Raw genomic sequence first — 144179 nt, 5'->3', positions numbered from 1 at the left:
CCAAGCCCAGCCCAAGCCACTGAACCCATGCAGCGAGCCACCAGTTCGAGAAACCAGCAGCTGCACGCCTAAGCTACTCTACCACGCTAAGCTCGAGCCCACGTCGAGCCACCCTACACCAACGCATGACCCAAGCTCTGGAAAACTTCCCTTGAACCTACTGGACCCACCTGGCCTGCCCAAGCCCTAGCGGCGAGCCTCCATGGCCGCTGCTGCACCAACACACGCGTGGGGGAGAGTCCCTCTTCACGTGGACTCTTCCCCAGCCCATGACTCGAGCCCTAGCCCTCCTATAACTCTTCTTAGGACCTAACCATGACCAGCCCAACCACCTAGCCGAGACCTGCCCAGCCATGCAAGCTATCCGCCACTTGAACCAAGTGCAAACCCCTTCCAAACCCTCGGTCCTCTCCTTAGCAACACCTACGGTTTCCAGCTTGTTTTCCATTGAATTTTATCATGTTTTAATCACAATTCATTCATATAATATCCTATTTTGGCAGCGTACTCGTTGGATTCAAAATGTTTTTCATAACAAGCGTAAAATCATAAAAACGTTGAAAATACGTATCATACCGTAAAATTAATCAAACACTCGTATTTTTCATGCATAAAAAATTAAGTCATGCATAATATGATTTATATGATGTTTTAAAATGTTTAAAGAACGTGCATTTGCGTTTATAACATTCGAATACTCGATCGTTGGCGAGGGTGCGAAAATGGACGACCGGACGGTGAAGAACCCGGCCTAGCCTTTTTCTTCCTTGAAACTCTCGAAATTATTGTGTGTGTGTGTGTGTGTGAGTGTGTTTTCGGCTGGTTGAAGGCTGAATAGTTAGTTTAGAAAGCCTAGTAGTCCTTATTTATAATTAAATCAACATGTTAATGGGTTTTGACTTTGGGCTTGCAATCTTAAGGACAATTGGGCCTACTTCAAATAATTAAATTAAGATCAATTACACTTATTCAATTAAATAATAAAAGTTTATAAAATTAGTTTCCCAAAAATAATTTTTTTCATCTTTTAAAACTTTTTGTTTGCCTAAAACCGGCTTCATGGAAAAAATCGAACTCGACTCGTAAAATAATTCGAACTCCAACATTTTTAGAAAAATTAAATCATTTTTAATTATATTAGGAAGCATTGAAAATATTTATAGAAAATAAATATTCTTGTCTTGGTCGTCCCGATCTCCTTTCCCCTGCCTATTATCAAATATTCAGGTAAAATCTTTCAATTTCATGAAATCATGTCATTTAATCATACAATCATATCTTTAATCATTTAATAAATAGCATACAAGCATTTAAAATCAATTAAATAAAACAATTAAACAATTAAAATAATTTTGCATGCATTGGTTTACGTGAGTTTGATTTTTCGGACGTTACACCAAGGCTCAGTGGATCAGTAGATGGGTAATATTGTCGCTGATGTCCCCGCCGTCGGGTGCCACGGCTATACGTAGATGGATCCATCAAATAGAGCTGATATGAAAGTCACAACTAATAGACTAAATTCAATTAAAAGAGATGAACATGTATATGATGATATGTTGAGACATGTTTGACGTGTATGCTTTATTATGTTTACATTTTGCTTTAAAGTTCATGAAATGTATTTTGATTACATTATTTTTCATGGTTGCCTGCTATATATATGTACTTGTTATAACGTTACATGTGCGTTGAGTCTTTAGACTTACTAGGTGTGAATGATGCAGGTGAGCATATTGATCAGGAGATTAGATGTGCCAAAGACTGAGTAGGTAGAGTTGGATGTGCACACGCGAACTCGATGACCGTATTTTCGCACATCATGATTTGAGATAGGAGTGGTTTTAGATATTTATATACCACGTCTTTTTACTATGTTGTTGGTTATCAGGAGTTTCACATGATTCATATTTGATTTATTTTTAAAACGTAAGATTTGGGGATGACGATTTGTCATGAATTTTAACTGTAGTATTTTACTATTTATACCTGTTACTTATTTACTAGTATTTTAAAAATGTTAATTTTCGTCATTATTGCGTGCATGCATTTAAATATAAATTTGAGTATTAGCTTTCAAAAAAATATATTCCTAGTAGACGTTTAGTAGACGTTTCACGCTCCATTTACAGAATTTTTGAAAATTATTTTTTTTAAAAAAAATTAAATAACAAAAAACCCTTATACCATAATTGGAGATATTTTTATTGGAAAAGAAATATATATATATATATATATATATATATATATATATATATATATATATATATATATATATATAAAACACAACCTCGACAATTGAATAGAATCATTCTCTAGTAGCATGTGCGAAGGAGTGTCTTACGGAACCAAAACATCACACCAAGAAGGTAAAAGGAAAAAATACAATTTAAAGAACTTCTCTTTTAAATATATAATAACAGCTAAATCAGATTATTTTCACTGGTTTTAATTTCTATTAGACACGTTAATATTCTTATTAAATTAGACAAATTAGCACTGCATATCACTTGATGTATTTTCAGATGGAGTATTTTTTAAAAAAAAAACAAACAAACAAACAAACAAAATATTCATAGTCAGAATAAGGAAGTGTGAATTCCTAATAAAATTTAGAATATAGCAAGTTAATTAGATTCAGCAACAAATCTTTTCCCACTAAAGATAAACAAACACAAATGGACTCTTCTGACTTTGTAACACCTTTATCCACGAATATAAAAACATATCCATTCCCAAAAAAGGCAAAACAAAAAGAGGAAAGGTCTAGAATCCAAGATTCTCAACGAATCATTTCAGTAAAACATTAAATGCCCATAACCAAGTCAAAAGTGGAATTTCATCTACAACCGGCTCCAAAGAAAAACTAAAAACAGGAAGAAATAGGAGGAAAAAAACAGAAAAGCTTAATCACCAAGCATTGCATTGTCCTAACAACAACTAAAGAAAATACAATTCCATCTTGTGCATTTCCAGCTTGTGCATGAACAAAGATCCCATTTGAGCCACTAAAAAACAAATCTTGGAAACGAGGAAATTACAGAAATAGCACCACCACCATTCTTGCAGCACCATTAATATTATTATTGTTATCATCATTATTGTATCACTATTATTATGATCATACCTTTTAAGACTGATAACTTCAGATCAAAATCTCCCAGAAACTTCATTCATTTCCATGCAATGACGCCGTTGCCACAACTGCTAGCCTCTGAAGATTAAGCTTCACGACGGTATCAGTAAACATCTTTGTATCCTCCGCGGTATTCCCTTCCGGTATATCCACAATATAAGATTCAAGAACAATGGTGTAAACTTTCCCATCTTTCTTGAATTCATTCAAAGAAGTGACCGAACGGTAATTATTCAAGCGATGCTCACCACCCACAACGCGGAAGCTCAGTATATGCTTCTCGTCGTCAATAATTTCGAGTCTTTCAGTGCTTGTAGATGCAGGGATGCCCGAAACCACCGTCACTTCGCGTATACTGCCGACCCCTCCATCGCCAACGAGGCGGCAGCTTTTGATGAAGTGCTTGTAGCGCTGTGGTTTGTCGAAGCTACGTACAAAGGGCCACACCGAATCTGCTAGCGCGTCAATGCGCTGCGTAATGAGAGAAGTGCATGTGTTGGGAATTTCTTCGAACGTGTGGTAGGCGCTGATAACTGGATCGAGCACCGCAATTTCTTCATCCGTTAGTCCTTGTGGGGTTTGGTAATTGTCCATTAATGGAGAATCTTGGGTTCCGGACTAAATTTTGAGCGGATTTTGGTTTCAAGAAAAGGAAATATTTTTTGGTTCAAGATAGAGAGTAAATGGCAACTACTCAAATGAAAGAAGGGTTTTGGACCTTTATGTAAGGAACTTTTGGAGTATAATAATATATATTTTACTTTTAAAAAGTTGGAAATTTGGTAAAAAAATTCGAGGTTCAGATTTAGCACCAAACATTCTAATTTGGTAAAATCCGAAGATCTAATTTTAAGTTGACATAAAAATCCACTTAAATTTGTCAAAAAAAAAAAATTTACTTTTAAAATGTCGAGTTAAAATATTCACAAAATGCGATCTTGAAACCTTATTTTCAATGCATTTTATACAACGAGGTGAAGAATTTGAACCTTATAATATATATGTTTAGGCATAGTTTGATACATGGGATAAGGGAGGGATTGATAAATAATCCTCCTTATCCCATGTTTGGTACATTTTTAAAAAGCTCGTGATAATATCATGGTCCCTTGATAAATAATTTTTTAGAAGGATAAGATATCTCTTCTATTAGGTGTGATAATTTTTATTTAAGGATAAAATACACAACAAATGACTTAATTACCCTCAATTTATAAATGATTTTTATAAATCTAAGTTAATAGGTAGAAATTAAAAGCAAATAAATATTTTTATTTATTTTTATATATTATATAATATGATAATTATATAAATAATTTTTATAAATCTTAATAAAATTATTAGTATCATCTAATTAACATTAAAAATTGATATTTGACTTGACTCAGAAAATTAAGGGCTCAATTATAATATTATATAATATAAAAAATTAGGTAAAAATAATAAATCATGCAAGCACTATTGGCGTATGAATAAATAAAAAATATGAACTCAAACAACAAGTTTGAAATTATAAAATTTATTATGATAAGGTTAATGTTGTCATTATAATCTAATATATAAATTTAATCACTCTTATTAAAATCAATATACCAAACATTAAATATAATATCCTACATCTTATTTATCCTTAACTTATCCTTATATTCAGGGACGGATCTAGGATAAGGCGACGGTTATAAGAAACCGTCGCTAATTTTGCGACGTTTTAGTCAAAACCGTCGCTAAGAAAAATTTTTTGAATTTTTTGGGGGGCCGCTTAGATTATTTTGCGACGGATTTATCTAAAACCGTCGCTATATGGCGACGGTTTTCTTAAAACCGTCGCTAAATTTTTTTTTTAAAATTTTTTGGGGGGGCCAGCCCTACACTAAATCCGCCCCTGCTTATATTATATATCAAATGCTTATACTATCATATGTACCAAACTATACCTTAAACGATAAAGATTATGTCATCAAACTAAGAGACTTTTGGCTACAACATATCTTTTCACCCTTGGAGGCATGAAATTTTCGACAAACCATAATAGAATTTAACCCTGTCCTTAGTAATCCAGCATTCCGAATTTGTGATTAGATCAAAAGTGCATCCGTCTCCACCATGGTCTGTTGATTATATAGTGTAACTTTTATTGGTCATAAAATTTACATGGATATACTTTTGATCTGTCTCTACAACCCGTTAGGTCACATAGAATATCCACATCCGTAGGTGAGCGATGATAGCTATGTGATACACTCATGAAATATTCAAATGTTATCGCATGCACAATTAAATGACCATTGTCCTTAATGTACATCTTACACTCTGGCCACATATTTCATACACTACTATTTCTTTAGATCACATAGAATATCCACATCCGTAGGTGAGCGGTGAATTTCTGACTATGATTCATTGGCTCCTACACATGTCGCAATTGCACTCAACCTCGCCACCTTGCGACCCTCGCGAAGTCGGTAAACGATTCAAAGCACAATCCTAGTATGTAGAGCCTCAGTATTGTCCAGTCATAAGAACTAATGATATACAATCACAACCATATACTTTTCCTCTCGATGAATGATAGTCACTTGGAAAGTTCGAATGAGGGTTGTTCAGTACCATCATCATATGATTACACAGTTGCATGATTGAACATCTTTGTGCTCTTACCATAAAACACGGTACACAACATCACATATGCTAGACTTAAGCTCAAGTGACATTTATCCTTACTTTTAGACGGCTGAATCGACTAGAAACAAATATAGAACATACAATGTTAACAAATGAGTTTCAAAATCGAAGTACGATTCATTTGTATTAAAATATAATCAATGTCTTTATCTCTGTCAATTGTACGAGTATACAGATAAAGTAAAACGAAACCATGAAACATAAATTATATTAAAAGAAAGATAGTTAATTACAACTAAGTCAATAAATTATTCAGCCAATCGTTGACTTACAAGATATCTACTCTAATCGCATGAACTTTTGAACAAACCGTAATAGAATTTAACCCCGTCCGTTGTAAATGAGCATTCCCAATTTGTGATTAGATCAAAAGTGCGTCCCTCTCCACCATCCACAGTTGATTATATAGGTTTTGATTGTCTACCTTTTATTGGTCATAAAATTTACATGGATATACTTTCGGTCCGTCTCTTCAATCCGTTAGGTCTTTGATTATGTACCTTTATTGGTCATAAAGTTCTTACCTTATGCTTCTTATATATAATATAATCCTTAAGCAATTTTTCAGGGAAACTAAGTTTCAATAAATTTTATGCACATACTATAGTCAAAGTTGGCACAATTGCTTTGTTTCTACCAACTTTTTCTCTTTGTTGACTGCCGATGATTTGCTTCTTTTAAATGATAATATGTTTTAGAGTGAATTTTATGTGAGACCGTCTCACGGATCTTAATCTGTGAGACATATCAACCCTACCGATATTCACAATAAAAAAAATAATATTCTTAGCATAAAAAGTAATATTTTTTCATGGATGACTCAAATAAAAGTTCCGTCTCACAAAATACGATCCGTGAGACCGTTTCACACAAGTTTTTGCCTATGTTTTATTAGCTTCAGTACATTTCTTTTTCTTGCTTAGATTTTTCTAAATGACTATATATTTAATCGTCTTAGATTCGAAATTAATCTTTTTTGTTCCGCTTCCAACGTTAGAGTCTCAAATTTAAGAGTCCATTTGATTGAGTTGGTGAAATTTGAAAATTAGAGAAAATTGAGCTACTATATGTTCACAAACAAATTGAGGAATCTCTCGAAAATTTATTAAAACACAATCTCCGAGTAATGTGTTATGAGCCGTACAAATCAACATTTTGAAATTCCAAATTTCAATATATATTTTACGAATGGTCGGGGCCACAAATATATTAAAAAAATAAATAAAAATCTTTCGATAGGACAAAAATTTAAGTTGTCATTTTGTGTATTTTACAGCTGTTTGCAATTGTCTGGTGATACTGCAGCAGGCAGTGTAGGAATTAAGATGCATGCCCAATATCACATTCATATAAATAAATAAATGGTTGCATTTATATATATAAAAAATTTGACATATTTGTGTTCTCGATTGTTCTAGTGATATTAAATTATTATTAATTATGATTAAAAAAAATTCTTTGTCAAAATTTTACATTTATGTATTTATATTATACGCTTTTTTATTAAAAAATTGCTATTTATTGTTTTAAATATAACATAAAAGATGTTTTAAGTGTTTTTTTAATTATTTTTGGTTTTGGTCATATCGACGAAAATATGTGATAGTTATGTTATTTATATATTTCTATTTTTACACAAATGTTTTCTTAATCTTGTCATCTATTTTATTTTATTAAAGTTGAGGACACGATAGTAACTACTCAAGAAAAATACCAACTTTTTCTTCCAATTTTACCCTTATGTGATACTAATATTATATTTTTGTTTTTAAAATTTCAACACAATTTTATTTTTATTTTTTTATTTCGACAATTCAAATATCAATTTAGTCTCCTCATAATTTATCAAATTTTATTTAAGTCCATCGATAATTATAAAAAAAATATACACACGCATCGTGTGTACGTAATAACTAGTTAGTAATTAATGATTAGCTATTCATGTGATTAAAATGTGAAAAGAATTTAAATTGTATTTTTGTCTTGGTAAAATATGTCATGTACCCGCAACATGTAGCTTGTCTCCACTTGATATAAAAGAATACGACATTGAAGAACTAACCATTCAAACAAAAGCGAAAAGAAAAGCGTGGAGGCAAATGGACTAAAATATCTTCACTTGAAATATCATCGATCACATAATTTTTTTATACTAAAAATTTAATTGTTACAACATATCTTATTTCATATTTTCGTGCTTTTCAAACATTAAAATCTAATTCTATACAAACTACACAGTTAATTAAACATGCCAAAAATAATTTCAAAAAAAAAAAAAAACTTCGAATGTGGGATTTTTCAATAGAGCTTGTCACGCCCCGAGACCGGCGTTGTTTGACAATCACACAATCGAAACAACAAGCCTTTCGTAGCACAATATAAACCGAAAACCAGCTTATAAATCATAATCTCAGATAAAATAACGATTGTCTTTACAATATCGAAATCCAACGAAATAGTAAATAATACGGAAGCGTCTTACGATTATTAAATCATAAATTTCGAAATATAATCTATTACTAATCTGGCAAACCACCAACCCCAAAATTGTTCCGTCTCTTCGTCCTCAACCTGCTCTTCGGACTTATCTGGGAAGGGTTGTAAGAGGGTGAGTATTTTGGGAATACTCAGCAAATGGGGGAAATATCGAGCACAATAAATACAACATGCATAAAATTCGAATCATAAATCATGAGTTCATACGTACTTCATAACACATACATAAACTTTACTAGCCACTGTGATTTATCCAACTTTCTATGGTTTACTGACGTCAGTCCCTAATTTTTACTCCTCTAAGGAGGCGAGGCCGTATAGCGGTTATATCCCCCACCGCGTAAGGGTACGTCATGGTTGGGATTTCCACCCATATACAGTCGACTCCTCACAGTGCTTAAAACAATATGGCAATTCGACACAAGAAAATAAGTAGAAAAGAACATGTACTCGACTGTATTTTCAAAAACATGCGAAGAATGCATAATCAAAATTAATTCTTTAAAACATCCCACTTACAATAATTATTGATGCTAAAACGTGGATGCTCAACTCGAAAATTGGATCGCTCCTTGCTCCTCCTTCGGACAGAACTTCGGCTTAACTTCTTGGACGATTTTTGGGCAATATTTTGGCTTAAGGGGAGCTGCTGAATTCGAGATTTTCAGCAAGGGGATTTCGGATTTTAGGTGTGTTGTGCAGTGGAGGTGATGGCCTATTTATAGGTGAAGGGGAATGGAGCTAATTATGGTGCTCAATCTTTTACAAGAATTGGCCTAAATCTTCCAATATTTGACTCAATTTCTTTGCCATAGTTTTTGATTTATCTTCCAATTACGTGGGATTTACATCCTTAATCTCTTACCTCTAATATATTTCGAGAATATGGTGTCCAAGTGGGGGTGGGGGGAGAAATTGGCCTAAAATTTGCATGGTATGCTTTCAGGATCTAGGCATCCACATATTTAGGAATAAATATTGTACAAATTTCGAAATCCTTTTGCAATAACATGCCTAATTTCGTTGTATTTTATATGGTACTCAATCTTGTAAATATTCTCCCTCTAAATTTGAAATTATGATTGATATTCATAACTTAATGACTTAATATTGTATTTCCAAAATATTCCAATGTATCTCATCCAAATATATATACCCAAAAATATAGTATTAAAATCCTAAAATTTTCTATCAATTATTAAATGATATGGTAAAAAAAAATCAGGTTTTTACAGAGCCGTCAAACGGGCTTCAAGTCGGACGGTTTGGAAAAAATCCAATCCGGCTCAGCCTGTCCTAATTGTGGGTTAGACGGGTCAATCCGTCAATTTTTTTAATAAATAGTCAAAAATATTTTTTTAAAAAATAAGAGTTATTATAAATATATAAATAGTTCACATTTTATCAATTAATAACCATACATAAATTATTATAAATAATATGAAATTTTCAAAATTAATCAATTATACGTAAATCACTTTAAATAACATAAACTTTTCAACTCTAATAAAATATAATAAATTAATATTAAAAATATAAATCTTTCAAAAATATTAGACATACATAGATCATTTTAGAACTCATAAACTATACAAAAATCTTTAAAAAAATTATTAAAACTTGGTGAGCCGGCCTGTCGTGCACCAACCGCTGACCAAACAGGACTAAAATAGCAACTCAACCCACCATTTTTTCATGGGAGGGCGCGTCGACCCAAAAGACATAACTATTTTGACAACTCTAATTTGCAATTAAAACTCTTCAAAAACAATGAGATTTTCCTCGATGGAGCTTTCTTAGGCAAAAACACACTAGTCTATGCATGTGTTTGTATGATAGGAAATGCTAGTTAAAGAGAATTATGATCGACATTTGAATAGTTTTGAGGCGAGTTTCTGATATGCATGGCTCACTTCGTAAGATTATAAAATTATTTTCGTGATATATTTTCGCTAGGTCGTCTTAATATAAAAAGTTGTTCTCTTTTTTCACTTTTTAACCCTTTTCACTTGTGTGTTGATGTGATAACATAAATTGAACACATCTTTTAAACCTTATACAGTCCAAGTGTTACTACTTACGGTTCGATAGTTTTACCTGGCAGAGATAATTATTTGTAAGATCGAGTGTTTACCGCTCTACCAAAAGCTATAGCTGATGGTAATGATTCAACTCAAATCTTTTAAACCGCACAACAGCTCAAACATCACGGCTCAATCGCTCTACCAAACAATGACAATTATTGTATCCTACAATCTCCTTTAAGAATTGCACTCTTTGCAATCAATGTGAATCAAAATCATGACCTTGGCTCTGATGACCGAGTGCTTACAGTTTTACCAAAATCTATAACTGATGGTAATGATACAACTCAAATCTTTTAAACCACACAGTTGCTCAAGTACCAGGGTTTGATCTCTCTACCAAGTAAAGACAATTATTGCACCCAACATTATTGCACCTCAATAATATCTTTATCAATAATTTCACTCCTTTCAATTAATGAAGATCAAACTATGACATTGACTCTCATACTAATTTTAGGACCAAACGCTTTCCGTTTTACTTAAAATTATAGCTGGTAGTTATGGTGCAATTCAAATATTTAAACTGCATAGAAGCCCCAGTGCTATGATTTGATCGTTTTACTCAATAAAGATAATTATTATACATCAGCATTATGTATTTTTAACATTACATTCTCTACCCTTCAAGTTTAAACTTTTCTTACATTTAGCTCCCCATTGTTGTAAGATAAATACAAACATGAGGGTGTAAAATGTAAGATAAATAAAAATTTGATGAGTGTGTGTAATTTTATAAGTTATTAGATTTACTTGTTATTTTTCACAAATCTCAAAGAGAGTAAGATGACGTTTGACTCGACTTATAATCTCTCAAAATTTGTTTTCTCATTTTTTTAAAAGGGCTTATAAGTTGTTAATTTTTAAAAAATTTAGGTACATCGACTTTTTTTTTTATAAAATTTTATTTGAATATCCTTAAAGATCAACTTATCTTTATTAATTTTATCACGTCTCAATCTATAATAATAATAATAATAATAATAAAAATTAACTAATTATTATTATTATAAATATCAATAGTATTAATAATATTACTAATTATTATATTTGTGATTAAAATAATCATATTTAATAAATAATATTTTAAAATAAATATTATATTATTTTTATATTGTTATGTCATTTTGGTAATGATCATTTAAAAAAAATCTTATAATGTCATAAACATCAAAATTTTTAAGATTTATTTTCTTATTTTTTCCAAACACTTTAACAAATTATTTTTAAAATAAGCTCTTACATCTTATAAGTTCTAAAAGCTTATAAGCTCATAAAACATCTTATAAGTTTTAGAAGCTTATAAGCTATTTTAATTAAGTTTAGTCAAACACATTCTAAATGTAACCTTTAAATATAATTGTATTTTTTTTATTTATGACAAACCTCAATAGATATAAAGTGTAATTATCCTATTTCTCGGGGCTTTTTTGTAATTAATTTTAAAAAATAAAAGAAAATGTAGATGATAAATTTTTGCAAAACTACCACAAAAATCCACCATCATTGGCGGACGTTGCAAAAAAATATTTTACGACGTCCAACAATGAAGACAACGTACGTTCAAATGCTTTTATGTGATTCTCGACTTAACTTGGCTTTCCATGATTCTCGATGTGACTCAAATTTTGGCAACAACTTATTATAAAAAAAAGACCCCATTCTTCTCACATTTCATCGGGTTCTCAAATTTCATCCAGTCAATTTTCCAATCAGTTTCATAATTGTTTTTCTTTCTAAAAATTTAAACACACAAATCTATATGTTTTTTTTTATATGGATATAATCGAGGTTCTCTTATATTTTGGTGGAGATATTATTATCAGGAACAGATCAGTTGAATATATAGATCTCACATGTGACCGATTCGAGTATTATGGTCTATTAGTTTATTGGAGTTAGTTCAAGTTGTGAGTAAGAAGTTAAACATCGGTCCAATGAAGTTTACTATCAAATTGTCAGAAATATTCATTCTTGGAGAAATCGTCTTGAAATAAAGTACAAGTTAACGTGGTATGAAGAAATTTTAAAATTTATAATGAAATGTCAAAATATATATATGTTGCATTTGTACGTGGAAACAAAGCCAACTAATCATAATTTTGGAGAGAATGAACCTGAATCATACATTCTACGCATCTCCGAAGGTACACTACAAGAAAATATGCCTTTAACAACACTCAAAAGACAACGATTTTATTGGAAAGCCGTTGTGTTTTTACTTTTAACAAACAAAAACCATTGTGGATTAACTTGTTTTTTGGACAAACGACAACGGTAACCGTTGTGGATTACCGTATTTTTAAGACAAACGACAGCGATGTTAGCTAAATGTTGTTGATTAGCGTGTTTTTTTAGAAACAACAACGGTTTTAGCGAACCGTTGTTAATTATCGACGGTTTAAACACTCGAAATTTTTAAAATAACGACAGTTTAAACAAAAATCGTCACTAATAGCAACAATTTTTTCTCCACCGTCGCTAATTAACAACAGTTGTTTATTAAACCGTTATCTCGTAAATTTTCTATAAATACTTGCGTTTTCGATTTATTTTCCTCCACACCGTCCACATCTACGATAAATTTTTCTCTTTCAGACGATTTTAGTTTCGATTTAGGGTAAGTTTTTTTGCTTCAATTCTTGATAAATTTCTAAGTGTTGGTTAAGATCATGAATATTATTAGCTTAGTTAGATTGTAAGTTTTTTTAGTAGATTACTAAATTATAAAAGTTTTTTTTTTACATAAAAAAATAGCGACGGATTATGTCTAAACCGTCGCTAATTAGTGACGTCTAGGTCAAATATCGTCGCTAATTTTAGTGATGGTATATTTTAAACCGTCGCTAATTAGCAATGGCTTAGTCAAAACCCATCGCAAAAATTAGCGACGGTATATCATAAACCGTTGCTAATTAGTGACGGTTAATTTCCGACGATTTTTTTTAAAAAACCGTCGCAATATGATAGTTATGGTAACAATTTAAAACCTTTGTCGTTGAACGCACTTTCAACAACATTTTCAGTTACAACGGTTTTCTGGCAGCTATGACAACGGATAATATCCATTATCGTTTTGCGTTTTTGTTGTAATGGTGGTTTCAATATCAACCTGGTACTTCTATGTATGAGGATTTTCATGAGCCGGAATCATATATTTCAAGAACTTCTGAAATGAATTGTTTTTTTATAAATTATTTGGGCATGAGCTTCCTGATTCTATTGGTGTACCTTCTAAATTACGATCAAGCTATTATAACGTGGACAAAATAGAATTATCTATAAATATTATTTTTAAGGATAAGAATTATTTGATTGCATCTGTAAAAGATTACTCCATTATAGTTGACATACATGATTATATATTTGTTGACAGCACATATACTTCGTGGAAATTAGGGTGCGAAAACAACTTATTTACAGTTAGGTGTCGATTGAGTCTTCGATCTTCTTTCAAGTGGAAGACGCGTTATTAGAAATTAACGAAATATGGTGGGTCATATGCATGAACTCTATTAATATCGGTATAGATCATCACAACTTGAATAGTGAGATGGTGGCAAATATGATATTAGGCATTGTACGTGGTGATCATTTGTTCGAGATTAAATATATATTTGAGCAATTAAAATATAAATATGAATACACATTCTCGTATACAAAGAAATGACGAAGTTTTCAACGAGGGACGAAGATTGTTTATGGTACATGAGAGATCTCATTGTAACTACTTCAAAAATATATGGGTGCTCTGTCCAAACCTAATCCGGAAACAATTGTGGAATAGAATCATCTCAGATCGAACAACCAAGCCACAAAAACACTAAACTATATTTTCCGAGCTTTCAAGCCCAACATTGATGAGTTTCGACATTGCCCCCAAATCATTGGTGCTGATAGTACTCATGTTTACACAAAATATAAGCACAAAATGTTGATTGTTGTCATTTTGAATGTAAACAATCAAGTTCCACCACTAGCTTTTTCCATTGTGGATAAAGAAACATATGACTAATGGAAATTGTTCTTGGAGAATCTCGGTCGAAATGTTGTTTGTAGTGCAAACAATATGTGTCTAATTTCTAATAAGCATAATGGAATCACGTGAGAAAATGAGGATCTACCATATTTTCAACCTCCACATGGTATGCATCGTTTTTGTCTAAGAAATATATGCTCAAATTTTAATGCTAAGTTCAAAGATGTACACTTGAAATTTATGCTAGGCAGCGGGCATGGAATGCCAAATTTGTAAGTTCGAAGTGACAATGGAGGCAATAAATAACCAAAACATTTAGGCGCACATGTATTTGACAAGAATTTAAAAGGAGAAATGGATTCTAGCTCATGAAGGTGGTTGGCCTCGTGGGTGATGACGAGTAACATGTCGGAGTGCTTAAACAGTGTGTTAAAAGTTACTGGTAGAATTTCTAATTCTACAGTAGTATATTTGACCCTTCAGATGTGCGTACAATACTTTATTGAACGTGTCAAAAGGTCGTGTGGCTCTGGACAATCATCCACTAGCTTACGCATATCGGATGTATGAGGAATGAACGATAAAATCTACGAGCACCATGTTAAGAAATATGATGTATAAGACCAAACGACTTCAGTAGCAATGGAGGAAGACCAAGTCATAGGTAACATGTGCAAGTGGTAAAATTGTCAACAAGTGATCGTATGGTAAATGAACTATTTTTGGCATCTTATGTTCCCTTGCTATTTGCACCACTAAATGGAATTTGTTAAATCAAACAAAACTTGTGCAACCATGGTATAACATGTCTAAGTACTTAGCAACAAATGGGGGAAAATTCCAGTCTCTTGCATACGAACGATACTGGATACACCCACATTTGAGTTGTACCATAGTTCGGTTATACGTGAAAGAAAAAAGAGATAAAGATAGAAGAACTCGATTGAGAAATATGACAGGTATACTTGTAACCAGGGAGAGACAACAACAAATATATAAACATGCCACTAATTTTAAATTTGTCAAGTACATTTTTTTATTCAATTGTTGTTATTCATAACTAATTGTTCTATTGGTATATTTATTTCAAGAACAACAGATGATTATCGTATCAGGGGTATCGATTGAAGAAGAAGGGAATGACAAAAGAGTTATGCTTTCATTTAACAATTTGTTCATATTACTTCAATTTTCAACATTATGTACTAGTTTATGCGTTTTGTATTGTTGGCGGTAGAATTAATTTGTATTTTGGACTGGCATTGTGTTTTAACTGAGAATTTATTTTATGTATTAGCATTATATTTTTGTTAAATAAAAGATTTGTTTGATTAAAAAATTTCTTTAATTTCAAAGAATTAAAATTATATAGTCAACAAATAATATTGATAATTTAAATGAAATATTATTTAAACTATACAGTCAACAAAAATATATTGGTTAAATGTTGTTAAAGAATTAAAAATTATTTAAATAAAATAATAATTTTTTTGGTTATTCAATTCGGTAAATTATTACTTTACACTGTATATGTTATAAGATATTACTTTGATACTAGTTTGAATATTAGTTACATTTTTATTTATTATATACGAGAATAAATTTTAAAATGATTTCAAATTTTAATAAATATTATGTAATTATAATACAGTGAATTTGTAAAATAAAAAAAGTAAAATAGATCTTAATAAAACAATTAAACATTCATAAATATACAATTAATCCATAAACATAACAATATTTATAACATAAGAAATTTTATTTAATAAAACTTAAGGCCTCTGGTTCCACAATTAGGTGGCCGACGTTGTCGCTCCCCTTTACGCAATTCAATACTACGAGAATTATTTGCTTGTCATCTAATTAGAGCACTTATGGAAACTGTCAAAATATATGAAGGAAGCCATTTTCTATATCGAAGATTCTGAATTTCTCACGTACAAGAGAATAGCTACAAAGCCTATTAATACTAGAAAAGTCAACCAGAAAAGAAAGCGTGGGAAAGAAGGAGAAAACGTGTTCCTAAAACCAGCACTCAACACTCCCCCTCAAGCCTTGTGTAGATTTCGAACACCAAGCTTAGAAATGAGATACTCATGCTGGTTTCTGTTCAAACCTTTGGTAAAGACATATGCCAAATGCTGGTTTGTTGGAGCATAGCTAGTCGAAATAACTCCGTTCTTGATCTTCTCATGAACGAAGTGACAATCGATTTCTATGCGTTTGGTTAGTTCATGATACATAGGACTTGCAGCTATATGCATCGCTGTCTCATTGTCACAATGCAACGCTACTGGAGTTGGTATGTTTTCTCCCATGTCTTTGTAAATACCAAGAATCCAAACAATCTCACAAGTAGTGTTTGCCATGGCTCTGTACTTAGCTTCTGTGGAGGACCTTGAGATTGTGCTCTGTTTCTTTGTGCTTCATGATATCAAGGAGTCTCCAATTTTGATACAGTAACTAGTGAGAGATCGCCTAGTCATCGGACAACTAGCCCAATCCGAATCACAATATGCTGAGATCTTTAAATCGTTTGCTGGTGGGAATATAATACCAAGACCTGGAGACACTTTAAGATATCTCACCACTCGAACGGCAGCATCCATGTGGGATTTCTTCGGAGCATGCATAATCTGACTCAGATTTTGCACCGCATAACATATATCTGGTCATGTCATGGTTAGTTATATCAATCTTCCAAATAAACGCTTATACGAGCCCACATCTTCCAACAAAAGCATCGTTACATGTGGTAGATTTTTTATTACATCCTATAGCATCAAATTCATGGCTGGTGAGTTTAAGGTTCTGCTCTATTGGAATTTCACAAGGCTTAGCTCCTGCTATTCCAAAATCTTCTTTAAGTTCCGGTGCATTTTCTTTTGGCACAAGTAAAGTCCCTCTGCTGACCTTGCCACATCAATCCCGAGGAAGTACTTCAACAAACCAAGATCTTTCAACTGAATCTTCGAATGTAAAAAAGCTTTTAAAGAATTGATTTCTTAATCATTGTTTCTCGTGATTACAATGTCATCCACATACACAATCAACAAAGTAACAAAGTGTCCACGGCGCCGAACAAAAAACGAATGGTCATGCTCAGATTGAGTGTAACCAGCAACAACCATTATATTAGCGAATTTCTTGTTCCATTGCCTATCCCTGTGGCAGTGACATGCATATTTCCTCATCTAAATCCCCTTGAAAAATGGCATTGATAACATCCATTTGGTACAATGGCCAACCATGAGCCGCAGCCAAACTGAATAAACATCGAATGGTAACAATTTTGGCGGTGGGTGTGAAAGTATCATGGAAATCAATACCAGGTTGTAGCGTATATCCTTTATCAACTGACGGGCTTTAAATCTATCTACCAAACCGTCGGAATGATACTTCACCTTAAAAACCCATCGACAACCAATCGAGACAACCCCCTTAGGAAGATCAACTACATCCCAAGTATGGTTGGACTCTAGGGCAGCAATTTCTAAAGCCATTGCATCTTTCTATCTGGAATCAGCTAGTGCCTCGTGATAGTATTTTGGTTCCTTAACAGAAGAAATGGATGCAAGGAAGCTTTGATATAAACGAAAAAAATGAGAATAATTGAGAAAATCAAAAATGGGGTATAAACAGTGGTTAGATAAGGTGTGACAAACATAATCTTTTGTCCATATATGCGGGACGGTGGAGCGAGAAGAACACCGTGGATGATCAGTGGCATTAGAAGTTAGTTGAGTGGAAGAGGTATCAAAAACATCGTCAACTTGTCACGCCCTGAAACTCAGGGTTGACATCGACGTTGTTTAACAATCACACAATCGAAAAAAACCAGTCTCGTAGCACAGTATAAACCAAAACCATTTTATATCATAACTTAAAATAAAAATAACATTGTCTTTACAATCCAAATGAAATAATAGTGCAGAAACATTATAAATCGACTAAACTTAAACTTAAAATTTTAAATCTCGAATCTCGAATTTCACCAGTCCCAAAACTGGTCCGACTCTTCTTCCTCAATTATTCCTCGGATTTATCTGGGGAGGGGACAGTAAAAGGTGAGTATTTTGGGAAATACTCAACAAGTGGGAGCCGTGTCGAGCACAATATAACAACATGCATAAATTTCAAAAAATCACATGACTTGCAAACATAATTCATAACACCAACATAACATTGACCAGGCACTGAGATTCCTCTATTTTCTATGGTTTACTGATACCAGTCCCTAATTTTTATTCCTCTAAGGGGGCGAGGTCATATAAAAATTACAATCCCACCGTGTAAGGGCCATAAACATGTCATATTGTAATTCACCCATATACAGTCGAATCCTCACAGTACCCAAAACAATATGACAACCAACACAAGAACGGAGTAGAAAAAGAACACGTACTCGACCACATTTTCGAAAACAAAATAAATATGCACAAATGGAATTTACTCTTTAAAACAAGCCCACTTACCTTAGTTTTTGAGTTCTAAAAACGTGGGTGCACGATTTCTTGCCTAAATTTGGGACGACTTTTGGTCAGGGTTTCGGCTAGGGGATGATGCTGGAAATTCGAAACTTTGCAGCTAGGGATCTCAAAATTTGGGTGTGAAGAATGCTAGGAGTGATAGGGTATTTATAGGTGATGGAAATGGAGCCAAATATGGTGGCTAAATCATGTCCAAATTTGCCCCCTAAATCTCACGTTTTTGGCTTCAAAATATCATCCCATAATTGAGTTATTTAGCTACCAAAGTGTGGGATTTATTCTTAATCCATTGCCTATAATTGGTTCAAAAATATGGGGTTCATATGTCCAATGATTTTGAGCAAACTTTGATGATTTGACTCATATTTGGTTGACACCAGCGTTGTTTAACAATCACACAATCGAAAACAAGCAACCTCGTAGCACAGTATAAACTAAAACTAGTTTATATCATAAAATTAAATAGAAATAACATTGTCTTTACAATCCAAATGAAATAGTAGTGCGGAAATGTTACAACTCGACTAAACTTAAACTTAAAATTTTAAAATATCGAATCTTGAATTTCACCAGCCCCAAAACTGGTCTGACTCTTCTTCATCAACATGTTCCTCGGATTTATCTAGGGAAGGGAAAGAAAATGGTGAGTATTTTGAGAAGTACTCAGCAAGTGGGGGCCGTATCGAGCACAATATAACAACATGCATAAATTTTGAAAATCAGACGACTTGCATACATAATTCATAACATCTGCATAACATTGACCAGACACTGAGATTCCTCTATTTTCTATGGTTTACTGATATCAGTCCCTTATTTTTATTCTTCTAAGGGGGTGAGGCCATATAATAGTTACAATCCCACCGTGTAATGGCCATAAACATGTCATAATGGGATTCCCACCCATATACAGTCGAATCCTCACAGTGCCCTTGGTTCGAAAATATGGGGTGGATATGTCCAATGATTTTGAGCAAACTTTGACGATTTGATTTCAATTTTCCTTGTAAGCTTCCTTGTATCCATGCATCACAATATTTAGGCATAGAATATAGTATGATTTCGAAAATTTGGGTGCAATATCCATGCCTCACTCCTATAGATCTTGTATGATATCTTCCCATCTTGACATAATCCTTAAAAATTTCGAAAATATGATTGCCTTAGTGTAGATATTATTATCTTGACAATAATGATTCTCATAAAAATATTTTCTAATATGTATATCTTGTTCTAATAAAATAATAAAAATATTATGCTCTTAAATTTCCTTAAACATGATTAATTAAAAATGTTTGAAATATCCTGTTCTTACACAACTAAAGACGAATGAGAAGGAAAGGCTGGGAACTAGAACAAGTATTGGCAAAAGGAAAAGTATCTTCATGAAATACCATGTCTCTAGAGACAAACAATTTCTTGGTATAGAGATTCAAAACTTTGAATCCTTTTTGGGTGGTGGAATATCCAAGGAATACACGTGGAGTGGCTCGGGGAGAGAACTTATGTCCCATTGGCAACGAAGCAACGTAGCACAAAAAACCATACACACGCAAATGAGTATATGAGGGTGGAGTACCCATGAGCAATTCATAAATAGTTTTATTGTGCAAAATGGCACTAGGAGATCTGTTAATAAGATATATGATAGCCAACACAAAATCTCCACAATAATGACAAGGAAGAGAAGCTTGAAAACGCAATGCACGAGAAATATCAATAATATGTCTATGTTTGCGTTTTACAATCCCATTTTGTTGCGGGGTATAAGGACAAGAGCTTTGATGAACAAGGCCAAGAGAAGAAAACAAATCTTGACTCGGTTTTGAAGAAATCCAAGGCATTGTCTGTCCTAATAATCTGGACCTTTTTGGAAAATTGAGTTTGAACCAGGGAAAAGAAGGCCTTAAGAATTCGAAGCATGTCTAATTTGGAGTGCATAAGATACACTCATGTGCCACAAGAAAAATCATCCACAATGAACAAAATATCTCTCCTCATTCAGAGTTGGGGTATTGAATGACCCCCAAATATCCATATGAAGTAAATGAAAAGAATGTAAAGATTTAGTGTCACTACATAAAGGGAATTTCAATCTTGCTTGCTTAGATTGTGGACAAATAGGGCAATGTAAGAGAGACAAATTATCGGATAAAAACGACAGTAAACGCATTCTTGATTCAAACATATGACCTAGTCGTTTATGCTACAAAAATTCATTTACAGGAGCACCAATAAGATTTTCCTTTTGTAACAGTATAGTATTACAATGAGGAAAAAATGAATATGAGCTATTTACAGGCTGACAAAAGGTCTTCAAGGAATGAGAAGCTACAAGGTCATAAAGTCCATTTTTTTCTTTACCAATCCCCACCATCGTCCCACTTTTGAGGTCCTGAAAGATGCAAAAATGAGGATATAATGAAACTGAAGCAATTATGGGATTTGGTAAATTTAGATATGGAAAACAGATTGTATTAAAAATATGGTATGTGGAGAACATTATGAAGAGTAAATGAGGAAGATAATGCCACTTAACCTAGTTGATTAATGAGGGTAGTACTACCATAAGGAAACTTCACTGAATTATTGGAATTCAACATGTACTTAGGATTTTGCAGTAGACTAAGATCCCCAACCATGTGTTCATTAGCACCAATATCAATTATCAATTAGAAGATGGCTTGGAAACATGAAATGTATTTAAATTACCTGCCATATTCACCACATGTTCAGCACTTGTTTGAAGGTTTCTATTGCCCAAAAGCTTCATGATTTCTGTATACTGTGCTGAAGTAAACACATGAGCAGTACTAGGAGCTGTGTTATGAATGGGACTAGAAGTGTCAAAGGTTGAGCTTCAACATTCATAACCAAATTCACATAAGCAACATTCATATGTCCTCTACCACAACCTCGCCCAAAGTGTTTATTGCCACCACCTTTATTTTGTCTTTGGAAGAGGCGATGTCATGACGGATAACCAACAATCTTATAGCAATTTTATTTCGAGTTTCCATTCCAATTAAAATACTCACACTTCATGATATCCTTTCAACCAGGATATCTCGGATAGTACTTTCGTACCTCTATCACAGCAAGCCTAGCCTTACGCAACACCGCTAATCAGGTCTAGAACAAGCCTACGCATCAAAAGCATACTCAATCAATACTACCATGCTCGACTAGCAAAACCAGTACTCCCTAGTACTACCAAAGGTTTAGGGTTTACCTTCGTCCGTCGACAGCCCTTTGATGTCGATTGCCTCGAAACTCAGGCGCCGCTACGCTACTACTCCTGGCAGCTCTTGGCTATCGCTCGACCAACAACTAACCCTAGAAACCTTCCAAACTCTCCAAAATGAGAGAAAACTCAAGAAATTGGCAAGTCAAAAATGAGAAATCCGAGCACTATTTATAGGCCATGTTCGGATCCTCCGAACAACACTTCGGAACGTCCGAACGCTACGTGTCCATTGGCTCTTGACAGCTCATGATCGGATCCTCCGATCATACACTTCGGACCGTCCGAACATGCACGGAAAAATGACGTGTCGATCAACACTTGACACCTAATGATCGGATCCACCGAACTCACTTCGGACCTTCCGAACTCTTCGGTGCTTCCGAACCATCTTCGGTCCGTCCGATCATGACTCGGTCAAAATTACACATTAAACCTTCTTAATCACCAATACTCCGTTAATTACCCAATTTGGAATTCGGGCTACTACACTTATGTTGGTCATCCGGCCTATTTTGATTTGAGTAAAACACAGTTGGTGGATGCTCAATAACAGATAGTGAGCGATGAGATTCTTCCTGGGAAACAATTGAGAAAGCTTGCCCTTGAGCACTCGGAGTACCGCATCTATGAAATCCATACCAACTACATCCAAAAATTTCTGGTAAAAAGAGTAGATAAACCATCGGGGCCAAGGGCTTTATCAGGGTGCATATCAAAGAGAGCACATCTAACCTCAGTTGCGGTGAAAAGAGCACAGAGTACTTGGTTCAAATGTTTATCAACTTGCGGTTCCAATTCGTCTAATATTTGTCCAATCTCCTCTTTTGATGGGTTATATGATGTGAATAATGATTCAGAATACTCCAACACAATTTCCGACATACTTTCCTCCTCTGTACACTAGTACCCATGACTCGACACCAACCCTGTTATTGAATTTAATTTTGGAAACGAGAGCTTTGGAGTGGAAGTATTTCGTATTACGATCCCCATCTTTGAGCCAAGAAATTCTCCTTCTCTGTCTCCAATACATCTCCTCATGAGTGGCTAGTTTCTCGATCTCACTTTCAAGACTTTTTATCTGTGTTACATTATCGGACCAGTGTGTACATGTCTTTAGCTTATTTAAGTGGGCACATTTGGATTTGAGCTGATTTGGTATCCGAAAAATCATCTCTGCATCCCGGCTAATCAGTGAGCTCTTGCATGAAGCAATACGCTCCAGGATAGGCACATAGTGTTCTCGGCTGCCCCACCCTCGCTCAATCACCTCCTTACACTCATCTTCCATCAACCATCCTTTTTCAAACTGAAACGTCAACTACCGATTTCCCTTCTTTGTTCGATTTTGCAATCTCTTACCATGTAGTATCAGGAAATTGGTATGCGATCCGAATGGTAGCATTCCAAAGATATCAAACGAGCCGCTGGGAAAAGCATACGCCACTTCATATTACCCACAAATCTATCCAGCCTTTCAAAGATAATGTGGTTATAATATCTTATGTTATCCCACGTAAATAGCTCCTCGGTACCGTTCAAGTCTTGGAGTTCGCATAGTTCTCGAAAATCCTGCATTTGTCTCAGCGCTCGTCTAATGCCACAAAGATTTTCACTATCGAAACAAATTTCATTGAAATTGCCACCAACAATCCAAGGCATGTCCTTGAGCTCTGCTATACTTTTAAGACGGTGCAACATTTCCCATGAAAAATGGCGCATTGTGACTTTGGGATGACCATAAAATCCAGTGAACCGCCACTCCTTTTCTGACTCATGAACGAGACAATCAATGTGTCCATTAGAATAGGATTTAATCCCAACTGATTCCTGCCAGAGTAGTGCAAGTCCTCCACTCCGTCCTCGACAGTCAACTAGAAAGCACCCCGAGAATCCCATCTTGTTTTTCCACCATCTTCAATTAATCTCTCTCATTTTGGTTTCACTTAAAAATAAGACGGTGGGTTTCTTTTCAACGACGAGGCACCGCAATTCCCGGAATGCCCGGGGGTTTCCAAGCCCCCGAGTATTTCAAGTTATGATATTCATGGAGATCTGCAACCCCGTCACAATGTCACTCCAATTCGAAGCCATATCCTTACTTCTTGCTCGTTTCTTGGTAGGGCTAGTATGTTCCTCAGATACTGTACCATCAACATGCATCACACTCCGCTTTGTATCTATACCAGAAAACGAATCCGAAGCACCAAGCACCACCATTCTTGATTCATTGCTATTCTCTTCCACTGTTTCAGACCAGCGGGAGGAAAGGTACTTAGTTTCAATCCATCGCTTGCTAACTCTGATATGACGGAATTCGTAATCTTCCCAACATTCAGAGACTGAGATGAAGGTTGCTGAGACGCAGGTGCAGACATAGCCGTGAGCTCAACCCATGCCTTGGAACCATCCCGAGCCATGCTCTCTTCCACATGCTGTACTATGATAAATATGTTGTTTTGATGGTGTTCAATGGATTTAGGAGCTTTTACTCTTGAGTCTAGATTGATCAAAGCTTGCGATTCATGTTGGTCCGTGTCTTCATGAGATCTCTCATCGCTTCGTGGTCCATCTTGTTTAATCCCTCCACTTCGATTTCCCCTAGTACCCCCTACATGAGAAGAGGCCCGCATTCACTCTCCAAATTCAAGATGCACTTTATCAGAAGATTCTTTAACACAATCTCGATGAGAGTGACCTATCCTTCCACATGCATAACAAAAGTCTGGGAGTCTTTCATATACAAGTATGGTAATCAATTCCCCATTCTCTCTCATGGCACTAATATGCAAACACTTTCTCAATGGTTTTGTTATGTTGACATGGACCCTAATTCTGGCGAAGCGACCCAGGACTGACCCATTCTCTCCTCGGTCCAACTCAACAACTTGCCCTGTCTGGCGGCCTAGCTTTGTTAACAGTTCCTCATTCATGAACACTAGTGGAGTATTATGGAGTTGAACCCATATATTGGTCTCCTCAGACGTCATGGACCGCGGGTTTTTCAATCCAGTCGGTTCTTTAAACAATATCAAATTCGTGCAAAATTCCAAGGGCCTTCGTTCAATACAATTTTCAGATCACGAAGAGAATAAAACTCAAAAACAAATGTATTATCACCTGTAGCTTCGATAATCATGCGCCTCTCCGTATGCAGAATGCGAGAGATATGATGCCGAAATGATTCCCGATTAATGGTCTTTGGTGAGAAGACTTTGGCCACTAAACACAGAGATAATCGTTCCTCCCCGATTCAGACGTCTGGTTCCTCCAGATCAACGACTTTATTCGGATCTGTGCGGGAGAGTTGCATCTCGTTCACCGACCGAAATATCATCCGGATCCATTGTATTGTGATGCAACAAGCCACTGCATGAATCAAATCTCTAACGGAGCCACCGTATTATGGAACAAAAGACCAATGTATGAATCCAAAGATCACACGAGCAGGAGACCAGCTCTCATAGTTGTCCCAACCCTAGCTGCCACCTTAGAGAGAAAAAGGTTAGCTCTCACTAAATGGGCCGCATAAATGGAGTCAAGTTCCTTAAATATTTGTTGGCAATATTATTTGATGGACGGTTTTTAAATAATGAAAATGATATATGCATAATGAGTGTTACAAATTATGCTGCAAAATGTATTTGAAATGACAAAATCATCCTATCATTTTATTTGGAAAACTCTTTCGAAATGCGTTTAGGATAGTTTTGTCATTTCAAGTGCATTTTGTAACCCAATGTTTAACTCTCATTGTACATGCAGCGTTTGATTTGATATGGATAAATAGAGGATTCAACCGTTCAAATTTTTAAAACTTAAAATTTTAATGTAATTTTTTAAAAAAATATTCAAGTTTTACGTCTCAGTTTAAATTCTTATGTAGTATGTATAGTTTTTACATTAAAAATACTCCCAATATAGGAATTACAAATGTCATTTGTATCTAGGATCTTGCCGCCTGCTATCATGAACTTGGAAACAATAAGTTTAATTTAATTAATTAGCATAAATAATATATAATTGCACTCTGCGTGTGTGTTTATAAATTTAATGTAAGTTATAATTTTTATTTTTATGTAAAGTATATTATGTTGGTATAACGTTGTCTTTATCTAAATTTTTCTTTTATTTTTCTGGTAATAATACAATATAAATAAATATATCATATGTTTTTAAAATTTTACATATTAAAAACAAATATGTTTTAAAAATCCTTTATTTTTTCATATAAATTTTAATTTATCAGCGGGAAATTTTCATTTATTGTTTCAAAACTATATATATCTACAAACTATAAAGAACAAAGTGTGGAATATGTGGATGGTGAAATCTTTTTTACTTCATCTAAAATACCTCATTACTTTTTAAATTTCATCTCCTATTTTAAAGAACAAAAATTAATAATTAATTTTATTATTTAAAATAATATATAAGTTTTTATTTTTTATTTTAAAATTTAATTTATATTGTAAAAATTAAGAATTAATTATATTTTTGTATTGTGTTCGCAGTTTTACACACAATGTGCTTGAAAATTACTAGTGTGTGTGTGTGTCACTGAAGATGAGGTCATAAACTAATCCATTTGTAGATTATGTAAATCTGTGAAAGTCTAATCCCGAATCTAGCAATGGTAATCCGAATTGAATTCGTCGACGTATAATAGCTCCCTAAATAAAGGTGTATGCAATGTTAACGAGTAGGTCGTACCGTAAACAAATTAAATCAAGATATTGATTAGATAAAAATACGTTCAGACTTTTAATAAGACAAAAATACGTTCAGACTTTTCTATCTCATTGATCAACTTTATCAAAACCGTTAGTTGTCATATTTAGATAGATGTCAAGAAGCATTAATTGCGACGTACTATTAAATAAAATGAGACAAAAGACAAAAGAAATACAATTGAGTATTGAAAGAGATTTCAATGTCGGAGAAGTTCAATTACTTAAACGTAAGATTCACAATTAAAGATAGAACCAAGAATTTCATTGAAATATTCATGCAGTTTACCTTAATAAGATTTCGAACACTTTTATCTATTTATATCATCAAGCTGCACGACTTAGCACACATTTCAAGCTATATTTGATCATCACGTATCATTCTCTAAAAACAAAGTACTCTAGTGAATTATTTTCTTGATTGGAAAAAGGGAGACGTAGAAAAATTTCGCCTTCGAACTCCTCTGATGTTTTGTGTTATTTTCGAACTTCTATGTTAGCTCACTAATACCACCTTTTCCCGCACATTCAAACATATTTTTCTAGTAGTCAGCTAGTTGCGTCAAATTGGTTGAGAAAGAAAACTAACAACTAAGAACTGTTAAGATCAACTCGAGTTTTGCTTAAAATTGTAAAAGAATTTATTCACTAATATTTTAAACTCTATTTCGATCCTGACGATAGATATATAAATGTATGAAATGAAAGTCCATCCTGGCAATGGTAAGTCGAACTGAATTCACAAATTTAAGTTTTGTTCATTATTCATTTTTTTTTAAAAAAAATCTTGCTCTGTATGAAGATTCTTAAATTAAACAAAACAAACCAGGCAAATCTCGCATTAAGTATTTTTAGATTTTAGCATGGATTTTTATTAAACAGGCGGATCACATAATTCAAAATCTAATCTAAAATGTTAAAATTCTAAATATTCCATTCCCTTTTGCCTACTTAAGCTGCACGTATTTTTATATAAACTCGTTATTTTTTATACTAACTCTGATTAAAAATAAAAATAAAATCAGGTATACATTATTTCATATTTCTTCATATTCAACCACTTCTAATTAGATAATTTGAATTTAATTATACACTTTTCACTTCACTATATCGATTATATCTTTCTATATAAAAAAAATTTCTTGTTTAAAGAAATTGATTCTTATGATCAAGAATACAAATTGAGATATTTCAAATTAATGGTTAATTTATGCTATGATTTATTGTAGTTCACTTGATTTTTCACGGCGCGGATTAAATTTTTTTTCGAACAATGGAATTCGCAAATTCAAAAATGTCTTTTATATGAAATTACTTATATATATTCTAAAAAAATATTTTTCATTTAATTTAATTTCTCAGTGAAGGAATGGAGTTCCCAGAATCAACCAAAAGGTCACCATCGCCTCAAGTCTTCCCATTGATCTCTGTAAGCATAGTAATTTTCAAGAATTACTAGTGTTATGATTTGTATTCGTGCTTAGAAGTCTACTCGGGTCGATCTCAATATGGGAAATGTTGTTTGTCTATGTCAATTCACAAGACTCCAAACCCGAGTTAGTTGTTTAGAGTAAATCGGGCTCCTTGCAACCCGAACAACATAGCGTTAGACGAACTTTTTTTTATGTTTTTATGTTTGTGTAATCACGTCTATTTCAAAAAATTAGAGCCGGTTATCATAAAGAAGACCATGATTATTTTAGCGACAGTTTTTTATGTTTTCACAGTTTTCCAAAATGCAATGCTGGCTATCGAGTCAGTCTTAAAACTGCCGTTATCATTAATTAGCGACGGTATTTAAACCGAATGGTTTTAGTTTTCTATATATCAACGTCCATAAAATTCAAATTGAGATATTGTTTAAAGATAAACAAGTTTTTTGTTGAGTTTATTTTTATAGTGAATGGAAAATTAATTAGTTCATGTAGTGGGCTTTGCACCATATCAATTTTAATTAAATGATATGTGTGTATATATATAAAGTGAGTTTCAAATGATCTTTGGTATTCTAACATGTCAAATGTTCTTTGATATTCTGAATTCTTAAAGGTAACATTTATTTTTATGAAAGATTAAATGACCTTTGATTTTCTGAAAGTTTAAATAATCTATTCTAAAATGTCAAATAACATTTGGTTTACTGAAATGTCAAATAAACCTTTTGGAAGGTTAAATACCATTTCACACCCTAAAGGATCAACATTTTTTCTACACACACATATCCTCCTATTTTCAAATGAACAACTTGAATAACTCGAAAGAACTTTCAAACTTTCTCTAAAATCTCCTTTTCTCTTGACTTCTGTCACTGCTATTTCTTCTAAATCATGAAGACTTCGAGTATTGTTCATTTCGCTTGCATCAGACTTTGTGCTAAGTTGTTTTATGTATCGCCGTTGTATCTTGAGAAACAATCGTCTACAGTGAACCTCAGAGCACTATAGGAGGGAATGAATATGTTTTAAGGAAACTGCAACATATTATAGGACTCAGTTTGGTGACGTTTGCTTTTAAATTTATCTTTTTAGGATCGATATGCATTAGTTAAAATATTATGTCAAGTCTAATTTATTTTATTATTAATTATATTATAATTTACAATTGTAACATCAATTCATCCATAATAAATATTTCAAAATTATCATCATTTCTCTCAACAAACTTAAAACATATTTGGTTTTCGAAATATTCATTACTTGATTTGTGTTTCTATATAACTAGTAGGTCGAATGACTCGAATGGGCCAAAGATCACACTCTTTAATTCTAAGGTCATTGTTTTTACTATTGTGATGTCAGTGAACTACGCTGACAAACCAGATAAATTCGATCGGTCGAATTTCAAACTGTGGTAGCAGAAGATGTTCTTCTATCTCACTACCTTGAACCAATCAAGATTTCTGAATGAGGATGCTCCCAACCCTATTGAGAGTGAGGAATATGTGCATAATTTTATTGTTGCTGATGCATCACACCATTCAGATTTCTTTTGTAGAAATCAAGTAATGAATGGTTTGACTGATTCACTATATAATGTGTATAGTGAAAAGAAAGCGGCTTGAGATTTGTGGGAATCTCTAGATCAGAAATATAAAACGAGGATGCCAGGTCAAAAAAATTATCGTTGACTGATTCTTCTACTATAAATTGCTCGACTCCAAAACAGTGATTTGTCAGGTTCAAAAATTCCAAGTGATCTTACATGATATTCCTGTGGAAGGCATGGTGTTGAATGAAACTGCAGTCATCATTGAAAAATTGCATCTAGCTTGGAAAGATTTCTAGAATTATCTGAAACATAAACGAAAGAAGATAAATGTGAAAGAATGGGTTGTTAAGTTTCGTATTGTAGAAAACAACAAGGTATTTGAGAGAGTTTTTCAATCCTTATGTGGATAAAGCCAACATTATCAAGCATGGACAGAGCTCGAAAGTCGAGAAATTTACTGGGTCAAATGACATCGGTGCCAAGTTAGGGTCCAAAAAACAATGCATTCGAGAAATTTTTTCAGGAAATGCTTCGATTGCGGCGGTTCGAGTCACATAGCTTCTGAATGCAAGAGACCAAATAAAAATAGAGAGATAAATATGGTTGATGCCATGTCTCAAGAGATTTCTAATGTGAATCTATGTGCTGCTATTTCTGAAGTGAACTTGGTGGGTTCAAACCTACGAGAAATAATGGTGCCACTCGTCATGTGTGCTCCAATAAGGAGATGTTTGCGAATCTTAATGAAATCGGGAATAGTGGAAAGGTGTACATGGTAAATTCTACTATATCTGATACCAAGGTTCAAGGAAAAGCGATATTGAAAATGACTTATGGGAAAGAACTGACCCTCGACAATTTTTGTATGTGCAGGAAATTTGAAAGAATTTTGTGTTCGATTCGCTTTTGAATAAACACGACTTTCATATTGTTTTTGAAGGATCGATTCTAACACCTGCGAGGGTGGTTCAAACACAAAATTCTCCATGAGTTTCAATAGCTTGTGTTCTAAGAATGTAAACACCGATGAATTAAATCGAGATTTTTTAAACTAATCGGAAGACACTCAAAATAATCATTCGTTAAGAAAGCTAACTAATTTGAAAGCCTCTTAACTTGTGTAAACTGAATAACTGAAATAAGGTGGATCGGTTCTTGTATGTATAAGTTCAGTTATAGTGAGAACTGAACTGATAATAGGCCGAACTGATCAAATAAGTTTGAAAACAATAGTTAAATAGTTAAGTATATAAGATATGTTTAGGGATGTTCGAAGACTTCAACTGTTCTTACGTCACCTCTTCTACCACCTCGGGAAGGATCCACTAGTAAAATTGATTTATACAACATCTTGTAGAAAACCACTCAGTTTAGGACTTACACCACTACCTAATTGAACTCCTAATCTAGACTAAAGACAGTACCTTCTAGCCAACACTTGTTTAACGTTTATGTGTTAAAGACTACTACACAAGTTTAACGTCTTTGTGCAAGACTCGCTCAACTTATCCATACGCTGAATTTTCTGCATGTGTGAGTGATGATGTGTGAGTATGTGAGAACTAATCTATGAATATAACACGAAATTGTTCTCACAAACTGAAAATTTTGCTTCTAGACTAAGCTGTTGGCATGCCTTATTTTTCTCTTCTTTTCTAATCTTCACACACACTTGTTTGTTGATGGTCTTGATCTTGTATTTACAGAGGTTTCGAGGTCATTCATCAAGACTTATCGAATATGTGCGTTGCAATTTGAATACATTCCCCGATATTTGTTTCTTGTCCTTTCGGACAATCATTCTGGAACGCCTTGACTTTAAGTTCTGCTGCAACGCTCATTATTGTCCTTTGACCGGACAATTGCTTTCCTTAGTGCGTACATCTGGATAAGCTTGTCTTGTTCTGCAAACTCGTCGGCTCCTAGCTGATGTTCTGAACTGGTCTTGAACTATTGTGGTGAAATCAGTTCGTTCGTCAGTTGAACTGATTTCATTGCTTCAGTTGAACTGGTCAGCTGAGCTCTTCATCAGCCGGCCGGGCTTTATGCTGAACTACCTATCAGCTGGATAATCAGTTGAACTGGTCTTTGATATATCATTTGAACTGGTTCATTTTGAGCAATCATTTGGTACTTTCAGTTTGCGTCTTCGATAGCTTCAGTTTAGGCTCGGTAGCTTTTTGCGCACCTAGGTAAATCCATCAAAAATAAAATAACAAGTTTTGTTAACATCAAAATCAGATTACGAACATGAAATGTTACAATATTTTTTGAGTTAGACAAAGTTGTTTTGTCAAAATGTAGGATGTTTGTTGGAAAGAGTTATGTTAGTGATGGCTTTTTTAGGCTCAATATAATGACAATTAAGTCAAAAATAAATAAAGTGAATGGTTCAGCTTATTTGCTCGAGTCTTCCAATTTATGGCATAACAGACTAGGACATGTTAATTATGATACAGTTCGTACTAAGAGCATCTGTAAGGCCCAAGAATTTAATTACCGTAATCTGAAAGGATTTGAGTGCAATTACCGTAATTTAAGATTAATCTGAAAAGATTTATTGATCAATCGACATGATTGGGATTATGGGAACTCAAATGACGAAGCCGGGCGTTGATTTATGTTAAGCCAAGATGTTGAATTGAACATCTCAAGATGTTCGACCGAACATCTCGCGCCCGAGCGGTAGAAAAGAACCGCCCGAGCGCCAATTTTAATTCTCGGACAGAATGTTTGGCGCCCGAGCGGTAGAATATTACCGCCCGAGCGCCAGGAGATGTTCGGCTGAACATCTCGACAGAATATGCCGCACCCGAGCGGTAAAGATTAACCGCTCGAGCGCGAGACATGCAGAAGGAAGAATTGACACTTGGCTGGTTGCATGTACGTGGGTGTATATATATATATACATACAAACGTAAATCCTCAGAAAGGAATCGAATAGCTGGGGGAAAAGCTTCTTTTTATGTGTTGAAAATCCTTACGCCTTTTGCGAGAAATCCGTCCGTCCGATTTTGAATCCGACTTCAGCACTGAGTTCCTATCGACGTAGGCTACAACTGGACGTAAGTTTTGCTACGTTTTGACATGTTTTGAAATTAGACTATTGTCAGAATTAAATAGGATTCATATATGATGTTCTTGTCATGTTAGACATCATATAATCGAAGTCAGATTGAGAAACGGACTGATTATGGAATTGTTATGAATTTTTAGGGTATATTGAATTATACCGGACAGATTTGGATTATGGATTGATTATAGATTGTATTGGATATGAGTTATGGATTGTAACTGTTATCTGGTGATATGGTATGGACGGGAATATGGAGATTGTACCGTTATGCCGTTGATTTTGAATTAAATCAAGAATTATCAGATTGTTATTGATTTGGGAAGTATATTGATATGAGATTATTGATATTGTGATTACCAGACAGGCTGTGAGTTCAGGATTTCGACCGAGCCAGAAACCGACGAAAGAAAGGTATAAGTCAATGTGGTATTGGGAGATGGACTTGAGTCGGTTTAGACTTGGGTTTCCCTAAATCACATACTTTATGTTATTGCATGAATATTTGCATTACATTGATTAATGTACTTGTTCTCTTGAAATTAGATGACAGGTATTAGATTAGTTATCTTGTGACAGAAGTGCCGGATAGTGGTGGTATCGCCACGGCACATTGCACGATGTCTCAAGATAGGATGCTAGCGATAGAGCTACAGTCCATGACGGTTAGGTCAGGACACTGGATGTATGGTTATATCGAGTAATGGAATCCATTACGGAATTCGATATAGGAACACCATATTTGGTTATATCGAGTAAAGGGGTTGAAATTCTTCTATTACGGAGTTCGATATAGGAATACCGGGGCACTGGTTATATCGAGTAATAGAGATTATGGTTCCATCCTTTACGGAATTCGACATAGGAATACCACATCCGGAAACCGGGATCCCTAGACTAGGATTGAGTCTAGTCTTAAATGATGTAGCTACGAGTATTGTTTATGTTTCGGATTATGATACATAGTCATGTTACCTGATTACATGCTTTATATTTGTTTATATGATTGCATGTTTCATTGATTTATACTGGGAATTTATTCTCACCGGAGTTATCCGGTTGTTGTCTTGTCTGTATGTGTACTTGACAACAGGTGGGACATGATCAGGGTCCAGGAGATGAGGAGAGATCGTGATTAGAGTGGAGGCTCCGGACTTGGAGTGTAGATAGGGTGGACACTTGACATTAGTTGTTTAAACCTTAGTTGAATAAATGTTTGGGATACAGGACTTGTATTTTATATATATACTGATATGTATATATGGTTTGATTTCACTACGTTCCGCATCTAAAAAAAAAAAAAATTTAGACCCTGTTTTAGTTGATTAATTAGTCCCAATAATGATTAAGAACTTGATTAGCGTCCGGGTCCCCACAGCATCCGCATTGGTGGGTGTTATAACACCCACCACCTCATCAAAAATCGTAAGGTCCACATGCCACATACACATTACATTAACACATCTATTTTCCCACATTCATTTTAACATTCACACTCAATATTTGTAGGTCCCGCTGTCCACTAAATCCATTAAATAACATTAAATAAGGAAAATTCATCACGTGTGAGGGGCCCGCGTATAGCGACGGTTTTTCATAAACCGTCGCTAATTATCGAATTTTTTTTTAAAAAAAGCTGACACAGGGGCGTTCATACATATGAACGCCCCACACCCTCTCTCATGTGAGTGGGCGTTATAACACCCACTCACATTGGAGGGTGGGTGTTAAAGGGGTGTTATAACACCCCCTTTAATACCCAATGCAGGTGCCCTAAGTAACTTGAAAAACATACTCACACCCCATATTGATAAAGATTATCAATATGTAACACTAGTTTATTCATAATCAATATTTCGAAATTATCCTCATTTCCCTCAACATTTTTAGCCTCTCGATTCAACATACGTTGATTATTTGATATGTGTTCATGCAATGCAGATGCCATTTGAAACGTTTTTGGATGCTAATTACTCATCCTTAGCTCAAGTACTCAACGCGCAACAGTCCTATCTGGATTTATTGAACCAAACAACAAACTCCACGACGCTAGTAACTCCAATCTCACATTTTAGGTAAATTTAATTAATGGCCGGTTAATCTTGTAATGAACGATATTAATCTCTATCAACAAATATTACACATTACTTGTCAAGAAACTATACTTTTTAAATAGATTATGTTCATAATTGAAAGAAAACATTATCTCTATTTACTATCAATTTCTAAATTTTTTCCCTAGCTGATAGATGCTAAATATAAAATAAAAATAAAACCTACATCTTAATAATATATTTAAAAATCATAGGATTTTCATAAACTTCTGAATATAAGAAGGGGACAAAACTTACCCTTTATAAGAGAAAATTTACGTTTTAAATTTGAACTTCTTTTCAAAAGACAAAATCCCTATATATAGTGAGGAAATTCAAAAAATGTTTATGTAATTAGGTCGATATATACATAGTTTTTTGGTAATCTAAAATATAATTTGGGCTTGATGCCATACTTTTTTTCATATTCAATCCGATTTTCATCGGAGTTCTGAAATTTGATATGATAGATATATCAACAATATTCGACATTGAATCAGTAATATTACGAAAACTTTGACTACTTTATTGTAATATATAATACCAAATTTGAACTAATTAAAAGACGAAAACTCTATCTATACAACTTATATGATGGTTTTTAGATAATTTTCCCCACAGATAATAGTGTGTATTGGGTTTATTATACTATTTTTATCGTGTTATTTTAGCTCTATGGGAATTCAGCAAGGGGCTCCAAACCCATTGATGAATATTGCGGCAGATAGCAGAAACTTAGATCCAGCTTCAAGAGGGAAGGTTTGTATGAGCAAATGTCCATAAAATATTGTCAAAAACTTGTGTGAGTTGGTCTCACGGGTCGTATTTTGTGAGACAGATCTCTTATTTAGATCATCCATAAAAAATATTACTTTTTATGTTAAGAGTATTACTTTTTATTGTGAATATCGGTAGGATTGACCCATCTCACAGATAAAGATTAATGAGACCGTCTCACAAGAGACATACTCTAAAATATTTTCATTTAATTCGTTTTTTTTTAAATTAAATATTCAAGTAATTCATCACATATTCACATTAAATCAATTTAAATATTATAAATTGATTTTATATATATATATATATATATATATATATTTATTTCTTTAAATTTTTTTTTTGTAGAGGAAAATTATATGGGAAGATGGTAATGAGCCCCATCAAACTAGAAGTCGGAGCACTTTTCTATGGGAAAATGCTGGACAAAGCTCTACTCCTACTACCCAAAGGTGAAAACTCATCATTCTAAGATGCGAAAATATATCTGAAATTTTAGTTTAAAATTAATTTCATATATTTTTTTTTATGAAACTTTTCAAAATTGTTTTGGAAAAGTTAAATTTTTTAGCTAATAAAAATTTGTGTGGGCATAAAATAAATAACTAAAGTTCATATATTGTAATATTACATTTTGTGAACTATGTGAGAAAACTAGTAACATTCATAATTAAGGAAAAAAATTAAATATGCGATTCGATAATTAAGAAAAAAATTAAAAAAATAGGATTAATATAAATAATAATTTCATGCATCAGAGTAGATAATATAATAAAATTGAATTTGGGTATTTTCAGGTACTCGTTGTACGATCCAAGATACGAAGAACAAGGCGTTTACGTGGATCCACATCTTCGTATTTTTTGTGCAAGAAAATAAAAATTGGGGATTTTATAAACAAATTATTATTTAGAAATGGTTCAATATACAATGAAATTTGTTTGGATAAATTTCTATCAGACTTCAATTAATTTATTTTAGATTTTTTTTCTCAGGTTTGTTATGTGATATTTGATTTGAATTTGATTCGATCATGACTAAAACATTTACTCCTAACACGAAGGATTCAAGGTAAACTAGAACACACTAAAAAAATTTGGGGACAATTCATTATTATGTTCTTATAATTTCCACTTGTATGTTCCCCACTTTTTAGATTGTGTCCCGAATTTGTACCCGATTTTTTCAATTTTAGTTTTTTTTTTCATTAGAGTGCTGAAGTTACATCGGATATTTCAGTAGTATCTGTTGTCATGTCATGATTTTATGAGGTCACGTAATCATTTTTCATTGTCTTGTCAACATTCGGATAAAAATAATATTAAAATCGAAAAAACTACAAATTAGTGGACTAGGACTGTAAATTGACCGACAATTGTTAGTTGTCCCACGTCGGTTGGATAAAATCACTGGGAGTTGCGTATATGGGCTTAGACAATCCTTCCTCCTTGAACTAGCTAGCTTTTGGGTTTGAGTTAGATTCAATTCTCAATCTTAACATCGTATCAGAACCCAGATTTCAATGTTATGTGTTTGACTGTCCATTGTTGAGCCACTCGTTCGACTCAAATTGGGTCATTTGTAAACTTCACGCTTCAAATGATCATTCTTGGACGTGGGGAGGGGGATGTTAGTTGTCCCACGTCGGTTAGATAAAATCCCTGGGAGTTGCATATATGAGCTTGGACAATTCTCCCTCTTTGAATTAGCTTTGCGGGTTGAGTTAAATCAAAGTCTCAATCTTAACGTCGTATCAGAGCTTAGGTTCCACCTTTATGTATTTGACTCTCATTTTCAAGCCACTCGTTCGGCTCATAGTTGGGTCATTTGAAAACTTCACGTTCCAAATGTTCATTTCTAGACGTGAAGGGAGTTAGTTGTCCCACGTCGGTTAGATAAAATCCCCGAGAGTTGCATATATGGACTTGGACATTTCTCTCTCATTGATCTAACTTTTGGTGTTGACTTAGGTTCAAGTCTTAATCTTAACAACAACTAGGGATGTAAATGAACCAAACCATTTGCGAGCTATTCGAAGCTCGGTTCGATAAAAAGCTTGTTTGAATTCGTTTGTTAATCATATCAAGCCAAGCTCAAATTCGATTTTGAGCTCGAAAAATTAATCAAACCAAGCTCAAGCTTAAAGATATTCGACTCGTGAGCTCGCAAACATGTTTGATAATAGGCTCGCGAGCTCGAGCTCGAGCTCGACTCGTTTAGGTGGCTCGTAAACTTGAGTTTGACTCATTTGTTGAGTTGAAAAATAAAAATATTAGTACTAATGTCAATGGAAGAAACTGAATACAAGAAAAATAAAAATATTAGTACTAATGTTATTATGAACTTTGCAGAATACTTGACTAGTTGTTATGGAGATGATTTTGTAATTCCTGATTTTAATGGATTCTTTGACGTCCTTCCTACTTTCTCACCAGACTTAGTTGAAGTATTAAAGGATTGAAATTATTTCATTGTTATTTATATGGTGATATCAGTGTATGATGAATATTCTAGATGTATTATTTTGGAATGTTCAATAATAAATTGATTTATGTTTTTTAGCTATTATTTGTGTCTTTTTGGTTATTTATGAATGAATTTTCATTTTTATGTCAGATTTAAAACTAGTTTATATATATATATATATATTTAATTTTTAACAAGCTCGAATCAAGCTCAAACTCGAGCTCAATTTTATACTTTACGAGCTCAAAAACGAGCCGAGCTCAAGTCAGGCTTGTTAAGCATGCTAAACGAGCTATTAATGAATCAAGCTCGAGCTTTGCTGAATTAACATTCTAAACGAGCTTTTAACAAGCCGAGCTCGAGCTTTTCCCGAGTTTTGTAATTTCAAGACAAACCAAGCTCGAGCCTCAAATAATCTTAAACGAACCAAGCTCGAGTCTGATACTGTTTGGTTTGGTTTGGATCGTTTACATCCCTATAATTCAACAACATAATCAAAAATAGAAACAAAGCACACATAAGTTACTTGACCAAAATTATAATTTTCTAGTGTATATATATATATATATATATATACACATACATACATAACAGAAGCGGAACTTGATTAAAATCATGTTTGACAAGGTATGATCCTAATTATTAATGAGTAGGTCTCATGTGAGACCGTATCACGGATCACAATCTGTGAGACGGGTCAACCCTACCCATATTCACAATAAAAATTGATACTCTTAGCATAAAAAGTATTATTTTTTCATGGATTATCCAAATGAAGATCTGTCTCACAAAATACGACTCGTAAGACCGTCTCACACAAATTTTTGTCATTATTAATATCCATGCGAGTCTAAGCCACCGTGGACACGTAATTTTCCTTTGCCTCACGTCCTTCAATTCAATTATTGTTTTTTTTAAAAAAAATGCATTAAAATTAAGTTTTAGAGAAGATTTTCAAGCTTTTTTATATAGTTAATTAACCAGTACGATATTAAATATGAAAGTTTTTTGTTTCTTTTTTAAAAATTTTAAAAAATGCACTACAAAAAACGGAAGGCATAGCGACGGTGTTTAAATAAACCGTCGCTACGCAAATTCAGCGATGGTTCAAATCGCTATATTAGCGACGGTTGTGATAAAACCGTCGCCGATTAGATCGGCGACGGTTTAAACAAACCAGTCGCTATATTAGCGACGGTTTTAGCGTTGACCGTCGCCGATAGCGACGGGTTTGGTTAAACCGTTGCTATATAGCGACGGTTTTTAGTAACACCGTCGCTATGGTTCTATATAAACCGATCTTCGCGAACATTTTCTTGAACGATTTTTCGTCTATCTCTAGTAGTAGTTAAACTCTATCAATTTTTTCGAAGTTCCGATTTTTTTATTTTGTACTAACAATTTTTCGTATTTATTTCGTAGATTTGCTCGTCGGTGCGATCTTCCAGCGTTACGGGGAGCTGCACGCAAATCAGGTTTTAAATTTTTTTTTTGTACCGAAAATTTACTACATAATTTTAATTTCTGCGTAGTAGTTTTTTTAATGAATTTATGGTTACAAACCGTCGCTTCTTAAACGGTTGTTTTTTAAAAAACTGCCCATTAATATAGCGACGACTTTTTTAAGCCGTCGCTTCCGTCGTTTCATATAACGACGGTGTTCTTCAAAAAAACCGTCGCTTAATGTAGCGACGGGAGTTGAAAAACCATCGCTTTTAGGATGCGACGCAACCTCTCGTTACGAAACGTCAAACCGTCGTTAAAACCGTCGCCTTACACTTTTGGCAAAACCGTCCTAACTCCGTTTTTTTTCGTAATGGCTTCTTTTACACTATCTTTTAGCATCTTGAAGGAAAATTTTACATATCCCAAAATATTGCATAATATGATATCTGGGACTATATAATATAATATGTTATATTATTAAAGAAAAATCTCATAAAGTAGTTAATTAATTTTGGTATTTTAAAGCATATTTTTCTTCACCTACCATAGTGCTCCAATTTCAGTCATCACACGCTTCCAGTTCCGAAATCCTAAATTTATGCAGAAATGCTTTTTAAATTGAAGAAATCAAAAACAAATTTTGGATTAAATAAAAAAGGCTAATTTAAAATTAATTTTTTTTAAAAAAATTTGATATCGATTAAATAAATTCTATTGAGATATTACTTTACATTGAATTTTATGTTTTAAAATGCATATTAATTTAATTTTTATCTAATTCAATGAAAATTAATTTGTATAAGATAATTTTATAAAACGTTCATAATTTTACATTTAATTAATTTAAAACATATCATTTAGTTAATAATTTTGTATCATTATTTAATTAATTATAAGTTAGGTTGACAAAGATATCTTGTTCAAGTTTTTAATAAAAGAAAAAAATCAGGTTCATTTATTTAATTAATATAAAATTAATTTTATTTATCAAAACATAATTAAAAAAATAAAATCTTAACTGCAAATACTCAACCGAAGCATATTTAGTAAAAACAAATTAAAAAAATATATAACGAGCTGTTTGATTAGTAAAGCCGATCGTAACTCCCATAATCGCCGCCGAGCTCCACCGCGTGGCCACTTCCGACACGTATGCCTGCTTCGTCATCTCGATTGTCGGTAAACCACAAAGTAAGCTGCTTTATTTGCATATTCTTGCTTCAGATATGATGCTGTAAATTTTTGCTAAAACTTCCGGTGACGTACTTTTCACTTCTGCATTAACTTTGTTTTCGTTATGTCATTTTGTAGGTGAAGAATCGGGTAAAATGGACAAACGAGAAAAGCATAGAATTTTGATGGTGTCTGATTTTTTCTATCCCAACTTTGGTGGCGTAGAGAATCACATTTATTACATATCTCAATGCTTGATAAAACTTGGCCACAAGGTTAGTGAACTCGTTTAATTTCCAAATTCGTTTTTTTCCTGGTTTTGATGCTTGGTGATTAGGAGTTCTGAAGGGGGACTAGCTTTACTACTTATAAAATGAAAATGGTTCCTATATCATGATGTTCATGTACAGTTTTATTTTTACTATGATCTTTCACTCCCCTATAATCTTAGCATCCCTAGCTAAAATTGCATGCGGTTGGAAGTTTTGCCCGCTTTCATCTCCAGATTAGTTGCAGAAATATTATAAACAATACGAATGTTTAGGCTTTTATTGTTTGGCAGGTGGTTGTTATGACTCATGCTTACAAAAATCGTTCAGGAGTGAGGTATATGACTGGTGGGTTAAAAGTTTATTATGTGCCGTGGAGATCATTTCTCATGCAGAATACGTTGCCTACATTTTATGGGACTTTGACGATTGTGAGAACAGTTTTGATAAGAGAAAAAATATCTCTGGTGCATGGACATCAAGCCTTTTCAACTCTATGTCATGAAGCTCTAATGCACGCACGTACAATGGGGTACAAAGTTGTGTTTACTGATCATTCTTTGTATGGTTTCGCTGACGTGGGAAGTATTCACATGAACAAGGTTTTACAGTTTACCCTAGCAGATGTAAGCCAAGCTATATGTGTTTCTCATACAAGCAAGGAAAATACAGTTTTGAGGTCTGGATTGCCACCTGAAAAGGTTTTTGTTATTCCTAATGCTGTGGATACAGCTGTGTTCAAGCCTGCTCCAAAGCGACTCGACAGTCATGAAATAGTTATTGTTGTGATCAGTCGATTGGTTTACAGGAAAGGGGCGGATCTACTAGTTGAAGTCATCCCTGAAGTGTGCCATTTGCATCCCAACGTATGGTTTCCCGTTTAGCCTATCATGCCTTAAAAAAAAAGCAGTTTTGCTCTTTAGAACAGTGTTGCGTGAAAAGGCCAAGTTTATTGCTGTTGAAGGAAATTATGTTAGGCCTTCATGAAAAAAAGTGGCTTAGCAAAATCAAACAGTTTCTGCACTTGAATAGCAAACGATCTTCATCTATATGTCTCTCATTTATCTTTTTCTCTACTGTGCTTGCTTACCAATCTGGACAAAACTGAAGTTTATTCTCCTTGATACACGTGAACATATCAATTGTCCATGCATAGGATGACTCACCTTTCATTTGTTTATGGACCAACACTTGCAAAACATCTGTCTTTGTGTTTCAAGAGTATCGACAACAATTTTATATGTATGCTGTTGAATATTTTGGTGCTGCCCACTTAAAGTTGGTAATTTGATGCAATAAACAACAATGCTAGTTCAATTTTTGTGAAGTCTTGACCCTGGTTATTATTATGTAAAAAAAACTTCACCATGATGTTTGACCAATGCCGAAAGACTCCTCTTTTTTGTAGTTGTGAAACTTCATGTTAAACTGCCCCCACTTCGTTTATATTTTACACAATCTTAAACTGCTTAGCTGGGATACTGAGTATATGTCTGCATATGCTCTGTCATGCTGTTCACATCCTTTGTTAATTTTCTGAAGGTTCGGTTTATTGTCGGTGGAGATGGACCTAAAAGAGTGCGATTGGAAGAAATGAGAGAAAAACACTCTCTTCAAGATAGAGTTGATATGTTGGGTGCTGTCCCACATTCTAAAGTACAGTCAGTTTTAATAACTGGTCATATATTCTTAAATAGGTATCTTATCCTTTTAAATTGTTAGTTTGACGGAATTGATTGAATATTTTAGATTATTATTTCATCTGTTTTCGACTTTAGTTTAGACTTGAGTGTTGGGCGTGTGCTTCAACTGTAACGACTTTGAATATTTGATGTGTTCCTTGTCTATCTATTTAACGGTACAAATTTTTTATACCTGATGATTTGTTTAATTAAATAATTAATTATTGAGAACTAATTATATTTTTATTTTTGACAGTTCCTTAACCGAAGCATTTTGTATAGCCATATTGGAAGCTGCTAGTTGTGGATTATTGACTGTCAGTACACGAGTTGGAGGCGTCCCCGAGGCACGATCGTCAGAATTTTTTACTTTTGTTGGAAAGTTTGATGACATCATGCTAATAATGTGGGAATGATAGATTTAGTCATCCAGGATTATAATATTTCAGGATGTAATTTATTTCAGGTTTCTGAAAAGTTTTCCTTGTGTCATAGGTTCTTCCAGGTGATATGGTGGTTCTTGCAGAGCCGGATCCAAGCGACATGATACTGGCAATTACAAAAGCAATAAACTTACTTCCCCAAATCGATCCACAATCCATGCACAATCGTGTGAGTTCTGTGAAGCTAAAAAGGAATATATTGATATTCTATGGCAATGATACTAACATTTATATTTTATTTCTCTATTATCTCAAATTAAAATTTAGTTGCTTTTATATAAAATTAGGGGATCCAAATATAAACAATTCCTAAACTCATTACTGCATGTAGTGTGAGATATTGGCATGGTGAAACATGTACGTGTATGACCTTTTTATTTAAAGATGTAGGATTGAGTGCTTGATGAAACGCCCTTATGTAATCTTCAAGTCCATCATCTGCTTTCTAACCTAAGTTGTCAAATACTGAGGCTTATTTACATTATTCTAGTATATATATGCGCTGTTAAATGTTGAGGCCGACTTTATTTTGTGGACCGAGTACAAAATGTAGTTTTCTGTCCAAGATACGTCCACAAAACGATAAAAGAAACCTTATTAATTTTGTTTAGTTATTCCTCTGCAGATGAAAAAACTATATAGTTGGCATGATGTTGCCAGAAGGACAGTGATTGTTTATGACTGTGCTTTGAGATGTTCCAATCAGGACCTATTGGAACGGTTGCCCAGGTATGGTCACCAAGTTGATTTTTTATGTAGCCTACCATATATATAAAGAAATACACTTGTGTTTTCCCACACAAACTGTTTCACTCTTCTAAACGTGGTTGATGAACGACCCAACCCCCCTTCTTTTGTTGATTTCATGAGGGCCAGTTGTTCATGTGAGATAAAACAACATATCCTATTTGATTTTTGCTTCTCTGAAGGTGCTAATTTTCATTGGCATAAATCAGTGTCCAAAGTTTGTGAAATTGTGATGATTCACATTGACACTTGCTATTCTCATGGCTATGTTTAAGGTTTTTGGTGGTTGATATTTCCTCATCACAGGATTAGTGACATTTTAAATGACAAAATATTGAAATATCATGTTGTATTTTCGTTTTAATTTTAAGTTTTCTCTCTCCAAATTAAGTTTTTGTTGAAGTGACAAGACTTTGAATTACAGTACTTATTGAGAAAGCATCATAACCTTTCTTTTATATTTTTAGGTACCTTTCTTGTGGTTCTTGGGCAGGAAAGATTTTTTGTTTGATGATGATATTGGATTATTTGTTTTGGCTTCTGTTGAAGCTGTGGCAGGTATAATATGCAATCTCTTTTTGTGGTGTATATCTTCAGTGTTTCCACTATTATTCGATTTATTTGTTTTTGTGACATTGACTGTCAAATATCTCCATAGCCTGATATGGACATAGAGGTTGCACCCGATGTTCATCTAACCAGTTCCCAACATGGAGAAGGGACGTGGGATTCTATTGAAGATGGGAGTTCGAAGTAATAAACAGATCCATTGGTTCACTACACGATGATGGCTGACTCTTTATCTGCACTCTTTGTTGCGAATCTTTTACTGTTTTTGGGATTAATTCACAATTGTATCAAGCCTCAGCGCTCACCATGTATTATAATGTCAGATGTTATGACAGAAGTTAGAAGTACTGCTGAAGATTTGTCTGGTCTGTTGTAAATTGGTGAATTATGTTTGGTGGTTACTCAGGTTAACCTTGTCTTCAATAGAGTAATGTTGTATCCATGTGCGCCAAAGACTTGATAGTATTTGAGCGCTTTTCGGTTGGCTGTTTTAAGTCTATGCATGTCTAGATAAAATCATAGTATCTTTGTTTATAGCCATTGTATTATGCTAGCTCTAGTTTACGGGGTCCGAAATATAATGGCTGTTGCAGACTATGCACACAGAAAATTGGGCCTCAAGACTAAATAATGTCACTACTTATTCAGCTAATGTCTTCACTACTCTAATATGTCAAATATGTTTCTAACCATGATCCTGAACCCCAAGGATGCATCTACATAACTTTTTCTTACTTCTAGTGCATACATGTACTGCTACTTTTTATGCAAGCTTAAAGAAAAAGACAAGAATCTCATCACCGACTCTCAAGCCCTGATGTACAGCCCGTAGAGGTTCTTAACAAAAGTTTCGGCAGGACTTCCATGACAAAAAGAACTAAAAGGCTATACTCAGCTGAAACTTCCACAGTAAGCCCTATGGAATACTTTGGTGCTCAAAATGAGGCTCTGGAACTTCCTCAAGAATATATATGATGTTAGAAGAGAAGTTGTATAATTCAGAACTAATAACAAGTGCCTTAGTTATAAATCAGATTTTTTGCTCCAACATCCGGCTGCACATAATCTAACATTAAGCTGGTGATAGTATCTTGATGTTTTCCCTCAATCATTGTATTCACCTTAATCTTGCTATAATCTAATATTAACTACATTATCAATATTGAGCTGCTGATAGCCTTTTCACTCTATATTACTTATGTAGAGGCCCGAAAATTCGTGTTTGAAAATTAGCGGAAAAATTAATATTTTTTTTAAATAATTAAAATGCCTCATTAAATAATTAAATGTCTCATTCATAGTTCAACCGATAGATGGAGTTAAATATTCAAAATAGCAGCGGAAGTAATTAATGTTTTCAAAATAACAATTTAAAATAATCCAACAAAGATAAAAATGTTTGAGCCTAAAAATGGTAAATGCTGAAAATGAGGTCCTCGGGTTCCTGCTACTGCCGCCCCACGATGGCTCGCTGGTCTCCGCCCTCGGTCCCGACCTCATCAGTACCTACAACAATCAAGTCTAGTGAGTATAAAGACTCAACATGCATATATCGTAAATAACAATTAATAATAATAAAATCGCATGCAAAGTGAAAATATCATGTCATGAGTCATTATAATACGTGCGTAACTGAACTGAAAATCGTATCATGAATAATTATAATTACGTGGATAACTGAACTGAAAATCGTAAGTGAAATGTTTGCTCCATAGAGCCCTGTCATAAAATAGCATGTAATGATTTTCTGTTGAGATTTATTTTCTACGCAAGTGGCCCCATGAACTGCACTGAACTGAATTGGTAAGTGTTCACCGGGTGAAGTAATGAGCGTCTGATCAGACTAAATTAAAGTTCTGGGAATCATCGGACACGGACCCCGTGTAGGGGTCAGGATTCAGGTCCGTGTAGTTGCGCAACTTCTCATTCTTGGATGGTGTTGGATACGGACCCCGTGCAGGGCTCCGGGTTGGGGTCCGTGTCTGCTCGCGTATTTTCTTCAATGGGATTTAAGGACACGGACCCTTATCCGGGGTCCGTGTATAGGTCCGAGTGGTCTTTTCTCCTATTTTTCCGGTTTTTTCTGACATGTCATTGCGATGTTTGACTCTTCTTTCTTTTCTTTGGGTTTTTAACATCTTTTGGTCAAACCTGCAAATGGCAATAATAACACAAATTAAGCGCAAAACTCGGAATAAAAATGCCAGATAAGCACGAATACGACAAAATAAAATCCCTAAAATGCTATATAATTCGTGCTTATCAATAATCATTGTGTAAAAGAATCTTCTGGTTCTTTAGAGGGTGTCCATGTGAGTTAATTATTATTCTGCGCATCATTGTTGCCCCAGGGTGACCAAGTCGATCATGCCATAATTTGAAGCTCTGTTGGTCAACAAACTTCTGGTTTGTGACAATGTTTGCTTCGACTGTTTTTATTGTTGTAAAATACATTCCAGAAGGGAGTGCACATAATTTTTCTTTTATCTGCTTCTGGCCAGATATAATAGATGTTATGCAAAGGTATTCGAAATTATTTTCATTTAATGTTTCAATATGGTATCCATTTCGGCGGATGTCTTTAAAGCTAAGCAAATTTCTACTGGATTTGCTTGCATATAGGGCATTTTCAATATATAGGCTTGTATTATTTGGTAAAATAATTTTTGCCTTTCCATAACCTTCAATAATTTTTGATGCACCCGATATTGTTGTAACATTATTTTCAGCTAATGTTAACTCCAAAAAATACCTTTTATTTTGAAGAATGGTATGTGTTGTACCACTATCCACTAAACATTCATCTTGACATTCCATCGTTAATCTAAAATAAAAATATAATTCAATAAGCTAAATTCAATAAATAATGTGTAAAGCTTTCAAATGAAATATTTTATTGAATAATGAAAACATTTATTGAATAACAAAATAAACCTCCATGACAAATCCTAAACATGAACTGAACATCAAAATAAAAACGAGACCACGATAACATAATAAACAATAGAAATTCAAAGTAGGAACAAGACCAATGAAAGTAATTACTTATTATTTTCTAACACACCACCACCAATCAAATTAGCTATATTTCCATCTGGATCAGCAAAGAAATCAGAGACGTCCAAGTGAGTTATATCAATTGGATCATCATTGTCCACAAAATTTATCTCCATTTTTCCATTTTCCTTGATTGATTTTTGGTATAGATCCACAAGATGTTTTGCTGTACGACAGGTACGAGACCAATGCCCTTCCATTCCACATCTATAACATTTTTCTTCATATACTTTGGAACTCTTCTCCTTTGCTTCTTCATTATTGGAATTCCACTGCTGGTGGCTTGTTTTATGTTTCTTTCCATTTTGTTGCTGATAGTATCTTCTTTGGCCACGCCCATGCCCACGTCCACGTCCACGTCCACTTTCATTGTTATGATTTTTAGTGGAATTAGCATTCACTTCAGGAAATGCAATTTCATATTCTTCAGGAAATGTAGTTCCATTTGCTTCAGGAAATGGTGTGGATCCAGTTGGGCGCATTTGGTGATTTTTCATGAGCAGCTCATTGTTTTGTTCAGCAACTAGTAAGCATGAGACGAGTTCAGAGTACCTTTGAAATCCACGTTCACGATATTGCTGCTGCAGGAGCACGTTTGATGCATGAAAAGTGGAGAATGTTTTTTCTAACATGTCTTGATCAGTGACTTTCTCTCCACAAAGTATCAGTGTGGAACTAGTCTTGAATAATGCAGAGTTATAGTCACTTACGGACTTAAAATCTTGTAACCGTAGGTGCATCCATTCATATCGGGCTCTTGGGAGAATTACAGTTCGTTGATGGTCAAATCTTTCTTTTAGATTTTTCCAAAGCTCTCGTGGCTCTTTCACAGTGAGATATTCGACTTTCAACCCATCATTGAGGTGATGACGGAGAAAAATAAGTGCCTTTGCACGGTCCTGCTGGGACATTTCATTTCCTTCTTTTATTGTATCTCCTAAATTCATAGAGATAAGGTGGACCTCGGCATCCAAAATCCATGATAAATAATTTTTTCCAGTCAAGTCAAGTGCTTCAAATTCAAGTTTGGTGATGTTCGCCATTGCAACTTAAAAAAAATAAAAAAATTATATAATTAGAATCATGACATAAATAGAGTAAAATTGCATTACTATTATTGAAAATAAATATTATAACAAATTATGCATGTTACTACTTTTACTATGCAATTTTGAAATTTTGTTATTCTATTTGTTAAACTAACATCGATGCAGGTGTACATTGAGATGTGCTCAATTAATAATTTATGTATCTATTACAAATTGCACTAATTACAAATTGTAGCATTATAAACTAAAGAAAATAAAACTCTTTTACGCACAATTATTCTAAATACGTAAAACAAATATCACAGAATCCTGCCCAACTTCGTAAACAAGCCATATATTTCTTGAAAAGGAAAAAAAAAATCCAACACTTTGGACTTAAAGAAATTATAAGAAAATTTATGTCTTAAAAAAAGATTACTCCCACACCTAGAATTTCACAGTTCAAGGATTTCAAATACCAATAATTTGTTTAGATATACAAAATCCAAGTAAATTTCAAATGAACTTTATACAAATTTAAATAATTTCAATAGCATCGGGGATGGATTTAAAATACATAGAAGATGAGATAACTTGAAATCAATCTATTAAATCGTTCTAAGATAAAATCATCAATTCAAAAATCGTTAATCAAAATCAAATTTATCCATTCAAACACAATAAAAAAATATTTTCGGATCCTCCATCGAAAATCTAAAACTCCTTTTTTTTTTATTCTATAATGTCGATTAATTTATCATTTCAAAATACTTCTAAAATGTTGATACTTTATCTAAGTTGAAACATTAAAATTTTGTACCATAAATTAAAGCCAATTAAATAAATTTTTTTTTTTGGTCCAATTTATATCAAATATAGTATTGTGATTGACTCAAAAATTATCATAAAACTAGTAAATACTAGTATTCACACAAAATTTTAGCGACTAGTTAAATCATCAAAATCCAAGTAATATAAATCTTAAACAACAATACATTTATAATCAATATTCTTCAAGAATATTGTCGAAACATATGATAGTTATCTAAATTCTTCAGGAATACGATAACATTATATTTTATATCAATATTATTCATAGATATTGATAGATCTTTATGATTTTAGATCAAGATTCTTCGGGAATATTGATAAATCTTATTCATTAATATTTTATTCATAGATCTATCAATATCTTCAACATAAAGTCGTGTTGTGCTACTTCAGGAGCATCAACATAAAATTAAAAGTTGTGCTTCTTCAGGAGCATCAATATAAATCTATAATTTGTGCTACTTCGGGAGCATCAATATTAAATCTAAATATTGTGCTTCTTCAAGAGCATTCATACAAGAATAAGAATAAATTATTTATAAATTTTACCTTGAAGAGCACTCGTGCTGATAACGTGTTGTGAATAGTAGAGAATATAGAGAAGAGAGAATGATTTTTGTGTACTTTATTCATCATTGGAGACCTCTATTTATAGAGTAGATTTACAGAACTTGAATAGGTAACAATATCAATAATCATCTATAATATCTTTTCTATAACAAAATGTAATTTTTTTTAAAAATATTCAAGTTTTACGTCTCAATTTAAATTCTTATGTAGTATGTATAGTTTTTACATTAAAAATACTCCCAATATAGGAATTATAAATGACATTTGTATCTAGGCTCTTACCGCCTGCTATCATGAACTTGGAAACAATAAGTTTAATTTAATTAATTAGCATAAATATTATATAATTGCACTCTGCGTGTGTGTTTATAATTTAATGTAAATTATAATTTTTTATATAAAGTATATTATGTTGGTATAACGTTGTCTTTATCTAAATTTTTCTTTTATTTTTCTGGTAATAATACAATATAAATAAATATATCATAGGTTTTTAAAATTTTACATATTAAAAACAAATATGTTTTAAAAATCCTTTATTTTTTCATATAAATTTTAATTTATCAGCGGGAAATTTTCATTTATTGTTTCAAAACTATATATATCTACAAACTATAAAGAACAAAGTGTGGAATATGTGGATGGTGAAATCTTTTTTACTTCATCTAAAATACCTCATTACTTTTTAAATTTCATCTCCTATTTTAAAGAACAAAAATTAATAATTAATTGTATTCTTTAAAATAATATATAAGTTTTTTATTTTTTATTTTAAAATTTAATTTATATTGTAAAAATTAAGAATTAATTATATATTTGTATTGTGTTCGCAGTTTTACACACAATGTGCTGGAAAATTACTAGTGTGTGTGTGTGTCAAAGAAGTTGAGGTCATAAACTAATCCATTTGTAGATTATGTAAATCTGTGAAAGTCGAATCCCGAATCTAGCAATGGTAATCCGAATTGAATTCGTCGACGTATAATAGCTCCATAAATAAAGGTGTATGCAATGTTAACGAGTAGGTCGTACCGTAAACTAATTAAATCAAGATATTGATTAGACAAAAGAAATATGATTTGAATATTGAAAGAGACTTGAATGTCGGAGAAGTTCAATTACTTAAACGTAAGATTCACAATTAAAGAAAGAACAAAGAATTTCATTGAAATATTCATGCAGTTTACCTTAATAAGATTTCGAGCACTTTTATCTATTTATCATCAAGCTGCTCAACTTACCACACATTTCAAGCTATATTTGATCATCAAGTATCATTCTCTAAAAACAAAGTATTCTAGTGAATTATTTTCTTGATTGGAAAAAGAGAAACGTAGAAAAATTTCGCCTTCGAACTCCTATGATGTCTTGTGTTATTTTCGAACTTCTATGTTATCTTGTGTTGTTTACCTTTCGTACTAATTTATTTTTCTGCTGCATTTATTTATCTTTATAACTTGTCAAAAGTTCTTGTCAAGACAATATATTAGCTCACTAACAACTAATAACTGTTAAGATCAACTCGAGTTTTGCTTAAAATTGTAAAAGAATTTATTCACCAATATTCTGAACTCTATTTCGATCCTGACGACAGATATATAAATGCATGAAATGAAAGTCCATCCTGGCAACGGTAAGTCAGAACTGAATTCACAAATTTAAGTTTTGTTCATTATTCATTTTCAAAAAAAAAAAATCTTACTCTGTATGAAGATTCTTAAATTAAACAAAACAAATCAGGCAAATCTCGCATTAAGTATTTTTAGATTTTAGCATGGATTTTTATTAAACAGGCGGATCACATAATTCAAAATCTAATCTAAAATGTTAAAATTCTAAATATTCCATTCCCTTTTGCCTACTTAAGCTGCACGTATTTTTATACAAACTCATTATTTTTTATGCTAACTCTGATTAAAAATAAAAATAAAAATAAAATCAGTTATCATTATTTCATATTTCTTCATATTCAACCACATCTAATTAGATAATTTGAATTTAATTATACATGTATATACCCTTTTCACTTCACTATATCGATTATATCTTTCTAAATTTTTTTTTTTCGTGTTTAAAAAAATTGATTAATCTTATGATCCAGAATACAAATTGAGATGTTTCAAATTAATGGTTAATTTATGCTATGATTGATTGTAGTTCACTTGATTTTTCACGGCGCGGATTAAATTTTTCGAACAATGGAATTTGCAAATTCAAAAATGTCTTTATATGAAATTACTTATATATATATTCTAAAAAAATATTTTTCATTTAATTTAATTTCTCAGTGAAGGAATGGAGCTCCCAGAATCAACCAAAAGTTCACCATCGCCTCAAGTCTTCCCATTGATCTCTGTAAGCATAGTAATTTTCAAGAATTACTAGTGTTATGATTTGTATTCGTGCTTAGAAGTGATCAAATCGGGTCGATCTCAATATGGGAAATGTTGTTTGTCTATGTCAATTCACAAGACTCCAAACCCGAGTTAGTTGTTTAGAGTAAATCGGGCTCCTTCCTACTCGAACAACATAGCGCTAGACGAAATTTTTTTACGTTTTCATGTTTGTGTAATCACGTCTATTCCAAAAAATTAGAGCTGGTTCTCATAAAGAAGACCGTGATTATTTTAGCGACGGTTTTTTATGTTCTCCATTGTTTTCCAAAATACTGTAGCTAACATTTTCCAATGCTGGCTATCGAGTCGGTCTTAAAACCGTTGTTGTCATTAATTAGTGATGGTACTTAAACCGCGTGGTTTTAGTTATCTATATATCAACATCCATAAAATCCAAATTGAGATATTGTTTAAAGATAAACAAGTTTTGTTGAGTTTATTTTTATTGTGAATGGAAAATTAATTAATTCATGTAGTGGGCTTTGCACCATATCAATTTTACACAGACACACACACATACATATCCTCCTATTTTCAAATGAACAACTTGAATAACTCGAAAGAACTTTCTCTTAAACTCTCTTCTTCTCTCGACTTATGTCATTGCTATTTCTTCTAAATCATAATAAACTTCGAGTATTGTTCATTTCGCTTGCATCAGACTTTGTGCTAAGTTGTTGTATGTATCACCGTCGTATCTTGAGAAACAATCGTCTACAGTAAACCTCAGAGCACTATAGGAGGGGGCAAATATGCCTTAAAGAAACTGCAACATATTATAAGACTCGGTTTGGTGTTGTTTGCTTTTAACTTTATCTTTTTAGGATCGATATGCATTAGTTAAAATGTTCTATCAAGTATAATTTATTTTATTATTAATTATATTATAATTTACCATTGTAACATCAATTCATCCATAATTTATATTTCGAAATTATTCTCATTTCTCTCAACAAATTTAAAACATATTGTTTCGAAATATTCTTTACTTGATTTGTGTTCCAAATGGCTAGTGTGTCGAATGACTCGAATGGGCCGAAGATCACACTCTTTAATTCTAAGGTCATTGTTCTTACTATTCTGATGTCAATGAACTATGTTGACAAACCAGATAAATTCGATCGGTCGAATTTCAAGTTGTGGCAGTAGAAGATATTCTTTTATCTCACTACCTTGAACCAGTCAAGATTTCTGACTGAGGATGCTCCCAACTCTACTGAGGGTGAGGGAGATAAGCATAATTTTATTGCTGCTGATGCATGACACCATTCAGATTTCTTTTATAGAAATTATGTAATGAATGGTTTGACTAATTCACTATATAATGTGTATAGTGAAAAGAAAACGGCTCGAGATTTGTGGGAATCTCTGGATTAGAAATATAAAACGAGGATGTCGGTCAAGAAATATATCGTTGACCGATTCTTCTACTATAAAATGCTCGACTCCAAAACAATGATTAGTCAGTTAGTTTTAAGAATTCCAAGTGATCTTACATGATATTCATGCGTAAGACATGGTGTTGAATGAAACTTTTCAAGTGGCAGTCATCATTGAAAAACTGCATCTCGCTTGGAAAGATTTCTAGAATTATCTGAAACATAAATGAAAAAAGATAAATGTGGAAGAATGGGTTGTTAGGTTTCTTATTGGAGAAAACAACAAGGTATCTGAGAGAAAGTTTTTCAATCCTTATGTGGCTAAATCCAACATCATCGAGCATGGACAGATCTCGAAAGTCGAGAAATTTACTGGTCAAATGGCATCGGTGCCAAGTTAGGAACCAAAAAACAATGCATTCGAGAAATTTTTTTCAAGAAATTCTTTAATTGCAGGGGTTCGAGTTACAAATCTTCTGAATGCAAGAAACCAAATAAACATAGAGAGATAAATATGGTTGAGGCCATGTCTCAAGAGATTTCTAAATAGAGAGATAAATATGGTTGAGGCCATGTCTCAAGAGATTTCTAATATGAATCTATGTGTTGCTATTTCTGAAGTGAACTTGGTGGGTTCAAACCCACGAGAAATACTGATACTACTTGCCATGTGTGCTCCAATAAAGAGATGTTTGCAAATCTTAATGAAATCGAGAATAGTGGAAAGGTGTACATGATAAACTCTACTACATCTGATATCAAGATTCAAGGAAAAATGATATTGAAAATGACTTGTGGGAAAGAATTGGCCCTTGACAGTTTGTTGTATGTGCAAGAAATTCGAAAGAATTTGGTATCTGATTCGCTTTTGAATAAACACGACTTTCATTTTTTTGAGTTAGACAGAGTTTTTTTGTCAAAATATGGAATGTTTGTTGGAAAGATTTATGTTAGTGATGGCTTTTTTAAGCTCAATGTAATGACAATTAAGTCAAAAATAAATAAAGTGAATGCTTCAGCTTATTTGCTCGAGTCTTCCAATTTATGGCATGATAGACTATGATATGTTAATTATGATGCAATTCGTAGCAATTAACTTGAAAAACATACCCACACTCCATATTGATAAAGATTGTCAATATATAACACTAGTTTATCCATAATCAATTTGTTGGGTGCAATAATTGTTCTTGCTTGGTAGAGCGATCGAACCATGGTGCTTGTGCTGCTGTGCGGTTTAAAAGATTTGAGTTGCACCATTACCACTAGCTATAGCTTTTGGTAAAGCGGTAAGCACTCGGTCCTACAATTGGTATCAGAGTCAAGGTCATGGGTTCGATTCCTATTGATTGCAAGGAGTGCAATTATTGGGAGGGAGATTGTTGGGTGCAATAATTGTCCTTGCTTGGTAGAGCGATCGAACCATGGTGCTTGTGCTGCTGTGCGGTTTAAAAGATTTGAGTTGCACCATTACCACTAGTTATAGCTTTTGGTAAAGCGGTAAGCACTCGGTCCTACACAATTTGATATATCTTGTCTCACATGGTAAAAATTAAATATTTAAAATGAATTTATAATGAGTTACAATGGAATTCTATATTTTTGTAAAGCGATGACGAATACGAAGTAGTTACTGTGAGAACTCGACTTTTCAGCAGCTAGCAATTTCTCTAGCAAATGAAAATTCCAGCAGAAGCTAGCAATTCCAGCATCAAGCTAATATTTCAGAAGTTGATATTTTCCAGCAGAGCAGACATGTAATTTCCAGCAGACAGGATCCAACAGCCGAAGAGCGAGAAAGCAGCAGCAGCAGAAGAGCGAAGAAGAAGCAGACAGTTACTGATTCAGCTTAGACTTGTAACTGAAGCATTAACATGGAATAAAGGCTGTTAATGGTAGATTATGGCCTTTAATTGGGAGGCTAATAGTCAGAATTTCACCTATAAATATCACTCTCAAACACCTGAATTGGTTTACCAAAACCTTGAGTTATCACCTGAAATTAGAGCTAAGAGAGTGCATTTTCGAAGCTGTAAAATCCAGTAGCGAGGCAAGCAGATTTCAGTAGACTTCAACCGAAACTCTAGCAATCTACGGTAAGTGGGCTTATATGTAAATATCTTGAAATCCGTTTGATAATTCTGTTTTAAAGTTCAGTTTCTGTATGTTTGATTTCTGATTTTGAAGCACTGAAACTCCCTAGTGAACTAATGGTAGGAATATATATTCTGAACATTTCTGAATTCTGATTCTGATTCTGATTCTGGCCTCACCCCTTAGAGGAGAGAACATATAGGGGACTGATATCAGTTTAGCCATGAAATTCACTAACGTGCTCAGTGCTTACTAATTCTGAATTCTGTCCTGTAATTTCTGAATTCTGATTACTGTTCTGAAAACAAGAGTTCTCTGTATATTATCGTATTACTGTTTCTGTTGAAAACGATTTTGAAACTGGGAGTTATTCCCGCCCCCGCCTACTGAGTGACAATCATATCACTCACCCACCAAACCCATCTCAGATAAAAACGAGGAAGAGTTGATAGAAGAAGAGGAGCAACGTCAGTTTTGGGGCTGGTGATGAAGACCGTTGTTATCAGTTCTTATTTATGTTTATTTCGCTGTATTTGTTAAGACGATGTTGTAATTAGTTTTACATTTCCGCTGTAAAACATTATTATTGAGTTGTATCAGACAATGAAAATTCAGTATTATGAATAAAAGACTGGTTTTTCTGAAATTCTGTACTTCTGAGGCTTGTTGTTTTCGAATGTAAATTTGAGAGCAACGCCGGTGTCAACCAACCCCCATCCCGGGGCGTGACATTGAAGTGGTATCAGAGCAGAAACCGGGTTTCATAATCTGGGGAGGAGGAACTAGAAATAATAAGTTCTTATAGACTTCTGAGAATAAGTTCTGAAGGTTACTGAAATAGACTACTGAAAATAAGCTACTGTAATAGACTACTGAAACGAGTTTAAAAAAAAATTCAGTAGGCCAAAACCAGTAGACGAAAAACAGTAGGATAAGACCAGTAGTCTGAAACCAGAACCAGTAGAAGGAAACCAGTAGATCTGAATGCAGAAGACTGAGTCAATAGACTCGGAATGCAGCAGACAATGCTGGAAAAGCAGCAGACTGATTGCAGAAGCATCAGAGTTGCAGTAGGCAGTGTATTCCAGCAAGTGAATGCAGTAGACCTTGCAAATGGCATGGAAGTTGATGTGTTTTTCGCGCAAACTTCAAACGGCCATAACTTTTGATCCAGGAGGAATTTTTACCATTAAAAGTAGGCGTTGGAAAGCTCTCGACGAGAAGAACCTAACCTAGAACCATTTATCATTGTAGCACCACTGACGAAGCCCAAAATCCATCGTTTAGATAGGGATATCATCATTTCCGTAAAATTTTCCAAAATTTTTAAACTTTGAGGAATTTTCATTTTCAATTGACTTAGTATTTTTGCACCAAACTTGGTACCATTCATGTTCTTGATGTGAAGGATTTTTAGTAAAATTTTCACACCATTCTGAGGCCGAAAATTTTTGAGCTATTTCTTCTGTTAATTGTATAGGCAGTACTGATTCTGTTCATTCCAGTATTTGTCTATAACTCGACTAATATTCTTGAGATCATTTCTGAACCTTGAATCTCATGTTTTTGGATGTACAATATGGCTGACCAGAGTAGCTACATTAAGAACCTAGAAAGGAAGCTAGAGAAACTCAAGCAACATAACTATTGTCTAGAGCTGGACAAAGAAGAATTAGAGCGTTGAGCAGAACACTTGAGAAATGATGTTCAACGATATGCTCACTATCTGCATGAAGTAGAAGAGAGGAATAGGAAGACTCAAGAAGAGTTTGAAATATCCCAAGAGACAGTGGCAGAATTCATCGAGCTACGTGACACACTAGTTGACAAGATCCAAATACTCAAGGATCAGAATCACCAACTTGTGCACCAGCATAATCAGTATAGTGAGCAGACCGATACTCAAATTCATGAGTTGCAGAGTACTGTTGAAGTTCTTAGCGACCAGAATGCAGTTCTGCATGGTCATATTGAACATCTACAAGCAGTAATAGCCAACCATGAAGATGAACCTGAGGAGGATCCCGAAGAAGAAGAAGAGGAAGTTGAAGAGGATCATATGGATTTAGATTTGGGAGAAGTGATAGATTAGAACATAATTAGTAGTCTTGTGACACTTGTCCCATTTACATTTCTATTTCATTTTCAAAGTTCATTTGTAATTGCACTTTCTTGAGGAATCAATAAAAGATTATTTCTATCCATTGGTTCATATTTAATTTTTGGAGCAATTACTTAATCATTGTGATTCTTTTGTTTAGTCTCTATTCTGTTATCAACCTTAGAACTTTCTTAATTGTAGGAAATGGGCGGACGCCCAGTTAGAAACAACCGCAATCCTCGTTACAACAACCGTAACAACAACCGCAACGATGAGAATGAACAACAACAACAACAACAACAACAGCCACCAGCAGTTGGCCTCAGCCAAGTGGATTTAATGGCGATAGCCACGATTGTGGCAACCACGTTACAAGGGTTAGTGAACCCCAATGCTAACCAGCCACCGCCACTACCTCCAGCTCAGAACAACGGGACTAAGCAGCACTACGAGGCTCTTCGAAGAGCAAGAGTCCCTAACTTCGATGGAAGTACCGATCCAGAGGTCGGACAGAATTGGATGAAAGAGGTGGAAAATCATCTTCGACTACTTGAGGTTCCCCAAAGGATCAGAGTAGAGGTAATTACACCTTTTCTTGTCGATAAAGCTGCCAAATGGTGGGAAGGAGTCTCACCAGCTATGTTAGAGGCGGGACCTATCACTTGGCAAAGGTTCCGAGAGGCATTCCTGAGGCAGTACTTTCCGACAGCAGTTCGAGTGCAGAAGCTGTTAGAATTTGAAAGTTTGGTTCAAGAACCAAACATGACTGTGGTAGAGTATTCATCTAAGTTTCACTCATTGGGAACTTACTCCCCAACCATCATGGGAGACGAAGCCTTGAAGATGCATCGCTTCAAGAAGGGATTGAACAGCCATATTCAATCTGCCCTTGCCGTGATCGAGCGCAATAGTTTTGATGAATTGATGGGAGCCGCCATCAGCGCTGAGAATGACATCAAGAGGCGTGAAGGCGAGAACAAACTCAAACGTCCTCAGTCAAGCCAGTATCAAGCGGGCCAGCAATTCAAGAGGCCTAGGTTTGCAAGCAACCAATTTAGTGCTCCATCCAAAGGAATCACTTCTTCTCAATCCAACAAAGAAGGAGTCAAGTGCCAAACTTGCGGATTCACACACACGGGTGAATATCGTAGGAATTCTGGAGCTTGTTTCCGTTGTGGAAAGATGGACCATCGCATTGCTCAATGTCCTCTTCCAGATCCAAGGAATGGACCAGTAGGAGGATCAACTCCAAATAATCCTAAGGAGAACAAGCCAAATGCTCGAGTCTAGGCTATAACTCAAGAAGAGGCTGACAACTCCAAAGATGTCGTAGCCGGTACCATTCTAATCAATAATATACCTGCCTATGTGTTATTTGATTGTGGTGCTACGCATTCATTCATGTCTAAGAGATTTGCCAAGAGGTTAGGAGCTAAGCCTGATAGCTTAGAAGAACCATATAGAGTAGCCACTCCTGCAAATCGAATTTTAGAAACTCGCACTCTATATCGGGATATTAGTGTTCTCATAGAAGATCAGAAATTCAAGGCAAACCTGATTCAACTAAACATGGTGGAATTCGATGTAATTCTTGGAATGGATTGGTTAGCCAAGAATCATGCCTTAGTAGACTGTCATGGAAAGACGGTAACCATCCAAGCTCCACGCCAAGAGAAAATTTCATTTCATGGCAAGACCAAAGAACGAAAGACTCTTCTTTCTGCTTCTCAAACTTGGAAAGCCATGAAAAGTGGAGAAGAAGTTTACCTAGCCATGTTAAGCGAGGTAAAACAAGAAACTGCACCTACCCTAGAAGAGATTCCGGTAGTGCAAGAATTCCCGGATGTCTTTCTTGAAGAACTCCCGGGCGAACTTCCTGATCGCGAAGTGGAATTTGAGATTAACCTAGTGCCCAATGCTACACCAATCTCAAAAGCACCATACCGAATGGCTCCAGCAGTTACGCAGGTGCGAGCCCGGGCTCAGGAAGTGACAATCAATATTTCGAAATTATCCTCATTTTCCTCAACATTTTTAACCTCTCGATTCAACATACGTTGATTATTTGATATGTGTTCATGCAATGCAGATGCCATTTGAAACGTTTTTGGATGCTAATTACTCATCCTTAGCTCAAGTACTCAACGCACAACAGTCCTATCTGGATTTATTGAACCAAACATCAAGCTCCACGACGCCAGTAACTCCAATCCCACAATTTAGGTAAATTTAATTAATGACCGGTTAATCTTGTAATGAACGATATTAATTCTATCAACAAATATTACAAATTACTTGTCAAGAAAGTATATTTTTTTAAATAGATTATGTTCATAATTGAAAGAAAACATTATCTCTATTGACTATCAATTTCTAAATTTTTTCCCCTAGCTGATAGATGCTAAATATTAAATAAAAATAAAACCTACATCTTAATAATATATTTAAAAATCATAGGATTTTCATTAACTTCTGAATATAAGAAGGGGACAAAACTCACCCTTTATAAGAGAAAATTTATGTTTTAAATTTGAACTTCTTTTCAAAAGACAAAATCCCTATATATAGTGAGGAAATTCAAAAAATGTTTATGTAATTAGGTCGATACATAGTTTTTTGGTAATCTAAAATATAATTTGGGCTTGATGCCATAATTTTTTTCATATTCAATCCGATTTTCATCGGAGTTCTGAAATTTGATCTGATATATCAACAATATTCGACATTGAATCAGTAATATTACGAAAACTTTGACTACTTTATTGTAATATATAATACCAAATTTGAACTAATTAAAAGACGGAAACTCTATCTATACAACTTATATGATTGTTTTTATATAATTTTCCCCACAGATAATAGTTTGTGTATTGGATTTATTATAATATTTTTGTCGTGTTATTTTAGCTCTATGGGAATTCAGCAAGAGGCTCCAAATCCATTGATGAATATTGCGGCAGATAGCAGAAACTTAGATCCAGCTTCAAGAGGGAAGGTTTGTATAAACAAATATTCATTAAAATATTAGGAAAAATTTGTGTGAGACGGTCTCACGGGTCGTATTTTGTGAGACGGATCTCTTATTTGGGTCATCCATGAAAAAATATTATTTTTTTATGCTAAGAGTATTACTTTTTATTGTGAATATCGGTAGGGTTGACCCGTCTCATAGATAAAGATTAGTGAGACCGTCTCACAAAAGACCTACTCTAAATATTTCCATTTAATTCGTTTTTTAAAAAATTAAATACTCAAGTAATTCATCACATATTCATATTTAATCAATTTAAATCTTATAAATTGATTATATTTAATATATATATATATATATATATATATATATATATATATATATATATATATATATATATATATATATATATATATATATATTTGTATTTTTGTAGAGGAAAATAATATGGGAAGTTGGTAATGACCCACATCAAACTAGAAGTCGGAGCTCTTTTCTATGGGGAAATGCTGGACAAAGCTCTACTCCTACTACCCAAAGGTGAAAACTCATCATTCTAAGATGCGAAAATATATCTGAAATTTTAATTTAAAATTAATTTCATTTATTTTTTCATGAAACTCTTCAAAATTGTTTTGGAAAAGTAAATTTTTTTAGCTAATAATAATTTGTGTGGGCATAAAATAAAATAAAATAAATTTTTTTAGCTAATAATAATTTTTTAGCTAGTAACATTCATAATTAAGAAAAAAAATTAAAAAAGCGATTCGATAATTAATAAAAAAAATAGGATTAATATAAATAATAATTTCATGCTTCGGAATTGATATATAATACAATAAAATTGAATTGGGTATTTTCAGGTACTCATTGTACGATCCAAGATACGAAGAACAAGGCGTTTACGTGGATCCACATCTTCGAATTTTTTGTGCAAGAAAATAAAAATTGGGGATTTTATAAATAAATTATTATTTAGAAATGGTTCAATATACAATGAAATTTGTTCGGATAAATTTATCTCAGACTTCAATTAATTTATTTTAGATTTTTTTTTTCCCTCAGGTTTGTTATGTGATATTTGATTAAAATTTGATTCAATAATAGCTAAAACATTTACTCCTAACAAGAAGGATTCAAGGTAAAACAGAATGCACTAAAAAAATTTTGAGGACAATTCATTATTAGGTTCTTATAATTTCCACTTGTATGATCCCCACTTTTTTGATTGTGTCCTGAATTTGTGCCCCATTTTTTCAATTTTAGTTTTTTTTTTTCAATAGAGTGCTAAAGTGATATCGGATACTTCAGTAATATATATCGTCATGTCATAATTTTATGAGGTCACGTAATCATTTTTCATTGTCTTGTCAACATTCCGATAAAAATAATATTAAAATCGAAAAAACTACAAATTAGTGGACTAGGACTGTAAATTGACCGACAATTGTTAGTTGTCTCATGTCGGTTGGATAAAATAACTGAGAGTTGCATATATGGGCTTAGACAATCTTCTCTCCTTGAACTAGCTAGCTTTTGGGGTTGAGTTAGATTCAAGTCTCAATCTTAACATCGTATCAGAGCCCAGATTTCAATGTTATGTGTTTGACTGTCCATTATTGAGCCACTCGTTCGGCTCAAATTGGGTCTGTAGAACCCGTAAATCAGTCTACGTATAAGCCATGCATAATTCTAGATTTTTAAAATTAAATTGACTTCATTGCATGATTATTTTAATGCATTTCTTTGAAGTTAATTATTTTATTGTTTCATGCAGTAGTTTGATTTTTCAGTTATTTCAGTGAGGCCGGACTGGAGTTGGAGTTTTGAGATAGAATTTAAGATTCGAGAAATATTTCCAGAAGTTAATTTAGCTAGCAAGTAAGTTCATTTAAGTTAAAAAGGATGTTTTGAGGATTTAATTTAATTACTTGAGGTGATTAATAAATAAGTTCATTTAAGTTCCAATAATTAAGGGTTAATTCACTAAATTAATTAGGGATTAGTGAGGCTTTTAAGGATTATAAATTTACTAGCTAGATAACATTTTTCCCTTCCCTTTTAAATTGTTAAATTTCGGCCACCCCTTTTTGTTGATCAAATAATTCATTTGCCAACTCATCATTTGATCAATTCTTTGTCATCTTTTAGCATGCTAACATTTTCTATTGGTAATCAACTTTAATTAATTAATGTTAGAACATTATCCTAGTCTAGATGAGCATGTAGAATCGGTCATTGCACCACCATAATCCCTCCAAGTAGAATTGATAGCAAGCCACAATTCAAAATTCAAAAAAATAGAGACTTGGTCTTGATTCTTTCCCTATATTTTGCACCCATCTCCCTCACTCCCCTAACCATCATATCCCCTCCCTTAGTCACGAAATTCAGAGTGTTTTTGAGAGAGGAAAACTGTGGGACTCATAGCTAAGTGAAGGGAGAAAAATCGAGTAGAAGAGGAAAGGAAAGAAGCGCTCCATCTCCTCCGCGCCGCGTCGTCGTCGTTTCGTTCATTTTATTTCGAAACGCAACCAGGCATGTCTAGATTCTTTCAAACCTCAATCAAGTCATATTATCATTTATTTTTCAGTACATGATCATGTTTATTCAAGCAAAAATTGAGATCCATGTCAAAACATTTTGAAACAACACATGCAGAATTTTTGATATTCCTTGGCAAGCTTCACGTTTTTCTTGGTTTGTGAGTTTCAGGTGATTGGTTCGACTCCAGGCTCCCAAGGCGACATCTATACACGTAATAGGATGCATTAGGATCAGATTGGTCCGTTCGTTCAAGCCCCTGATTGCTGGAAATTCAGAAATGGACAGCAACTTCTCATTTGGTCCATTTGAGTTTCGAAATTTCAGTTTTGATGGCAAGGAGGAAGGATCTGATCTTGGCTGCCCCAAGGGCCTATAGCCATGGTTAGATCACTCCCCTAGCATGTCTAAGACGTGACTAAGTCGCCCTTTTGGTGGCTTGGTCCATGGTGCATCGGTTTTTAATCAAAATGCAAGAACAGCCCCATGTCCCTTCGACCCCTTCAAATTTCAGCATATGTATTTCGGTTTTGGTTGCTTGGTATGGATCTTGGTTGGCCTATGGCCCTTAGCCACGGTTCATACCATGCCCCTATATGTCTAGATCGTGCCATGGTCAATCAAATGGCCACTGGAACGACGCAAGACATCGATCTAAGCAAAACACTACACACGCATGCACGTTGGTTCTCGGTTGGAGTTTCGGTTGAGTTTTGGTGTGACGCGGATTGTGGCTGGCCTAGGGCCCTTAGCCATGGTTCAAATCATTCCTTGGGATGTTGGTAAGAGTCTCTGGTCGGTGGTTCACGCCCCCAATGGCCGGTAGTCTCGAAAACAACACAAGATACGCGATGGTACAGTTGCTGGAATTTTACAGCAAGTTGTTGTGACGGTTCGGTGGCTCGTTTGAGTTCTCGGTTGGCTTTTAGCCTATGGCCTTGGACTGGAAGATGCCCCTTTGAGTTGGGAAGGTCATGTTTTTGACCGTTTGTGATTCGGTTCATTTTTGAGGTCGTACGAGAATTTACGGTGCGATGTGCCAAATTGACTCTCGAAAGAGCGTTTCATGTTTTGGCCTCCATTTCACCTAGATTTCGACCCTAATCATTTTAGGTGCATCATTTCAGTATTTTAAGAGTATTTTAATCATGACTATACGTCGGTTCAGTGTCGGTTTAGGTTGGTTCGGAGTCATGATTAAATACGAAGTCATTAGGCGTCATAGTCGCATCTTTTGAACTTAATTGCATAATTTGGGCAAGTATAGGCATTTTCATATTTTTCATGACACAGTTAGGTTGCAGCGAGCCTGGGGACGATCTAATCCAATCCAGTTGGTAAAATATAGTGGAATTTTCATTATGCCAGTTAATTATTTTACGTGCATTAAACAGAAAATGATTATTTTTTAGATTTATGCGATATGGCTTGTGGTTCATTCACTCTGTGGGAATATTATTTTATACGGTCGCCAGTGACCGCTCAGTTCAGTTTGGTACCACCCGGTCGCCAGTGACCGGCCACCTCAGTTCAGTTTCAGACTCCCCGGTAGCCAGTTACCGATCAGTTCAGCTTAGTGCAGTGGCCACAGGCGTAAAACATAATCTCAACAGAAAATTTTACCAGTTATTTCACTACAGGGCTCCAAGGAGCAAACATTTTTACTGTGATTATCAGTTCAGTTATGCACTGTCACGCCCCGAAACTCGGAGTTGACACCGGCGTCGTTTACAATCACACAATTTAAAACGACAAGCCTTCGTAGCACAGTTTAAACCGAATCCAGTTTATAAATCATAATCTCAATAAGATTGTCTTTACAATAACGAAATAACTTAAAAGACGGAATTCAATGCGGAAGCGTAAACTGCATAATAACAATAATAAGCTTAAACTCTATCTAGACTCTTGAATCATCACCATCACAAGAATTGTTCGGACTCCTCGTCCTCGACCTGTTCTTTGGGCTTATCTGGGAAGGGTTGTAAGGGGGGTGAGTATTTGGGAATACTCAGCAAATGGGGGAAAATCGAGCACAATAAAGACAACATGTATATTTTCGAAAATACCACATGACTTGCATAAAATTTTCGTAACCCATGCATAAACACATATCAAGCACTGCAATTTATCGACCTTCTATGGTTTACTGACGTCAGTCCCTAATTTTTGCTCCTCTAAGGGGGCGAGGCCGTATAGCGGTTATATCCCCCACCGCGTAAGGGTGCGTCATGGTTGGGATTCCCACCCATATACGGTTGACTCCTCACAGTGCGTTTAAAATCGTATTACAATGCAAGAAGTAGAAGAAAACGAATTGTACTCGACTGGTGTTTTTATCAAAACCGAAAATCACCTATGCATAAAATTCGAAACTTTTAACTTTAACACAAGCCCACTTACAATGATTATTGATGCTAAAAAACGTAGATGCTTAGCTTCCGGAACGGGTCGATCCTTGCTCTACACTCGGCGGCACTTCGGCGCGATCTTTAGGCTAACTTTGTGACGATATTTGGCAGAGCTTCACTAGGGAGGGTGGCTGAATTTTCGTGAATCTCAGCAAGGGGATTTCGAAATTTGGGGTAGGAGAATGAAAGGGGTGGTGGCCTATTTATAGGTGAAGGGGAGTGTGTTAAATATGGTGTTCAAATCTTGCACAAAATTTGCATAAAATCCCATATTTTTGACCCCAATCCCCTTGCCATTGATGCTGATTATTTTCTTCCATTTTCGTGGGGTTCATTTCCTAACCTCCTGCCCTTGATTATTCTCGAGATTATGCTAGCTTAGGTCAAGGATTTTCGTCCAGATTTTCTTGTAGGCCTCTTAAGATCTAAGCATCAACATTTTTGGCATAAATATTGTAGGATTTGGAATTTCTCTTGCCATATCATGTCTAATTCCTTGTATAATATCTCTTAACATGCACTTATTTTGTAGTATCCCGATGCCTAATTTGAGTTAATTATTGGATTAATTATATTTCGGTGGGATCGGAAGGACCGAACAGGGTTCGGATCGTCCGATCAGGGTTCGGATCGTCCGATCAGGATTCGGAACGTCCGAGACAGGTGGATGGAACCGTGGAAGACATGCAGGATTCGGATCGTCCGATCAGGGTTCGGATCGTCCGATCAAGGTTCGGATCGTCCGATCAGAGTTCGGATCGTCCGAGACAGGTGGCTGGACTCGTGGAAGACATGCATGGTTCGGATCGTCCGAAGTGTACCGGTTCGGATCTTCCGAAGTGGATCGGAGCGTCCGAACATTGGCTATAAATAGAGGCGCGAGGCTTCATTTGTTACTCGCCAATTCCGAGTGTTCCAGAGCGTTTTAGTCGTTTCTGTTAGGTTTCTAGTATTTTCCCGAGGTTCAGGCACTAGCAGGGAGCTACTGGTTTCGTAGCGGAGCTGTGCTCTAACTGGGAGCTAGCGGCATCAGTGGGCTGACTGCGGACGCAGGCGTGAGTCTAGGGCTGATTGTTAGGATCTGCTGGTTAGAGGTACGAAAGTACTATCCGAGATATCCTGGTCGAGTATACATTCTTATATGTGTTGCATGATTATTTGGTGCATTGATATATGTCATATGATGCATGCTATTATGTCACATTTATTACTGCATGTTACATTTCATCTTGAGCCGTATCTCCTTCGAGATAGCCTTTATTGTTGAGCTGTATCTCTTTCGAGATAAACTATATCTTGTGGGGCCGCTCAGCCCTGTCTTGTGGACGCATGGACACCGAGAGTACACAGTGGCCGACGGGTCCGGAGGGCTTCGGTGATCCGGGACATTTTAGGTCCACGTCTGATCTTGTAGTGGATGCAGTGACCCAGAGGAGTACCGCGCGGCACTATCCACTTGGCGCCTCTAGACTGAGCATATTGAGATCTTTTGTGACTCCTGTTTCTTGACTACCCTGGTATCATATCATAGCATGTGCATTTCATATAGGCTTGTATACTCATGCTTTTGTACTGGGCGTTCTTATCGCTCACGTCCTCGGTTTTGTTTATCTTGGACACCCCATTCCCACGGGGCAGGCCTCAGGTTGGATGGCTCAGGAGGAGGAGGAGGAGGACGTTGAGTAGCCGGTTAAGTTATTTCTTCAGTACTATTCTATTCGATATGGTTGTACCGTGTATTTTATTCTGAGTTGTTATGGACTTCATTTGGGTTGTATATTTTATCAGTTGTTGACTTTTTCCGCCTTTATCTCTGATTGTTTTTAATTAAGTTAATTGCATGCTTAGTTCTCGATTAGTAGGTGATTCTGGAACGGGTCACTACATTTATGGTATCAGAGCATGCATATGATTTTGGGATATAGATTCTGTTTTGAGATTTTCGTTGACCATTTTACCATTTTCCCCATTCTCTGTTGTAGCGATGGCTGACCACTTTGGTGATGAGAGTAGTCAGGGGAGTGTAGGTCGTTGGGGTGACCAGGACGATCGTAGGCGTCGTCGTGAACATCGTCATCGTCGTGATGGCCATAGGCGTTTTGAGATGCACCGTTTCATTCAGATGGGGCCTAAGCCTTTAGTCGGTGGTGAGACTCCCGCTGATGCTGAGGATTGGTTAGAGCGCATGGAGAGTTGTTTCCGTGCATTCCAGTGCACCGAAGAGCAGCAGATGGAGACCCTTAGTTTTCTTCTCGAGGGCCGTGCGCGTAAGTGGTGGCGATCGACTTCTGCGCCGATAGTCCAGTCTCAGGGTAGGGTGACTTGGGCCGATTTCCGTGCAGCTTTCATGCAGCTATATTTTCCTCCAGCCCTTCGCCAGGCAAAGACGATTGAACTTCTGAATCTTAAGCAGGGTAGTATATCTGTTGACGAATATCAGCAGAAGTTCTTCGAGTTGTTACCCTTTGCTCCTCACATTAGTGGCAGTTCTGAGGCCAAGTATGACCATTTCCTTCAGGGTCTTAACCAGGAGATCTTTGATCGAGTCACTGTCTGCGATAATCCTACTTCTTATGATGGGTTAGTGAACCGGTGTCGCCAGGCAGAGATCAGTCTCCAGCGTGGCAGGTCTATTCTTTCTTCTAGACCTCCGAGTATTTTGAGCCCTCGATCTCAGTCTTTCAAGAAGTCAGGTTCTTCTTCTTCTGGATCTGGATCTCGGTCTAGCGGTGTTTTTCGGTTTGGTAAGAAGAAGGTTTCTTGTGTGCATTGTGGGAAGAACCATCCATCGGAGCAGTGCCGATCAGCCGCGGGAGCTTGTTTTCAGTGTGGAGAGATGGGTCATCTTAAGAAGAATTGTCCTCAGTTGCGAGGTGGATCTGGTTCCGGATCTCAGACGACTGTTCAGCAGAGGATGCAGGGTCAGGCAATGGGTAGTTCTAACCTTCGACCTCGTGCCCAAGGTCAGGTATTTGCGCTGAACCAGGATCAGGCTGCAGATGAGACAGGGAGAGTCATAGCAGGTACTTTTTGTTTATACGGTATTCCTGCTTTTGTTCTTATTGATACCGGAGCATCACATTCCTTCATTTCTGCACGATTTGTTAAGCGTCATAAGTTACCGTATATTTCTCTAGACGTCATTCTTTCCGTTTCTACTCCGATGGGTCATTCGGTGTTAGCAAAGCGTCTAGTGATGGGTTGTTCCTTAGATTTTGAGGGTAACGAATTGACTGCGAATCTTATGATCCTAGAGATGGAAGATTTTGATTGTATTTTGGGTATAGACCTATTGACTACCTACCGAGCTACTGTGGATTGTTACCAGAAGCTTGTTCAGTTTCATACGACTGAGAGCTCTAGTTGGTTTTTCTATGGTGAGGGAGCGCGACCTCCGATGCCAGTGGTATCTGCTCTGAAAGCCTGTCGTGCTTTAGAGTCGGGCGGGGAAGGCTACCTCATCTATGCGATTGATTCGTCCACAGGTAGTGTTGGTATAGATGAGATTCCAGTGGTTTGTGAGTTTCCTGATGTTTTCCCAGATGAGATTCCTGGTTTTCCTCCGATTAGAGAGGTGGAATTTGGCATCGAGTTAATGCCAGGGACTACACCGATTTCTCGTGCCCCCTATCGTCTTGCTCCGTCAGAGATGAGAAAATTGAAGCAGCAATTGCAGGATCTTCTTGATAAAGGTTATATTCGCCCGAGTGTTTCACCTTGGGGAGCTCCAGTCTTGTTTGTCAAGAAAAAGGATGGATCGATGCGATTGTGTATTGATTATCGCCAGCTGAATCGTGTGACGATCAAAAACAAGTATCCATTACCTCGTATTGATGACTTGTTCGATCAGCTTCAGGGTACTTCTGTTTACTCCAAGATTGACTTGCGATCGGGTTATCATCAGATGAGAGTCAGAGATGATGATATTTCCAAGACTGCATTTCGTACTCGATATGGGCGTTACAAATTTTTAGTTATGCCATTCGGCTTGACAAATGCGCCAGCGGTGTTCATGGATCTGATGAACCGAGTCTTTCGGGATTTTCTAGATCAGTTTGTTGTGGTTTTCATCGACGATATCTTGATTTATTCTCACAGTGTGTAAGAGCATGTCCATCACTTGAGGATTGTGTTGCAAATTCTTCGCGAGAAGCAATTGTATGCTAACCTGAGTAAGTGCGAGTTTTGGATTGATCGTGTAGTATTCCTTGGTCATGTGATTTCCAAGGAAGGAGTTTTTGTGGATCCTAGCAAAATTGAGGCAGTGCTGAATTGGTCGCGTCCGACGACAGTGGCCGAGATTCGTAGTTTTCTAGGTCTGGCGGGGTATTATCGTCGCTTCATCGTGAATTTCTCTCAGATAGCTAGACCATTGACGCAGCTTACTCGGAAGGATGTCCCATTTGAGTGGTCATCTGAGTGCGAAGATAGTTTCAGGGAGCTTCGTCGACTTCTGACTTCTGCACCTGTTTTGGCGTTACCGTCAGGATCTGATGGTTTCAGTGTTTACACCGATGCCTCTTTTCAAGGCTTAGGGTGTGTGTTGACGCAGAATGGTCATGTGATCGCTTATGCTTCCAGGCAGTTAAAATCTCACGAGGAGAAGTACCCTATTCATGATCTAGAATTAGCTGCTATTGTGTTTGCGCTAAAGATCTGGCGTCATTATTTGTACGGTGTTCAGTTTGAAATCTTTACTGATCATAAGAGTCTGAAGTATCTGTTCACTCAGGCTGAGTTGAACATGAGACAACGTCGTTGGATGGATCTACTTAAAGATTATGACTGTGTGATCAAGTACCATCCAGGTTCTGCGAATCTCACAGCCGATGCTCTTAGTCGCAAGGTGAGAGCCTCTGCACTTCAGACCAGTGCTATGTCTAGTACTGTCCAGGATTGTTGTTCGTTGGGGTTTAAGTTCAAACATCGGAAAGGTATGGAGAGCATTCGTGTTGCTACCATTTTATCTGAGCCAGCTTTGTTCACTCGGATTCGAGATGCTCAGATGTCTGATCTCAAGACTCAGAGATTAGCTCGGTTGATTGGTGGAGATAGTAATTTCCATTATCAGTCTAATGGTCTTCTGTGTTTGTCTAATCGGGTTGTAGTACCAGAGGATGATACTTTGAGGGAAGAGATCTTGTCTCAGGCTCATCGAAGCAAGTTAAGTGTTCATCCGGGAAGCAACAAGATGTATAAAGATTTGAGGACACGATTTTGGTGGAAAGGGATGAAGCGCATCATTTATCAGTTTGTCTCTAAGTGTCTAGTTCGTCAGCAGGTTAAGGCAGAACACCGTCGACAGGGAGGATTATTGTTGAACTTACCTATCCCTGAATGGAAGTGGGAGCATATCGCGATGGACTTCATTACCCACTTGCCATTGTCTTCGAGGAATAGCGATGCTATTTGGGTAGTGGTGGATCGACTCACCAAGTCTGCTCATTTTCTGCCATATAACCGTGATTTCACTTTCGATCGTATGGCTCGATTGTATATTCAAGAGATTTTACGTTTGCATGGAGTGCCAGTCAGTATTGTTAGTGACAGAGATCCTCGTTTTACCTCACGATTTTGGGGTAGTTTCCAGTCAGCATTGGGTACTTCACTAAGTTTGAGTACGGCTTATCATCCAGAGACCGATGGTCAGACAGAGAGGACTATCCGTACACTTGAGGATATGTTGCGAGCTTGTGTTATGGATTTCGGAACCGCTTGGCAGGATCATTTGCCTTTGATTGAGTTCGCGTACAACAACAGCTATCATCGTAGTATTGGTATGGCACCATTTGAGGCGTTGTATGGACGACGTTGTCGTACTCCATTATTCTGGGACGAAGTTGGGGAACGACATGTTGAGGGACCGGAGTTAGTCCAGCAGGCTATTGATAAGGTTGCAGTAATCAAGAAACGGATTAAGATTGCTCAAGATCGACAGGCTAGTTATGCGAACACCAAGCGTCGACCTCTTCAATTTCAGCCAGGTGAGAAAGTGTTTCTCCGAGTTTCGCCTTTTCGCAGAATTTTGAGATTTGGTCTCAAGGGTAAGCTGTCTCCGAGATTTATTGGTCCATTTGAAATATTGGAAAGCGTGGGAGATTTGGCTTACAGACTTGCATTGCCGCCGTACCTATCAAGTATTCATGATGTGTTCTACGTATCTTTGTTGAGACGATATGTAGCAGATGAGTCTCACATCTTGCATCCTTCTGAAGTTCTACTTGATTCGGATTTGTCTTACGTGGAACGACCAGTTCGGATTCTAGAACGCAAAGACAAGGTGTTGCGGAATAAGATCATTCCTCTTGTCTTAGTAGCAGTGGCAGCGTCGAGGCACTGAAGAAGCCACTTGGGAACTAGAGAGTCGTATGCGGTCAGAGCATCCAGAGTTGTTCTAGTTGTAGTATTTTCAGTTTTGATTGTACTTCCAGTTGTACTTTCAGTTGTAATTCATTCTTAAGTTGAATGTATTGTTGTTCAGAATTGTCATTTTTTCAGAGACGATTTCGCGGACGAAATCCTTTTTAGGGGGGAAGAATGTAGTATCCCGATGCCTAATTTGAGTTAATTATTGGATTAATTATATTTCGGTGGGATCGGAAGGACCGAACAGGGTTCGGATCGTCCGATCAGGGTTCGGATCGTCCGATCAGGATTCGGAACGTCCGAGACAGGTGGATGGAACCGTGGAAGACATGCAGGATTCGGATCGTCCGATCAGGGTTCGGATCGTCCGATCAGAGTTCGGATCGTCCGAGACAGGTGGCTGGACTCGTGGAAGACATGCATGGTTCGGATCGTCCGAAGTGTACCGGTTCGGATCTTCCGAAGTGGATCGGAGCGTCCGAACATTGGCTATAAATAGAGGCGCGAGGCTTCATTTGTTACTCGCCAATTCCGAGTGTTCCAGAGCGTTTTAGTCGTTTCTGTTAGGTTTCTAGTATTTTCCCGAGGTTCAGGCACTAGCAGGGAGCTACTGGTTTCGTAGCGGAGCTGTGCTCTAACTGGGAGCTAGCGGCATCAGTGGGCTGACTGCGGACGCAGGCGTGAGTCTAGGGCTGATTGTTAGGATCTGCTGGTTAGAGGTACGAAAGTACTATCCGAGATATCCTGGTCGAGTATACATTCTTATATGTGTTGCATGATTATTTGGTGCATTGATATATGTCATATGATGCATGCTATTATGTCACATTTATTACTGCATGTTACATTTCATCTTGAGCCGTATCTCCTTCGAGATAGCCTTTATTGTTGAGCTGTATCTCTTTCGAGATAAGCTATATCTTGTGGGGCCGCTCAGCCCTGTCTTGTGGACGCATGGACACCGAGAGTACACAGTGGCCGACGGGTCCGGAGGGCTTCGGTGATCCGGGACATTTTAGGTCCACGTCTGATCTTGTAGTGGATGCAGTGACCCAGAGGAGTACCGCGCGGCACTATCCACTTGGCGCCTCTAGACTGAGCATATTGAGATCTTTTGTGACTCCTGTTTCTTGACTACCCTGGTATCATATCATAGCATGTGCATTTCATATAGGCTTGTATACTCATGCTTTTGTACTGGGCGTTCTTATCGCTCACGTCCTCGGTTTTGTTTATCTTGGACACCCCATTCCCACGGGGCAGGCCTCAGGTTGGATGGCTCAGGAGGAGGAGGAGGAGGACGTTGAGTAGCCGGTTAAGTTATTTCTTCAGTACTATTCTATTCGATATGGTTGTACCGTGTATTTTATTCTGAGTTGTTATGGACTTCATTTGGGTTGTATATTTTATCAGTTGTTGACTTTTTCCGCCTTTATCTCTGATTGTTTTTAATTAAGTTAATTGCATGCTTAGTCCTCGATTAGTAGGTGATTCTGGAACGGGTCACTACATATTTCCTACCAAAAATCGAAAATATGATTGCCTTAGGGTAGATATTATTGACTTGATCTCCAAGATTTCCCTTAAAATTTTAATACAAGGATATTCCCAAAAATCCAATATAATAATTCCCTTGAAAATATTAACTACAAGGTTGATTTGATTAACCAAAATATTCGGTCCTCACATCCCTCCCTCCTTATGAGAAGTTTCGTCCTCGAAACTTGAGTTGGCTTGGTCTCCAAATAGGTAGGGATAATCTTTCCGCATCATCTCTTCAACTTCCCAAGTCGCTTCTCTCTCCGTGTGGTTGGACCACTGCACCTTGACGTAGGGAATGATACGTCGTCTAAGAACTTGCTCTTTGGTGTCCACAATTCTGATAGGGACTTCTTCGTATTTTAGTCCTTCTCCCAAGTTCCCTTCCATTATGAGTGGTTCTACTTCCAGAATGTGGCTTGGGTCTGGAACGTACCTCCTTAGTTGAGAAACATGGAACACGTTGTGGATCCTTGACATGTTTGGTGGTAATGCCAGTCTGCATGCTAGTGTGCCCACTTTTTCCAAGATTTCGAAGGGTCCAACATAGCGAGGGTTCAGTTTCCCGGCTTTACTGAATCGGACCACCCCTCTCATAGGCGAGACTTTCACATAAGCCTTCTCGCCCACATTGAACTCTACAGGCCTTCTCTTAAGGTCTGCCCAGCTTTTCTGTCGATCTTGAGCTGCTTTGAGTTTCTCTCGGACAATTTTAACCTTGTCCACTGTCATCTGTACTAGCTCGGGTCCCACTATGGCCTTTTCTCCCACTTCATCCCAGTAAAGTGGTGACCGACATTTCCTTCCATAAAGGGCTTCATACGGAGCCATCCCGATGCTGCTGTGATAGCTGTTGTTATAAGCAAACTCAATTAAGGGTAGATGAGTGCTCCAGTTGCTACTGAATTCAATAGCGCATGCTCGCAGCATATCTTCTAGGGTCTGTATGGTTCTCTCGGTTTGCCCATCGGTTTGAGGATGATAGGCCGTACTTAGGGTCACTTTCGTCCCCATGGCCTCCTGAAAGCTCCTCCAAAAGCGCGAGACGAACCTCGGATCTCTATCAGATAAGATGCTCACTGGCACTCCATGAAGTCTGACAATGTTGTCCATGTATAGTGAAGCCAACTTGTCAAGATTGTAGTTCATGCGGACGGGTAGGAAATGCGCAGTCTTCGTGAGTCTGTCTACTATCACCCATATACCGTCGTGGCTTTGCCTAGACTTTGGCAATCCTACCACAAAGTCCATGGAAATATGCTCCCACTTCCATTCGAGAATTTCCAAAGGTTGCAGTAATCCTCCAGGTCGCTGGTGTTCTGCTTTGACCTGCTGACATATCTTGCATCTGGAGACGAATTCGGCTACATCTCTTTTCATGCCATTCCACCAGAAGCTACTCTTGAGATCTCTGTACATTTTTGTACTGCCTGGATGGACTGAGAACTTTGACTTGTGCGCCTCTGCCATTATCTCTCGGCGAAGGTTATCACTGTCTGGCACACACAGTCTTCCTTTCATCCATAAGATTCCCTTGTCATCAATTTGATGATCCTGAGACTTCCCTTCTCTGACTTGCTCCTTAAGTCTGGTCAGTACCGGGTCTTGATCTTGGTTTAACTTGACGGTCTCCTGCAGACATGGCTGGGCCGAGAGGGAAGCTAGAGTCATTTTTCCTGGGCCCTTTCGACTTAGCGCATCAGCCACCTTGTTTGCTTTACACGGATGGTAGTTTATGGTCAAGTCATAGTCCTTCAGAAGCTCGATCCATCGCCGCTGCCTCATATTCAGTTCTTTTGGGTGAACAAGTACTTGAGGCTCTGATGGTCTGTGAAGATTTCACATTTAGCACCGTAGAGGTAGTGCCTCCAAATCTTTAAGGTGAAGACAACCGCTGCTAGTTCCAGGTCATGAGTAGGGTAATTCTGCTCATGCGGTTTCAACTGCCTTGATGCGTAGGCGATCACTCTTCCCTCTTGCATTAGTACGCATCCTAGACCGTCCTTAGAGGCGTCACTGTAGATAGTGAAATCTTATTTTCTGCTGGCAAGATCAGCACTGGTGTGGATGCGAGTTTCTATTTCAGCATCTGGAAACTTTTCTCGCAATCCTCACTCCAGGTAAACTTTGAATTTTTTTGTGTGAGCTTCGTCAGTGGCACGGCTATCGAGGAGAACCCTTCGACGAATTTTCGGTAATATCCTGCCAATCCAAGAAAGCTTCTGATATCGGTGGCGTTCTTCGGCCTCGGCCACTCTGTAATCGCCTCTACTTTCCTTGGATCCACTGACACTCCTGTTCTCGAGATCACGTGTCCTAGAAATGACACACTTCTCAGCCAGAATTCGCACTTGCTAAACTTAGCATAGAGCTTATTCTCTCTTAAGATTTGCAGAGCAAGGTGAAGGTGCTCTTCGTGGCTCGCCTCGTCAGGAGAATAGACGAGAATGTCGTCGATGAATACCACTATGAACTGATCCAGAAATGGCATGAATACTCTGTTCATAAGGTCCATGAATGCTGCCGGTGCGTTGGTCAGACCAAAAGGCATCACTGTGAATTCATAATGCCCGTATCTGGTTCGAAAGGCTGTCTTGGGAATATCTTCAGCCCTGACCTTCAACTGGTGGTAACCTGTCCTCAGATCCAGTTTAGAAAAGACGGCAGCTCCCTTAAGCTGATCAAACAGATCGTCTATCCGAGGTAGAGGGTACCTGTTCTTGATTGTGATCTTGTTCAATTCCCTGTAGTCGATGCATAATCTCATACTACCGTCTTTCTTCTTTACGAAGAGTACTGGAGCTCCCCACGGGGACACACTTGGTCGAATCTGCCTTTTATCTAGCAATTCCTGGAGTTGTTCATTCAGCTCCTTGAGTTTGGCTGGTGCCATTCTGTACGGTGCCTTAGAGATTGGTGCCGCACCGGGAACCAGGTTGATCTCGAACTCCACCTCGCGGTACGGGACTGTCCCTGAGAGTTCTTCTGGAAAAACATCGAGGAATTCTCTCACTATCGGGATGTCTTCCAGTTTCAACTCGACTTCTTCTGTTACCTCACTGACCATTGCTAGGTAGATATCTTCTCCGGATTTCATGGCTTTCCAAGCTTGAGATGCGGACAATAGTGATTTCCGCCCCTTGGATTTACCGTGAAACACGACTTCTTCCTGATTCGGAGTTCGGAGTTTGACTTCCTTTCCCTTACAATCTACTACTGCACTGTTTCTCGCTAACCAATCCATCCCTAAGATGATGTCGAAATCGACCATGATTAACTGCATCAAGTCGGCGCCAAAAGTCTGATTATTAATACTGATTTCACAATCTCTGTAAATCTCCTCAGATTTTATAGCTCTACTCGTAGGTGTGGCTATTCGGAAAGGTTCAGTTAGCTTATCAGGCCTACGTCCTAACTTCTTAGAAAACTCTTAGACATAAAGGAATGGGTAGCACCGCAGTCAAAAAATGCATAGGCAGGTACTGATTGAATTAGAATGGTACCTGACACGACTTCAGTTGCGTCATCAGCCTCTTCCTAAGTCATGGCAAAGATCCTAGCATTGGGTTTGTCCTCCTTTGGTTTACTAGGGCCTGCTCCCGGATTTGGCCCAGTTCCTCTGTTTGGCCCTGCTGGTCGGTTGGCAGCGGTAGGACACTCTGCAATTCGGTGCCCCGCTTTCCCACATCCAAAACACACACCGCTTGCCCTTCGGCATTCCCCAGAGTGCTTGAAGCCACATGTTGAGCATGGCTTGAGTCCTTGGTAGTTATCGGAGGGGAATTTCCCTGAGGGAGGTCCACCCGACTGATTGGGCCTCTTGAACATTAGTCTGCCCTGAGAAGGCTGGTTGACAGGGGGTCGCTTGTTCCTGTTTTCTCCTTCTCTCCGACGAATATCAGCTTCGGCTCGGATAGCCGCACCCACCAAATCGGAAAAGTTGGCAGGTTGGTATACCGCTAGAGCTGATTGGATCCTGCTGTTCAACCCCTTCTTAAAACGGTGCAATTTCAGAACTTCGTCTGCCATGATTGCTGGAGCATAAGACCCGAGAGCATTGAATTGAGAGGTATATTCCACCACTGACATGTCTGGAGCCTGACTGAAATTCTCAAATTCACTTAGCTTCTGCAGTCTGACTTCTGCCGGGTAGTACTGTTTCAGAAATGTTTCCCGGAAGATTCGCCATGTGATTGGTCCAGCAGCGGTCATGGCTGGCGAGACTGCTTCCCACCATTTAGCTGCCTTGTCTTCCAGGAAAGGCACTACCACGTCCACCTTTAGGGCATCCGGGACTTCCAGCAGTCTCAACTGAGTTTCCACGCTTTTTAGCCAGCTCTGGCTAACTTCGGGGTCGGCAGCGCCACTGAAAGTTGGGCACCTGTTCTTGCGCAGAGACTCGTAATGAAACTTGACCCCATGCTGTGGTGGAGGTGGGGGCTGTTGATTAGCATTGGGGTTCACTAACCCCTGAAGTGTCGTTGCCACGATCGTGGCTATAGCCATCAAATCTGCTTGATTAAGGCTGAACTGAGGTGGAGGTGCGTTGCCTTCTTCATTAGTGTTGTTGTTGTTGTTAGCATAGCGGGGGTTGCGGTTCTGTCTTGGTGGTCTACCGACCATTTCCTACAAGTTAAACGCTTCTAAGAATTTGTTGTACAAATCGACAAGATTGAATAGATAAGTTATGCTGGAACAACTGAGTAAATAAACAAACATAACTTGAATATAGATGCACGACTGAGATAAATAATAATCATATTTTATTAATTTTTGAATTTAAAGAAACAACTGACTGAACAAATTGTACTGAATGGAAATAAGTAATGCTGACTGAAAAATAAAATAGCAACAATGGAAGGATAACTCCTAGTAATAAGGAAAGGTAACTAAGATGATCTAATCGTCTATCTCTCCATCTCCTACTGCAACTATCGGCTCTTATATCTCAATAGGCTCCTCTTCTTCTGGATCTTCCTCCGGCTCTTCCTCCTGCAGTTGCTCAACCATGTGAGTAAGATTGGCATTTTCTGTACTGAGCTGTGCGTTTGCTGCGTTAAGCTGGGCCACCTGCATCTTCCACTCATGAGCATTTGCCTCTGCCTCGTCCAACAGATCTACGGTACTCTGGTAGCGTAGCTCGTACCCCTCCTTATTTTCCTTGATCTTATTCTTTAGGGCTTCAGCTTGCTGGACCAGGCGCTGGTTCACATATGCTAGACTGTTCATGGCCTCACAAGAATTTTCTAGTCTCCTCTTACCTCTGGCATTCTGCTGTTTCTCCTCTTCAAGTTCCTTGCGACAGCGATCCGCATCCTCTTGTAGCTTCCCATTTTGATACTTACACTGTTCTATGACGTCCCGTAGGTCCATGTTATCTCCCCGAACTAGTTCCCCCTGATAGATAGACTGATTAAGGCGGACCTGAATCTCTTCTTTCTCGGCGGTCAAGGTTTCGACCGCACCTCTCCTTTCACTTAATCGGGCTCTAAGTCACCTAATCTGGCGTGACTGGTAGTGAATAGCAAGCTCCTTCAAACGAAGTGCAGCTTGGACACGAGTACGGGGTCGCAGGGGAGTAGATGGAGCCATTTCCTGAAATCAAAAATGGAAATGCTCAGAATCCGAAATAGACAGTATATAACAAGTGAAAATATGCAATACATATGAAATTTTCGAAATTTAAATAATATAATTTTTTTTTCCAAAAATGGAAAGTTTGGAATTAGACATATGGGTTCGAAGCATATGTCGAGAGGATTCCAGAACAGTTGACGGAATCGAATTCTGAGTTTCCTACGAAAAGTTATACGAGTTACAAAACTTTCCTAAAACGGCAAAATCGAGGTTTCGGAGGCCTAAACGAAGGAATTTCGCGATTTTTTGCTGGAGCTCCCGATTAGGGTGGGGAGTCTTGATCGTTGGGCCGTTTCGGAGGGGATAGCATCGGTCTCGAGTTAAAATTCAACCGAAAATTTTTCGCGTTTTTTTTTTTTGAAAATCGATTTTTCCCAACCGGACTATGAACCTAGCGGCTCTGATACCACTTAAATGTCACGCCCCGAAACTCGGAGTTGACACCGGCGTCGTTTACAATCACACAATTTAAAAAGACAAGCCTTCGTAGCACAGTTTAAACCGAATCCAGTTTATAAATCATAATCTCAATAAGATTGTCTTTACAATAACGAAATAACTTAAAAGACGGAATTCAATGCGGAAGCGTAAACTGCATAATAACAATAATAAGCTTAAACTCTATCTAGACTCTTGAATCATCACCATCCCCAGAATTGTTCGGACTCCTCGTCCTCGACCTGTTCTTCGGGCTTATCTGGGAAGGGTTGTAAGGGGGGTGAGTATTTGGGAATACTCAGCAAATGGGGGAAAATCGAGCACAATAAAGACAACATGTATATTTTTGAAAATACCACATGACTTGCATAAAATTTTCGTAACCCATGCATAAACACATATCAAGCACTGCAATTTATCGACCTTCTATGGTTTATTGACGTCAGTCCCTAATTTTTGCTCCTCTAAGGGGGCGAGGCCGTATAGCGGTTATATCCCCCACCGCGTAAGGGTACGTCATGGTTGGGATTCCCACCCATATACGGTTGACTCCTCACAGTGCGTTTAAAATCGTATTACAATGCAAGAAGTAGAAGAAAACGAATTGTACTCGACTGGTGTTTTTATCAAAACCGAAAATCACCTATGCATAAAATTCGAAACTTTTAACTTTAACACAAGCCCACTTACAATGATTATTGATGCTAAAAAACATAGGTGCTTAGCTTCCGGAACGGGTCGATCCTTGCTCTACACTCGGCGGCACTTCGCGCGATATTTAGGCTAACTTTGTGACGATATTTGGACAGAGCTTCGCTAGGGAGGGTGGCTGAATTTTCGTGAATCTCAGCAAGGGGATTTCGAAATTTGGGTTAGGAGAATGAAAGGGGTGGTGGCCTATTTATAGGTGAAGGGGAGTGTGTTAAATATGGTGTTCAAATCTTGCACAAAATTTGCATAAAATCCCATAATTTTGACCCCAATCCCCTTGCCATTGATGCTGATTATTTTCTTCCATTTTCGTGGGGTTCATTCCCTAACCTCCTGCCCTTGATTATTCTCGAGATTATGCTAGCTTAGGTCAAGGATTTTCGTCCAGATTTTCTTGTAGGCCTCTTAAGATCTAAGCATCAACATTTTTGGCATAAATATTGTAGGATTTCGAATTTCTCTTGCCATATCATGTCTAATTCCTTGTATAATATCTCTTAACATGCACTTATTTCCTACCAAAAATCGAAAATATGATTGCCTTAGGGTAGATATTATTGACTTGATCTCCAAGATTTCCCTTAAAATTTTAATACAAGGATATTCCCAAAAATCCAATATAATAATTCCCTTGAAAATATTAACTACAAGGTTGATTTGATTAACCAAAATATTCGGTCCTCACATCCCTCCCTCCTTATGAGAAGTTTCGTCCTCGAAACTTGAGTTGGCTTGGTCTCCAAATAGGTAGGGATAATCTTTCCGCATCATCTCTTCAACTTCCCAAGTCGCTTCTCTCTCCGTGTGGTTGGACCACTGCACCTTGACGTAGGGAATGATACGTCGTCTAAGAACTTGCTCTTTGGTGTCCACAATTCTGATAGGGACTTCTTCGTATTTTAGTCCTTCTCCCAAGTTCCCTTCCATTATGAGTGGTTCTACTTCCAGAATGTGGCTTGGGTCTGGAAAGTACCTCCTTAGTTGAGAAACATGGAACACGTTGTGGATCCTTGACATGTTTGGTGGTAATGCCAGTCTGCATGCTAGTGTGCCCACTTTTTCCAAGATTTCGAAGGGTCCAACATAGCGAGGGTTCAGTTTCCCGGCTTTACTGAATCGGACCACCCCTCTCATAGGCGAGACTTTCACATAAGCCTTCTCGCCCACATTGAACTCTACAGGCCTTCTCTTAAGGTCTGCCCAGCTTTTCTGTCGATCTTGAGCTGCTTTGAGTTTCTCTCGGACAATTTTAACCTTGTCCACTGTCATCTGTACTAGCTCGGGTCCCACTATGGCCTTTTCTCCCACTTCATCCCAGTAAAGTGGTGACCGACATTTCCTTCCATAAAGGGCTTCATACGGAGCCATCCCGATGCTGCTGTGATAGCTGTTGTTATAAGCAAACTCAATTAAGGGTAGATGAGTGCTCCAGTTGCTACTGAATTCAATAGCGCACACTCGCAGCATATCTTCTAGGGTCTGTATGGTCCTCTCAGTTTGCCCATCGGTTTGAGGATGATAGGCCGTACTTAGGGTCACTTTCGTCCCCATGGCCTCCTGAAAGCTCCTCCAAAAAGCGCGAGACGAACCTCGGATCTCTATCAGATAAGATGCTCACTGGCACTCCATGAAGTCTGACAATGTTGTCCATGTATAGTGAGGACCTAATTGTAATAACCAATGATTTGAGGACCTAAGTTCAAAAATAAAATTCTAAGGGACTATTTTCGAATTTACCGAATTTTGGGATTTAATTTTGAGTTCGAGAATTTAAAAGTTTAATGAGGTAAAGATGGAAAATTTTATGGGGACAATGATGCAAATTTCGATGAGTTATAGGGCCAAAATGTAATTAGGAGAACTGTAAGGGCCAGATTGCAAGTTTCAAAATTTTAAGGATTAAATGCGAACTTTTGAGGAATTGGAATTTTAAGTATTTATAAGAATATAAGACGTGTTATGGGAATTAATTTTGGGTTTAATAAACTTAATTTATTGAATCTTATGATATGATAAACATATAAATGAAATTGGGAACGCTGAAGAATTATGAGTAATTGTGGAACTTTCGAGATTGAGAAAATAATTGGATAATTTTCGAGGAAAGTAAGAATTAATTTTACAATTTTAAGAAATTTGAGAACTTATTTAGTAGTAAGTGAGAATTGAACGGTTTAAATGATAGGAATTTTCGGTTATTTAGGCTCAAAGGAAATGTAGAATATTTAGATATTTGGATTATAATGTTACAATGAATGGTAACCAAGGACATTGTAGGATGAATCAATCTTAGGCGTAAAAATTTAAGCGTTAGTGAAATCATGTTGTGGCAAATTAAGAATTTAAAGTGATGACGATTTAAGGTAAATTTGATCGGTTGGTAAATTTGATCGGTTAGTTAAGTTATAAGGATAAACATTGAGTTAGTAAATTTTTGGGAACATAAGTTTGATGTGTCACAAGTTTTAGTCATGATTTTAACAGTTAAGATTATACCTTGTGAGAATTTAAAATTTTTAGGAAAGTTGGGTACGATGATGGTTAGTTTAATTGGTAGACGCGCGTAAGAGGTGAGGTAGACACCTTGTCTTGAGAAATTTTGGAAGTCATTAACAAACTTGGGACTAAACGGATATGCGTATTGGAATTATTTTATTCAAAGCTATTTGGATTAGGTAAGTTTGAATTTCAAATTTATGGGATATTTGTTCATACGAAAATTTTGAGTGAAATAAAAACAAAAAGGGAATTAGTTGTGTTCAATATATGTTATCAATTGATATTAAGATTTTTTTTATCAAGTAAGGAATCTAAAAGCTTGATATGGGGATTCTAGAGTTCTATGGGTTATAAGTGAAATGGATTTATTAAAGTTAGTCTAATGCTACCATGTGCTAACTTATTAAGTTTATATGCTAGAATTAAGTAAGCATTAAGAATACATAAGAATGAAACACTTGTTCCAATAAGGAAGTTCAAAGTCTTAGGCCTCAACTAGATTGTAATTGGGTAGAGGATAGTTTGAATAGGTACTTGATGCTAGAAGTGTTATTATTAAGGTAGAAGGTCGATGTTGTATAATTGAGTTTTATGGATTAACTTTATTCGAGGTTTAAGAATTACAACAATTTCACATCCGGGATGCACTTGTAAATAATAAGTTACGTAAGTTTAGTGCCGTAAGATAAAGATTCGATTCAAGGATTTTAGGCTAATACTACTATGAGGTTGAAATAAGGTATAACCTTTAAGCGTTCTACTGAGAATAGAAGTCGATCAGTAAATTCTGGTACAAAGGTTTCTTAAGTCGAACTGCATAAATGCTAATATAATAAGTCGATGAATATTACGAGTATAAGAAAAGTAAGGTGCGATAAGTTTGGACATCCATCTCTAGTATGAGAAACTACGGGATAAGTCAAAATTCGGGGCTATAGTTGAATATAACTAAGTCACCATAAGTTGTTTTAAGTTGCGATTCACAAACGAGGACTTTGGTAGACAAATTTATTTAGGATTGAGGAGACGTAAGGACAGCTTAATATTTATCTTATCAGAGTAGCGCATCGGAAGCATGGATTATTCAGATTCTATAACTAAGAGTCTAAACTTTTGTGTATCGAGGATAAGCGAATTTCGAGGACGAAATTTCTTTTAAGGGGGAAGGATTGTAGAACCCGTAAATCAGTCTAAGTATAAGCCATGCATAATTCTAGATTTTTAAAATTAAATTGACTTCATTGCATGATTATTTTAATGCATTTCTTTGAAGTTAATTATTTTATTGTTTCATGCAGTAGTTTGATTTTTCAGTTATTTCAGTGAGGCCGGACTGGAGTTGGAGTTTTGAGATAAAATTTAAGATTCGAGAAATATTTCCAGAAGTTAATTTAGCTAGCAAGTAAGTTCATTTAAGTTAAAAAGATGTTTTGAGGATTTAATTTAATTACTTGAGGTGATTAAGAAATAAGTTCATTTAAGTTTCAATAATTAAGGGTTAATTCACTAAATTAATTAGGGATTAGTGAGGCTTTTAAGGATTATAAATTTACTAGCTAGATAACAATTTTCCCTTCCCTTTTAAATTGTTAAATTTCGGCCACCCCTTTTTGTTGATCAAATAATTCATTTGCCAACTCATCATTTGACCAATTCTTTGTCATCTTTTAGCATGCTAACCTTTTCTATTGGTAATCAACTTTAATTAATTAATGTTAGAACATTATCCTAGTCTAGATGAGCATGTAGAATCGGTCATTGCACCACCATAATCCCTCCAAGTAGAATTGATAGCAAACCACAATTCAAAATTCAAAAAAATGGAGACTTGGTCTTGATTCTTTCCCTATATTTTGCACCCATCTCCCTCACTCCCCTAACCATCATATCCCCTCCCTTAGTAATGAAATTCAGAGTGTTTTTGAGAGAGGAAAACCGTGGGACTCATAGCTAAGTGAAGGGAGAAAAATCGAGTAGAAGAGGAAAAAAAAGAAGCGCTCCATCTCCTCCGCGCCGCGTCGTCGTCGTTTCGTTCATTTTATTTCGAAACACAACCAGGCATGTCTAGATTCTTTCAAACCTCAATCAAGTCATATTATCATTTATTTTTCAGTACATGATCATGTTTATTCAAGCAAAAATCGAGATCCATGTCAAAACATTTTGAAACAACACATGCAGAATTTTTGATATTCCTTGGCAAGCTTCACGTTTTTCTTGGTTTGTGAGTTTCAGGTGATTGGTTCGACTCCAGGCTCCCAAGGCGACATCTATTCACGTAATAGGATGCATTAGGATCAGATTGGTCCGTTCGTTCAAGCCCCTGGTTGCTGGAAATTCAGAAATGGACATCAACTTCTCATTTGGTCCATTTGAGTTTCGAAATTTCAGTTTTGATGGCAAGGAGGAAGGATCTGATCTTGGCTGCCCCAAGGGCCTATAGCCATGGTTAGATCATTCCCCTAGCATGTCTAAGACGTGACTAAGTTGCTCTTTTGGTGGCTTGGTCCATGGTGCATCGGTTTTTAATCAAAATGCAAGAACAGCCCCATGTCCCTTCGGCCCATTCAAATTTCAGCATATGTATTTCGGTTTTGGTTGCTTGGTATGCAGGGACGGATCCAGGAATATAAGTTGAGGGGGGCTTGAACTCAATATGATAAGTTATATATTATTAAAAAAAATTTACATTATATCGTTCAACGAAGTTGTGCCCTACAACGATTTTCTGAAAACGACGATTCTGGCTTCCAAATTTTGTACCTGGATACTCCAACATATGTCGTTGATAATGCCCCATATTTAGATATGAACGTCTTATCTCATCTCGTACATTAACATGATATTCACATATCTGTTTTCTTTTTCCCGGATCTCGTTCAATAAAAGTAGACGAAGACTGATGATCGTCTCTAGGAGAGAAACATGAAGGAATTTGGATATTGGAAAATAGAAGACTTTCACTGGATTGATGTTACATTGTAAGGACCGTAGTAATTGAAGTATCTTGCTTGACGATCTCTCTTCTTAAAGAAAGATGATATCAATGTTTTTCCTTTCTTTGCAGCAGATTGATGTTCCATTTTGAAATAGTTCAAGTTATACTCTTAAGCAAGAATAAAATAATTATTAAACAAATAAACAAGTAATAGTCAATCAACAACTCAACAACAAACAATCAAGAAACCACAAATCAATCAAAGAGAAGCTATAAAAAACAAAATAAAAAATGTATAGCCGATTCTTACCTGGTTTGTGCTTTGCCGATGAGCAACTCGATTTCTTCGGGAGTCCACAATTCTATTCTGTCGCTAAAGGACTTGAGACTTGGTTGAGAAATTTTGTAGAATTGAGGTGGGGCGGATCAGAGGATATGGGATGAATTTGGTCTCATCCTTGTAAATGGACGGGACGTGATTGGAGTAAGACAGAAAATCTGTCGCTATTAGCGACGGATTTTTAACAACCGTCGCTAGTAGCGACGGTATAATTAAAACCATCGGCGACGGTTCTACTAAACCGTCGCAAATATTAGCGACGGTTGTTGAAAAACCGTCGCTAAATTAAAAAGTGGGCTGGGCTACAACCTAGTACAACCCTAGTGTAAATCCGTCTCTGTTGGTATGGATCTTGGTTGGCCTATGACCCTTAGCCACGGTTCATACCATGCCCCTATATGTCTAGATCGTGCCATGGTCAATCAAATGGCCACTGGAACGACGCAAGACATCGATCTAAGCAAAACACTACACACGCATGCACGTTGGTTCTCGGTTGGAGTTTCGGTTGAGTTTTGGTGTGACACGGATTGTGGCTGGCCTAGGGCCCTTAGCCATGGTTCAAATCATTCCTTGGGATGTTGGTAAGAGTCTTTGGTCGGTGGTTCACGCCCCCAATGGCCGGTAGTCTCGAAAACAACACAAGATACGCGATGGTACAGTTGCTGGAATTTTACAGCAAGTTGTTGTGACGGTTCGGTGGCTCGTTTGAGTTCTCGGTTGGCTTTTAGCCTATGGCCTTGGACTGAACGATGCCCCTTTGAGTTGGGAAGGTCATGTTTTTGACCGTTTGTGATTCGGTTCATTTTTGAGGTCGTACGAGAATTTATGGTGCGATGTGCCAAATTAACTCTCGAAAGAGCGTTTCATGTTTTGGCCTCCATTTCACCTAGATTTCGACCCTAATCATTTTAGGTGTATCATTTCAGTATTTAAGCGTATTTTAATCATGACTATACGTCGGTTCAGTGTCGGTTCAGGTTGGTTCGGAGTCATGATTAAATACGAAGTCATTAGGCGTCATAGTCGCATCTTTTGAACTTAATTTCATAATTTGGGCAAGTATAGGCATTTTCATATTTTTCATGACACAGTTAGGTTGCAGCGAGCCTGTGGACGATCCAATCCAATCCAGTTGGTAAAATATAGTGGAATTTTCATTATGCCAGTTAATTATTTTATGTGCATTAAACAGAAAATGATTATTTTTTAGATTTATGCGATATGGCTTGTGGTTCATTCACTATGTGGGAGTATTATTTTATACGGTCGCCAGTGACCGCTCAATTCAGTTTGGTACCACCCGGTCGCCAGTGACCGGCCAGCTCAGTTCAGTTTCAGACTCCCCGGTAGCCAGTTACCGATCAGTTCAGCTTAGTGCAGTGGCCACAGGCGTAAAACATAATCTCAACAGAAAATTTTACCAGTTATTTCACTACAGGGCTCCAAGGAGCAAACATTTTTACTGTGATTATCAGTTCAGTTATGCACGTATTATAATTTCTTAGTACAGATTATTTTCAGCATGCCTCATGACATGATATTTTATCCCATGCATATTTTACTTCAGATTTTACTCGTTACCTGCGATATATGCATGCTGAGTCTTTAGGCTCACTAGACTTGATTGTTGTAGGTACTGATGAGGTCAGGGCCGAGGACGGAGATCAGTGAGGCAGTAGTGGCACCCGAGGACCTCAGTTTCAGCATTTGCCATTTTATTTTTATGCTCAAACATTTTATCAGTCGTTGAATATTCTTAAACTATAATTTTTGACAAACTTTATTTTCTTCCGCTGCTATATTTTTAAACATTGAACTTGATTTATCAGTTGATTTTATGAATGAGGCAATTTAAGTTCTTTAAAAAGAAAATTTTAAATTTTCCGTCAATTTTCAAAGTAAGGATTTTCGGGCCTTCACAGGGTCATTTGTAAACTTCACGCTTCAAATGATCATTCCTGGACGTTGGGGGGATGTTAGTTGTCCCACGTCGGTTGGATAAAATCCCTGGGAGTTGCATATATGGGCTTGGACAATTCTCTCTCTTTGAACTAGCTTTACGAGTTGAGTTAAATCAAAGTTTCAATCTTAACGTCGTATCAGAGCTTAGGTTCCAACTTTATGTATTTGACTCTCATTTTCAAGCCACTCGTTCGGCTCATAGTTGGGTCATTTGTAAACTTCACGTTCCAAATGTTCATTTCTAGACGTGAGGGGGGTTATTTGTCCCACGTCGGTTAGATAAAATCCCCGAGAGTTGCATATATGGATTTGGACATTTCTCTCTCATTGATCTAACTTTTGGTGTTGAGTTAGGTTCAAGTCTTAATCTTAACAACAACTATGGATGTAAATGAACCAAACCATTTGTGAGCTATTCGAAACTCGGTTCGATAAAAAGCTTGTTTGAGTTCGTTTGTTAATCATATCAAGCCAAGCTCAAACTCGATTTTGAGCTCGAAAAATTAATCAAACCAAGCTCAAGCCTAAAGATATTCGGCTCGTGAGCTCGCAAACATGTTTGATAATAAGCTCGCGAGCTCGAGCTCGAGCTCGGCTCGTTTAGGTGGCTCGTAAACTTGAGTTTGACTCATTTGTTGAGTTGACAAATAAAAATATTAGTACCGATGTCAATGGAAGAAATTGAATACAAAACAAATAAAAATATTAGTACTAATGTTATTATGAACTTTGGAGAATACTTGACTAGTTGTTGTGGAGATGATTTTGTAATTCCAGGTTTTATTGGATTCTTTGACGTCCTTCCTACTTTCTCACCAGACTTAGTTGAAGTATTAAAGAGATGAAATTATTTCATTGTTATTTATATGGTAATATCAGTGTATGCTGAATCTAGATGTATTATTTTGGAATGTTCAATAATATATTGATTTATGTTTTTTAGCTCTTGTTTGTGTCTTTTTGGTTATTTATGAATGAATTTTCATTTTTATGTCAGATTTAAATTAGTTTATAGATATATTTAATTTTTAACAAGCTCGAATCAAGCTCAAACTCGAGCTCAATTTTATACTTTACGAGCTCAAAAACGAGCCGAGCTCAAGTCAGGCTTGTTAAACATGCTAAACGAGCTATTAATGAATCAAGCAAGAGCATTGCTTGATTAACATGCTAAACGAGCTTTTAACAAGCCGAGCTCGAGCTTTTCCCGAGCTTGATAATTTCAAGACAAACCAAGCTCGAGCTCGAGCCTCAATCAATCTTAAACGAACTAAGCTCAAGTCTGATACTGTTTGGTTTGGTTTGGATCGTTTACATCCCTATTAAATTCAACAACATAATCAAAAATAGAAAAAGAAGCACACATAAGTTACATGACCAAAATTATAATTTTCTAGTGTGTGTTTATATATATATATATATATATATATATATATATATATATATATATATATATATATATATATATATATATATATATATATATACACATAACAGAAGCGGAACTTGATTAAAATCATGTTTGACAAGGTATGCTCCTCATTATTAATGAGTAGGTTTCATGTGAGACCGTCTCTGAGATCGTCTCACGGATCACAATCTGTGAGACGGGTCAACCCTACCCATATTCACAATAAAAAGTAATACTCTTAGCATAAAAAGTAATACTTTTTCATGGATTATCCAAATAAAGATCCGTCTCACAAAATACGACCTGTGAAACTGTCTCACACAAGTTTTTGCCATTATTAATATCCATGCGAGTCTAAGCCACCGTGGACACGTAATTTTCCTTTGCCTCACGTCCTTCAATTCAATTATTGTTTTATTTTTATAAATGCATTAAAATTAAGTTTTAGAGAAGATTTTCAAGCTTTTTTATATAGTTAGTTAATTAACCAGTACAATATTAAATATGATAGTTTTTTGTTTCTTTTTTTAAAATTTGAAAAATGCACTATAAAAAATGAAAGCAATAGCGACGGTTTATATGACAACCGTCGCTTATTCAAACAAACCTGTCGCTATAATAGCGACAGTTTTAATAAAACCGTCGTCGCCGATCTAAATCGGCGACGGTTTAACCAAACCTGTCGCTATAAAAGCGACGGTTTTAGCATAAACCGTCACCGATATAGATGGGTGACGGTGTTTTCGTAACCTGTCGCTATTATAGCGACGGATTTATTTAAACCGTTGCTATATAGCGACGGTATATAAAAAAACCGTCGCTATGATTCTATATATTCCCAGCTTCGCGAACATTTTCTTAAACGATTTTTCGTCTATCTCTAGTAGTAGTTAAACTCTATCAATTTTTTCGAAGTTTCGATTTTTTTTATTTTGTACTAACAATTTTTCGTATTTATTTTGTAGATTTGCTCGTCGGTGCGATCTTCCAGCGTTACGTGGAGCTGCATATCTTCGCGCAAATCAGGTTTTAAATTTTTTTTTACCGAAAATTTACTACATAATTTTAATTTTTGCGTAGTAGTTTTTTTTTAAGAATTTTATGGTTACAAACCGTAGCTTCTTAAACGGCGGTTTTTTAAAAAAACGGCCGATTAATGTAGTGACAGCTTTTTTAAAACCGTCGCTTCATATAGCGACGGTGTTCTTCAAAAAAACCGTCGCTTAATGTAGCGACGGTGTTTATATAGCTGTCGCTTATATTAGCGAGGTGTTTATGTAAAACGTCGCTAATATTAAAACCGTCGCAAATATAGCGACGTTGTTCTTCAGAAAACTCGCTACATGCGACGGGAGTTGAAAAACCATCGCTTTTAGAATGCGACGCAACCTCCCATTACGGATCGTCAAACCGTCGCCTTACACTTTTGGCAAAACCGTCGCTAACTACGTTTTTTTTGTAATGACTTCTTTTACACTATCTTTTAGCATCTTGAAGAAAAATTTAAAATACTCCAAAATGTTGCATAATATGATATTTGAGACTATATACTATAATATCTTATATTATTAAAGAAAAATCTCAAGTAGTTAATTAATTTTGGTATTTTAAAGCATATTTTTCTTCACCTACCATAGTGCTCCAATTTCAGTCATCACACAGCTTCCAGTTCCGAAATCCTAAATCTATGCAGAAATGCTTTTTAAAATTGAAGAAATCAAAAAAAAAAAATTGAATTAAATAAAAAAGGGTAATTAAAAATTAATTTTTTTTAAAAAAAATTGGTATCGATTAAATATATTCTATTGAGATATTACTTTACATTGTATTTTATGTTTTAAAATGCATATTAATTTAATTTTTATCTAATTCAATGAAAATTAATTTGTATAAGATAATTTTATAAAACGTTCATAATTTTACATTTAATTAATTTAAAACATATCATTTAGTGTATCATTATTTAATTAATTTTAAGTTAGGTTGACGAAAGATATCTTGTTCAAGTTTTTAATAAAAGAAAATAATCAGGTTCATTTATTTAATTAATATAAAATTAATTCTATTTATCAAAACCAGTGTTCTAAAAAGCGGTAGGCGGTAGACGGGCGGTCACTTACCGCCTAGCGCCTAGGCGTTTAGGCCGCCTAGGCGGTTTTTTTTAAGCCCAAAAATCTTGTGACATATACGAGTTTTACTATAAAATACAACTTTTATGTCTAAAACTATGATTTTCTATGCAATAATAAATTAATAATATTTAGTATATAGATATTAATACGTTTTTATATATTACTAATATTGGTCAATCACTATCATATGTTTGCTACAACCTTCGTATAACATTTTTCCGACAAAATATATAGATATTAAGTCTAAACATCTATTTCTTCTTGTTCATCTCCATATTTTTCCAACACTTTTTCTGTATCAGATTCAAACTCAAAATCCATGGTGTCTTCCTCCTCTTCATCCGATACAAATTCTTCTTCGTGAAGTTCTCTTACATCTTCGACATTTGTCTCTGCATCTTCATCTCCACCATCAACAATCCATCCTTGTGCCATAGTTGCTTCAGTTGTAAATAGCACATCTACTCCTTTTTCTTCTTGTCTTCTCCTCTTGTTGATGATCTTGGCATTAAATTGAATATAGACTAAATTGTTCAACCTTCCGGTATCTAGTCTATTTCTTTTTTTTGTATGAATTTGGATTAAAGAAAAATGTTAATATTGAATACTTATTTAAAATTTTAGTAATAAATACAGAATAATTAATCAAGTGCTTACCCCCTCAAAAGTGCTCCAATTTCTCTCACAACCAGAAGAACTTGTAGTTAAAGAAAGAATTCTTTTAGCCATTTTTTGCAATTTGGGTACACCATTTCCATAAAGATGCCACCATCCAACTAAATAAACAAATGAAACAAGTCAACAACAATTAGAAAACAAAAAAAAAACACAAGCAATAAAATTTACAAAATAAATTAAGTTCTTACCCGGATCATATTTCTCATCATTTTTTGTGTATCCCGCCTTAGCCAATGCTCTTCCAAATCCACCCTCTTTGTTGATATACTTCAAAAACTCCACATTTGCTTCTCATTCCTCTCTTAGGCCCATTTGAAAACATTGAACATTGGATAAAAAGTAAGATTTTAAAGGCCCAAATTTTTTTTAAAAAACAAATCCGCCTAGGCGCTATCCGCCCAGGCGGCGACCATCCCGCCTAGGCGGCGGCCGCTTAATGTGGCAGCGCTCAGCCCCGTCGCCCAGCCAAAAATCGAGGCGGTGGGCAACCGACGCCTAGGCGGTGCTAGGCGGCGCCTTTTAGAACACTGATCAAAACATAATTAAAAAAAAATAAAATCTTAACTGCAAATACTCAACCGAAGCATATTTAGTAAAAACAAATTAAAAAAATATATAACGAGCTGCCGGATTAGTAAAGCCGATCGTAACTCCCACAATCGTCGCCGAGCTCCACCGCGTGGCCACTTCCGACACGTATGCCTGCTTCGTCATCTCGATTGTCGGTAAACCACAAAGTAAGCTGCTTTATTTGCATATTCTTGCTTCAGATACGATGCTGTAAATTTTTGCTAAAACTTCCGGTGCTGTACTTTTCACTTCTGCATTAACTTTGTTTTCGTTATGTCATTTTGTAGGTGAAGAATCGGGTAAAATGGACAAACGAGAAAAGCATAGAATTTTGATGGTGTCTGATTTTTTCTATCCCAACTTTGGTGGCGTAGAGAATCACATTTATTACATATCTCAATGCTTGATAAAACTTGGCCACAAAGTTAGTGAACTCGTTTAATTTCCAAATTCGTTTTTTTTTTCCTGGTTTTGATGGTGGTGATTAGGAGTTCTGAAGGGGGACTAGCTGTACTACTCATAAAATGAAAATAGTTCCTATATCATGATGTTCATGTACAGTTTTATTTTTACTAAAAAGATCTTTCGCCCCCCTATAATCTTAGCATCCCTGGCTAAAATTGCATGCGGTTGGAAGTTTTGCCCGCTTTCATCTCCAGATTAGTTGTAGAAATATTATAAACAGTACGAATGTTTAGGCTTTTATTGTTTGGCAGGTGGTTGTTATGACTCATGCTTACAAAAATCGTTCAGGAGTGAGGTATATGACAGGTGGGTTAAAAGTTTATTATGTGCCATGGAGACCATTTCTCATGCAGAATACGTTGCCTACATTTTATGGGACTTTGCCGATTGTGAGAACAGTTTTGGTAAGAGAAAAAATATCTCTGGTGCATGGACATCAAGCCTTTTCAACTCTATGTCATGAAGCTCTAATGCACGCACGTACAATGGGGTACAAAGTTGTGTTTACTGATCATTCTTTGTATGGTTTCGCTGACGTGGGAAGTATTCACATGAACAAGGTTTTACAGTTTACCCTAGCAGATGTAAGCCAAGCTATATGTGTTTCTCATACAAGCAAGGAAAATACAGTTTTGAGGTCTGGATTGCCACCTGAAAAGGTTTTTGTTATTCCTAATGCTGTGGATACAGCTGTGTTCAAGCCTGCTCCAAAGCGACTCGGCAATCATGAAATAGTTATTGTCGTGATCAGTCGATTGGTTTACAGGAAAGGGGCGGATCTACTGGTTGAAGTCATCCCTGAAGTGTGCCATTTGCATCCCAACGTATGGTTTCCCGTTTAGCCTATCATGCCTTTAAAAAAAAAGCAGTTTTGCTCTTCAGAACATTGTTGCGTGAAAAGGCCAAGTTTATGGCTGTTGAAGGAAATTATGTTAGGCCTTCATGAAAAAAAGTGGCTTAGCAAAATCAAACCGTTTCTGCACTTGAATTGCAAACGATCTTCATCTATATGTCTCTCATTTATCTTTTTCTCTACCGTGCTTGCTTACCAATCTGGACAAAACCGAATTTTATTCTCCTTGATGCACGTGAACATATCAATTGCCCATGCATGGGATGACTCACCTTTCATTTGTTTATGGACCAACACTTGCAAAACATCTGCCTTTGTGTTTCAAGAGTATCGACAGCAATGTTATATGTATGCTGTTGAATATTTTGGTGCTGCCAACTTAAAATTGGTAATTTGATGCAATAAACAACAATGCTAGTTCAATTTTGGTGAAGTCTTGACCATGTTCACGATATAGTCTAGCATTAATGCCAAACATCTGTGCATCCAACTAACCCTGGTTATTATTATGTAAAAAAAACTTCACCATGATGTTTGACCAATGCCGAAAGACTCCTCTTTTTTGTAGTTGTGAAACTTCATGTTAAACTGCCCCCCACTTCGTCTATATTTTACACAATCTTGAACTGCTTAGCTGGGATAGTGAGTATATGTCTGCATATGCTCTGTCATGCTGTTCACATCCTTTGTTAATTTTCTGAAGGTTCGGTTTATTGTCGGTGGAGATGGACCTAAAAGAGTCCGATTGGAAGAAATGAGAGAAAAACACTCTCTTCAAGATAGAGTTGATATGTTGGGTGCTGTCCCACATTCTAAAGTACAGTCTGTTTTAATAACTGGTCATATATTCTTAAATAGGTATCTTATCCTTTTAAATTGTTAGTTTGACGGAATTGATTGAATATTTTAGATTATTATTTCATCTGTTTTCGACTTTAGTTTAGACTTGAGTGCTGGGCCTGTGCTTCAACTGTAACGACTTTGAATATTTGATGTGTTCCTTGTCTATCTATTTAACGGTACAAATTTTTTATACCTGATGATTTGTTTAATTAAATAATTAATTATTGAGAACTAATTATATTTTTATTTTTGACAGTTCCTTAACCGAAGCATTTTGTATAGCCATATTGGAAGCTGCTAGTTGTGGATTATTGACTGTCAGTACACGAGTTGGAGGCGTCCCCGAGGCACGATCGTCAGAATTTTTTACTTTTGTTGGAAAGTTTGATGACATCATGCTAATAATGTGGGAATGATACATTCAGTCATCCAGGATTATAATATTTTCAGGATGTAATTTATTTCAGGTTTCTGAAAAGTTTTCCTTGTGTCATAGGTTCTTCCAGGTGATATGGTGGTTCTTGCAGAGCCGGATCCAAGCGACATGGTACTGGCAATTACAAAAGCAATAAACTTACTTCCCCAAATCGATCCACAATCAATGCACAATCGTGTGAGTTCTGTGAAGCTAAAAAGGAATATATTGATATTCTATGGCAATGATACTAACATTTATATTTTGTTTCTCTATTATCTCAAATTAAAATGTAATTGCTTTTATATAAAATTAGGGGATCCAAATATAAACAATTCTTAAACTCATTACTGCATGTAGTGTGAGATATTGGCATGGTGAAACATGTACGTGTATGACCTTTTTATTTAAAGATGTAGGATTGAGTGCTTGATCAAATGCCCTTATGTAATCTTCAAGTTCATCATCTGCATTCTAACCTAAGTTGTCAAATATTGAGGCTTATTTACATTATTCTAGCATATATATGCGCTGTTAAATGTTGAGGCCGGCTTTATTTTGTGGACTGAGTACAAAATGTAGTTTTCTGTCCAAGATACGTCAACAAAACGATAAAAGAAGCCTTATTAATTTTGTTTAGTTATTCCTCTGCAGATGAAAAAACTATATAGTTGGCATGATGTTGCCAGAAGGACAGTGATTGTTTATGACTGTGCTTTGAGATGTTCCAATCAGGACCTCTTGGAACGGTTGCCCAGGTATGGTCACCAAGTTGATTTTTTATGTAGCCTACCATATTTATAAAGAAATACACTTGTGTTTTCCCACACACACTATTTCACTCTTCTGAATGTGGTTGATGAACGGCCCCGCCCCCTTCTTTTGTTGATTTCATGAGGGCCAGTTGTTCATGTGAGATAAAACAACATATCCTATTTGATTTTTGCTTCTCTGAAGGTGCTAATTTTCATTGACATAAATCAGTGTCCAAAGTTTGTTAAGTTGTGATGATTCTCATTGACACTTGCTATTCTCATGGCTATGTTTAAGGTTTTTGGTGGTTGATATTTGCTCATAAGAGGATTAGTGCCATTTTAAATGACAAAATATTGAAATATCATGTTGTATTTTCTTTTTAATTTTAAGTTTTCTCTCTCCAAATTAAGTTTTTGTTGAAATGACAAGACGTTGAATTACAGTACTTATTGAGAAAGCATCATAACCTTTCTTTTATATTTTTAGGTACCTTTCTTGTGGTTCTTGGGCAGGAAAGCTTTTTTGTTTGCTGATGATATTGGATTATTTGTTTTGGCTTTTGTTGAAGCTGTGGCAGGTATAATATGCAATCTCTTTCTGTGGTGTATCTTCAGTGTTTCCACTATTATTCGATTTATTTGTTTTTGTGACATTGACTGTCAATATCTCCATAGCCTGATATGGACATAGAGGTTGCACTCGATGTTCATCTAACTAGTTCCCAACATGGAGAAGGGACGTGGGATTCTATTGAAGATGGGAGTTCGAAGTAATATACAGATCCATTGGTTCACTACACGATGATGGCTGACTCTTTATCTGCACTCTTTGTTGCGAATCTTTTACTGTTTTTGGGATTAATTCACAATTGTATCAAGCCTCGGCGCTCACCATGTATTATCATGTCAGATGTTATGACAGAAGTTAGAAGTACTGCTGAAGATTTGTCTGGTCTGTCGTAAATTGGTGAATTATGTTTGGTGGTTACTCAGGTTAACCTTGTCTTCAATAAAGTAATGTTGTATCCATGTACGCCAAAGACTTGATAGTATTTGAGCGCTTTTCGGTTGGCTGTTTTAAGTCTATGCATGTCTAGATAAAATCATAGTATCTTAGTTTATAGCCATTGTATTATGCTAGCTCTAGTTTACTGGGTCCGAAACACAGTGGCTGTTGCAGACTATGCACACAGAAAATTAGGCCTCAAGACTAAATAATGTCACTACTTATTCAGCTAATGTCTTCACTACTCTAATATGTCAAATATGTTCCTAACCATGATCCTGAACCCCAAGGATGCATCTACATAACTTTTTCTTACTTCTAGTGCATACATGTACTGCTACTTTTTATGCAAGCTTCAAGAAATAGACAAGAATCTCATCACCGACTCTCAAGCCCTGATGTACAGCCCGTAGAGGCTCTTAACAAAAGTTTCGGCAGGACTTCCATGACAAAAAGAACTAAAAGGCTATACTCAGCTGAAACTTCCACAATAAGCCCTATGGAATACTCTGGGGCTCAAAATGAGGCTCTGGAACTCCCTCAAGAATATATATGATGTTAGAAGAGAAGTTGTATAATTCAGAACTAATAACGAGTGCCTTAGTTATAAATCATATTTTTTGCTCCAACATCCGGCTGCAAATAATTTAACATTAAGCTGATGATAGTATCTTAATGTTTTCCCTCAATCATTGTATTCACCTTAATCTTGCTATAATCTAATATTAACTACATTATCAATATTGAGCTGCTGATAGCCTTTTCACTCTATATTACTTATCCATTCATCGGTTCTCAATAAGTCCACCAATTTTAGAACATAGTATTGATTGGTGGGAAATAGCCCGTCAATCCTAAACAGTAAACACCAGTACATGTTTGCTAGAGATTCGAAATGAGATTGTACTATATTATCAATACGATGGAGGCTATCCTGATATGTGATGGCAACAATGCAACATCACGAGTTCAACGGTGATTGTTGTACAATGCTACAGTGCCATGTGGGAATGCTTAAAATGTTTTGAACAGTTATTTCTTCATCGGCTTTAGTCAATCAAATTTGTAATATACATATAAAAGTTGTTTATAGAGCTCCTTGTGCCTAGAAAATGAGAAGCTGTGAAGTTAAAGAATTTTCCTTCTCCTTTGCAGATAGCCAGATAGGAATGTCGAGTGCAACTGAAACACTTTGTGTGCAAGCTCATGGAGCTAAACAATACAACGTGATGGGCATTTTGTTGCAAAGGTCATGGCTAGTAGATCTCATTACACTTACAATCCTACTCCCTTTCTTCATATTTGGAACTCCATATTCAATCTCCTAGGTGAGCAACCAGATACCGCAAAATCTGCAGGATACATCTCCATTTGGTTCATTCCTTTCAACTATAGCATCATGTTTGCAACGACCATCCAAATGTATCTGCAAGCACAACAGGAAAACATGGTCATTGCTTGGCTGTCGGTTACACAACTTGTGATCCATGTTATTTTATCGTGGCTTTTTATGTATGTTATGGAATATGGGATCAATGGGTGCACTATGCATTTCTTCGTGGTTTTTAGTTTTGGGAGAATTTGTGTACATTTTGTGCGGATTGTGTCAAGATACATGGAAGGGGTTCAGTGTTGCAGCATTGGGAGATGTGTAACCTGTTGTGAAGATCCGGATTCATGATCTGGTAAAGCGAAACTCTATTTACCTTCGTCTATTCGTGTGATGTTGTTTGATTGACACATTTGATTGTTGTGAATAAAATGCTTCAATTTTGTGCATTGGAATAACTATATAACTAAAGATATTAATTATAGATGCTAAAATCTTATTCATGTTATTATTCCAGTATTATGCTTTATGTGACAAAATCTGTCATCAACTTATTTTCTTATGCAAATTGTCTGATCATAGCTTGGAGTTGTGGTACTATGCCACCTAGTCTTGTTGGCTGGATATATGAAAAATACAAAGGTAGCCATATCCGCCTTCTCTATTTGGTAACTAATCCTTCACCCCAACACAAGCTTGCTTTACGATTTTCGGTCTTGATTTCGAGTCTTATCGTTGCATACTTGTCAAGAAAATAACCGAGATCACTAACTCATGAGAAGAAAAATTTCAGCCTTAATATCATTGGTTGGGAATTCATGATTTGTCTTGGAATGATGGGTGACTCAATGTACGTGAGTTATTTATTTTGATAAACAAATCCGTGCTACTTAAAGGCATCTTGATAGGTATCAGTTCTTTCTTTTTCCCGACAGTACGTGTTGCGAACGAACTAGGAAATGGAGATGCTAAAGCCATTAGATTTTCAATAAAAGTGGTGATGATCACCTCATTTCTTATAGGGATGTTCTTTTGGATCCTTTGCTTAGTGCTTGGTGATAAACTCCGATACTTGTTCACAGATGAAGAAGACGTCCCTCAAGACGTCTCGAATCTTCACATATTGCTTTCTTTAGCAATGTTGCTCCGTGTTTTTTACTCTGCTCCCAGGTAAGTTTTCTAAAGTTTCCTAAAGTTTCCTACATTCTATTATTTTCAAATTACTCCAAGAATAGGTTAGTTTTTTCTGTCATATTTGATCACTATATACTGTATGGACATCAGCTGTGGCGATAGGAGCAGGTTTGCAAACAAAGGTTGCACTAATCGATCTCATTTGCTTCTATTTTTGATTGGCTTGCATATGTGCTTCATTTTCAAGTCAAGGTAATAATAACAAATTTTCCATGTTTTTCCGAAGTACCAATTTTGTGTTTGTGTATGCATATATGATATATATACACATTTGGTACTTGTATATATATGTTATACATTGCTTCTAGTGGTATGGAATTATAAAAGTATTTGGTGATTTTTTGATGGGTATATGGGTTGGAATGATGAGTGAAGTAATAACTCAAACACTGGCGATAGGCTTCTTGACACGGAAAACTTGTTGGGATGAAATTGTAATTTTAATTTTATTATTATTTATTACTTAAAAAATGTTAATTAATTTGTCAATTAAAATTAATGATTATTTTAATTGCAGGTGGATACAACTACAGGTCGTCTCCAAAGATGGCACATGCAGTCTTCAGATGAAGACGAGCAAAATCTGTATCACTCTTGCTCCACGCGAGCTATCATAGTCGATATTTCGAATTAAACTTTTTTATCTAGTGCATGCCATTTAGGTAGGGTAGCAGACATTATTTTATGTACATATATCTGATAGATTTTTTAATAAATTATATATAGTGTTAAAAAAATTATTAAGATTTGAAATAGGCACTACAAAAAAACGGATGGCTTAGCGATTACTGTTTACAAACAACCGCTCATTTGCGATGGTTTTAAAAACCGTCGCTATATAGCGACGGGTGTTAAGACAATCGTCGCAACATAAAAGAATGCGACGGTTTAATAAACACCGTCGCTATTTTAGCCACTGTTTAATAAAAAACGTCGTTTTTTTAGCCACGGTTTACTAAAAATCGTCGCTTTTTTAGCCACGGTTTATTAAACCGTCGTAATCTATTGCGACGATCACACGACGGTTTAAACAAAACAGTCGCTTTTTTAGCCACGGTTTACTATGAACCGTCGCTTTTTTAGCCACGCTTTAATAAAAACCGTCGCTTTTTTAGCCACGGTTTATTATGAAACGTCGCTTTTTTAGCCACGGTTTATTAAACCGTCGTAATATATTGCGATGGACAGAAGCATAACCTTTGCTTGTTCAAAACAAGCGACGGTTTAATAACATCGTTGCTTTATTTAGCGACGGTAAATGTCAACCATCGCCGCGATGTGTGACGGTATAATAAAATATGTCGCAGTATACGGCGATAGTGAAATATAAACCGTCTTAATATAGCGATGGTTTCGTATAAACTGTCGTCGATCTATCGGCGACGGTTTTGCTTAACCCTTCGCCGATCTACATCGGCGACGGTTTGTTAAAAACATGTCGCTAGTGGCGACGGTTTAACTTTTGACCGTCGCAACTTGCCACGGTTTTATCTTAGACCGTCGCTATGATTCTATATATACCGAGACTCGAACATTTTTCTTACGCGATTTTCACCTATCTCTGGTAGTAACCATACTCTATAAATTTTTCGAAGTTTCGATTTTTTATTTTGTACTAACTATTTCGTATTTATTTTGTAGATTTGCTACTCGGTGCGATTTTTCAACGTTACGTGGAAGCAGGCATATCTTCGCGCAACATCAGGTTTTAAACTTTTTTTTTTTACAGAAAATTTAATACATGATTTTAGTTTTTACGTATTAGTTTATTTGTGTAAATTTAATACATTAATTTTTGCTTAAATTTAATATCTTCACGTTGCATTTGAGTCGACTCTCGATACATACCGTCGCTATATTAAACGGCGGTTTTTTTTTAAAAAACCGCCGACTAATATAGCGATGGTTTTGCTTATACCGTCGCTAATATAAGCGACGATTTTACTTATTTTGTCTCTAAACATAGCGACGGTTTTATAAAACCGTCGCTTATTATAGTGACGGTGTCTAAAACCGTCGCTGTTTATAGCGACGGTGTTTACGGACCGTCGCCTAATATAGCGACGGTCTTCTTCATAATACCGTCGCTATAGGTGACAGGAGCTGAAAAACCGTCGCTTTGAGAAAGCGACGGTAGGTTCTGTTACGGACCGTCAAACCGTCGTTAGAACCGTCGCTTTTACCATTTACCGACGGTATTAGCGACGGTTAAACCGTCGCTAAATTTAAATGGCATAAATTTTTTTTTTTGTAGTGAGGTTAGATCGTTAAATGGCATAAATTTTGACCATCATAATTTATGCCATTTAAAAAGTGATGGGGAGTAGTTTGTCCATAAATTTAAAAACACCAAAATTAATTTCTATAAAAAGCTCTGAATCCATAAAGCAATAATAATATGTGCATAGAGAAGGAAGAGTTCTTTGACTCGGTGTTTCCATAAACCATAATAAGCCTAGCTAGGTCCAAAAGCAACATATTTCCAGTTACAGACGTCTTGACTATAGTTAAGCACTACAAATTCTACATGTAGTTTACATTTGTCAAAAGTACCACATTTCCTAGTTAAAAGCATCCCGGTCTTGACAATACATTGGGAACTAAAGGATATCGAAAGAAACATTATACTTCATATTCCATTAATGACTTCTATAAATGTACAAAAATGACAAGAGGGTGGGGTTCTTACCTTAACATTACCTACTCACTGCTTGTGTACAGGTGGGGTCGTGGGCTGATGGCTATGAGCATAGAACCCGACGGCCGATGGCCTGAAGTATCCACCATTTGCAGGTGGCTGCTGCTGTGACGGTGCCTGCTGGTTCTGCCGCTGTGGATGTGCTTGCTGTGGTGGAGGGCCTGGCCTGGTATATGCAGTCGCGGAGTTAATTTGAAGACAGTGGTGTTAAATGTCCCACATCGGTTAGATAATTAACCTTTGAGTGACATATATTGGCTTCGACAATCCTCCCCCCTTGAGCTAGCTTTTGGGGTTGAGTTAGGTCCAAGTTCCAATCTTAACAAATGGTGCAGGAAGTATGTTGCTGGCACCATAGTTATATGGTAGCCCCATCATTGTAGATTGCATTAATGGATTCCCTGATACATTAATGGCAGGAGGTGCGAGCGGTGGTGGAAGGAACGGAGCTTGTAATGGGTTCAACTAGGACACAGACTGAATGCCTAACGACTGAACAGATGGTATATTAGTTGATGCTTGATGCGTAGAAGGAAAATAGGCCGAATTATTTCCCTCCAGGTTGGTCACACCTGAAAAAGGAAAGGGTATATCTAACTTGGGCCTTTTCAAACCGCTGTTTTTTGACGCTGCCTCTTCCACAACGAAAGAGGACAGAACAGGTGTAAACATCAAGGCAGAAGATGAGGAAGCGGTAAGTTTTGCAGCAACTGCAGCTGCCGTCAACTTTAGTGACTCCTCTTTGTTGATGGAGTTCACGAAAGAAGTTAAAGGATTGGAAGGTGGAGGAGCCGGAAGATTGTTTTTTGTCAGGGTTGGAGAAAATATGGGTTGGTTCACAGTAGGTGCTGAGGGTGGTGATGTGAGCTGCAGTTTTATATTGGCAGCTTTCTCAATCTGGCCCTGAGCAGCCTGCATGTTGGATAAAGTGTTAATCTCTTGTATCTATCACATCATGACATCATGGGCCAATACATAAAAACCAAAGTAATGAAACTAGATAGTTCATAATTTATTATGTAATATCATGCTTGAAGTCTACAGTTCTGGGAAACAGTGATCAGCTTCAAAATCCTGAAGCAATTTGCTTTCATGAAACTAAATGCCAAAACAAAGTAAACTAGAGGGTGGTGTACATATACAGTATATTAAAAATTAAATGCATAAGTAACTAGGGGTGCAAACGAACCGAATCGAGCCGAATAATAGTAAAAAAGTCAAGCTCGAATTCGGCTCGAAATAGGTATATTCGAGTTCGAGCTCGATTCGAAGTTCGATAATTTCAAATATTTGGGCTCGAGCTCGGCTCGAAATGAAGTTCGAGTTCGAGTTCGGCTCGAAATATTCGAATATATTCGTGAACTATTCGAATTATTGCTCGGATATTAAGGTTTGAAAGCTCGAAATGCTCGAAATATTCGAAATGTATTTATATATAATTATATTATATTAATAAAATATTAAGGCTCGCGAACTATTCGCGAGCTATCGAACAAAATAATTTGGGCTCGAGTTCGGCTCGAAAAAAAGTTCGAATGTGTTCGAGTTCGGCTCAAATTCGATAAGTTCGAATACGAATCGAATATTTATCGAGCCGGCTCGAAAAACTCGCGAACATGTTCGGTTCGTTTGCAGCCCTATGCATAACCTGCAAAAAGCTTGATGGCTTAATGACCAAGGAGTGACGTACAAATCAATTTTGAATGAAAAGACAGAGCAAATCAGGTAAATCAAATTGGCGGACTCTTGTAGCATATACACTATCTAAAGCAATTTAAAGCATCATTGTGATATCTTCGGGTACAAACTGATGACGTTAGGAATCATAGATAGCGTTCTAGTCTATCATTCTATATCTTGAGGTTGAGAAAAATGAATTATAAAGGCTCCAATGCAACACATGACAACATGGAAGCTAACACCCTACTAGCCCCTAAAAGAACTCTTGAGTTTGGGGAAGATGATTAGTAATGCTGAGGAACAAAATGGTCCGAGACGCTATACCAGTTTTTGTCCTTGAAGCCACCCATACAAAGACCGAAAACAACATGTGCCACAAATAGGGCCCAATCTGATCAAACAAGCATCACTTCTGAATCACAGCAGTCGGATTTGTTGTCAGACAATGGTTCAGAAGTGTCTGATGAAGACGATCCATTACCATATAACAATGAAGCATCATCTGAGTGGGAAAATCTTGATCAAATGAGAAGTTTGCATATCCACTGCAAAAATGAAAATGATGATAGCCAAGGAGGAAAAAAAACTGAGCAGATGAAGGTTTCTTGACAATAGCACGCAGTACCCCGTATGTTCCACCCCATCGGTATAAACTTTCGTTACTCTGCCGACTGTCTGTCCATGAGGCATAGCTTAGGTTCCATCCTTTGTACAAACCGTAGACATACATACACAAACGATACAAGATAGTTCTGATTTTAACATATAAACGTTAAATACATTTGACCGATCATGCTCCTTTTGTTCTTCTATCTTTTAGCATCTTGAAGGAAAATTTAACATACCCCAAAATGTTGCATAATATGATATTTGAGTCTATATACTATAATATGTTATATTATTAAAGAAAAATCTCATAAAGTAGTTAATTAATTTTGGTATTTTAAAGCATATTTTTCTTCACCTACCATAGTGCTCCGATTTCAGTCATCACACGCTTCCAATTCCGAAATCCTAAATTTATGCAGAAATGCTTTTTAAAATTGAAGAAATCAAAAACAAATTTTGGATTAAATAAAAAAAGGTTATTTAAAATTAATTTTTTTTAAAAAAAAATTGGTATCGATTAAATAAATTCTATTGAGATATTACTTTACATTGTATTTTATGTTTTAAAATGCATATTATTTTAATTTTTATCTAATTCAATGAAAATTAATTTGTATAGGATAATTTTATAAAACGTTCATAATTTTACATTTAATTAATTTAAAACATATAATTTAGTTAATAATTTTATATCATTATTTAATTAATTTTAAGTAGGTTGACGAAAGATATCTTGTTCAAGTTTTTAATAAAAGAAAATAATCAGGTTCATTTATTTAATTAATATAAAATTAATTCTATTTATCAAAACATAATTAAAAAAAATCTTAACTGCAAATACTCAACCGAAGCATATTTAGTAAAAACAAATTAAAAAAATATATAACGAGCTGCCAGATTAGTAAAGCCGATCGTAACTCCCACAATCGCCGCCGAGCTCCACCGCGTGGCCACTTCCGAGACGTATGGCTGTTCCGTCATCTCGATTGTCGGTAAACCACAAAGTAAGTTGCTTTATTTGCATATTCTTGCTTCAGATACGATGCTGTAAATTTTTGCTAAAACTTCCGGTGCTGCACTTTTCACTTCTGCATTAACTTTGTTTTCTTTATGTCATTTTGTAGGTGAAGAATCGGGTAAAATGGACAAACGAGAAAAGCATAGAATTTTGACGGTGTCTGATTTTTTCTATCCCAACTTTGGTGGCGTAGAGAATCACATTTATTACATATCTCAATGCTTGATAAAACTTGGTATGTCCTCTTTTTTCACCTTTAATTGATGGTAACCGGACCGAAGGTCGATCTTTGAGAATATTGATGCTCTTTGCAATTGATCAAAGAGATCATCAATACGTGGCAAATGATATTTGTTCTCCACTGTTACCTTGTTGATTTCTCGGTAGTCAATACATAATCGCAATTATCCATCCTTCTTCTTTACGAACAAAACTGGAGCTCCCCATGATGAGGAACTAGGTCGGATAAAATCTTTATCTAATATCTCCTGCAATTGAGTCTTTAATTCTCTCATTTCAGTAGGAGCCATTCTGTATGGAGCCATGGAAATTGGAGTTGTACCTGGAATTAAATCAATAACAAACTCCACCTCTCGATCAGGTGGTAATCCAGGCACATCATCAGCAAATACGTCAGGATAATCCTGAACCACATCAATATCATGTAATTGCAAATTACTTTCCTTTCGTACATCAACACTGAAGCTAGAAAACCCATACAACCTTTGTGCAACAACTTATTAGCTTGAAGGCAAGAAATAATAGGAATACCCATTGAAAATCCTAGACCAACAAACACATTACTATCATGGTCATCGGCTAAAAACTTCACCGTCTTGCCCACGAAATTAATTACCGTATGATAAGCAAATAACCAATCCATCCCCAAAATAACATCAAATGCCACCATCGGAATAACAATAAGATCAGCAAACAGTAATCTATTACCCACTTGTACATGACATGCCTTGATAATATTAGTGGGACAAATTTCATCCCCGGAGGGCAACACAATATTGAAGTGTAATGGCATAACACTAGGTTCAACAGCTATAGAATGCATAAACACTTCAGACATAAAAGAATGGGTTGCACGAGTGTCAATCAATGTAATTGCTTCTTTGCCATAGATTAAAATATTACCTGATATCACAGAAGAATCAGGATTAACACTTTCCTTCGTCATAGCAAAAATTCTGCCTTGAACTTTTCCTTTGCCTTAGGAGAGAGGACATTTCAGTGCCGTGTGTCCCATCTCCTTGCATCTAAGACATCATCCACTACCCACCAAACACTCACCCTGGTGTGGCTTTCCACACTTAGGACATACCGGTCGCTCAGTATCAGATGAAGGCACAGCAGGTTTAGAGCGCTGCTCCATCTTACCCTTACCTTTGTGGCCACCACGAACATTTGCACTTGTACATTGTCCTCTAGCATGGAAAGCGTGTCTTCTTAATTGCCTCTCTTTCTCTATCTCTTGCTCGTCATGCTCAGCTAGCAAGGCTCTCTCCACGATATCTTGATATGTGACCACCTTGGACATATGAACATCTCTTTGAATCTCTGGCTTCAAAGCCCGAAGGAAATGTTCTCCTTTATCCTTATCTTTCTCAGCAATAAATGGAACAAAAACACATCCTTCTTCAAACTTCAATGTATATTCAGTAACAGACAAAGCATCCTGCCTTAATTCCAAAAATTCTTTCACCTTCTGGGTTTTTACTTCGCGTGAAAATTATTTGGTGTAAAATAACTCTTTGAACTAGCTCCACTTCAGTTCACGAACATTGACAGTAACTTTGGTGGCTTCCCACCATATACGACCAGCTTTGACTAACATAAAACAGCACAACTAACCTTGTCTTGATCAGTGAACTTCAAGTAATCAAATATGGCTTCCAATGATTTGATCTGTGGGGACCCGGACGCTAATCCAATTCTTAATCATCATTAGGATCAATTTACTAATCAAGTAATTTGGGTCATAAAAAAAAATTTCTTTAGATGCAGAACATAATGGAATGAAACTAATATACATATCCGTATAAAATAAAGTACAAGTCTTGTACAGTCTATATTCAATAAAAACAAAGGTTCAACAACTAAATATCAAGTGTTCAAACCCTATCTACATCAAAGTCCGTAGTCTCCACTCTATCACGATCTCTCCTCATCTCCTCGACCCTGATCCTGTCCCACCTGTTGCCATGTACACATACAAACAAGACAACATCCGGATAACTCCAGTGAGAATATAATTCCCAGTATAAAACATGTATACATGCAATCATATTAAAACATAGAAAAACATGAAACAGACATCAATAACATGTATCAAATCTGAAAACATGAATCAATATAAGACTGTAAATCAACTAGTGACTCGTCATCTCAGACTCGACTCATCTCTAATCTAAGGATCCCGGTTCCTGGACCTTGGCACATATATCGATTTTCAACGATAAGAATCAATCCACTCTTAAGCAACATCGATATAAGTCCATAATCCAGTGTCCTGGCATATCCGCCACAGACCTGGAATATCCGCCAATGCCTACTCTATGACATGTGCAATGGGCTAGTGGCAAATATGCCACAATCAGGCCCGTCTGTCAGTGACTCTCACTCAATAGCTCTCTGCTATTCTTTGCTTTTCTATAATTTAATAGACTAAGCATATCAATCTCATACAATTGAAAATATCAATGCAATAAAGTAAAGTATGTGATTTTGTTGGGAAACTCAAGTCCAATCAGACTTAAGTCAATCTCCCGGTCAACACTGTCTTATACCTTTAGTTCTGTCAATCTGTCGAAGTCAAAGTCCGGAATCTGTCTCTGTCATTGTCAATCAATCTAAAATGACATAATTGAGAAGTACTATATCAAATACTACTCAATTCAATACTGAATCTGATTAATCTGGATTTAATTCAAAATCAACGGCATAACGGCACAATCCCGATATCCCCGTCAATACAGTATCAACAGATATCAATTACAAATCATAACCCATATCCGCTACAATCCATAATCAATCAATAATCCAAATCTGTTCCATTTCAATCTATATAATCAAAAAATCATAATAATTCCAAAATCAATCTGTTCTCGATTCTACGATGTTTAATATATCCAGAACACCATATATGAATCATATCAAATTCCAACAACATCATATTTTCAAATGATAACAGAACTCAATAAAACTTACGTCCAGTTGTAGCTGTCGACGAGAGGATCACATAACCGTATCCGGATTTGAATTCTGATAAACGGATCTCGTACAATCAAATTTCTAAGGAAAATGATACTTTGAGGGAAATTATTCTGATTCTCTCGATTTTCCTCTGACATGGTGGAATGAAATTTAACAAATTTATATATCAAATGCATGGCAACGTACGTGGCATGATTCTTGACAAAACACGTCTCGCGCATATGTGAGACATACATCGGCGCATATGCGAGACCTACTGGTCTCCGCGCTTAGCTTCTTGGCAGCTCGTGCATATGCGCGAACCATCACGGCGCATATGCACAAGAATCTCTGTTCTCGATTTGAGGCTACTGGTCTCCTCGCGCATATGCGCGCCCTCAACTCGTGCATATGCGCGCAAAGTTCTGTCCGCGCAATACACTTCCCACACAGCTCGCGCATATGCGCCTGATCCCCGCGCATATGCACGAGACCTTCTGGTCACGCATCAACAAAAAACTCAACAACGCAAAATCTCCAATTCTTGACATATCCCGTCTATAATCACATCAATAAGTCAATTATCAATCTCATATTACAGTGAATAAATCTCAGACTTTACAATTTTACCCTTCTAAGACATGATTTCGTCGCCGAAATCACAGGCAATCAAATCGTATCACAAGTAATCAAGTCATAAGTAATAAACAGAACTCAGAAATAATAGTAATTGAAGTAAGAACTCACATCAGTGAAATAGTCCTGGGAACTCCTGTCTCATGTCTGATTCAGTCTCCCAGGTAGCTTCTTCAATGCCATGTCGAGTCCATTGCACTTTTACAAGTGGAATAAACTTCGTTCTGAGCTGTTTTTCTTTACGATCAATAATCTGAACCTGTTTCTCAACATAACTCGGAGATTCATCAAGCTCGGCCTCGTCTGGCTGAATAACATGTGAATCATCAGGGAGATATTTCCGCAACATAGATACATGAAAGACATCATGTATTCCAGATAGATAAGGCGGAAGTGCTAGTGATAGGCACAATCTCCTATCTTTTCGAGAATCTCGTACGGTCCAACATAACGTGGAGACAACTTTCCTTTCTTGCCAAATCTGACAATTCCTCTGAAAGGTGAAATTTTCAAGAATACTCGGTCTCCTGCCTCAAATACCAACGGTCTACGTCGACCATTGGCATACTTGCCTGTCTATCTTGAGCTGTCTTCATTCTCTTCTGAATCAGCTTCACTTTGTCAGTTATATCTCTGATCATGTCAAGTCCTCTCAGGTACCTCAGAGATATCATCTCAATACAGAGGGTTTCTATATCTATCATGACTGGTGAAGTCCACCCATTGATGACACGCTGCCATGCCCGTTCATCTATAGATTTTATGTAGTATCTTATTTTAACCTTCCATAGGCTGTAATTGGTACCATCCAAGACTGGTGGTCTAAGTGCTGCGCTTGCAAATGAAGATTCCATTTGATTAATTTCTGTCAAACAAAACAAAACAAAAACAGAATCAACACTTATTATATCAAGAGTAGGCTCTGATACCACTTGTAAGAATTATTTTGTCCGACAAATGCTCAAAATAATAAGAATATCAGAATAGGATGTAAAATAATAAATTTGTGATTTGTCAAAATTAGGTGTTGTTCCAGATGTTACAACATCTGGGACAACATGCAACGGAATTTTATATTTTATAACACAAATTGACTTTAAATAAGCAACTTAGACGAGATTAAATTTGCACAAGTATAAATACTTGTGCAGTGCCTCAGGCAAAAATTAATCACTAGAAAAACCAATCGTTTATAAAAACCTAACACTAGTGATTATGACAAAAATCAATTTCTTCAACAAGTTGAAAAAACAAATGCTTTCTAAAACAAATAACCAGAATAAAACTAAAAGAAGAAAGCAAAAACGTGTTGCTAAAAAGTAGATCCACGAGAAGCAATCTTCAGTCAACTTCTTCACAGATGTTGTCTGGAGATATTTCCAACATTCACGGCAACACTTGATCACCACTCTTCAACCAGTGACGGCTTCGAGAATTTTACTGCTCTGAAAATCTCCACTACAAGTATGTGTGTATATTCAATATCGAAGCGACCTTTACCTATGTGCTTGACCTCTTATTTATAGATGAAAAATCATATCTCCACAAGGAAACCTAGTATCATAAGGAAAGTAAGAGTTTTATTAGAAGTAAACTCTTTTTTAACATTGATATCATATATCTTTAAATCATTCTAATAAATATCATATCTAGACTACTTTTGAATGATTATCTCATTACCTAAGAAAGGAAAAATCGTATTAAATATTAAACTCAATTAAATCAACAAAGAAACATAATATTAGGGAAATAATTTAAATCAATAAGATATATCAATTAAAATTAGGAATAAATATTTCCCTTCAATATTGAACTACAATATATGTCCCATGTGTTTAAGACAGTACTACAACATTTTTTTACATTGTTTCATTTGGTTTGTCGATAATTTTGTTAATAGTTTTTTTTTAAAAATGTTCATGGATCATTTGTTAGAAGTTAATAATTTTTTCTTTAGTTAGTAATAATGAGGTAGACAATAATGTATGGAATTTTGTTGATTTTCATGTCATTGAATGAAATTAAATGTATATATTTGCTGATTATAGTTTTTCAAAATGACGATTGACAAAAGTTGGATGACTGTGATGAATCAAATCTCTCTCGAATATTAAAATTGTGTTTGGATGTTTGTAAAATGAGCTATCGAGTATGTCCATGAAGAGGGGAAAATAATATTCCCCTGTAATTCTTGTTTGAATCATTTGTATCAGCCATTGCGTTTAGTAGAGATACACCTAATAAAGTATGGGATACAACAATCATACAAAGTGAGGGACTACCATGGTGAGCAATATGAACATCCACGGATAGAGCATGAAGTTTTATCTGATAGTGATGCTCAAGATGAAATGCCAGATGTTATGGCTAATTTGATTGGACTCGTAGAAATAGTAGATTCCAGCGAGCCTATTCGACATCAAGGTTTGCAAACTGAGAATTTCGATGATATGTTGAAAGAAATTGAAAAATAATTGTATGAGGGATGTGTAAATTTATCGGCGCTTAATTTATTGGTAAAATTAATGCATATGAAAATACTAAACAAATGGAGTAACAAATATTTTGATATGTTACTTAAGTTATTGAAGCAGACATTTCCTCAAGCATTATTACCTAGCTCGCACTATGAGGCAAAGAGAAAGCTAAGTGAACTGTGATTGGGGTACTAGTCAATCCATGTATGCGAACATGATTGTGTTGTTTTCAAGATTGTCATGTATGTGGAGTGAGTAGATGGGTTGACAAAAATACAAAAGGGAAAAAAATACCAAAAAAAGTGACGTGATATTTTCCCCTAACTCCTTGATGAAAGAGTTTGTATAGTTATAGGCACACTACAAGAGATATGAGATGGCATGATGCTGAGCGGCTAAAAGATGATCGTTTTTAAGGCACCTTGTTGATGGTTCTGCTTGGAAGATGTTTGATGTGAAATTTCAAGCATTTGCAATGGATCATAGAAATGTGTGTCTTGGTTTGGCAACAGACGGTTTTAATCCATTTGGTAGCATGAGCATGACTTATAGTATGTGGCCTGTTATGGTGGTTCCATATAACACACTAGCTTGGAAGTTTACGAAGTCCGAAAACATGATGTTGTTTTTATTAATACCTGGACCGACATCTCCTGGAAAATACATGGATGTTTTCCTTCAGCCACTGATTGAAGAATTTAAAAAATTATGGGAAGGCATGAATACACGAGATGCATCGACTAATGATACTTTCTTAATGTGTGCAGCAGTTTTGTGGACCATCAGTGATTACCCTGCATATGCTTTAATGTCTGGATGGAGTACAAAAGGGTATAAAGCATGTACAACTTGTAACGAAGAAACTCCTTCAAAAGGCATAAGAAGTAAGATAGCTTACATTGGGAATAGATGTTTTCTTCCTTTAAATGATCAAATGAGGCGAAGTAAACAATTTGATGCTAATGTGGAAACAAGATCTCTTAGTAAATTGTAACGCCCCAGATTCGACGACTGTTCTCACTGTACCAAGACGAGTTTTTTCAGCGTGCTTATGTCCTCACTCACACGCACCCTGTGAAACTTCCCAGGAGGTCGCCCATCCCAAAATTGCCCCAAGTCAAATATGCTTAACTTTGGAGTTCTCATGTGATGAGCTACTGAAAAGAAGATGCACCTTCGTGATATGAGTAGTACAAATCAAATCTTTTAAGTCATCTTCAACTTTACAGTCCATTACATTGAATAGTCTCGGAATCCCTCTCATTCCGGTATGTGATCGGTTCATTCATGTTCCCTCCACCTAGAATCCTGTCAGGAGCCGCTCATTGTCCGTGCAACCTCATGGTACCGGCTATCACTCCCCGCCCTCTTCGGCCCCGTGCCTCACATGCCCACCAGATTCCGCTTGGTTCGTCCCCGAATCACACTGTACTAAGAGAGGTCGGCTCTGATACCAACTGTTACGCCCCAGATTCGACGACTGTCCTCACTGTACCAAGACGAGTCTTTCCAGCGTGCTTATGTCCTCACTCACACGCACGCTGGGAAACTTCCCAGGAGGTCACCCATCCCAAAATTACCCCAAGTCAAGCACGCTTAACTTTGGAGTTCTTATGTGATGAGATACCGAAAAGAAGATGCACCTTCGTGATATGAGTAGTACCAATCAAATCTTTTAAGCCCTCTTCAACTGTAAAGTCCATTACATTGAACAGTCTCGGAATCCCTCTCATTCCGGTATGTGATCGGTTCATTCATGTTCCCTCCACCTAGAATCCTGTCAGGAGCCGCTCATTGTCCGTGCAACCTCATGGTACCGGCTATCACTCCCTGCCCTCTTCGGCCCCGGGCCTCACATGCCCACCAGCATCCGCTTGGTTCGTCCTCGAATCACACTGTACTAAGAGAGGTCGGCTCTGATACCAACTGTTATGCCTTAGATTCAACGACTGTCCTCACTGTACCAAGACGAGTCTTTCCAGCGTGCTTATGTCCTCACTCACACACACGCTGGGAAACTTCCCAGGAGTTCACCCATCCCAAAATTACCCCAAGTCAAGCACACTTAACTTTGGAGTTCTTATGTGATGAGATACCGAAAAGAAGATGCACCTTCGTGATATGAGTAGTACCAATCAAATCTTTTAAGCCCTCTTCAACTGTACAGTCCATTACATTGAACAGTCTCGGAATCCCTCTCATTTCCGTGTGGGTCGGTTCATTCATGTTCCCTCCACCTAGAAGCCTGTCAGGAGCCGCTAATTGTCCGTGCAACTGATGGCACCGGCGATCACCCCTCGCCCTCTTCGGCCCCGGGCCTCACATGCCCACCAGCTTCCGCTTGGTTCCTCCTCGAACCATACCGTACTAAGAGAGGTCGGCTCTGATACAAACTGTGATGACATTGTTCGTTATCGAGATAGGATATGGGTTCCTAACAGCAATTCTATTCGAACAGACATATTAGTTGAGGCCCATATGTTCCCGTAATCTATTCATCTTGGGTGTACAAAGATGTACAAGGATCTGCAGATGTTATATTGGTGGCCCAGTATGAAGAGAGAGATCCGGAGATTTTTATCCGAGTGTTTGACTTGTCAACTTGTGAAAGCTGAATATCAGAGACCAGCCGGCTTACTCAAGCCACTTCCCATTCCTGAGTGGAAGGGGGAGAACATTAACATGGATTTCGTGGTTGGTTTACCGAAGTCGGCTAGAGGTTCGAATGTTATATGGGTGATTGTTGATCGTCTTACCAAGTCAGCGCATTTCTTGCCTATTAAGAAGACTTTCTCCATGATTCAGTATGTCGAGTTATATATCCGTGAGATAGTCCGATTGCACGGTATGCCAGTCTCTATTGTTTCTGACAAAGATCCGAGATTCACTTCCTCATTTTGGAAGAGTCTGCATTTAGCTATAGGTACGAAGTTGTTGTTTAGCACAGCTTTTCACCCTCAGACAGAGTTGGTATGAGAGCCGACCTCTCTTAGTACGGTGTGGTTCGGGGACGAACCAAGCGGAAGCTGGTGGGCATGTGAGGCCCGGGGCCGAAGAGGGCAGGGGGTGATCGCCAGTGCCATCAGTTGCATAGACAATGAGCGACTTCTGGCAGGCTTCTAGGTGGAGAGAACATGAATGAACCGACCCACACGGGAATGAGAGGGATTCCGAGACTATTCAATGTAATGGACTGTACAGTTGAAGAGGGCTTAAAATATTTGATTGGTACTACTCATATCACGAAGGTGCATCTTCTTTTCGGTAGCTCATCACATAAGAACTCCAAAGTTAAGCGTGCTTGACTTGGGGCAATTTTGGGATGGGTGACCTCTTGGGAAGTTTCCCAGGGTGCGTGTTAGTGAGGACATAAGCACGCTGGAAAGACTCGTCTTGGTACAGTGAGGACATTCGTCGAATCTGGGGCGTTACATAAATAATCAACCGCTACAAATATATTAGCTCGGTTAGAACTTGTGCATGTTGGTCTTTGGAAAGCATAAGCAGTATGGGGGTATAAAGTGCAAGCGTTTGAAGCTTCATTGGTCAGAAAAAAATATTTTTTTTTCCAGCTTGAATACTGGAAATACTTACCACTTTGACATAACTTGGCTGTAATGCACATTGAGAAGAATGTATGTGATAGTGTTCTCTGAACCTTGTTGAACATAGAAGGAAAATCAAAAGACACAGAAAAAGCAAGACTAGATCTTCAAGACATGGGGATTAGGAAAGAGTTGCATCTCTACAAAGATGGAAATAAATCGAAGAAGCCACCAGCAACATATACATTCAGTGATGAAGAGAGACACTTATTTTGTCAATTTATAAAATCGGTGAAGTTTCCAGATGGTTTTTCCGCCAACTTATCAAAAAACATCAATAAGGTGATTGGCAAAATATTGGGACTTAAGTATCAGGACTGTCGTGTTTTGCTCCAGCGTTTATTGCTAGCAGGAATCAAGTCATACTTGAAGAAAAAAGTTCGTGAAGCTATCATTGAGTTGTGTAATTTCTTCCAACAAATATGTGCCAAGACTTTGAACGTCAGTGATCTTAAATTGTTGGAGACAAATGTTGTTCTTATTTTGTGCAAGTTGGAAAGAATATCCCATTTAGTGTTCTTTGATATTATGGTCCACTTGATACTTCTGTAACGTCCCGAAAATTCGAAAGTCCACGCGAACCACATGCAAGTAATTATTAAATTCTTTGTATTTTAATTAAATTGTTTTAATTGCATTAATTAATTATGTTGTGCATATTTGCATGTTTAAAATATACTTTTCTACATTGTTGCACAAAAATGTATTTTTAAAGATTATTCGAGTTGCGATCGAGGAACGGAGACCAAGGGCTGAAAAACTGAAAAAAAATTTATTAAATAATGTTTTTTAATTATTTAAAATATAGTTGATGGCTTTTCATATTTTTGAAAATAAGGGGTTTTGAGGTGATTTTATACGCCGGAACGTAAATTTTATCGGTGTGGATTTTTCAATAAAAATACGAACGTCTTGGCAACCCGGCTAATAAATTCACAAACTTTATTAAACAAAATTATTTTTAATATTTAATTAAGCACTAATTGGGCCTAATTAACTTTTTAATGGACCTAAACTTTTTTTAGTGTTTCTAATTAGTATTTAATGTTGTAAACCCCCACGCCAAACCCACACATCACACGCCCCACACTATCAATTCTCTCTAACTCTCCCCTCAACACCAAATACACGACGCACACAAAATTATAGAAGGAAAATTGAGCCATAGGTCCACGGGTGTGGCTCATGACTTGGAAGGGTAGAATAAATCATAAAAAGATTATGTTTAAAATTTGGGATCAAATAACGAGTTTTGGATTTATTCGAGATTTAATCGTCGCACGAAAAGCTAATTAACGAGCTAATTGAAAAGCCTAGTTTTAAGCTTCACAAAATTATGAAAAATTAGGTTTAAGCTTAAATAATTATTATAAGTCTAAATTTTTGATTTGGGAATTTTTTTTATTAAGGTTTGGTTTAATTCGAGATTAAAACGCATTAATACGTCACATTTAAAAATTAATTTAAAAGTTCTCGTTTTATACTAAATAAAAAAAATGAAAAAATTCATGTAAACTTAAATAATTATTTGAGACATGTTACAGTCAATGAAATTAAGAAAATGTCAAAAACGAGAAATTTTCCGTCAAGGGGTAAAACGGTCTTTTTACACCGAAAAATTAGTAAACGTCATGGCAGTGTCTTAAATGCTATTTTATATGCTAATATGATTATTTCCAATGATTATGGATGTTTATGAATTTTTATATGTTGAAATATGATTTTTAAATGTTCATGAATTATTAAAGTTTAAAGTGGACATTTAAAAGATATGTTGCATGCTTAGTTTCAAAATAAAATGATATTATATGCATGTTTTTATTAAGTGATGGAAATATGACATGTTGAAGGATGTGAAGGGATTGTGACTAAATATGTTGGAAATATCGTGAGAGTTATGGTCCCAGTGGGAGCCCGACGATCTTGTTTCCTTGGATACAGATACGAATACGAATATGTTAATACGTTGGCCAAGGCCCAGTTGACGGGTGAGAGTGTCGCTGGTGTCCCCGCCGCCCAGTACTGTGGTTACATGTAGATGGATCCATCGCCCAATACGTTGAAGAATACGAGTCACAATCACGATCTGAATTAAACAAACATGAACACGAATATGATTATGAATATGATGATACGAATATGTTGATATGAATATGAATACGAAAATATTTATGTTTAAAGAGGATGCATCATTATGAAAATGTTTTTATTTAAAGTTTATGCTTTATGAAAATGTTTATGAAATGTTATTGTTTTAAGTTTATGCATCTTCATGAAAACGATATTTTAAGTACAAGTTTTTTTCACTGTTGTATGTGATCTGTATATGTATTACTTGTTATCAAGATTATGGTGTGTTGAGTCTTTAGACTCACTAGGTGTGATTGATGTAGGTGATTATGATATTAATGTTAATGGAGGTCTTGATGATTGACTTTGCTGGACTGAAGGTGCACATAACCCGAGGACCAACTCTAGTTTTCCGCACTAGTTATGATTTACGATTTTAAGTTACGACGATTTATTTATGAGGGGGTTTTTGAGATGTTATAGTATGGGCTATACTTTTCAATAATGTTTTAGGGTTTGGTAAAAGTTTAACGATTTTATGTTTTAAACTAATTCATTTAGATTTTCAAATGTTAGTTGGTTGTTTTATTTTAAAAATGATGTCAAAAATATTTTATGGTTCGGCCGAATGCTAAGTGAGGTTTGAAAAAAAATATTCTAGCACGTTTTAAGAAAACGAATAGCAGACGTTTCAGTTGGTATCAGAGCAATGGTTCTGTAAAGGGTTGTGCCACATCAGTGTCGGGAAACTCAGTCGTCAAGCCTCAAATTGTAAGTTTACATGCTTATATGATTTTTATCTTGATACCTGCATAAGTACATGAATTATACGTTCCCGTCTCATGTTTAATAGCTCTCTGAAGATATATGATTTATATCCTTTAGAATTTTTATACGTGTTATGGTATGAAATAAGAAATTATTTGATTTCAACGCATGTTGGCTTCGTGGCTGAATTGGATTATGTTGATTTTTGGGTTTTAGTATTGACGTTCTACTTTTTGGGCTATAAGTTAATCGTGAATATAACGAATGTTTTTGGGACATGTAGATTTTCAAAGAAAATATTTATGATTCGTGGTTACTAGTTGAATTAATTTTGGGGAATTACTCACAAGTAATAACGATTTGAGAATTTGCAATGACTTGGGAGTAAGAAAATGTATAAATTGGGATTTTAAGTTTTGATGAAAAGTAAAATTGGTTATAGAAATTGATTTTTGGGTGAAAAAGTTTAAATTATCGAAATTTATGTTATGGAAACCAGAAGAAGAGAATTAAGAATGCCAAGGACTTATGGGTCAATCGTAGTATTTCCGAAATTAAGGACTAACTAGGATAATTTTCTAGGAAATTAAGAATTATTTTTGTAATTTTTAAAAAATTTGGGGACTAGTTTAACAATAAGCGAGAATAGAATGGGTTAATTGATAAGAGTTTTCGATGATGTAGACTTTTAAAAATATTTAGAACTTTGAGATATCTTAGTTATAATGTTATAAGGAATTTTAATCAAGGATTTTTAAGGATGAATCGATATTAGGCTTGAAAATCAAAGCGTGTTAGTGTAGAACCCGAAAATCAGATTACGTATAAGTAATGCATAATTTCTATTATTTAAATTAAATATGAGGTTTTAAATCATGATTATTTATTTTAAAAGTAGATGTTTAGTTTTAATTTTTTTTATAGATAAATACACGAGGTCGGACCGGAGTTTGGAGGTTTGAGATAAGATTAATAATAAGACAAATATTCCTAAATTTAATTTAAGTCAAGAAATAATTTAATTTGAAGAAAAAGAATATTTTTGGATTTATTAAATTAATGGGAGTCAAATTAGTAAATAAATTCTATTAGGTTCAATATTTAATTAAAGTTTAAATAAAATAATGTGAATAAATGAGGATGAATTAATCTAGGTATAATATATTCAAGAAATTAAACATAGCATCTAAACATTTAAATTGAGGTCATGTATGCCATGCAAAAGTCTAAGCAAGATGCTAAACTAAATTAATGTGCTAATTCACTAAAATATATATAATGAAGGTTTAAAATCTTAAACAATTAAAAAGCAAGGTTTTAATAAAAACATACAATGCAAATTAGTAATAATGATCAACATTTAAAATATTTCAAAGGTTGATAACTATCCATTCAAACCACTCCTAATCGCACTTCATGGAGGATTCATGTCCCAACTTTAATTCACTAAGTAGTAGTAAATTCAAATACTATAATCCACATTATTTTCCTCAAACCATTATCTAAGTAAATTAACGTGCATGCAGTAGGAAATAAGAAGCAATTCCAAACCCATTCAAATTCTTGACTTGTAACCTCCACCTTAATGCACTTCAATACCCATTTATCACCCTTAGACCTTCATCTTCATTATCTACATTTCCTACACACTCTCACCTTCGAATTTCAGCAGAAAATACCAGCAAAAAATCGAGTAAAAAACAGCAGCAAGAATAAGAAATAAGCAACGGCAGCTAAGGGGAGAAGAAACAATTTGAATCCATTCAACTCCTTCACTTGTAACTCTCAACTAAATGCACTTCAAGACTCCTTTATCACCCTTGTAACCTTCATGATCATTACCTAGCAGCATTTCATCCATAATTTCGAAATTACAGAAAAGAACAGCAGCTAAAAGTCGTGCAACAGCAGCTGAATTAAAAAGAAGGAAACCAACTCCGCTCCGTCGCGTCGTATTGTCGTATTGATTTGTTTTTCTTCAAAACAAATTCCAGGCATGTATATGTTATTTCTTTGCTCTTCAATCAAGTCATATTAGATATTTGAAACCATAATATATTCATGATATAAGCAGCAACTCGAAATTTGACAGCAAACATTCTGAAAATTCTGCACGCCTTCACGGCCCTTTGTGTTCAGCTTTACGGTTGAGTTGTTTTGATGAATCCAGGTGGTTGCTTCGGTTCCAGGCACACATGGCTGCTTCTAGGCATGAATTAGAGTGTGTTAAGGTGTTGTTGGTTCACTTGTTTCAGTCCATACACTCAGCAATAAAGATAGGACAACAACAATTCCATGAGTACAGATTTTGTGCACGTTTTCTGTCTTTGAGTTGTTTAAAGAGGGTGTTCGAATCCTGGCTGTCCTAGGGGCTGTAGCCATGGTTAGATCCCTACCTTAACATGTCTAGGACATGACCAAATTATCATTTCAAGGTTTGGTTCACGGCTGCACCAGATTTTTTTTAATTACATAGCAAATGTCCCTCGGTTTTGAAATTTTGAAATCTGTAGGAGTGAGCTTCGGTTTTGGAGTGTTATGTGGTTTGTGGTTGGCTTCTAGCCCATAGCCATGATCCATACAATACCTCATCATGTCTAGATCGAGCCATGGTTGACCATATAGCCACTGGAACGAGCCAAGACAGCAAACATTACAAACACATCACAACGCACAGAATTTGAGTTCTCGGTAAGAGCTGGATGTTGTCCCAGGTATTGGTTTTGATTGTGGCTGGCTTTTAGCCCTTAGTCATGGTCCAAGGCATGCCTTAGGATGTCGGTAAGAGTCCCTGGTCAATGGTTCAAGCAAATAGTCATTTGTTTCAGAGTTACACACAAGATACGCACCACAGCCGCTGCTGTATTTTCTGCTTTTGACAGCAACCATGGGTCACGGTTTTGGTGCTTGTTTGAGTTCTTGGTTGGCTTTTAGCCCATGGACTTGGACTGGACAGTACCTCAATGAGTTAGGAAGGTCATGGTTTTGGCCGTTTGTGATTTGGTCGAGTTTAGAGGTCATACGAGAATTTACAATGAAAGGTGCCAAAATGAATCTCGAAAGAGTGTTTTATGTTTTTGGATTCCTTTCACCCATTTTTTGTGTTTTACAGTTATTATGCATATTTTTCAGTATGTTTGGGGTATTTTAATCATGGTTAAACGTCGGTTTAATGTTGGTTCGGGTTGGTACGATACCATGATTAGAAATCAAGTTGTTGGTCCTAATAGTCTCATTTTTTGTTCTACTGTTAAGTTTTTGTCAAGTTAAGATTTATTGCATGTGTCACATATTAGAAGTAAGTCGCAGCAAGCATGGGAACGATCCAACTCATCCGGTAAAAATAAGGTTATAATTATATTACGTGCATAAAAATATAAAATGTTTATTTTTGAGATATATGATATATGTCTTGTGGCCACCTTATGCTTATGGGTTTGGAAGTCGGTAGGCGCAACCGAGGACCTCTCCGCCCGGTGACTTACAACCGGTTTATGATTATGTATGTGTACGGACATCCAGTCCAAGGGCTGTGATTGATCTCTACCATCCAGTATACTGTGGTTTAGTCTGATCAGGCGCTTACGCTATGTTATGGGCCACTTGCTTATAAACATTATCTCTACCAGTAAAATTACGATATGTTATGACAGAGCTCTATTGAGCAAAGCTTTTACGTATTAATTTTCAGATATGCACGTAGTTATAATTATTCATGATACGATTTTCACCATGTGTTCTACGATACTTTATTTTTATGATTCATGCGATTTTATGTTATATTTACTTGTTATTCACGATATATATGTTGAGTCTTTAGACTCACTAGACTTGATTGTTGTAGATATTGATGAGGCCGAGACCGCGGGCGGGGACCAGTGAGCGATCTTGGGACAGCGGTAGTAAACCCGAGGACCTCATGATTTAATTTATGCACTTTTTATTATTCAAACTCAGTTTTAATACGTTGGATTATTTTAAGTTGATGTTTACGTTGGATTATTTTTAAATTGTTGGTTGAAAACAATATTTGCTTCCGCTTTTATTTTAAAGTTAAAATTATTTACATGTTTATTTTATAAATTGGACAAGTTATTTATTCATTTAATTATTCATTTAGAAAAAAAAAATTAATAATTCTGCAAAATTATGAATACGAAATACGGGCCTTTACAGTTAGCGGTTGTGTTTGGGATTTAAAGATTGAAATATGATAAGTTGATGAACATTTGGGTATAAAATAGGAAAGTAATATACGATAAGGTCATCCATCTTTTAATATTGAGAATTGTAAGAAAAATTGAAATTCGAGGTTATAATAATAAGAGTACTAAGTCGTTATAGGTCTTTTTAAATTGCGAATTGCAAAATAAGGATTTAGAAAAAAAAAATTAATTGGGATAAAAAAAACATCAGGACAATTTAGAATTTAAGTTTTATCAGAGTAGAGCATCGGAAGCGTGGATTTTGGGATACCAGAACTGAATCTAAACTTTGGGTTATCAAGGATAAGCGAATTTCGAGGATGAAATTCAATTTAAGTGGGGGGGGGGGGGGGGGGGGGGGGGGAGATTGTAACGTCCCGAAAATTCGAAGGTCCACGTGAACCACATGCATGTAATTATTAAATTCTTTGTATTTTAATTAAATTATTTTAATTACATTAATTAATTATGTTGTGCATATTTAAATGTTTAAAATATGCTTTTCTACATTGTTGCATAAAAATGTATTTTTAAAAGTTATTCGAGTTGCGATCGAGGAACGGAGACAGAGGCTGAAAAACGAAAAATGTTTTTATTAATTGTTTGTAATTATTTAAAATATAGTTGATGGTTTTTCATATTTTTGAAAATAAGAGGTTTTGAGGTGATTTTATACTCCGGAACGTAAATTTTATCGTTGTGGATTTTTCAATAAAAATACAAACACTATTGACTACCTAGCTAATAATTCACAAACTTTGTTAAACAAAATTATTTTTAATATTTAATTCAGCACTAATTGGGCCTAATTAACTTCTTAATGGACCTAAAATTTTGTTAGTGTTTCTAATTATTATTTAATGTTTTAAACCCCACCTCAAACCCACACATCACACACCCCACACTTTCAATTCTCTCCAACTCTCCCCTCAACACCAAATACACGACACACACAAAATTATAGAAGGAAAATTGAGCCATGGGTCCACGGGTGTAGCTCATGACTTGGAATGGTAAAATAAATCATAAAAAGGTATTTGGGATCAAATAACGAGTTTTGGATTTATTCGAGATTTAATCGCCGCACGAAATGCTAATTAACGAGTTAATTGAAAAGCCTAGTTTTATGCTTTATAAAATTATGAAAAATTAGGTTTAAACTTAAATAATTATTATAAGTCTAAGTTTTTGATTTGGGAATTTTATATTAATGTTTGGTTTAATTGGGGATTAAAACGCATTAATACGTCATATTTAAAGAATAATTTAAAAGTTCTCGTTTAAACTAAATAAAAATATGAGAAAATTCATGTAAGCTTAAATAATTATTTGGGACATGTTACTGTCAATGAAATTAAGAAAATATTAAAAACGAGAAATTTTACGTCCAGGGGTAAAACGGTCTTTTTACACCGAAAAATTAGTAAACGTCATGGCAGTGTCCTAAATGCTAATATGATTATTTTCAATGATTATGGATGTTTATGCATTTTTATATGTTGAAATATGATTTTTGCTCATGAATTATTAAGGTTTAAAGTGGACATTTAAAAGATATGTTGCTTGCTTGGTTTCAAAATAAAATGATATTATATGCATGTTTCTATTAAGTGATGGAAATATGACATGTTGAAGGATGTGAAGGGATTGTGACTAAATATGTTGGAAATATCTGAGTGTTATGGTCCCAGTGGGAGCCCGACGATCGTGTTTCCTTGGATACGGATACGAATACGTGATACGAATACGAATATGTTAATATGTTGGCCCAGGCCCAGTTGACGGGTGAGGGTGTCGCTGGTGTCCCCGCCGCCCAGTACTGTGGTTACATGTAGATGGATCCATCGTCCAATACGTTGAAGAATACGAGTCACAATCACGACCTGAATTCAACAAACATGAACACAAATATGAATATGAATATGTTGATATGAATATGGATACGAAAATGTTTATGTTTAAAGAGGATGCATAATTATGAAAATATTTTTATTTAAAGTTTATGCTTCATGAAAATGTTTATGAAAATGTTATTGTTTAAGTTTATGCATCTTAATGAAAACGATATTTTAAGTACACGTATTTTTCACTGTTGTATGTGACCTGTATATGTATTACTTGTTATCAAGATTATGGTGTGTTGAGACTTACTAGGTGTGAGGACCCGGACGCTAATCATACTCTTAATCATCATTAGGACAATTTAATCAATTATAATAAACAGGGTCTAAATTTTAAATATTTTTTTTAAAATGCGGAACGTAATGGAAATCATACCAATATACATATCAGTATAGAACAAGGTACAAGTCCTGTACGACAAACATTCAATACAGACTAAGGTTCAACAACTATCTATCAAGTGTTCAAACCCTATGTACAACAACGTCAAGTCTGTGGTCTCCACTCTAATCCTGATCTCTCGTCATCTTCTCGACCCTGATCATGTCCCACCTGTTATCATGCACACATACAAATACGACAACAGCCGGCTAATTCCGGTGAACATGTAATCATATAATCAATATAAAGTTTGAAGCAGATATCAGATATAAATCAAAATCTGAAACATAATTCATATAAAATTGTTAATCATACTTGTAACTCCACGACTCAGACTAGACTCAATCCTAGTCTAGGGATCCCGGTTTTCAGATGTTGGCATTCCATATCGATCACCAGTAATAGAAGAAACTCCGAGTCTATCCACATCGATATGTTATCGGTCACCAGTAATAGAAGAAACTCCGATTCTATCCACATCGATATGTTATCGATCACCAGTAATAGAAGAAACTCCAATTCTATCCACATCGATAGCCAATCATCCGGTAACAGACTTTGGCACTATCGCCAATACACTATCTTGTGACATCGTGCAATGTGCCCGTGGCGATCCCACCACTATCAGACACTTCTGTCACAAGATTACTCATCTAATATATGCTTCCTACAAATCAATAGAACAACATATAATAATCAAATCAATGCATATAATAACAATAAGTATGTGATTTAGGGAAACCCAAGTATATCCTACTTGAGTTGATCTCCCAATCCACATTGACTTATACCTTTCGTTTGTAGTCACGGTCTAAAGCAATATCAATTCTGAACTCAAGAGTGTCTCTGTAAATCTGAAACGACATATCGAGAATCATAATATCAATATTTCATTCTCGATTCAATACTGAATCTGATTAATCTGGATTTAATTCAAATCACGGCATAACGGCACAATCTCAGTATCCCCGTCAATACCATATCAACAGACATCAATTACAAATCCTAACTCATATCCGATACCAGCTGTAATTCATTCATAATCCAAATCTGTCCAATATCAATCGATATATTCTGAAAAATCATAACAATTTCATAATCAATCCATTTCTCAATCTGACTTCAATTCTACGATGTCTAATATGCCAAGAACATCATATATGAAGTGTATTCGATTCCAACAATATCATAATTTCAAAACATGTCAGAACGTAACAAAACTTACGTCCAGTTGTAGCTTGTGTTGATAGGAACACAGTACTGAAGTCGGGTTCAAATTCTGACGGACAGATTTTGCACAATCGCGATCCTACGCTTTACGGACTAATTTTTCCAAAGTTTCCTTCGTTTTTCTTCTTCTGAATTATTCTGAACGTTTGTGTATATATATATATATATAACATGCACCAAGACAAATGGCGCATCCTACATGCAACACGTCTCGCGCATATGCGCGACCCTCCTCAGCGCATATGCGCGAGACAGTATATCTCGGCGCGTAGCTCGCACAGCCCCTCGTGCATGCATATGCGCGAGGCCATTGTTCAGTTTGCCCAACTCTCGAGTACCCTCACGCATATGCGCGAATACACGTCGCACATATGCGCGAGGTTCTCTGCCCCCTCCGCGCATATGCACCTGGCAAAAACGCGCATATGCGCGAGGCTTCCACCTCACACATACATCTTCTCACACGGTACCACAAAAATCGTGTCTCGGTTGGCCCTTTCATAATCACATTAAATTATAATTCAATAATCGTTAATTAAGTGCGATTAATTTTCGGGCATTACACTAGGTGTGATTGATGCAGGTGATTATGATATCAATGTTAATGGAGCTCTTGATGGTTGACTTTGCTGGACTGAAGGTGCACATAACCCGAGGAACGACTCTAGTTTTCCATACTAGTTATGATTTACGATTTTAAGTTACGACAATTTATTTATGAGGGGGTTTTGAGATATTATAGTATGGGCTATACTTTTCAATAATGTTTTTGGGTTTGGTAAAAGTTTAATGATTTTATGTTTTAAACTAATTCCTTTAGATTTTCAAATGTTAGTTGGTTGTTTTATTTTAAAAATGATGTAAAAAAATATTTTATGGTTCGGCCGAATGCTAAGTGAGGTTTGAAAAAAAATAATTCTAGCACGTTTTAAGAAAACGAATAGCAGACGTTTCAACTTCATTTATCACAAGGTGGTCCAGTGTATTTTAGATGGATGTATTGCATTTAGAGAGCTATATATGGGTATTTACAAGCAATATGTTAACAATAGAACATCTCCAAAGGGGTCGATTGCTGAAGCTTATATTGTTAATGAGGCTTTAACCTTTTTCTCTATGTATTTTTGAGATAGAAACTCGATATAATCGGCCAGAAAGAAAAGATGAAAGGGTGAACACATAATCGTCTCGAGTTCTTTCCATATTCAAGCATGTTGGTCGACGCTTAGGCAAGAAAGAGGTCAAAGTTCTTGAACCTTCTTTATGAAGTAAGGCACCGTGATATGTTCTAAATAATTTCCAAGAAATTGAGAAATACCTTGAGTAAATAATCTAGAACTCTTTCAATTAACTATTTTATCTAAATGCATATTGTTAGTTAATATTATTATTTTAAATATTATGAAAATAATAATAATATTTTAGATATCATGTTGGAAACATTGAAATGATCTAATAGCTAGGGGAATGCGGAATGTAGAACAACCATAAGAAATTGAGTTTTCAATGTGGTTTAGAGATAAGCTAAGTAAAATAACATGTTCAAGTCGATACGATAAATTGTTCAATCCTAAATAATATTAGGTTGCATTTGAATTAAGTCATTTCAAATCAAATGATATATTTGTATCATACTTCTCCAACATTTTTTAGGTTAATGAAATGTGAGAATTTGGGTTATATGAGGCCATAGATGAATTGTATGCATTAGCTAATAGATCCAATTTCACTGTATCAGTGGCGTTAAGTTTCTTACGGAACAATGAGATGTAAGACGAACCACAAAAAATAGTTGTATTCTTGTACCCGATGTAGAAGGGCAAAACTTTTATGGTGTTCTTCGAGAAGTTATAGAGTTGTGTTATTTAAAAGATTTCAGTGTGTTGATATTCCAGTGAAAATGGTTTGACACTGATCCTAGGAAGTGAAGAATTCAAGTAGACAATATTTCACGAGCATCTATATTGGGACATAATGGTACAAGAATGATCCATTTATACTTGCATCGCAGGAGAAATTAGTGTATTAGTTTAATTATATCAAGAATGGCCCAATGTGGAAATTGGTGCAGTCTTATACATCACGTAATCTATGGGACTATTCAAATGTTGAAGTTGAAAATGATATTGACACAGCTAGTTTTGATTCTCTTTGCAATTATTGGTAGAATTACTAGAGTTATAGAATACCAGGTTCTATCGTGATGATGTTGAAGCAACTGAGGTTATGAATATCGGTCATTTGTTGCACAATTTAGGTGCTTTTGTAGTAAGTGATCACGATTTTGAAGACGACACACTAGAAGAATACGAAGAATGAGATGATGGTACTGTTGAAATTGACGAGGATGATGATATTGAAAATGAAAATAATGACATTACTTTAGAAGAAGTAAGAATTATAATTTTCGTATTATTGTTTGTTTTATCTATTATCTATATTATTGTCCATTTATTCAACGATTTCTTATGCCATTAATTTATTCGTATTATTAATTATATATATATATATATATATATATATATATATATATATATATATATTTACATGACGTCTAGTTTGAAGTGGTTATGTATTGGAGAGAATGGATCAGGAGGGGATGGAGGAGGCAGACAGACAACATGGAGACGAAAATCTTGTAGTAAAGTTCTCGAGAATGCATTGAGAAAGCGAAAACATGATAAATTGGAGGTTGAGTTTGAAGAGTATACAAGGGGTGGTGTTAGAGAAACTGAAAAATAGTTTAATAACTTGATAGATCAAATAGTTTGAGATACAATATCTCCTCGTATTACAGCTTGGAAAGATGTCACTTTGGTTGAAAAACAACTCATCTTTGATCGTCTTGATGTAAGTTTGGAAATTTATATTATGTTATTTTAATTAGATAATACTAATAATCTATGTATTAATGACATTTTTTTTTGGAAGAACAAATTTATATATCCAAAGACGAGTGTGGTGAAGGCGAGGTAGAGCAGCCCGCCATGAAAGAAATTCGAGAACGAAAATGTAAGACGAGGATGCACTGGAAGCAACTCGTTGGGTTGCAAAATAAAGATGCACCAAAGAGAAAGTCATATAAGGGAGTAAGCCAAGATGATTGGGATTTTCTTTGTGATTATTTTGGAAATAAGAAACAAATGGTTGGTAATAATTAGATTACTTGGTAAATATTTTATTATTACTTTCACTAATATTATTGTTTATTTTTGTAGGAAAAATCCGAGAAGAATACACATAATCGGTTTTATAGACCACTTGAAGGCGCTCATGGATCGAAGACTTTGGTTCAGCATTATCACGCTGTTGGAAGTTTTATTAAAAAATAATATTTATTTTTACATGTTATATGATAGTAACTATTTTATTTTTTAAGGCCGGTCCTGTGACGCGAGAGCTTCTGAGCGTGATCGACACCTTTGAGAAATTGTTCCACATAGAAGAAAAATGGAATAATGATTGGGCAATACAAAAATATGTAAGTGTATTTTACTTTTTTTTAGGAAATCCATGAATACTAATTGTTTTATTTGTGACGTACCAATTTTTTCCTCTCGATGTGTATGTGTCTTGGTTTTCTTATGTTCATTGGTGTATATATTTTCCGGGTTTTGTTATTGGTATTTTTGAGTGTCATTCATTTAAATAGTTTGCTTATGTTATGCTTTTGGCTTTTTTGGCATGGTCAAGCTTCTTTGCTTGGATCACAGAGAAATTGAAATCGGTTGCAATAATTGCTGATTTTGGCGAATATTGGATCTTAGATGTCAAAATGCATTATTGTTTAATTTTAGATCATATTTTTTGCCATTATATTTTTAGTAACAACGTGGATGATCATAACTATAGTTTATGATTACGAAAAATCGTGTGTTGGGCACCTTGAGGTGCTTCAAACACAATATTCTCCAAGAGCTGCTTTACACAGATAAATTAATTCGAGTTTGATAACAGTAGTTAAAAAATTAAATACACAAGATATGTTTATGGATGTTCGGAGATTTCAACTGCTTCTACGTCACCCTTATACCACCTCGGGTAGGATCCACTAGAAGACTTAGATCTATACAATTGATTTGTACAAACCCACTCAGCTTAGGACTTACTCAGCTGTCTAACTTAACCCTTAGACTAGACTGAAGGCAGTATCTTCCCGCAACACTTGTTTAACGTCTGTGTGTCAAAGACTACATACACATGTTTAATGTCTTTGTGCAAGACTATATTTGAGTGGTGGTGGTGGTGTGTGTGTGAGCTGATTCTTTTTATTACAATAAGAAATTGTTCTCACACACTGCGGTAATTGTGCTTCTAATCTAAGCTAATAACACGTTGAAGTGTTCCCTCTGGGCTGATTGCATCTTGAAAGCTGATATGCAATAAGCGTTCCCTTTCTATTGTTTTTCCACACTCTTCTTTTTCTACCATGATGTATTGGTCTTCACCGATCTTCTATTTATAGGCGGAAAACTGATCGTACAGTGAGATTCAATAATTGTATCCATTGCAGTTTGAATGTGTTCCTTGAGATTTGTGTCTCGATTTTTCCGACATCTATGCTGGAACATTTTGTCTTTAAGCTTTGTTCCAACGTCCATTATTGTACCTTTGATCGTACAATAACTTTTCCTCAATGTGCACAGCTGGATTCCATTGAATAAGCTTGTCGTGTTCTGCAAACTGATTGATTCCTAACTGATGTTCTTGAACTGGTCAGTTGAACTGATCTTGAACTGGTTTGGCGAAATCAGTTGGCTTTTCAGCTGAACTGATTTCGCTGCTTCAGTTGAACTGGTCAGCTTGACTCTTCATCAGTTGAGCTCTTTATCAGCTGGCCGATCTTCTGAATGTCTTCTGCAGAACTGTCTATCAGCTGGACAATTAGTTGAACTGTTCTTTGATATATCAGTTGAACTGCTTTAATTTGGGCGATCATTTGACGCTTTCAATTTGCGCCTCGATAGCTTCAGTTTTGGCTCGATAATTAATTAGCTCGAATCCTGATCAGTTCCAGTTTCTTGCACACTTAGGCAGAATCATTAGTAACAAAATAACAAGTTTTGTTAGCATCAAAATCAAGGTTGCGAACATGAAATATTCAACAATCTCCCCTCTTTTTGATGATCACAAAACTTGAATAGTTAAAGCGATTTTAAATCTTAAAATTTAAAACTGATTATCCCCTTTTGATAATCAAAAACATTTAAAAACTAAAAAAAAATTTTTAGTTCGAGGGAAATTAAGCTCCCCCTCACTAATTGAATTAAAAACGAGTTTTAAAAACATTTTTCAGTTTGAGGGAAAGAAAGCTCCCCCTCAATAACTAAATTTAAAACGATTTTTAAAAATATTTTTGAGTTCGAGGGAAATAAATCTCCTCCTCAATAACTGAATTTAAAACGAGTTTTAAAAACATTTTTGAGTTCGAGGGAAAGAAAGCTCCTCCTCAATAACTGAATTTAAAAATCATTGTTAAAAATAATTATCTACGCCAAAATTTATTAGCTTTAATCATTCAAGCAGTTTATACCTGAAATCTTGAGATATCAGTTCAATCAGATAGAAACATAATTGGATAAACATGATGTTTATTTAATCAATAGATCTCTCATTTATAAACATTTAAGTACATCATCAGTTATAAAGGAAAGTTGCTACTACAATAACATATTTTAAACAACATCAAATATCAATCAATTAATGCATGATAGAACTGAATATACCAACAACTGGTTGTTTTGAACTCTTGAAGTGCTGCAACGATCTTGAGTCTTTTTGCAAGACAAACAGCTCGCTGCCTTGGACATGATTTCTGTGTTTCCAAACTGGTCGGGCTGATTCAAACTGGACTCAACTGATGTTGAACCGCATTGATCATCTACTTGATCTGATATGGCAATTAAGCGGCGGTATCCTGCTGATGATTAAGCTCCACTTTAATCATCCAACATCTCAACATAGCTGGGCTTCGTCTGTTGATCAGTTTCAACTGGAAGGTTGGCAACTGAAACCTTGTCTTTCAATCAGTTTTGCTGAATATCCAACAGGTAGGACTCATACCCCTGCAGGCTGATTAAAGCCCCAAGCTCGGAGTCGAGCGAAGTGGCTACAACGTTAATTGCAGAGCCAATCCTCTCAACTCTTAACAATGAGTGTTAAATAAACATTTCCAAATAGTTTTGAAAATAATATAAAGTAATTTTAAATAGCTTTTAAAACTGTTTTAAAGCAAAATAATTTTAGTCAGTTTTCAAATGTCCTTCTTAGAACGGCTAGCTCTGATACTAATTGAAGGATCGTGTGTTAGGCACCTTGAGGTGCTTCAAACACAATATTCTCCAAAAGCTGCAATAGCTCGTGTTTTAAGAATGTTTACACAGATAAATTAATTCGAGTTTGATAACAGTAGTTAAAAAATTAAATACACAAGATATGTTTATGGATGTTCGGAGATTTCAACTGCTTCTACGTCACCCATATACCACCTCGGGTAGGATCCACTAGAGGACTTAGATCTATACAATTGATTTGTACAAACCCACTCAGCTTAGGACTTACTCAATTGCCTAACTGAACCCTTAGACTAGACTGAAGGCAGTACCTTGCCGCCAACACTTGTTTAACGCCTGTGTGTCAAAGACTACATACACAAGTTTAATGTCTTTGTGCAAGATTGTATTTGAGTGGTGGTGTTTGCGTGTGACCTGATTATTTTTATTACAACACGAAAGTGTTCTCACACACTGACGTAATTGTGCTTCTAATCTAAGCTAATAACACATTGAAGTGTTCCCTCTAGGCTGCTTGCTTTTTGAAAGCTGATATGCAATAAGCGTGTCCTTTCTATTGTTTTTCCACACTCTTCTTTTTGTATCATGTTGTATTGGCTTTCACTGATCTTTTATTTATAGGCAGAAAATTGATCGTACAGTGAGACTCAATAATTGTATCCGTTGCAGCTTGAATGTGTTCCTTGAGATTTGTGTCTCGAATTTTCCGACATCTATGCTGGAACATTTTGTCTTTAAGCTTTGCTGCAACGTCCATTATTGTACCTTTGATCGTACAATAACTTTTCCTCAGTGTGTACAGATGGATTCCATTGAATAAGCTTGTCGTCTTCTGAAAACTGATTAATTCCTAACGATGTTCTTGAACGGGTCAATTGAATTGATCTTGAACTGGTACGGTGAAATCAGTTGGCTCGTCAGCAGAACTGATTTCACTGCTTCAATTGAACTGGTCAGCTGGACTCTTCATCAGTTGAGCTATTCATTAGCTGGCCAGGCTTCTGAAGGTCTTCTACTGAATTGCCTATCAGCTGGACAATCAGTTGAACTGATTCAATTTGGGTGATCAGCTGACACTTTCAGTTTGCGTCTCGATAACTTAAATTTTGGCTCGATAACTAATAAGTTCGAATCCTGATCACTTCCAGCTTCATGCAAACTTAGGTAGAATAATTTGTAACAAAATAACAAGTTTTGTTATCATCAAAATCAAGATTGCGAACATGAAATGTTCCAACAAATTATAATTGTTTTTCATGTGATTTTAATGAATTGTAGTATAGACTGATTCCTAAAATAATTAGCATATACAAACTACAGTAACAAAAGAGTTTATGTAGTATTTATGTTGCAAAATTAAGAAATAAGGTAGACATATAAAAATGACCATAGAAAAATTTATAAAAAGGGTGATTTTTTTAAATACTAATAATTTAATTTCTTTTAAGGCTGAAATGATGGAAGTTCGATCGACTCCGCCAGAGGGGAAATGTGTGTCTCTACTATTGATAATGTGCATCAACCCAAAGATGTTGATATCATGATGCAAGTCTTAGACTCACGATCTCGCTACATCCAGGGTTTAGGTCCATTACCTAAACTATCTATAGAGGTTGGTCTTAGGGCCACATACATCGGTTCAAAGCATAATGATGGAGCGAAAAAATTATGGCTATGCAACAAATGATCAATTAGTAAAAACAGACTATATGTGAGTAACAACAAAAATTTGATGCATTATTGCAACACTTACAACAGGTCATTCCTGGTTTCTCTTTCCAACCTCCACCGACAAGCTTTTCGACTTGATCTCCTCCATCACTTCCTTTGCCTCCGACAATGATATGTAGTTTTTTTTTATTATTTATTTTGCAAATTTATCTAGTTAGTGTTTGAGTAATTTTTGTTTTTGGACATTATTCGATTAGTTTGTTAGCGCTAAGGGCGTCGCCGAATATCTAATATATTTAGTGATGAGGTTTTTGCGTAGTCAAATAGTTACAATAATATTGAAAAATCTAATCGAAAAATAAATTTCGCGACATAAGAAAGACGTTGCCACATGATAATACCTTTTGGCGACGTGTGGGATCAACATCACAAAATGCGTACACCGTCTGCGTCGTTGACGGGCCTATTGACATTTGCCTACAAACAATTTGTAACGCAATTCGGAGACGAGTTTTTGCGTCGCCAAATATTCACATCGTGTTTTGCTTACAGTTTACTACTTTGGACAGAGTTGCCAAATGTAAAATGTATTGTAATATTATGATTTTATACATTAATTAATAGAGTTGGTGTGGGGACCCAAACACTAATCATCTTCTTAATCATCGTTGGGATTTAATTATCAGTTCTGATAAACATGGTCTAAAAATTTTTCTTTTTAAAATGTAAATGCGGAAGGTAATTGAATCTAAATAATATACATCTCAGTATAAAATACATTTCAGTATAAAAGTACAATACGGTACAATCTAAGTCTAATATTCGGTTACTAAGTTCAAGTAATATACCAAATTTACAGTAAGTCTGGAATCACCACGCTAACTCTTCTTCTTTCCTCATCCTCTTGACCCCGATCCAGCCCCACCTGTTGTCATGCACACATACAAAACAAGAGAACAGCCGGATAACTCCGGTGAGAATAAATCCCAGTATAAAACATGGTAAACATGTATATACACAAAGTAAATCATGAATTATTCTATCATGAATAAAACTAAAAGCAATAGGTTTCATAATCTATGAAATCAAATCAAATAAGCATGCAACTCGAATCTGATAAACATGCAACTCAAATCAAATCATAAAAACATGCTATCATGACTGAAAGCAATAAAAACGGATTTCATAGTCTATGAAACCACATCCATAAACGCATGCAGTTCTAGTCAAATCATGTCTAGACTCGACTCAATTATAACTCTAGGGATCCCAGGGTGAATAAGACGTCACTGTCTGTCACCTACCCTCCCAATCGGGGTGACGTACGTCTTATTCCTAGACTTCGGTCATATCTGTATCGAATAATCTACAATAGGAGGGTGTCTGCTCCTATGTAATGATACACCGAACGTCTAGAAGTCTGACTATCTGTCAAACTTTCCTATCTCAAACGCAATGAATACAATCTATAAACAAAGCATGTTCATTTCAAAAGATTTGAATATAAAGTCTATAAACAAATCATAATCATATAAAAAGATAAACAATAAGTCTAGTATGTGATTTAGTTGGGAAACTCAAATGAGATCTGATTTGAGTTATGTCTTCCCAAATATCACATGAATTATACTTTTGTCGTCCCTGTCTGACGAAGACGATGACCTGTATTCAAATCTGTCCATATCCAATCTGAAATGACAATATCGAATACACTGTATCAATTAATAACTCAATTCACAATCTGTTCTGATCAATACTCAACTCAGTACATAATCTGATCAATATCTGAACAATATACAATCTGATTCATATGATCAACGATATCACGATGAAATATAAATCATTACTGAATCTGATCAATATAAATCAGTTTATATTTCGACGGTATAACAATACAGTCTCGATAACTCCGTCAATCTCAACATCACAGATATAATACCAGAATTCATAATCAGTATCATTACAATTCATAATCTGAATAATAACACAACTCTGATATCGACTCTCAACTAACCCAACTCTGAAATTCATAAAAATTTCATAAACAGTCTGTTCTTTAATCTGACTTCAATTATACAATGTCTACTGTGGCAGAAACATCATATCTGATTCATATTCAATTCTGACAACATCATAAATTCGAATCATATCCAAACGTAATAAAACTTACGTCCTATTGTAGCCTGCGTTGATAGGAACACAGTACTGAAGTCGGATTCAAAATCTAACGGACGGATTGAAATATAAAGGCGTAAGGATTTCTCGTAGTTTCCCAGGAGCTCTTCTCGTGTCTTGCAATTAAATTCTGAAGAATTGCAAAGTTACATCCGTATATATATATCCCTTTGCATGAAATTGAAACGTGGCTGATTTCCACAAAACTTCTGCGGCGCTCGAGCGGTAATAAATCACCGCTCGGGCGCGGGAAACCTTCTGTCCGAGCTTAGCTGGTTATCCAATGGCGCTCGGGCGGTAACATTCTACCGCTCGGGCGCCATACGTTCTGCCCAAATTCTATAATTATGGTGCATTGGCGCTCGGGCGGTTCTTTTCTACCGCTCGGGCGCCAGATGTTCTGTCCAACATTTTAGCTTATAATGTACCGACGCCCGGCTTCACCTCTCATGTCTTATTTGGCTCCTGTGATATTTGCTAATCACAATTCTGACAATTAATCAACGTCTGATTACAGTAATTAAATCTCGGGCCTTACATTTCTCCCCCTCTTAGATCTGAGTTCGTCCTCGAACTCACAAGTAATCAATTCAGATATATTAGAAGGAATGTATAATAGAGTTTAAATCACAACTCATCTCAATGAACCCGTTCTGAAATCTCTTTCTTGTATCAATCTCTGATTTCACTCTGGAACAAGACTTAATGAAGTATATTATCATAATATTTCTTAAACTAACTCTGACAGAATCAATCCTGTCATGTTGGTTATACAACATCCGTATAAACCAATCACAGTTCATAGCAAAACAATACCAGTAGTTGTTATCTAATCTGCTTATCCCAATCAAGGACATATTCAATCTTCCACTCCAAATACCAAGCATCATCATCCGATGTTGGTTTATCAAATCTGTCATTTCTGAGCTATCTTTATTCCTTTCTGAATCTTCTTTATAAGGACTCTGTAGTACTCACTGTACAATGTGTCGTCTGTAACTATCTCAGTACTCTTTTGATAGTTATCACCACACAATCACCCATAAAGTAACAATACCTCATGTCAACTAGTGCTAGCATCCAACACTACCGCTTTCTGGATATCTTCCATATCTGGATAGTACACTCTGGCTATCCGTCAATCGGTGAACAATCTGCGAAATAACATATGGTATACTCTGCCATATGTGCAAAATAATTCACAATCACAATCTGATACATTTTATTGCAGCATTCTGTGCAATCTGACCATTTCTTTGACATCAATCTGTGTCATTTGCTCATGTTTGTACATCATCTTGTACAAACTGATAGATATAGATTGAACAATCTGTCAATCACAATCATATCATATTTCAATCTGGAGAAAATGGCGATAATTTCATTACGAAAGCCATAGAAATGCACTTCCATTTCTATTCAGAACATACACATCTGTAATAATCTTCTGATTTATGTCTTCATCTATTAGCAGTTTAGACATATCAGTACCCATTTTGTTCGTATTTCAGTATAAATTCTGTCACAACTGACTTAATCTGTCTATATCAAAACTGTCTGTTCGAATATCATACATTCTCAGTCACAAACATGACAACTGAAGTCACTACAACGCATTTCTGACAATATCTGTGATTTCAACTTCGAACTATTTGGCATAACACTCAGTTAATAATAAAAATTAAAGAAGAAATACCTACCTGGTATTCGGCTCTGACTATCGATATCAATTCTGTTATACAATACTGAAACATTCTGATATCACAAGCTAGTCAGTCCTAATACAAAACACAGAATCACATATCTGTTACTCTGATCGATACCCTATTCTGATTATCGACATCAAGTTCTGAACATTCTGAGCACATTTCTGAATAGCTGTACCTCTCGAAAATAACTCTGATATAATTGAACTGTATATATTCTCAACGGTTCACAACAATCTGTATCATATATAGATTCAAAACAACAGTAATATCAAATCAGATACAAAATATCGGTAACCTATACAGATCTAGTGAGTTCAATGAACTCATAAAACAATGATTTCTGGTAAATATCTTCATGTCATTCTGATCAACTGCTATATCTTATCTGCAAATAAAATGTGCTCCCAACCAATATAAGGTATCACGAATACTGATTTAAAACAATAACAATACACAAGCAGATACAAAACAACAGTTGAATAAGATAATCTGTCAAATCAGACACCATAAATTTCCGACATTTATGATATTTCTGATCTCCATATCTTTCAGTCACTGATCATAACCGCAACTGTGTCAAAGTCAATCTGTATACTAATTTCAGATATCACCTACTCTGAATACAATCTGTTTCAAGCGGAATTCTTATCTGAATAGTTTCTATATACAATAATTCTAATTCTCAGAATATTCACTACCATCTCCAGATATTCAACTCTTTCAATTCGGTATTTATTATTCTGTATATTCAATATCATTCTGTACTGAATCTAACATACAAACCATACCTAATTTCCATTCAATTTCTGAATTCTATCTTTTTGAGATCACATAAATCTGAAATCTTATCTAGGCAAACATTAGCCAACTCATATATCACTGGCAAATCTGCCAATGCTAGGCTCGATTTCAGTAGGTCTACTGAATACATAGGGATGCAATCTGCTCCTTTCTGTATTAATCGAGTCATATACAATACAGATATCAAAGGAATTCTAAATCTAGATTCCTTATCGTGGTATCTCCACTGATCAGTCATCTCTGGTCTGACTCTTACCATTTCTGGAAAAATTCTACAATATGTCTGTACTTGTTCAGCATATACATATCAATAATGCGTTCAAATCAGAAAACACAAGTACATCATAATCTATCTCTATTTCATTCTTATCTTACTGTAGTATACAATATATACAGAAATCTCTGATAGCAATATTTCCTCAACAAGCAAGGACATCAATACTACAGTACATACAAACCCAACAGATACATCATATTTTCATGCAACTCAGTCAAAGATATTCTTAACAAATGAATTAGTATATATCAATACATATGCAATAGAATCATAAAGAATAGTACCTGTTGTGAATTCTGGATCTGTGTTTTCAATTGAACTCTGTTCCCTACAATCTTCGAGAACGCTTCTGGGGACAGACTTTAGCAAAGTGTCCCGGCTGTCCACAAATATTGTATCTACCAGTCACTCCCTGGCATTGCTCTGTGGGATGTCTCCCTCCACAACTCCTGCAATACACTCCAGTATGGCTCGGACTAGAACCACTGGAACTCGAGGAACCACTCCCTAACTTCTTGAATGGCTTCTTTCGAGCTTCCAGCAAATCTTGCTTCCCACTCGTACTGCCGCGATCAATTCTGAGAGGGGATTGCTGTGTATGGGGCTGCTTCACACACAACCTCCCTAACTGTCTAATCAGACTCGCCTCAGCTCTCTTCGCTCTACTCAGGATGTCAGCAAAATGGTAAGGTCGCTGCAAATTCATAAATGCAACTACCTCCGAATTCAACCCTCTGATGAACTGATTTACTATAGCTTCATCATTTCCAGCTATCTGAGGAGCAAAATGCAGTAGAGTGAGAATTTGGCGGTATATTCATCAATATTCAACTGACCTTGGCTCAAATTCTCAAACTCTGCTTTCTTGTCCTCTCGGTACGAGACTGAGAAAAATCTTCGATAAAATTCAGTTCTGAATATTTCCCACGAAATCACTGTACCTCTCTGTTCCCACATTCTTCTACTGGTAATCCACCAACTCCTGGCGGCTTCTCGTAACTGATAAGGCACCATCTTAACTCTCTGTTCATCTGTACAATCAAGTAAATCGAACAATATTTCTATGTCATCAAACCAGTTCTGACAATCTTCGGATGTCTCGGAACCACTCAAAATCGGCGGCTGTAATAACTGAAATTCTTTCATCTTTCCTTCTAGCTGAGTTTCTGATGCATCTATCTGTTCAGACGAAGTACTATCCTTTTCTGAAATTCTTCGAGGCGGTATATCTGAAAATCAAACAGATTAGTACATAATCTATACAATCTGTCTCAGCCCTCCGCTGATCATATACCTCTGATCCAGACTCGGTTCTGATTCAGGCTTAGTAATTACATGCTGCAATCAACTCAGATAACAAACAACATGTAATATGGAAAGCAATAAATCATGCTAGCACACATCATGCAAGTCAACATTGACATAAATCTCATGCTAGCAATCACATGCAAGGAAGACAATTCAATCTACCCCGCTCATTCTCTACTATCTCATTCTAAAAGATCTATCAATTCTGACTATCTCAATCTAAAGGATCTATCGCTCTGATACCACCTGTTGTGGGGACCCGGATGCTAATCATCTTCTTAATCATCGTTGGGATTTAATTATCAGTTCTGATAAACAGGGTCTAAAAATTTTTCTTTTTAAAATGTAAATGCGGAAGGTAATGAAATCTAAATAATATACATCTCAGTATAAAATACATTTCAGTATAAAAGTACAATACTGTACAATCTAAGTCTAAGATTCGGTTACTAAGTTCAAGTAATAAACCAAATTTACAGTAAGTCCGGAATCACCACGCTAACTCTTCTTCTTTCCTCATCCTCTTGACCCCGATCCAGCCCCACCTGTTGTCATGCACACATACAAAACAAGAGAACAGCCGGATAACTCCGGTGAGAATAAATCCCAGTATAAAACATGGTAAACATGCATATACACAAAGTAAATCATGAATTATTCTATCATGAATAAAACTAAAAGCAATAGGTTTCATAATCTATGAAATCAAATCAAATAAGCATGCAACTCGAATCTGATAAACATGCAACTCAAATCAAATCATAAAAACATGCTATCATGACTGAAAGCAATAAAAACGGGTTTCATAGTCTATGAAACCACATCCATAAACGCATGCAGTTCTAGTCAAATCATGTCTAGACTCGACTCAATTATAACTCTAGGGATCCCAGGGTGAATAAGACGTCACTGTCTGTCACCTACCCTCCCAATCGGGGTGACGTACGTCTTATTCCTAGACTTCGGTCATATCTGTATCGAATAATCTACAATAGGAGGGTGTCTGCTCCTATGTAATGATACACCGAACGTCTAGAAGTCTGACTATCTGTCAAACTTTCCTATCTCAAACGCAATGAATACAATCTATAAACAAAGCATGTTCATTTCAAAAGATTTGAATATAAAGTCTATAAACAAATCATAATCATATAAAAAGATAAACAATAAGTCTAGTATGTGATTTAGTTGGGAAACTCAAATGAGATCTGATTTGAGTTATGTCTTCCCAAATATCACATGAATTATACCTTTGTCGTCCCTGTCTGACGAAGACGATGACCTGTATTCAAATCTGTCCATATCCAATCTGAAATGACAATATCGAATACACTGTATCAATTAATAACTCAATTCACAATCTGTTCTGATCAATACTCAACTCAGTACATAATCTGATCAATATCTGAACAATATACAATCTGATTCATATGATCAACGATATCACGATGAAATATAAATCATTACTGAATCTGATCAATATAAATCAGTTTATATTTCGACGGTATAACAATACAGTCTCGATAACTCCGTCAATCTCAACATCACAGATATAATACCAGAATTCATAATCAGTATCATTACAATTCATAATCTGAATAATAACACAACTCTGATATCGACTCTCAACTAACCCAACTCTGAAATTCATAACAATTTCATAAACAGTCTGTTCTTTAATCTGACTTCAATTATACAATGTCTACTGTGGCAGAAACATCATATCTGATTCATATTCAATTCTGACAACATCATAAATTCGAATCATATCCAAACGTAATAAAACTTACGTCCTATTGTAGCCTGCGTTGATAGGAACACAGTACTGAAGTCGGATTCAAAATCTAACGGACGGATTGAAATATAAAGGCGTAAGGATTTCTCGTAGTTTCCCAGGAGCTCTTCTCGTGTCTTGCAATTAAATTCTGAAGAATTTCAAAGTTACATCCGTATATATATATATCCCTTTGCATGAAATTGAAACGTGGCTGATTTCCACAAAACTTCAGCGACGCTCGAGCGGTAATAAATCACCGCTCGGGCGCGGGACCTTCTGTCCGAGCTTAGCTGGTTATCCAATGGCGCTCGGGCGGTAACATTCTACCGCTCGGGCGCCATACGTTCTGCCCAAATTCTATAATTATGGTGCATTGGCGCTCGGGCGGTTCTTTTCTACCGCTCGGGCGCCAGATGTTCTGTCCAACATTTTAGCTTATAATGTAACGACGCCCGGCTTCACCTCTCATGTCTTATTTGGCTCCTGTGATATTTGCTAATCACAATTCTGACAACTAATCAACGTCTGATTACAGTAATTAAATCTCGGGCCTTACAGTTGGTATAAAAACCTTTTATATACAAATCAGGTGTATTTATACAAGAAAATATCAATAACCTTCTATCCTCTTGTACATCACAAGATGGATGTTAATTTTTTTTTTTGTGTTTGTTTAATAATTATGGGGATTGCCCTAAAAATAAAATATTAATTATGGGGATACATATTCTTCTTGATTTTTGGCTACACAAAATAAAAAAATATATAATTATTAAAAATACTGATATGACACTATTATACAAGTCAGTGACACATTAGTACTGCATTAGTTATGCATTAGCTCCATATTGATGACACATTAACACCATATTTTAAAAAAAAAACTAATTTTTTATTAAAAAAATAGCGGATTGAGAGTAAAATTCGATAACATAGAAAAAAATCTCAAATAAACAAATATATATGACCAGAAATACAGTTTTCTTATAAGTTCATGTCATTAATTTTTTTTATGATACCTGAATTATTTTAATAAGTTTTTTAAACTTCCTAAAATACACTTGAATTTTTACATGATCATATCAATGAATAAAACTGAAGAAAATGTTGGTGGTGATCTCTTCAAGCATTTTTTCTTCTCTCTTTCCTTCTGTTTCTTCATTGCAAGCCGTGCCACGCTAAGAACATTAATTCAGCGTACATTTTTGTACATAAAAACACCATCAATTTGGGATCTGTTAAATGTCTAGTTCACAGTTTCAAGAAATAGAGAATAGGACAATGGCTCAGCCTCCATGTTGTTGGATGTGCTTTGGTTGGCCATATACCTGCTTCAACTCGTTAGATCTTTTCAAACCAACAGGATCCCACTTTGTTTCACCCCTAGTCGGAGAGTTGTGAAATCGAGACGACAGGCCAAACTGCAAGAACCATAATTTCTAAATTGCATAAACACAGAAGAGGCTGGACGCCATTAATCTTTCATTGCAACTCATGTAGACTAGAATTAAAACTGAATAAACAACAAACATTATAACGTCCATGAATTGCTCACAAAAAGACTCATGGCAAATATAATATAGCATAACATTATACATAACGAAAGGAAGTTCTCGCATAATAGCACAAGAATAAGAAGGAACCGCACAA

The 144179-nt window shown here is 36.0% G+C and overlaps 5 protein-coding genes and 2 long non-coding RNA genes across 22 annotated transcripts; 3 read left to right on the top strand and 4 right to left on the bottom strand.

Moving 5' to 3' along the window:
- Positions 1 to 2767: 2767 nt before the first annotated feature.
- On the bottom strand, positions 2768 to 3880 carry LOC140807382 (abscisic acid receptor PYL2-like). Its single transcript, XM_073164213.1, has one exon. The coding sequence runs from the start codon at positions 3728 to 3730 to the stop codon at positions 3170 to 3172; it is 561 nt and encodes a 186-aa protein (XP_073020314.1). The 5' UTR covers positions 3731 to 3880; the 3' UTR covers positions 2768 to 3169.
- A 19605-nt stretch (positions 3881 to 23485) lies between these two features.
- On the bottom strand, positions 23486 to 24013 carry LOC140806616 (uncharacterized). Its single transcript, XM_073163174.1, has one exon. It carries the CDS (start codon positions 24011 to 24013, stop codon positions 23486 to 23488), a length of 528 nt encoding a protein of 175 aa, XP_073019275.1.
- A 15711-nt stretch (positions 24014 to 39724) lies between these two features.
- On the bottom strand, positions 39725 to 91598 carry LOC140807373 (uncharacterized). Its single transcript, XR_012112678.1, has 2 exons — positions 91244 to 91598; positions 39725 to 40086 (listed from the first exon to the last, which is right to left on the bottom strand). It is a non-coding gene; the product is annotated as an uncharacterized lncRNA (long non-coding RNA).
- LOC140807370 (phosphatidylinositol N-acetylglucosaminyltransferase subunit A-like) lies at positions 40697 to 45011 on the top strand. 2 transcript variants are annotated; one of them, XM_073164182.1, is made up of 10 exons: positions 40697 to 40878; positions 40999 to 41135; positions 41423 to 41477; positions 41571 to 41995; positions 42672 to 42826; positions 43068 to 43158; positions 43307 to 43423; positions 43880 to 43983; positions 44469 to 44559; positions 44660 to 45011. In XM_073164182.1, the coding sequence occupies exons 2-10, from the start codon at positions 41016 to 41018 to the stop codon at positions 44756 to 44758; spliced, it is 1257 nt and encodes a 418-aa protein (XP_073020283.1). In that variant the 5' UTR covers positions 40697 to 40878; positions 40999 to 41015; the 3' UTR covers positions 44759 to 45011. The 2 variants fall into 2 exon arrangements, with proteins under 2 accessions (XP_073020283.1, XP_073020282.1); XM_073164181.1 differs by having other exon boundaries at positions 40721 to 40878; positions 41423 to 41995.
- A 1554-nt stretch (positions 91599 to 93152) lies between the features above and the next one.
- Positions 93153 to 105209, top strand: LOC140807371 (phosphatidylinositol N-acetylglucosaminyltransferase subunit A-like). Of its 15 annotated transcripts, none has more exons than XM_073164194.1 (13): positions 93154 to 93344; positions 93465 to 93601; positions 93894 to 94466; positions 95199 to 95353; positions 95595 to 95685; positions 95835 to 95951; positions 96408 to 96511; positions 96996 to 97086; positions 97184 to 99199; positions 99427 to 99512; positions 99638 to 100700; positions 101680 to 101743; positions 102760 to 105209. In XM_073164194.1, exons 2-9 carry the CDS (start codon positions 93482 to 93484, stop codon positions 97280 to 97282), a joined length of 1350 nt encoding a protein of 449 aa, XP_073020295.1. In that variant the 5' UTR covers positions 93154 to 93344; positions 93465 to 93481; the 3' UTR covers positions 97283 to 99199; positions 99427 to 99512; positions 99638 to 100700; positions 101680 to 101743; positions 102760 to 105209. The 15 variants fall into 15 exon arrangements, with proteins under 15 accessions (XP_073020299.1, XP_073020295.1, XP_073020296.1 ...); XM_073164195.1 differs by having other exon boundaries at positions 97184 to 99512; positions 99638 to 99694; positions 99780 to 100700; XM_073164193.1 differs by having other exon boundaries at positions 97184 to 99694; positions 99780 to 99841; positions 99927 to 100700.
- Positions 105210 to 106447: 1238 nt separating this feature from the next.
- LOC140806615 (uncharacterized) lies at positions 106448 to 110734 on the bottom strand. The gene is made up of 4 exons (XM_073163173.1): positions 110541 to 110734; positions 107343 to 107731; positions 106900 to 107186; positions 106448 to 106687 (listed from the first exon to the last, which is right to left on the bottom strand). Exons 1-4 carry the CDS (start codon positions 110732 to 110734, stop codon positions 106448 to 106450), a joined length of 1110 nt encoding a protein of 369 aa, XP_073019274.1.
- Positions 110735 to 129133: 18399 nt separating this feature from the next.
- Positions 129134 to 129972, top strand: LOC140806955 (uncharacterized). The gene is made up of 3 exons (XR_012112606.1): positions 129134 to 129368; positions 129450 to 129664; positions 129737 to 129972. It is a non-coding gene; the product is annotated as an uncharacterized lncRNA (long non-coding RNA).
- Positions 129973 to 144179: the final 14207 nt, after the last annotated feature.

The sequence above is a fragment of the Primulina eburnea genome, chromosome 12 (genome assembly GCF_022965805.1).
Source record: "Primulina eburnea isolate SZY01 chromosome 12, ASM2296580v1, whole genome shotgun sequence".
Classification (NCBI taxonomy): Eukaryota; Viridiplantae; Streptophyta; class Magnoliopsida; order Lamiales; family Gesneriaceae; genus Primulina; species Primulina eburnea.
The sequence above is the reverse complement of the archived record's forward strand: the minus strand, read 5'-3'. Positions and strand labels throughout refer to the sequence as shown.

Coding starts and splice junctions, on each gene's coding strand:
- LOC140807382 (XM_073164213.1), bottom strand. CDS start 3,730: ATGGACAATTACCAAACCCCACAAGGACTAACGGATGAAGAAATTGCG.
- LOC140806616 (XM_073163174.1), bottom strand. CDS start 24,013: ATGGGATTCTCGGGGTGCTTTCTAGTTGACTGTCGAGGACGGAGTGGA.
- LOC140807370 (XM_073164181.1), top strand. CDS start 41,016: ATGGACAAACGAGAAAAGCATAGAATTTTGATGGTGTCTGATTTTTTC. Junction 41,136..41,422: donor TGATAAAACTTGGCCACAAG/GTTAGTGAACTC, acceptor ATTGTTTGGCAG/GTGGTTGTTATGACTCATGC. Junction 43,424..43,879: donor CACAATCCATGCACAATCGT/GTGAGTTCTGTG, acceptor ATTCCTCTGCAG/ATGAAAAAACTATATAGTTG.
- LOC140807371 (XM_073164197.1), top strand. CDS start 93,482: ATGGACAAACGAGAAAAGCATAGAATTTTGATGGTGTCTGATTTTTTC. Junction 93,602..93,893: donor TGATAAAACTTGGCCACAAA/GTTAGTGAACTC, acceptor ATTGTTTGGCAG/GTGGTTGTTATGACTCATGC. Junction 95,354..95,594: donor GGTCATATATTCTTAAATAG/GTATCTTATCCT, acceptor TATTTTTGACAG/TTCCTTAACCGAAGCATTTT.
- LOC140806615 (XM_073163173.1), bottom strand. CDS start 110,734: ATGGAATCTTCATTTGCAAGCGCAGCACTTAGACCACCAGTCTTGGAT. Junction 107,732..110,540: donor ATTGAGATGATATCTCTGAG/GTACCTGAGAGG, acceptor TTTGGAATTAAG/GCAGGATGCTTTGTCTGTTA. Junction 106,688..106,899: donor GGTTATTTGCTTATCATACG/GTAATTAATTTC, acceptor GATGTGGTTCAG/GATTATCCTGACGTATTTGC.